The sequence below is a fragment of the Sminthopsis crassicaudata genome, chromosome 1 (assembly GCF_048593235.1).
Source record: "Sminthopsis crassicaudata isolate SCR6 chromosome 1, ASM4859323v1, whole genome shotgun sequence".
NCBI classification, from domain to species: domain Eukaryota; kingdom Metazoa; phylum Chordata; class Mammalia; order Dasyuromorphia; family Dasyuridae; genus Sminthopsis; species Sminthopsis crassicaudata.
The window spans coordinates 52,126,701-52,242,827 of NC_133617.1; the positions used below are offsets into that span (position 1 = coordinate 52,126,701).

The 116,127-nt window shown below is 41.6% G+C and overlaps 3 protein-coding genes across 4 annotated transcripts; 1 reads left to right on the top strand and 2 right to left on the bottom strand.

Annotated features, from left to right (window-relative positions):
• The first annotated feature begins 36,688 nt into the window (after nucleotides 1–36,688).
• UPF1 (UPF1 RNA helicase and ATPase) lies at nucleotides 36,689–94,399 on the top strand. The gene is made up of 24 exons (XM_074302996.1): nucleotides 36,689–37,040; nucleotides 60,021–60,163; nucleotides 62,776–62,865; nucleotides 65,016–65,183; nucleotides 66,248–66,428; nucleotides 72,406–72,567; nucleotides 73,799–73,883; nucleotides 74,086–74,184; nucleotides 76,070–76,178; nucleotides 76,698–76,857; nucleotides 76,974–77,092; nucleotides 77,793–77,957; nucleotides 78,098–78,212; nucleotides 79,745–79,888; nucleotides 80,052–80,265; nucleotides 80,633–80,750; nucleotides 81,365–81,521; nucleotides 83,353–83,495; nucleotides 84,497–84,671; nucleotides 85,993–86,074; nucleotides 89,557–89,718; nucleotides 89,953–90,170; nucleotides 90,528–90,650; nucleotides 92,144–94,399. The coding sequence occupies exons 1-23, from the start codon at nucleotides 36,813–36,815 to the stop codon at nucleotides 90,645–90,647; spliced, it is 3,357 nt and encodes a 1,118-aa protein (XP_074159097.1). The 5' UTR covers nucleotides 36,689–36,812; the 3' UTR covers nucleotides 90,648–90,650; nucleotides 92,144–94,399.
• Nucleotides 94,400–96,491: 2,092 nt separating this feature from the next.
• GDF1 (growth differentiation factor 1) lies at nucleotides 96,492–98,909 on the bottom strand. Its single transcript, XM_074303011.1, has 2 exons — nucleotides 98,045–98,909; nucleotides 96,492–97,464 (listed from the first exon to the last, which is right to left on the bottom strand). The coding sequence occupies exons 1-2, from the start codon at nucleotides 98,361–98,363 to the stop codon at nucleotides 96,644–96,646; spliced, it is 1,140 nt and encodes a 379-aa protein (XP_074159112.1). The 5' UTR covers nucleotides 98,364–98,909; the 3' UTR covers nucleotides 96,492–96,643.
• On the bottom strand, nucleotides 98,804–111,024 carry CERS1 (ceramide synthase 1). Of its 2 annotated transcripts, none has more exons than XM_074303023.1 (7): nucleotides 110,676–111,024; nucleotides 105,946–106,105; nucleotides 105,172–105,352; nucleotides 103,314–103,475; nucleotides 102,985–103,132; nucleotides 99,598–99,716; nucleotides 98,804–98,909 (listed from the first exon to the last, which is right to left on the bottom strand). In XM_074303023.1, the coding sequence occupies exons 1-7, from the start codon at nucleotides 110,904–110,906 to the stop codon at nucleotides 98,867–98,869; spliced, it is 1,044 nt and encodes a 347-aa protein (XP_074159124.1). In that variant the 5' UTR covers nucleotides 110,907–111,024; the 3' UTR covers nucleotides 98,804–98,866. The 2 variants fall into 2 exon arrangements, with proteins under 2 accessions (XP_074159124.1, XP_074159132.1); XM_074303031.1 differs by having other exon boundaries at nucleotides 103,314–103,430; nucleotides 110,676–111,011.
• Nucleotides 111,025–116,127: the final 5,103 nt, after the last annotated feature.

The following is a 116,127-nucleotide window of genomic DNA, read 5'->3' on the forward strand; positions in this document are numbered from 1 at the left end:
AATGAATTCATTGGGTCCAGAATTTAAAAGGAAGAGAAGAGCAAAGTGGATTATCTTTGAGAACTTGAAAAGTTATTTTAATGATCCCAGACTTCTCCCTGAACTTTTTTTTTTTTAAACAGCCAAATTCTTCCAGATTTGTTGTTTAACTGAATTATAGAATATAGCAATCACTGAAGAACTGAATTTTGGAAACAATGGAGAGGCATATGATGGATCTAAACATATTAAACACATTAAAAGCCAAGGAATTGCACAGGAGAAATAACATAAAGGATGTGATCCTCAAAGTGCATATGACTGAAGAAAAAAAAAAAAAAAAGATGGGTTGGTCATGCTGTGAGAACAAAAGATAATTGGTGGACCACCTGCAGACTCCCATTAGTGTTTTTAAGCTATTTAAAAAAACACACACACAAAAAAAAATGTCCTCATTGATGAACTTGTTGCTGACATGGACAAATGGGTGTGAATGTTGCAGAGGACAAATGGGTGTGAATGTGTTGTAATCTCTGTTGTTTAGAGGAAATACCTACATATATTGATGAGATTACAGGTCTACTGTGGAGCATTCTGCTATGGTCAGATAACATCTGTGTTTAGTTTTGGGCATGTTGTTTCAGGAAGGACACTGATTGCTGGAGTACATCCAGAGGTGGATGATCAGGACGGTGAGCAGACTCAAAGCTATGCCAAATGAGGATCTGTTGAAGGAAATGAGCATGTTTCATCTAGAGGATGTGGTAGCTAATTTCACACATTTGGAGAGCTCTCATGAGGAAAATGGTTTAGATTTTCCCATAAGACAGAACTAGTATCCACTGGTAGATATTACAGAGAACCATATTTCAGCTATATATTTACAAAAAAATTAAAACAAGCAGTTAATGGAAACTGAGTAGATGCCCATCAGTTGGGGAATGGCTGAATAAGTTATGGTATATGAATGTAATGGAATATTATTGTTCTTTAAGAAATGATGAGCAGGATGATTTCAGAAAAGTCTGGAGAACACTTACCTGAATTGATGCTAAGTGAAGCGGGTAGAACATTGTACACAGCAGCAACAATATTATGTGATCATCTCTGATAGACATGGCTCTTTTCAACAATGAGGTGATTCAGACCCATTCCAATAGACGTGTGATGGAGAGAGCCATCTGTATCCAGAGAGAGGATTTTTGAGAATAAATGTGGATCACCTATTTTGTGGTTTTTCACTTTTTTTTTCTTTCTCATTTTGCTTACTGTTTGAAGGAGAGGGATGGAAGGCAGAAAGGAAGAGGGATTATGGGGTTTTGCAGGGATATCTTTGCATGTATTTTGAAAATAAAAAGTTATTTTTTTAAAAAGCAGCTACTTGAGCTATGCAAAAGAGGAATGTATTATTTTTAGTCATGGTGGGAACTGTGGAAGTCTTCAAACAGAAACTAAATGAGTTTTTGTTAGAGATAAAGAGGTAAGTCCTGCTCAAGTATTGATCATAGTATCTGACCTCCCAGATATCTTGCCTCTCTGAGTTTATGATTTTATAAAATTATTGTTAGGTTTCTCTCCTTCCTCAAATTATCTTCAACTCATTTATATAATTGTTTCTTCTACACCAGCCTTGTCCCTTTTTATGCTTTTTCTTGAGTCTTGTATTTGGAGATCAAGTTTTCTGTTCAGCTCTTATCTTTTAATCAGAAATGATTGAAAATCTTCTATTTCATTGAATATCTATCTTTTTCCCTGAAAGATGCTTAATTCTGCTAAAGATGCTTGATTCTTGGCTGTAGTCTAATCTTTGCCTTCTGGATTATCATGACAGATTCTTGTTGTCTCATTGAGTCATTCTCTTCCATTTGTTCAATTCTAATTTTTAGTGAATTATTTTCTTGTTAGCTTTTTTAAAATCTTCTTTTGCATTTGACCAATCGTATTTTATAAAGGGAGTTTTGTTCAATGGATTTTTTTTTCCATTTTGCAAATTCAATTTTTATGTTTTATATATTTTATAAAGGGAGTTGTTTTCTTCAGTATAATTTCCCCGTTTCATCAAATTTATTTTTAAGGAATTGTTTTCTTCCTTTTCCAAGATATTGGCTCCCCTCCCATACATATTTTTATAACTCTCCTGCAAAACTCATTTCTTTTCCCCATTTTTCTTCTATTTCTCTTTTAAGATACTTTTAAAACTCTTCTAAGAGAGCCTTTTGCATTGGAGACCAATCCATATTTTCCTTTGAGGCTTCATCTGAAGGCATTTTGCTTTTACTGTTCTCATCTGGATTTGTGTTTTGGTGTTCTCTGTCTCCAGTAGCTCTTTATGCTCATAGCTCTTTTTGCTATTTTGCTCATTTTTAAACATTGAGGTCTGCTCTAAAAGGACAGGGGGGATTGTCTACAGGAACAGTAAGAGCTTCTCACTGACTATGCTGAAGCTGGTGCTGCAGGCTTCTCCACTGTGCTGAGTGGCCTGGCCAAGTCCTGCTTGTCATGTGGGGGTTCAGGGATTCACAATTTGTTTTTGTGGTTCTGTTGGAGGTCTCACACTGGTCTGCTGATGCACTGGCCTTCTGAACCAGGACAGAGTAACTAACACTGCTGTATTTTGGCTAAGAGCCTCCTGCTCAATTTCCCAGGCTAGGTCTCATTCCACCTTGCCCAATTGAGACAGAGTTCTTCTGAGGTCCTCCCAAGATATCTTAAACTAAAAAATTATTACCCTCCAAATGGTTGTGGGTTCTGTCACTCCAAAATCTGTTCAGAGGTTTGAGATAGTGTTGATTGTGAGGGAAGCTAAAGAGAACTCAGACAATATCCCGGCTACTCTCTGCCATTTTGGTCCTATACTTCTTTTTTTCTAAAGAAAGCAGGTAACACTAGGGAATATAGACAAGCTGGACAGTTTTATTGTTATTGTATAAAAAATATAAATTTTTAAGATGTTAACCACAAGTAATAGAGATTCATAGCTCATACAGCCTCTGTTCTCTCTGCTCATTCATTTTCAGTCATATGTGACATTTTATGATGCCTTTTGGGACTTTCTTGGCAAAGATACTAGAATGGTTTGCTCTTCCCTTCTCCAGCTTAATGTGCATTAGATGAAACTGAGGCAGACAGGATTAAATGATTAGTCCAGGGTCACATAGCTAGTAAATATCTGAGGCTGGATTTGAACTCAGGTCCTTCTGACTCTAAGCCTGGTGCTCTATCCTCTCTACTATCTAGCTGTATGATTTTCTTTCCTTTTTTATATACTGAAATGTTCATGTTAAGTTTAGTTTTTTTATAAAACATTTTATTTTTAAAACACATGTATAGATAGTTTTCAGCATTCATTCTTGAAAAACCTTGTGTTCCAAAAATTTTTTCTTCCTTCCTTTCTTCCCTAGACAGCAACTAATTCAATGTTATTTATTGTTATATTATATGTATATTATTATAACATGTTATCATTCTATATATATTATCATGCTGCATAAGAAAAATCAGATCAAAAAGAAAAAAGCTAGAAAGAAAATAAAATGTAAGCAAACAACAATAAAAAGAGTGAAAAAACAATATTGTGATTTACACTCAATCCCCACAGTCCTCCTTCTGGCTGCAGAAGGCTCTCTCCATCACAAAACCACAAAAACTGGCCTGAATTACCTCATTGTTGAAAAGAGCCACTTCCATCTGGAACTGATCATATAATTTTGTTGTTGCTGTGTACAATGTTCTCTTGCTTTTACTCACTTCACTTAGCATCAATTCCTGTAAGTCTCTCCAGGCCTCTCTGAAATTATCTTGTTGATCATTTCTTATAGAAAAATAACATTCATATACCATAACTTATTCAGCCATTTTCCAACTGATGGACAGACACTCAGTTTCCAGTTCTTTGCCATTACCAAAAGGACTACTAGAAACATGGAATTCATTTTTTTGAAAATGTTTTTTAAGGGTAAAAAAAGAGCCGTAGATTTAGATTCAGGGGATTTATATTCAGTCTGCCATGTGTGTGTACTTGGACAAATTTCTTAACTTCTCAAAGCCTCTGTTTCCTTATTTGTAAAATCAGGGGAAGAGGGAAGCAAGTGGATTAGGCTAGATTAGAAGAATCTAGATAGATGTCTCAGTGGGTAGAGTGCTGGGTTTGACTTTAGGAAGAACTAAGTTCAAATGTGGCCTCACCCACTAACTAGCTGTGTGACTCTGGACAAGTCATTTTATCCTGTCTGCCTCAGTTTCCTCAACTGTAAAATGAGCTAGAAAAATTAATGGCAAACCACTTCAGCATTTTTGACAAGAAAACTTTATGGACAGTACCGATATGCTATGGTCTGTGGGATCACAAAGAGTTGAACAGGACTGAACAACCATAATGAAGCTAGGTTAATTAGTTGATTAATTTTAATGCATTCATTCAACTGCTTACCACATATGACAAGGAAGAACTTTTACACCTTGGATGTAAAAAATACAAAAGGGAAGACAATTCCTGCCCTTGATACATATAGAGGGACCAGGGCTTTGGAAAGTTACTGAGATGATCCCTTTAGGAGAGTAGATTGACACACCCGATTTAATTAGGGTCCTGGAATTAGAAAGGGGAGAGAGAGATTGCTGGAGGTTTCTAGGTGAGTAAAATTATAGCCTCTATAGGCTGGCTGACTCTAAATCTATGATCTATGAATGAATTAGGCTGGATGCTTTCCTATACTTCTCTGGTTTGTGGCTGTGGAAATTTGGAAATTTCCATATTCCCAAAACCTGCTTTGCATTCTCCTGAACTAAGAACCTCTGAGTCCTTCATGTTTTTTTTAAAAAGAGAAGTCAACTACAAAGCTATCCACTGAAAATGGATTCGATATGATTTTTCCTTCAATCCATCCCTGCCTTTTGAGTTCCCCAGCATGGCCAGGGTTTGCTGCTGAGCTCCTGGAGCAGAATTCTTAGCCGAGGTGCTCAGAGATGCTTCAGTAGTTCAGTTAACTTGTATTTTACCATTTTGATAACTGTATCTCAACATTGTTTAACCCTCTGTATTTTATTTCATATATCTTATAATATGATTCTGAGAAGAGGCAATGGGTTTCAACAGCCTAACTGTTAAAGTGTCCCGGAACACAAAACTGGTGAAGAATCCATCATGGAGAGTCATATAAAAAGGATGGCACCATAAGGAGAGGGGACATCCACACTCGCCTGTGGGCATCTCTAGTTCCTCCCTTCCTACCAGCTTTAGAGCAAGAAGAAGTCTTGGAACAATGGGTCCCAATCCCTTTCACTTCAGCAAATTTTGAGGACAATTCTGCTTCTACCCACTCTTACCTACCAATAATAGTTGTACTCTTGTTGCATACTTTGCTGGTACTAATTAAAGGTCAAAATGACAGGGCTAGGCTCCTATTTGTTTCTCAGGTCCCTGCTATACTTCCATTAGTCCCAGGAATCTTCATCCTTATAATTCAATATCAAAGCTGGGAGGGCCCTTAGAATCTAGGACGTCAGAGCTGGGAGGGCCATTAGAACCCAGGAGGTCAGAGCTGGGAGGGTCATTAGAACCCAGGAGGTCAGAGCTGGGAGGGTCATTAGAACCCAGGAGGTCAGAGCTGGGAGGGTCATTAGAACCCAGGATGTCAGAGCTGGGAGGGTCATTAGAACCCAGGAGGTCAGAGCTGGGAGGGCCATTAGAACCCAGGAGGTCAGAGCTGGGAGGGTCATTAGAACCCAGGATGTCAGAGCTGGGAGGGTCATTAGAACCCAGGATGTCAGAGCTGGGAGGGCCATTAGAACCCAGGAGGTCAGAGCTGGGAGGGCCATTAGAACCCAGGAGGTCAGAGCTGGGAGGGTCATTAGAACCCAGGATGGGAGAGCTGGGAGGGCCCTTAGAACCCAGGAGGTCAGAGCTGGGAGGGCCCTTAGAACCCAGGAGGTCAGAGCTGGGAGGGCCCTTAGAACCCAGGAGGTCAGAGCTGGGAGGGTCCTTAGACCCAGGAGGTCAGAGCTGGGAGGATCCTTAGAACCCAGGAGGTCAGAGCTGGGAAGGTCCTTAGAACCCAGGAGGTCAGAGCTGGGAGGGCCCTTAGAACCCGGGAGGTCAGAGCTGGGAGGGCCCTTAGAACCCGGGAGGTCAGGGCTGGGAGGGCCCTTGGAACCCAGGAGGTCAGAGCTGGGAGGGCCCTTAGAACCCAGGAGGTCAGAGCTGGGAGGGCCCTTAGAACCCAGGAGGTCAGAGCTGTGAAGGTCATTAGAACACAGGGTCAGGGCCGGGAGGACTCTTAGAATCAGGTGCTAAGAACACAGAGCATAGAACATCAGGGCTATATGGGCCCTTGGAGATAATCAGATCCTACAATTTAGAATTGGAAGGAACCGTGGAATTCTATTCTAATTTTCATATTTCTCCACGATGAATGAATTTGTTGCAGAGGCTGATGCCCCATCTCCATGTCATCACTCTTTCCTCTAAATTATACTGCCTTCTTTTGCTCACTCCACACTCAGATATAGGGTTAGATCATTGAATTAGCAAGCATTTATTAAGTGTTTACAGTATTTCGGGTACTGGACTCTATACAGAGAAAGGCAAAAACATTATTGCTGCCTTCAAGGAGTTCACATTCTAAGGTAAATAGCTGCTTGTGAAACTGAGGGTAACCTAGGAGAGAAGGCACTGGATGGGGTGGGAGGTTGGGGAAGAACTCCTGAATAAGGTGGGATTTAAGCTGAGTCTGAAGGGAAGCCTGAAGATGGAAGTGACTAAGAACATTTCAGGCATGCTGGAGCCTGGAAATAAAGGGTCTAGTGGGAGGAACAGGCTGGAGATCAGTGTCATTGGGTCCCAAGAATACCTGGAGAGGAGAAAGATCTGGGGACATAAGGGGGAGCCAGGAGATGAAGGGCTTTGAATATCTAACAGAGGATTTTATTTTTGAATCATGGAAATCATAGGGAATTATCATGGATGACACCAGGCTTTTAAGTCCAAGTAGTAAGGAGGATACTGGTACCCCCAACAGTAATAAGAGAATTTGGAAGAGGGGATGGTTTGGGGAAAAGGAACTAAGTTCTGTGTAGCCCTTGTTGATGCCTGCAGATGGTGTAGGTAGGACTGGCCCTCAGGAGAAAAGATCACGTTGGATATAGGGCAGCCCTTGGGTGGTGGGTGGAAAGTCCTGGTAGAAATCTACATAAATTTCCATTCAATTTAACAAATATTTGCTAATGGCATAGGCTCTAAGCCAAATCCCTGTCCTCAGTCTGACCACAATACGAGGCAGAGTGTGATGAGAGATCAAAGGCAGATCTGGCAAAATGCTCTGAGGCAGTTTGAGGAGGGAGTGATCATTTTCAATTGGAGGAATCAGGACAGGTCTCAAAGAGGAAGCGCTACCAGCCTGGAAAAAAGCAGAGGTGGGTAGGAAGTGAGTTCCAGGAATGGAGATAAGGCAATCTTATAGGGGCTATAAGGGCAACTAAGTGGCACAGGGGATAGAGGCCTGCCTCTGGAGTTCAAATTTGACCTCAGATGCTTACTGGATGTGTGATCCTGGACAAGACACTTTACCTTATTTGCCTCAGTTTCCCCATCTGTAAAATGAGTTGGAGAAGGAAATGGTAAACCATTCCATTATCTGTACCAAGAAATTACCAGACATGGCCTATCATCCAGTTTTGGTGTTTGACGGAAGCGATAAAATTTAGTAAGGGGGTAGGGGGGCTTAGCAGTAAAAAAAATTATTATAAATTATTCACTTACGCCTATATGCTCACACACCTACACGCCTACACACCTATAGGCTCATAATCCCACATTCAAGCACTAGTCTCGATGATTTGTTTACAAGCTGGGGGGGGGGAGTATAAACGCATAGTCTGTTGAGGTTATAGTAATAATAAATATTTATGTCTATCAATCATTGATAATATATAATAATAGATTTTAATTATTTAGCTTAATTGAAATGACAACAACTTGGGGCCATTTAAGTCATATCCAACTTTTTGTGGCCTTATTTGGGGTTTTCTTGGCAAAGATACTGAAAGCAGTTTGCCATTTCCTTCTCTAGCTTATTTTACAGATGAGGAATCCGAGGCAGAGTGAAGTGACTTGCCCAGTAAGTGTTGGATTTGAACTCAAGAAGAGAAGCCTTTCTGACTCCAGCCCAAGGACTCCATCTACCTAGCAACCTGTTTGTGTTATCGTTTTACTAAAATAGCTCTTTCTTTTTTTCCTTTTAATTTTTTTGTTTCTCTAGCAGATTGAGAAACTCTCTAGAAGAGGGAGGAAGAAAATATTTATTGGAAAAATGTAGGTGATATAGAAACAAAAGATCAATAATAAAAATTTAAAAGGATAGATGGGAAAGGGTAAGGCATTAGAGACAAAGAAACCAGTGGTGTACAGATTCCCTTTTTCTTGGCCTGGATAAAAGAGACTTTAAAAAAAATTCCCTTCTCTGCCCTCTTCTCTAAAAAGGGCCATCAGTGAAATTCCATCCCCAGAACACCAGCATTTGCATAGTAGATTGACAAAGCACTTCATAGGTATTATCTTATCCTCACTATAAGCCTGGGAGATAGATATTATTATTATTAACTTATTTTATAGTTGGGGAAACTGAGGCAGAGGCTAAGTGACTCATCCATGATCACCAGGTAGTGACCAGCTTTCCTAACTCCTGGTCCAGGGGTCTGCTCATTGAGCTACTTATCTGACCTCTATCTCAAGGCTGTGTGGGAAGAGTAAGCCATGATATGGGCTGTTACTGAATCAAGATAAATCCAAATTTCCTTTCAAATAGTTGGGGGTATTTGATGCCCAATGAAAAACAGATGGGAAAGAAAGTAGTGAGCCAACATGGCTACCTCAAGAACAAATCACGCCTGACTCATTTTCATGTTCTGGACAAGATTACTAAACCGGTCAATCAGAATCATTCTGCTAATCAACTCTCCTAAGTTTTAACAAGCATTTGGCAAACCTTCTCAGGTTCTCCTTGCAGACAAATGGAGAAAGGTGGGGCTAGAACATTGTACCAGTAAATGGTTTCAGAACCAATGGGCTGAACCCCAAAAGAAATGATTAATGATTCCATGTCAACTTGGCAACTCCAGGGACATGCCCTTGGCCTTGTGCTGGTTAACCTTTCTATCCATGGCTTGGACAAAGGCACTATTATCAAATCTGCAGGTCACTCAAAACTAAGAGAGACAATTAGCACACTAGATTTGGAGTTCTTAATCTGGGGGTCCGTGAACTTCTTCAAAACCTAATGTGTTTCAGACAATTTTCAGTTGAAGAAATTAAAACCATTTCTAATCATATGAAAAAAAAATTCTCTAAATCACTATTAGAGAAATGCAAAGTAAGATAAGAAGGAGATGTGGAAAAATTGGGACACTAATACATTGTTGGTGGAGTTGTGAACTGATCCAACCATTCTGGAGACAATATAGAACTATGTCCAAAGGGACATAAAACTGTGCATAACCTTTGTTCCATCAGTGTCTCTACTGGGTCTGTATCCCAATGAGATCATAAAAAAGGGAAAAGGACCCACATGTGCAAAAATGTTTATGGCAGCCCTTTGTGTATTGGCGAGAAACTGGAATCCGAGTGGATGCCCATCAGTTGGGGAATAGCTGCATAAGTTATGGTATATGAATGTTATGGAATATTATTATTCTGTAAGAAATGACCAGCAGGATGATTTCAAAGAGGCTTTACCAGACTTGCCGCCAAAGGGGTCCGAGACACAAACAAAAAAACAAGGTTTAAAGACTCTGGACTAAGTGATAATTGTGATGATCCAAAGAGATTTTGAAAGACTAGAAAATTAGATTGAATCTGATCTAGTAAAATTTATAAATATATGTAATATATTTTGTATCTATTTATTTAAAACTAAGAACCAAAAAAATTTAGAAAGACAGAAAAAGAAAAAAAAATTGTCATTTGCCCAGAAGAACATCAGGGATGATTCAAAATATGTAACAATAAATTTCCATTTCTAGAAAGCAAATACAAATAGAAAACATTGTATTCATAACTGTCCATCTTTTCTTTGCTTCTTTGTAGCTTTTCTTTTGTTCTCTGCTGTGTACTTTTTATTTTATTCTTTTATTCCCTCTTTCCTCCCCTGCCTTCTACAAGAAAGGCTACAGTTAAGCACAAATATATTTATGTATACATGTATATTTACTTATTTGCATACACATATATACCTACATGTCTATATACACACATATAATACATACATATGTATATACACATCTCATCCTTCTAAAACAATATTAATATGGCTTACACACTTTCTCTCTTGATTAAATTTTTAAGTATGACTTTGTCTGAGATCAATGATTACTACCTACTTTTTCCTAATAAGTTCTATTCCTGACCATTTAGCAATGTTTGTGTATATCTCTTATTTCCTATGCCTATCAATTCTTCCACTTTATTTCTATCTATTAACTTGCCTTGCTATTACTTAACTTCCCCACCCTCTCTTTCCACAAGAATTCTTCCCTTATCTTCTTCCCACCTCTTCTTCCTCTTTACCCCATTCCCATTAACCTATAGCTCCTTCTATCCCTTATTTGAAGGTGCTATATGCTTCTTGCTATGTATGCGTGAATGTGTATGTGTGTGTGTGTGTGTATTATTCCTTCTTTAACCCATTCCCAATGTGAGTGGGTTGTCAGAATCAGTAAGCTCTACAAATCAAAGTCTGATTATCTTTTTGTTGATTCTCTAGAATTTAGCTAGTGATGGAGACTCAAATCTAAATTGAAAAGTATGTGCATTTTTTTTTTTTTTTGGAAAGCAGTTGTTAAACAGTTACCAGCACACCTTTGTTTGAATGACTGTGTTGGGAATATGTCATAAGGAGGATTCTCATTCTGATATGGGTCAGCCTAGATAGCCTTTCAGATCCTTTCCATCTCTGTGATTCTGTGAAGAGAACGATCATGTTTCTCTCAAATTATTCTCTTAGGCTAAAGAAGCTTTTTTTCCCCTTAAAGATGGAAAGATTTTTTTGATATGAAATCTTCATATAGAATCTCACTGCACAGATGCAGGTCTACAATGGTGCTGAATTTGTAATCTTCAAGAATTATCTGGGGCATTGAGAAATTAAGTTGCTAGCTCAGGTGATGTAACTTGTAGGTATTAATCAGGAAGACCTAATTTCAAAGCTCTCTGGCCTTCCACGCACTACATTGCCTTTCACTTTGAAGAGGCAGTTCTCCTTGGCTTTAGAAGACAAAATTGGTGGGATATGAGGTGGGAGAAGGGATACAAAGAGAGTGATTTTGGGGGAGTATAAAAAAAAAAAGAAATTCCTTAAATTCATACATATTTTAAAATAAAACAGGCTGCTTTGCCTGGTGGTTAAGTTTCCCATCAGTGAAAGTATACAAGTAGAGGCTGGATGACCATTTTTCATAACTGTTGTATAAGAGATTCACATTTCTCAGAAGAGCTGAATGAGGTGACCTGTGATATCTCTGAAATTCCAAATTCTAAGGTCTTATTTGCTTCTTCTCTGCCCCCTTAGGAAGTCCTCTGTTAAGCATTTAAATGTCCTCCTAACCTTTTCCCATCTTTCCAGCCCTCTTATACTTTACTCCCTTTGCAGACTCAGGTTGGTTCAGCTATACGGACCTCCTCTTTGTTTCTTGAACTTGACTTCCAATGCTCCCAGATGCCTTTCCCCTGGCTTTCCCTCATTTCTGGAGTGCTCTACCCCTTCATCTAAGTATCTTCCTTTCTCTGGCTTCCTTTGGGTCTCTCTTAAAGCCCAAGTAGGAAGCCCCAGTTCTGAGATGATCTTTCCGTATGTACATATACATGATCTTATATGTACATAGTTGTTTGGATGCTGTCTCCTATTAGAATTGGGCACCTTGAAAGAAGAGACTGTCTCTTGCATTTCTGGTATCTATCCCTGGCACTTAGCACTGCGTCTGGTTTATAATAAGTGTTTAAATACTTGTTGACTGAGTAACATCCTGTGTTCTAAGGGCCCTCCTAGCATAAACATTCTCTATTCTAAGGGCTCTCCCAACACTAACATCTGGTGTTCTAAGAGCCCTTCCAGCATGAGCATTCCATGTTCTAAGGCCCTCCCAGCTCTGGAAATCTCTATTCTAAGGCCTCTCCCGCTTCTAACATTCTATGTTCAAAAGGCCCCCAGCATAAATACTCTGTGTTCTAAGAGTCCCCCCCAGTCCTGATATCTGGTGTGCTAGAGCCTTCCAGCATGAACAATACATGTTCTAAGGTTTCCCCCCCCCCAGCTAAAGAAATCTCTGTTCTAAGCCCTCTTCCAGCTCTGGAAATCTCTTTTCTAATTCTCCCAGCAATAACATTCTGTGTTCTAAGGGCCCTCAGCATAAACATTCTATGTTCTAAAAGCCTTCCAAGCATTAACATATAAGGTTTTAAAGGCCCTTCCAGCTCTGAGATCCTGTGTTCTAAGGTGCCTCCAAAGCTGGCATCCTGGGTTCTAAGGGCCCTTCTAGTTCTGACATTCCATGTTCTAAGAGCCCATTCAGTTCTGTTCCATAAATCTGTTCCAAAGCTCTATCCAACTTTGTCATTTCATCTTCTGGGAAATTCCAAAATTTGTGATTTTATTTACTGGGGCACCTTTACCGATGATGCAAGCTATCACCCATACATGCCCAGCTATCCTGCAGGACTCCAAGATTCTGAGATTCCAGACAGATGGTACACCCAGATCACCTGAATGGGCTTAACAACAGGCCAGAGCACGTCCCCTGAGCTCCTGCTACTGGCCTGCTTCCTCAAAGCCAGCTTTGATTCTCTGTGGACAAAGAGAGGTAAGAAATAAAACCGAACCAACTTTTAAAAAAATAAAATAAATCAGCAAAAGGCATTGGGAAAGAAAATTGGGATTTGATTTAAAGTCGTGTAAGCTGACCATTTTCACTCACCCACAGGACCCACCAGGCCTGTTTATAGATTTTTCTGGGTTGTCAAAGAAAGTAAGGGCTTTGAAAGAAGCTTCAAAGACTAAAACTCAGTGATTTTTTCCAACCAGCATCTATTAGGGTGTGTCTCTGGGGCTGGCTTGGAAGGTGGGACACAGATCCCTCATGAGAAGCTGCTTTCAATCCCAGAACAGGGACCTAGTGAAGGCAACCTGGGCAAAGAAGCATGGGGCTCACTATTTGGCAGCTATAAATGGAAATATTTAGGGGAGGGAAGGGCACAGGACCAGGGACTCAGGTATACCTGGTTTGCCACAACTGAGCATCAGGCAGTTACTGCAGAGAAACAGCTTTGGGATAAGGAATGGTCCTGAGCAAGCAGTTTAAAAATAAAAAAAAATAAAAAAAAACACCCAATAGCTGCCAGAGGAGGAGTGACCCCAGCTTGCAGCCTTAAGCTTTCTCTTTTCCAATCAAATAGCAGAAATCTAAGCAGGCTTCTTGCCCTAGAGAGACCCCTCTTGGTCTAGGAGAAAAATTCAGTTTTAACAAACTATGCTATTGCTTTGGGAGCGTTGGGAGATGTTGAAGGGACTTAGGGAGGATGGTTGAGGGTTTACTTAGAAATAATTGTGATTATTGATCCATCTCACTTTTTAAGTCAGAGACATAGGGGCTGGAAAGAATGGTATGGTGTACAGTATTAGGAAAATGACTGTGCTCTGTTCAATCCCCTTTTAGGGATAGGAGGTAGGGGATGAACGTGTTCAATTCTAGAATCCTCCATCTTAGAATCAAATCAATCAATCACCAAATGTTAAGTAATTGCTTCCTATGTGCTAGGTATGGAAACATTATCCATGCCATTTTTCATACAGGACTATCTTGTCTCCCATGTCTAGAACATTCTCCTTCCTCTCTTTCTATTCCTGTCTTCCCTGATTTTAATTCATGATTGTTTAAATCCCATACACACTGAAAGACACTTATCCTGGGTTCCCTTCCCTCAGAAATCCCTTCCCACTCACACTGGATGGATCTTTGTGTACATGGGTTGTTCATCTCCCCCATTGAAAAATCAATCAACAGGCATTTATTAATGCTTACTATGTGCCAGCTACTGTTCTATGCTTATGGAAGGTGGGCTCTCCGAGGATAGGAACTAGGTTTTTGCCTCTATTTGTAGCTCTAGCATTTGGCACGGTGTCTTGACACAAACAGTAAGCATTTAATAAATGCTTATTGGTAGGTTGATTGACTAAAACAATCCCCACTTTCAAGGAATGGGGAAGGCCCCAGGTAGACATGTAAGTACTCAAGGAAAAAAAAAAAAAACAAAGCAAAATAATTATATATAAGATAGTTTGAGTGGGAGGACAGTTCAGGCCATTAGTAAAAACTTCCTGATATTGTACACATTAACAACAAGATTAAGTGATGATCAACTGTGGTGGACTTGGATCTTCTCAACAATGCAGTGATTCAAGGCAATTCCAATAGACTGGGATGGAAAAACTCATCTGCATACAGAAAGAGAATGATGAGGACTGAATGTGGATTGAAGCATAATATTTTCACCTTTTTTTGTTTGTTTTTCTTGTGGTTTTTTTTCCTTTTGGTCTGATTTTTCTTGCACAGCATGAGAAATATGGAGATATGTTTAAAATATATCAGATTACTTGCTCTCTTGAGAAGTAAGGGAGCGAAGAAGAAAATTCTGGAACACGAAATCTTACAAAAATGAATGTTGAAAACAATCTTTACATGTATTTGGAAAAAACAAAATACTACTGGGAAAAAATAAAATACATATAGATGATATAAAATTTTTAAAAAGCAAAGAAAAAAAGGCTTCATGCTGAAGGTGGTACCTTAGCTGTACCTTCTATTCAATTAAATCAACTAATACTTATTAAAAACCTACTATGTGCAAGGCCCTATACTTAAACACCAGGAATACAAATAAGAAAAACGAAGCCCCTCCCATCCCCAAAGGAGCTCACAATCTAATAGAATCTTAAAGAGAAGGATTCCATGAGGCAGATAAGCATGAAGTGAATTCAACATGACTCATGTAGAAATATGTTTTACATGATTGCACATATATGACCTATTTTGCCAACTTGGGAAGGGAGTAGAGGAGGATGCAAAAACATTATAACTCAGTATTTTGTAAAAAAAAAAAAAAAAAAAAAAAAGAATGTTGAAAATTGTCTTTACATGTAATTGGAAAAAATAAAATGCTATTTTAAAAATCAAGGGGAAAAAAAGGAAGTGAATTCTAACATGGGAGAAGGGCAGTTGTTATTACTGTTCCTCCTTCATTTTTGAAGAGGACCAGTGCCATTGTCACTGGGTGATGTCTTGACTTGCTCATGAATTGGATTTAAGAGAGGCAGAGTTGTGCAAAGTCATCAGCCTCATTCTCTCTTCCTGAGTCACCAAAGTCCAATGGCAGGACAACAGTCAAAAAGAATGGAAATGACTCAAGATGCAGTGGATAACCTGTGGCTTTCCCCATCTGACTAAGCTCCAGTCACTCCACAGCACTGACTGGCTGCTTTCATGGTTATTGGACAAAGACATAGAGATAAAAGATGGAGTTTTATGGATGAAGAATAGGGAGGAAGGTGGTTTGACAGGGCCACAGAATGTGGAAGGAAGAGTAATGCTCATTGATGTTGGATAGAGCTTTGGGGTAGGTTGTGAAGGTCACTAAAAGCTGAATAGGACTTTAAAAAATATTTTTATATTTTATTCTAGAGACTATCAGAATCTTTGGAGTTGATAGAGTGAAATGGTCAGTTATTCCAGTCATGTTTGATTCTTCATGACCTCATTTGGGAGTGGTTTGCCATTTCCTTCTCTAGCCCATTTGACAGATAAGGAAACAGAGGCAAAGTCAAATGACTTGCCCAGAGTCCCATGGCTAATAAGTATCTGAGGATGGATTTGAACTCAGGTTTTCCTGGCTTCAGGCCCCATTTATCATACCACCTCACTGCTCTATGTTTAAATAAAATTTCTTTGGTTACAGTGTGCAGGATGTCCTGGAACAGGAAAGGACTTGAAATCTGTTACTATAACCCAGAGCTGATAAGGACCTGAACAAAGGTTGTGGCTGAGTGAGTAGAGAGAGGGGGTTAGATGTGAGAGATGCTGTGGAGAGATAGGCAGGTTTGGCAACCAAGAAAATATGGAGGGGATCCTCCGGGTGATTCTAATGGACAGAAAGGGGACTTTTGGAAAAGGAGACTGTTAACAGAGAAAGAGAAAAGGAATTCCATTTTAGACATATTGAGTTTGAAATTTCTCTGGGAAAATCCAGTTTGAAAAGTGCAATAGGTTATTGATGAGGTGGTGATGAGAGAAATAGACAGAGACAGACAGAGAGAAGAGGAGCAGATGGGCAGGGAGCTAATAGAGGAGAAATTCATCCAGGACACTGACAAGCTGCAGACCAGAGTAGCCAGGATGGGGAAAAGACCCCAAAACATATCATTTGAGGATTATCCTTTCAAGACCCTGAGATATAAACTGAAGAAAATCTATTAATTTTTTTTTAATCATAGTGTATATGATAGAGGAAGGGGTGCTATGCTTGCTGCCTTCAAATATTTGAAGAAATGGAAAAGAGAACAAGCATTTATTAAGCTCCTTCTGTGTGCCAGGCACTGTGCTGATAGTATATCACTTGATTCTTGAAATAACTCCCGGAGGTAAATGCTATTTTATGATCCCCATTTTTACAGTTGAGGAAACTGAGATAGATTGCAATGAAGTGACTTGTCCAAAGTCATACACCTAATAACTGTCTGAAACTAAACTTGAATTCAGTTCTATCTGAAGCCAGGTCTGGGGCTCTATCCATTCTACCACCTAGCTACTTCTGAAGGACCTTTGGGGAAAAGAGGCAGATTCATTCTGCAGAATTGTTGAGGGGAAAACTAGAACCAATGGGGGAAATTTGAGAGGTAGCTTTGTGTAAGAAAGGAAACAAGCATTTATTAAGCTCCTATTGTATATATGTGGTTAGATTTGAACTCAGGTACATTAGACAGAGGGCTGGGCCTAGCTTCAGGAAAACCTGAATTTTAAGTTTAGCTTCAGATAGTTAGTTACTAGTTGTGTGGCCCTAAGTAAGTCACCTAACCAGTTTGCTTATTTGCTCAATCATAAAATAATTAATAACACTCACTTCCCAGGATGGTTGTAATGATCAAATAAGATAAAATTTGTAAAGAATTTAGCACATTGCCTAGAATGTAATAAGCACTGGATAAACCCCTCTTCCCTTCCCTTTCCCTTTCCTCCAGGCCCAAGTCTCTATCTACTTTGCCACATCTCCAAGTCCATTACAATTGATCATCACATGATTTTGTAACTGTATATAGTGTTTTCTTGATTCTGCTCACTTCATTCAGGATCAGCTCATGTAAGTCTTTCCAGGCTTTTCCAAGATCAGCCTGCTCATCACTGAAGAACTGGATTTAAATCTTGTTTCCAACATTTACCAGCTGTGTAAACCTGGACAAGTCACTTAAATTCTCTGGCGGCTTTCATTACCGCATTTCTAAAATGGGAATCATAACTCTTGTAGCATCGGCCTCACAAAGTGGTCACAAGGATCAAATGAAATAATGTTTAAGAAAAAAAAAAAAGAAAAAAAGAAACAACACAACTTTGCAAACTTGAACATTATATATGACTGACAGCTATTACTATGTTCCTTTTCTAGCTTTTTTAGTGGTAAGCCCAATTCATTGATCTTCCCTTTACTTATTTTATTCAAGTAAGCATTTAGAGATATAAAATTTCCCCTTAAAACTGCTTTGGCTAAATCCCACAAATTTTGGTATGTTGTCTCATTCTCTTGGATGAAATTATTGATTATGTCTATGATTTGCTGTTTTACCCATTCATTCTTTAGGATTAGATTATTTAATTTCCAATTAACTTTTGGTCTGTTTTCTCCTGGCCTTATATTGCACATGATTTTTATTGCATCACTATCTTAAAAAAATGCATTTACTATTTCTGCTTTTCTGCATTTGATTTTGAGGTTTTTATGCCCTAATACAAAATAAGTTTTTGTATAGGTTCCATGAACCATTGAGAAAAAAATGAACTCCTTTCTGTCTCCATTCAATTTTCTCCAAAAGTATCAAACATCTTCCATTGCCAAGATGTAAAAGTGGAACAGTTATGTATGTATGTGTGTACAGATATGTGTGTGTGTATATATATATATATATATATGTATATATATATGCATTGTATATATGTATACCTAAGTATTATTTATGTATATTTTTATAAATATGCATTTATAGTAAGTACTCCAGCCTCACTATCCTGAAGTGAGGCAACCTTTTTCTACCCCTCAGGGGTGTCAGGATACTCCTGGGGGTTTGTGGTATCTCATCATGGATATGTTTTTCCCCACTGTTAGTCACCAATGACTAATGCTCCATTTCCATTTAACAAATTTACACCATTTGGTTTTTCAAACAGCTAATTATTTTGAAGACATAGTAGAAATTGGAGTACAAACCTTCCCCCCCCCCACATCAGGGGCACATACTCTGCTATACTACATCAATCTGGGGGGGGGGGAGGGGGAATAGGCTCAGATGTAAATGAATTTCTACTTAGCATTGATTCTACCAAATTCATGTCCAAATGAAGCATTTCTGTTGGCTGAATTATCATCTCCTAAATTGAGTCTTGAAAGTTGCTTCCTAGGATGTCAAAGTTGGCTACAAACTACGGCATGGACTCCAATCCTGCACCTCTTGGTGTCTCGGCTTCCTCACCTTTTGAAACTCAAAAGGCCAAAAGCACAAATCTAATCTTCACTTAAAATGAAAGAATAAATATAGAAGCAAAGGAGGCTATATTTGTGAGCTATGGGTCAATCTCAGATGGGGAAGGTCCAAGGCTTCTCCCTTCATAGTATTTTCTCTCATCTTTTATCAGACACAACCAGGTAGGAAGAAGTCAAACAAAGAAAAGATATAAGTACCCTCATTTCTGTCTAATCAGCTATAAACAATCAAGAGACTTATTCACTACATAGTTAGCTGACCTGAACAAGTTAAAGAATGTCTCCACATGTTCCCAATGTCTCCAGGGCATTTCCATTACACATTATCATGAATCTCCCAGATTCTCTTCCCAGTGACTTACACAAATAAAATTGCATTAATGGCATTCTGAGTTGAGCTCATTGGTCAATATTCTGTAACACATTTTTCTTTTTAGGGGATGGCAATTTTAATATTTTTAGTCCACTTAAAATATGAGAAAAATATATATATATATATCAGGTGCATCAAGACATACATATATATACATATATACACATACATATACATACATAAACTATCTATATATCTTATATACATACATGCAAGATATATACATGCACACATACATTTATGGGATATTTAGGATGGTGAACACCTCAAATGTGAGGGCTTTGTGAGCCCCTTTCTGAGGCTCACATTGAGTATATACCTGGCACTCAACTCTCACCTGTAGCTCTAAGAAGCTATAGCATGCAAAAGCTATAACATGCTGGTAAAACCATTTGGGCAGATTGGTTAAACCAAACTGAGAATAACCAATGGACTCCAACCCATTGATCTTCGAAAATGAAGAACTGGGACAGCAAGGTGGCGCAGTGGATAGAGCACCAGCCCTGAATTCAGGAGGACCAGAGTTCAAATCTGGTCTCAGACACTTAACACTTCCTAGATGTGTGACCCTGGGCAAGTCACTTAACCCCAACTCAAGGGAAAAAAAGAAAGAAAGAAAGAAAGAAAGAAAATGAACAACAAAATAACAAATTGTGTATGTAGGTGTGTATAAAGAGAAAGCAATTTCTAGGGGCCAAAGAAACTAATAACTGGCAGGATAAATACTGGTAGGAGGTAGCAACTGCGCTGTAATACTTACCCTAAGGGGGGAAGATATGGCTCATCATCCAGCAAAGGAAACTGAGAAGAAATGATCAGATAGGAGGAGGAGAACTGAAATAGAAGAAACAGCGACATAAAAACTCAGGGAGAAGAGAATATCCAGGATGAGAGAGTGAGAGCTTCAAAATGTGAAGAGCATGCAAATAGGATGAGAAGAAAATATGGAATGAGATGGTAATTTTAGTCAAATGTTAAAACTTGAGGTCACAGGAACTACCACTGCCTCCAACAAACCTATACAAAGGTATCCGGCTAGGGAATACAATATCTGAATTGCCCACCAGGTGGTGCTCTGCTGAAGCCACCAAACTTTTCTTTTCTCTCTGGGGCTTGGCTTGGGCAGCCTAACTGCCAGTTTCTCCAGTAGCCACCAGAGGGTATTTAGTCTGCAAATTCTCTATGGCTCTTCCTAATCTACAAAACCAAGCTTCACTTACATTGCTCTTGCAGATACTTATATTGTTCCTCTTACCCACAAGCCCCAAGAATTAACATTAAGCAGCTCCATTAAACTAGTGTCAATCTGAAATCTGAAAACTTGATTGGGGGGGAAATTACATCTTTATTGCAGCAAAATTGGTTTCCCTTGTAATCCTATATATTTTATTTTCTGCACTTAAAAGAGGTCCGTAGACTTCACCAGACTGATTGCTCAAGGAGTGCAGAACTCAAAAAAAGTGAAGAACTCTTGATATAGGGAATAAATCAAATAATCTTTAACATTTAAAATATGTATTAAATTACAAATTAAAACACATATAAAGGATGCTACTTATACTTAACTCTTGAACTCCTGCCCTAACAGTTCCCTTCTCTTGTTCACTGCCCACTGAATTCCCAACTTCATAGATTTAACAAACCATGATTGCATAATTTACTCTTCAGAAAAAAAGGGAAAAGGGACTGGTTTAACAGCTATCTCCTAAACCTCCTCCTAATTGCTTTTTAGCAAAATCCCAATAATATTCATCTTCAGCTCATGAGAAAAGAATAAGAGATGGAAGGCTGTCCAGTCCAGATCTCAGCATCATAGATTAAGAAACAAGGGAAAGCAGCAAAAAGGAGTGGGGTAGGAAATCTGTTTGCCAGCTCACTAGCCCAACAAGGCTCAAAATACTTGGCAATTTTGATTGGAAGTCCTTTGACAGAGACAACATCTGGCTTTCATGCCATCATGCCCCTGAATAGTTCTGGTCATGGTCTCTGTGGCTTTCGATGGCCACTCATCCCCCACTTACCTCAAGAAGCCCAGAAAAAAAACTGTGAACATGCCAGAGTATATAGATTGCATCACCCCCTCTACTATGTGCCTTCCTGTCCCGAAACACACGGAGAGCAAGGCCCATTGTGAGTGCTAGAAAAAATCAGGAAACTCTCATTTCTGTTAATGCCCTACAAATTCTGCTCCACTGGTCTCTCTGAATGATTTCCTGGGCCCTGGAATTTCTATGAAGATGAAACAGGTACTATGGAAATACCTGCTACAAGCATGTTGAGACTATGATCTCCTGTGAGAAGTCTAGCCTGGATGGCTTCTCACTTCCCTTCCTGCTTCCATTTCTTTTTAAAAATTTAATTTATATTTTATTTGTAATATCTCCTCCCCATTTCTCCTCTCAAGAGAACTATCCTTTGCATAAGTGCATAATACATTTCCTTAAGGGGTACACCAAGGAATATTATTTATTTTTAAAGGCAAACATTTATTGACTATTCAATCATGAGACTCCTTCATATGTAAAAATGTACTAAGGAAACAAAGACAGTCACATTTAACATGCCATTTACTAAATACCATACCATAATACTCTCATTTTTTTCTTAACCCCCTCTGGCTTCTGACTATCATTTAACTGAAACTGTACTCTCAGAGTTACCTCATCATTGTCAATTCCAAAGGCCTTTTAAATATACATTGGATAAAAACACTAAAAATCTAATGAGTATCAGAAAACGTTCCATCAATGCTCCACACTTGGTAAACCCAAGAGAAATCTCCATTGGGGAAAACCCTAAGAATGGGGGAAATTCTTCAGTTTCAGCTCACATCTCCTCAGCATTAGACAATCTGTATCAGAGTCAAACTCTTTAGTTATGATTTCCTCATTAACCATCAAAAAATTCATACTGGGAAGAAAAAAATAGAAGGCCTTCAATTATTTCATAATCCTTAAAAATCTGAGCTCTGAAAGGTTTTTTTTTCAAATTCTTCATAACACATTAATGACAAATTTTATGAATATAATGAGAATAGAAAAAAAACAGCTGCTTAATTGAATATTTAAAAATCCATACTATTGATAGAATCTATTAATGTGGGAAGGCATACCTTCAACATCAGAGAGGCACTTTAAACATGAGGAGTGTAGGAAAACCTAATACCTTATTCAACATCAGAAGGGGAGAAAAATCACTTCCCTAGTGTTCCTCTTGCAAAGTGAAGGACAAACAAGTAGCTCTCTGTTACTTTCACCATCAAATATGTGACTCTATGGCTTTTAAAGTCCTTTGTAACCTGGTCTCTTCCTAACTTTTCAGACTCCAATAAGCTGTCACAGAGGTCATAACTTGCTAAAATCATCTTGGGAGATGGGCCAATCCATGGTGAGAAGGACCCACAGTTCTCAAACCTATTGATGAGTTAGGGTGATGTCTGCCCTGAGCATGTGATGACTTCCCCAGGCAGAAGGGCAAGATGAGAAGAGTTTATTCCTACCATTATGAAGACCATAGAGCTCTTAGAGCTTGGTCAGACACTGAAGACACCTAGATCATCCACTGCATCCCAAGCCATCCTGTCCTGCCATTGAACTTCAATGACTCTTGGAGAGAGAGAGTGAAATAATGACTTTGTGCAACTCTGCCTCACTTATTCCAATTCACATAGGAGTGATATCATTGGTCCTCTTCAAAATCAAGGATGAAAAATCACAATCTTCTGTCTTTATGTATACTTGGAAGATTCATCTTCCTTAACTCCATGTCTGGTCTCCAGGGCAGCCTTCAAGTCTCAACTTAAATACTACATTCTACAAGAAGGCTTTCCCAACCCCCTTTAATTCTAGTGCTTTTCCCTTCAGATTATATCCCATTTATCCTGTAGGTGTATAGTTTGTTTATAAATAGTTGTATGTTTTTCTTTCCAAATAGAATGTAAGCTCCCTGAGGGCAGACACTATATTTCTCTTTTCTTTGTGTTCCTAGGTCTTAGCACAGCATCTGGCACATAGTTGGCCTTTAATAAATTGTGGTTGATTAATTATTAATACAATTATATACTCACTTCTTTTAAATCAACTCAATAAGTATTTATTAAATGACTATTACATGCCAGAGGCTGCCTTCAAGGAGTTTACAATCTAAAGGGGGATAAACATGCAAACAAATACAAACAGAGCAAACAATATACAGGATAAATAGGAAAAATAACAGAAGGAAAGCGCTAAAATTGAAGGGTTAGGAAAGTAAAATCCCAGTAAAAGAAGAGATTTTAGTTAAGACTTAAAGGAAGCCAGGGAGGTCAATAGGCAGAATGGAAGAGGAACAGAAAATGTCCAGAGCCCAAGAGATGGAGTGTCTTGTTCAGGGAACAACCAGGAGACTGGGATCACTACTTAGAAGAGAGTAAGATATAAGACTGGAAAGGTGGGAGGGGGCCTGGGTTTGAAGGGCTTTGAATATCAAAAAGAGTAGTTTACATTTGTTCCTGGAGGCAATAGGGAGCTACTGGAGTTTATTGAGGTAGGGTGGTATGACCTAGGAAAATCACTTTGGCAGCTAGCTGAGTGGAGGATAGGGTGAAGTGGGGAGAGATCTGAGGCAGGCAAACCCCCGGCAGACTCCAGGTGTGAGGTGATGAGGGTCTGCACTAAAGGGATGACAGTGTCAGAGGAGAGAAGGTGCAAAGGTGAATGGACAGGTTGTAGCGTCGGCTTAGATGTGGCAGGTGAGAGTGAAGGAGTGAGACTGAGGGAATAAGAGAATGTGAATGAGACAGACACACAACTTTCTTTGAGACGTTAGGATGCACTTGGGATCAATCAATTCAACGTTTATGATCCCTTGTAATGAATAATACTATGGCTGGCTGGTACAAATCTGGTCTCTTACTAGTGATCTTGGTTAGGTTAAGTCACTTAACTCTGTCTGCCTATTTCCTCTAAAATGAGCTGAAGAAGGAAATGGCAACTCACTTTCTGCCAAGAAAACCCCAAATGTCACAAAGAGTCAGAGATGACAACAAAAAATGAGAAAAAAGAAAAAAATCCGTTCAGTCAAAGTGATTAACCCATTATCAGAGTCTGTCAGTGGATTCAAGGGTTTCTCCTTCACAGCCTTCCACTTGTATAAAGAGAGAGAGGGGTGCATTTCCACTTCAGACCAAACTTGGTCATTATAATTACCCGGCATTAACTTGCTGCTTTTTCTTTCATCTCCCCTCTCTGGCCATTCCATATGCCTGGAATAAACTCCCTGAGGCTTTTTAGTGCCTCATACAGCCCCTCCTCTTCCTTTAAGCTCAGAATTGCCTGGGATTTTTTTCCAAACACAACAAGCATTTAATTCAACATTCATTTTTATAAGATTTTATGCTCCAAATTTTTTTTGACGCTCCCTCCTTTCCCTCCTTACGTCCAAAACAGCAAGAAATCTGAGAGAGGTTATACACATACGATCATTTTTAATGTATTTCCATGAGTCATATTGGGAAGAAAAGTCAGAACAAAAGGGAAAAACTAAGAAACAAAACAAAACAAAACAAGTGAAAATAGGATGTTTTGATCTGCATTTACTCTTCATAGTTGTTTTGTTTTTCTGAATGTAGATGGCATTTTCTATCCCAAGTCTATTGGAATTGCCCTGGTTCATTGTATTGTGAAAAAAGCCAGATCCATCACAGCTGATCATCACATAATCTTGTTGTTACTTATGATGATCTCTTGGTTCTGCTCACTTCACTCAGCATCAGTTCATGTAAGTCTTTCCAGGTTTTTCTGAGATCAGCCTGCTCTTCATTTCTTATAAAACAATAATATTCCATTATATTAATATAACATAACTTATTCAGCCATTTCCCAATTGATGGGCATCCAATTAATTTCCAATTCTTTGCCACTAATACTCCAAAGATTGTTGCACATGTGGGTCCTTTCCCCTCTTTTATGATCTCTTTGGCATACGGACCTAGTAGTGGGCCTGCTCGATCAAAGAGTATGCAGTTTTACGGTCCTTTAGTCGGAGTTCCAAATTGCTTTCCAGAATGATCGGATCAGTTCACAACTCCACTAACAATGCAATAGTGTCCCAATTTTCCCACATCCCCTCCAACATTTATCATCTTTTCCTTTCATCTTAGTCAATTGAATAGGTGTAGGGGGGCAGCTAGGTGGCGCAGTGGATAGAGCACCAGCCTTGAATTTTGGAGGACCCGAGTTCAAATCTAGTCTCAGACACTTAACACTTCCTAGCTGTGTGACTCTGGGCAAGTCACTTAACCCCAGCCTCAGGGGGGGGAAATCTACTACAATTAACAACTTTAACAAAGTTACAGGATACAAAATGATCCCACGTATATTATCAGTGTTTAAATATATTACCAACAAATCCAGCATAAACTATACATAAACTATATTACATATATATATATATATATATATATATATATATATATATATATATATATATATAAAGTATAGATTATATAAAATATTTGGGAACCTATCCACCAAAGCCAGTAACTATATGAACACAATTATTAAGCACTTTTCACACAAATAAAGTTATATCTAAATAGCTGGAAGAATATCAATTACTCAGTAGTAGAGTGAACTTATACAATAGGGGGGGAAATTTAATAGGTGTAGGATGGTATCTCAGAGATGTTTTAATTAACATTTTTCTAATCAATAGTGATTTAGAGCATTTTTTTCATATGAGTAGAAATAGTTTAATTTCTTCATCTGAATATTGTTCATATCTTTTGGCCATTTATCAATTGGAGAATCACTTGTATTTTTATAAATTTAACTCAGATCTTTATATATATTTTAGAAATAAGGCCTTTATTAGACATCTTGGATGTAAAAAAATGTTTCCCAGCTGTCTATTTCCATTCTAATCTTGGTTACACTGGTTTTGTTTCAGAATTACCTTTGACATAAAGTCCCTCCTGATCTCTTCAACAGGTAGTACCTGCTTTCCAAATTTTACCGTGTACTTAACTACTTGACATATTTTATTATTCCCTTTTTTCAGGAGATGTCCCAAAAATCTAATGTGTACTAGCTTGGAACTGTACTAAGACTTTTGGGATAGTCTATATTCAGGGATAGATATAGATTTATTGTTCGTACAATTCCACTCATTAGAATGGAAGGCTCCTTGGGAATTTGGATTGTTTTGTTTTTTGGACTTGTATCCCTAATGTCTTGCACAATGCCTGTAAATGATCAGATATTTAATAAATGCTTGTAAAGTGATTGTGCATGGTTCCTGCTTAGTTTATTTTGAGTTTGGTTGAGATAGAAACCTTCCCGACCAGCTCTAGTTTCTAACAATATGAAGGAAGAGGAGGAGGAGGAAGAGGAGGAGGAGGAGGAGGAGAAGAAAGGGGAATAGGAGGAGGAGAAGAAGAGGATGAAGAAGGTGAGGAGGAGGAGGGGAAGGAGGAAGGGAATCAAAGGGAGGGGAAGGAGGAGGAGAAGGAGGAAGGGGGATCAAGGGGAGAAGGAGGAGGAAGAAGAAGAAGGGAAGGAGGAAGAAGAAGGGGAGGAGGAGGAGAAAGAGGAAGGGGAAGAAGGAGAAGGTGGAGCAAGAGGGAGAGGAGAAGAGGGGGAGGAAGGGGAAGGAGGAGGAGGTAGAGAAGAAGAAAGAGGAGGGGAAGAGGAGAAGAAAGAGAAGGGGGAGGAGGAGGAAGAAGAAAAGGAGGGGGAGGAAGAGAGAGAGGAGGGAGAGGAGAGGAGGGAGAGAAGGAGGGGGAGGGGGAGAGAGAGGAGGGATCTGACACTCTCTGGACTTGCTGTGAGGCTGAATTTTCAGGAATCATTTGAAAGACAACATGTTGGTTGCTACGTCCCAGGTGTGTATTATGAGTGCCGCCTGGGAGACCCTAGAGAAGCTGCTTTGAGTCACAGCCATCTCCTTTGTTGGAAGTCTTTCCTGACTGAGTAGGACTTGTTTCTGACACTTTGCCAAGAGCTCTCTCTAGGCTATGGTTTCTTATTCACTGGGATGTTCTTTCACAATTAAGACTAAACTCTTAAGGCATTTTAGGAGTGGCAGTATTACAGTTAAAGTGACCAAAATGATAGGATTTTGGTTCTAGAGCTGGAAGGAACCTCGGACACTGTCTAGCCCAATCCTTCTCATTTTACAGAACCTGAAGCCCAGAGTAAGTGATTACCCATTGGGTCACCCACATTCAGACTCAGTGCAGATCTCCGATTTTACAGCTCAAAGTTGCCCCAAGTCTTCTGGGACATCCTGAGTTAGCATGAGAGATACAATTGTAGTTTAATCCTATTGACTCTAGTATTCATTTCCCTGTATCAAAATGCCTTCTTATATTTATTATGAATAATAACTCATGCTTATATACCAACTTTTGTGTGTCAGGCATGGGGCTAAGCACTTTACAAATATTCTTATTTGAGTCCCTTGACAACGCTAGAGGTTGGCTCTTTTCAGCCCTATTTTACTGATGAGGAAACTGAGACTATCCAGGGAGTAGGGACTGAAGTCACATTTGAACTCAACTCTTCCTGATTCCAGACCCAGTTTTCTATTTATTGATATACAAGCTCCTCATCAACAGCCTTCCATGAAAAGATTCTTACGGACAGCTCAGGAATAATTTTCTGCCTCCTACAGAAAAAAAAAAAAAAACCAAAGGTTCATAAATACAATTATGAAATAATATAATGTTACAGATAGAAGGGACCTTAGAACAGAGAACCCTAAAACACAGAATGCTAAAAAAGAAAGGGCCTGTATAACAGAGTTGTTCAGGGGTCTTAGAACTTAAAAGCATGTCAGAGCTGGAAGGAGGGACCTTAGGATTTAGAACACAGAATGTCAAAGCTGGAAAGGAGGGATCTTAAAACTTGGAACACAGAATGTTAGAGCTAGGAGGGAGGGAGCCTAGAACTTGGAACACAGAATGTCAGAGCTGGAAAGGAAGGATCTTAGAACTTGGAACTCAGAATGTTAGAGCTGGAAGGGAGCTTAGGACTTGGAACACAGAACGTCAGAGCTGGAAAAGAGGAACCTTAGAGCTTGGAACACAGAATGTCAGAGCTGGAAAGGAAGGATCTTAGAACTTGGAACACAGAATGTCAGAGCTGGAAAGGAAGGATCTTAGAACTTGGAACTCAGAATGTCAGAGCTGGAAAAGAGGAACCTTAGGACTTGGAACACAGAATGTCAGAGCTGGAAAAGAGGAACCTTAGAGCTTGGAACTCAGAATGTCAGAGCTGGAAAGGAAGGATCTTAGAACTTGGAACTCAGAATGTCAGAGCTGGAAAAGAGGAACCTTAGGACTTGGAATTCAGAATGTCAAAGCTGGAAGGGACTTTAGAACTTGGAAAACATAATGTCAATGTACCTTAGAAAATAGAACTTGGAATGTCAGAACTGGAAGGAGGGACCTTAGAATTTGGAACACAGAATGTCAGAGCTGGAAAAGAGGAACCTTAGAGCTTGGAACACAGAATGTCAGAGCTGGAAAAGAGGAACCTTAGAGCTTGGAACACAGAATGTCAGAGCTGGAAAAGAGGAACCTTAGGACTTGGAATTCAGAATGTCAGAGCTGGAAGGGACTTTAGAACTTGGAAAACATAATGTCAATGTACCTTAGAAAATAGAACTTGGAATGTCAGAACTGGAAGGAGGGACCTTAGAATTTGGAACACAGAATGTTCAAGTGGGAAAGGAAGATATCTAAAAATGTCAAATAATGTCAAATATTTAAGGAAGTGTGAAAGGCACACTAGAAATTAGAACATAGATATGTTCTATCAGATAGTATCACAGAGTATTTTCGTTTTGTTTAGTATTAGTTTTTCTTTGTTCTAAGGGAGAGCTCATTTGTTTCTGAGGGGCAAGAGAGAGATGGTATCTGGAAATGACGGAGATTAAAAATAAGGTTCAGATTTTTTTTTTTTTAAACCTCGGAGCACAGATCTCCAGTGCATCTTCTAGGACCAGCACTCACATAAGCAATCCTCTATGCCTTCCTTAGCTGATGCAACTTTCCACGTGGAGAGGCCAAGGGCTTGCTTCCAGAGAGCCAGAAGGCAGAGGAATGCTTTGTGGAGAAATTGGCTGCAGGGAGTGGAGAGAGGAAAAGAGACATTTAGAACAATGGGAATAAACCACAGGGAGAAAAGAACAGAGGAGCATAGAGGAACCAGATCATTTGTGGGTCTGGGCCACTCCTGGACATTGCTAATGGCAGCAGAGAAGTAATTCATTCAAGAAACCATTGCTTCCTTCTTTGATTCCAAGTTCTAGGAAGTGAATATCATGTCTAAAAGGCAGTTGGGAGCCTAGTCTTATTTGTATCACGGCCACTGGTCACAGTCTCTTTTTGAGACCAGTATCAAGTGCACTGTTAGAGCTATGGGCGAATGGCCAAAGCCTCCTCTCAAGGTTTTTATAGGCAAGTCCAGAGCAGCACAGATCAGTGGATGGCTAAATGCTCCCATGACATATTGCCTGGTGGGTTTGGGGAAAGAGTCTGTCTCTCCAGGATTCTAGTTCTGAGTTACATAAAAATGGAGAATATTAGAATATGTTTGAAGGTAGCGTGGAAGGTACTAATAGACAAGGAGAGACTGAAGAAGGATGGACGAGAAAACGATTGACAAGACAATCTACTGGAGAATATGAGAGGCAAAGGGGCCAAGGACACATGTAAATAGGTTAACTTCAGCAAAAAGAAGGGGCCTCCCTTTGTCAGAGAATAGAGGAAAGGAAGAAAGAGCGGGAGATGATGTAAAGGGGTTTTGAGAAGAGAAAGGGAGAAGAAGGCTATTCAGGCTTAAGGCACTAATTGTTTGAGTAAAGAAAGAAGCAAGGTATTCAGCTGAGAGAGCACGGAAGACCGGAAGTGAGAAGAGGTTTAGAATAATGTCCTCCGGAGGAATGAGAAGGGAATTAAGATAACAAAAAGTCTTCCTGTCTGCAGTGCAGAACCACTTTGAAGTTAGATCACCTTTAGGGGAACATTGGACTAAGGGGGCATTTAAGAGGAGTTAAGTTAGAGATAGGGGAGAGGAAAAAGTGAAGATTGAAGAAATGATCTGATTAAATTCTAAGGAATGGAGATTGTGGGGGGAAAAAACAAACTAGATAGGGTTAGGGCACTTGGGAAGGATAGAGTGACCGGAGGCTACAGTCAGAAAAGGGAAAGTCAAGGAAGTAGAAAAGAAATCCCTATCATGAATTTATCTGACAATCCAGACTCTGCAAGAAGGCCTATGGGATCCTGGGAGCCTCCAAGGCACACTCCAAGCCCAGTGTACTTTTTTTAGGGGGGAGAAGCAATCAGGGTTAAAAGACTAATAAGAGTCTGAAGTCAAATTTGAACTCAAATCCTCCTGCCACCTAGCTGGCTCTGTCCAGGTTTATTAGTTAAGTCCAAGTTGTCCTCTGTAATTTCTATTCACTTCTCCCTATTTTCCTCAGTTTCCTCATCTGTAAAATGAGCTGGAAAAGGAAATGGCAAATTGCTCCAATATCTTTGCCAAGAAAGCCCCCAGTGAAGTCACAGAGAGTTAGAGTTAGGACTGAAAGGCTGAACAACAAAAAAAGAAAGTCTCCAGACTTATCAAAGTCCTAAAACTTAGTAGCCAGAATAAAACGTGCTATTCTAGAGAAGATCTGGTAAAAGCAGAATACAATGGGGTTGTTGTTGTTCAGTCTTTATGACCCCATTTGGAGTTTTCTTGGCACAGATACTGGACTGGTTTACCATTTCCTTCTCCAGCTTATTTTACAGAAGAGGAAACTGAGGGAAATACAGGCTTAAGTGACTGGCCCAGGATCATACAGCCAGCACATGTCCGAGGCCAGATTTGAACTCAGGAAGATGACTCCAGGCGTGTCTCACTATCCACTGCACTACCTAGCTGCCTGAAGCTAGAAGCCAGATCTTCTCTTAATACAGTTTAAGATTGCATTAACTTTTTTGGCTGACACATCATATCCTTGATGTGTTGAGTTTGGCATTCGTTCCCACCCCAATATTTTTTTCAGAAAATAAAACCTGCTGTCTCCCTGTGCACATTGATTTTTGAAGTATCAGATTTTTATATCCATCCCTGTTTTAATTTTATTTTATTTGATTCAGTCCAATACTCTTCCCTGCTATGGCTTTTTTGAGTGCTAACTCCATCATCCAGTATATATAGCTATTCCTCCCAGATCTTTGTCTTTGGCAGATTAAATGAGCATATCATTTCGGCCTTTATCCAAAATCATTTGCAGTTGGTTGCAGACCATATTTCTTACTTGTCCTATTTTAGGGTTCACCCACAGAGGATTTTTGCTTTGTTTTTTAAAGAGGCAATTGGGGGTACTTGCCCAGAGTCACACAGCTAGTAGGTATTAAGGGTCTGAGGCTGTATTTGAACTCAATTCAAGGCTTGTACTTTGTCCCCTGCACCAACTAGCTGCCTCACACTTACCTGTTTCAGGGTCTTGGGAATAATCTTAGATGTTATTGGGGCAGCTAGGTGGCGCTGTGGATGGAGCACCAGCCCTGAATTCAGGAGGACCAGAGTTCAAATCTGGTCTCAGACACTTAACACTTCCTAGCTGTGTGACCCTGGGCAAGTCACTTAACCCCAGCCTGGGGGTGGGTGAGTGGGTAGGGGAATCTTAGATGTTATCTACTCTCCTACCACTGTCCACTGCGTTCCCTGAGCTCTTACTAGTGTAGTTCTAGTGTGGAGATGACTCCATTAGCTCTTTTTTTTCCCCTCATTTTTTATTGATTTCTTTTTTCTGGTTACATGTACATTAATTTAAAAAAAAATTCTTTATTAATCTTGTTGGGGGAGAAAAATCAGAACAAAAGGGGAAAAACCACGAGAGAGGAAAATAAGAAAAAAATGAACATAGCATGTGTTCCATTAATTCTTAATCAAAAACATTTATTCAACAGAAGGCAAAACTTGAATAATAATATAAAATTCAGCCCCTGATGCACACAGTATCAATGAATGACATTCCACGGAGGCACACACATATGGAAAAACTTGTGTAACTCGGGGTCTTGAGTCTGAATGTTGTTTTCCTCTGGAAGTATTTGAGCAACAATTCACTTCTATGTTGACTGTGCAGCTCAGACCATCCTTCTTTTGAGTTTGTAAGGTAGTGCTATAGTCTTTCAGTAAAACCAGAAATCCTATGTCTAAGTCTAGAGTTTTGGAGGATCTGCTATCCTGGCTGGGTTCTGAAGGGTTTCTGCCTTTCAGAAAGGAAGTAGTGGAGGCTTTTACTGATCTAATCAGCTCTTCCAAGAACTGACTGGCAGACTCTAGGTCTCTTCCCAGATCCAAATGGAGGTCAGTCTTGAGGTCGGCTCTGCTCTGAACTCAGCTCTTCTGAGTTCTGCCTTTTTGAGCTCTTATTGATCCTGTTGAATATCTTTGTTGAGATGACTTTCTTCTACCTCAGTGAAAAATCCAGGTCTGCATTTCTGCAGCTAAGCTAGAACTATGCAATATACACTTGTCCCAAAGTCATCAAACAAATGCTAGGAATGACTTTTCCAACCATTAACTTTAAAGTCCATATGAGAGTCAATCAATCAACAAGTATTTATTTAGCACATTCGGTGTGTCAGGCTTTGTACTAGGCACTGCAAATTTAAATATAAAAATGCTTACAATAAGTTTACATTCTAGTGGGGGAAATAAATACACATATATATATTTATATTTATATACACATACACACATCTATCTACATATTTAAAGCATAATGTTAATAAGCAGACATACACAAAATAGTTAAATGCAAGATGGATGCAAATTAGATTCTGGGAAACAGGACATTTTTGGCCATTTTTAACTGTCTTTTGTCTGTGGGGCTTTTTTCTTTAGTATTTTTGTCCTTTTTTCTGCCCTTTTAAATAAGTAAAACTGTTATCCATCTGAAAAGGTTCCACCTTTCTACACTAATAAAAGTGTCTTTCACTGGATCACTCCACTGGATATCTCTTGCCAAGCTGACATTGAACAATCATTGAACATCAAATCAATCAATCAATAAACATTTATCAAACTCTAGCTATGTACTAGGTATGTACCAGTGCTAAGTGCTAGGGATGCAGAACGAAGCACAAAAAAAAAAAAAAAAGAAAGAAAGAAAGAAAAGGAAAAATAGCCCCTGCCCTCAAGAAATTTATAATCCAATGGAAGAACTTAACTCTTAAATTTGGTTATTTAACTAGTTCTGAATCAATTTAGTTTTACTGTTTACAAGTCTCCATCTCTCTTTTCCACAAGAAAAATATGGGAGGTTTTATCAAATGGCCTAATAAATATCCCAGCTAAGGGCAGGCAGGTGTACTGTTGTGTCAGTGCCCAGGAGCACAACTCCATTTCCACCTCTAAAGTCTTCCCAGTGTCTACAGCCCCTCCCTTTCTGTCTCTGTTCCAGGTCTAGAAGATGGAATTGGGACTAAGGAGCTCATCATTGTCTCCAGTCCCTTCAGGGGGCAAGCCCCTTCACTGAACATCTTTTCTTTTTTCTGTCTCTGTATCTTTTCAACTTTACTCCCTTCCCTATCTACTGGCTCCACTATCATGGTTCCCTTTGTCTCTTGGTGTAATGATTGAGCACTGGGACTGGAGCCAGGAAAACTTGAGTTTCAGGTCTTGCACTTCCTAGGAGGGTGGCCCTGGGTAAGTCACTTAACCATTTTGTACCTCAGTTTCCCCAATTGTAGAGTGACAATAATAAGAGACTCTACCTCTCAGGGTTGCTGGGAGAATCAAATAAGCTCATGCTTGTAAAATGTTTTTTTGTTCAGTCATTTCAGTGGGTTCACTTAGGGGTTTTCTTGGCAGAAATCTTGGAGGGATTTGCCATTCCCTTATGTAGTTTACTTTACAGACGAGGAAAATGAAGCAAATAAGGTGAAGTGACTGGCTCAGAGTCACACAACCACTGTCTGAGGCTGGATTTGAATTGAGGGAAAGGAGACTTCCTGACTCCAGGCCTTGGGGAAGTGCTTATCCTTTTCTCAAACTATCCTCCCCCCCTTTTAAAAAAATCTCTCCTTTTTTTAACTATTAGATTTCTAGAAAGAATCATTGACCCTATTTTTGGCCTCTATATCCTCCTCTTCCACTTGCAATTTGTCTTCTAATTTATCCTTCTCAAAGGTCATTGGTCATTGGTCACTTTTTAAATGATCCAAAGTTCATATTCTCTTTGATCCTTCTCCCTGTGAACTATATGATTATTTTCTCCTCCCCTGGCTCTGCCCACGTTCACTTCCCTTAGATCTAATGACTCTTCCTGCTTCTTTGCTCCAAGGACCATCACCCCCCACTACCTGAGGACCCCCTTTTCTCTCCTCCATGTTACATCCTCACCCTTGCTCCTCCCAGTACAACATTGTTCTTGAGGGCAAGAAGTCTTGTCCTTTTTTATGGTATTTATCTAACCAATCTATATGTACATATATATATGATATATGTATAAATATAGATAAGATTAATTTATCTAATATAGCAATTATCTAATCTAAATCCAGTTCAGGGTTTTGCCTATGATAGGTATCTCCCCCCAATTTTTGTTGAGTGAATGAAGTTGCTGGAGTTCAGCCCGATGTAAGGAAAACTGGGACCGGACCACTGGAGCCCTCCCAAAGTTGAGTGGACTGGCAGAGGCCGGGTGACTACTTGCTGGCCATGGCGCAGGAAAGAAGTTTATTCACGTCCGGGGGTGGGGGTGGGGTGTAGATGCTAAGAAGGTTCCTTCCAGTTGAGATAGCAAGAGGAGCGCGGGACCTGGACAAACTGAGGTGTGGGACAGTAATAATCACGATTCTGATACATCTGCACACCCCTACACTGCAGGAGCTGAGGGTCGAATCCTTCAGTTTTGGCTCGAAGATCTTCCAGGAATTATGAAATCACTTTTTTTTAGGCAGCTGGAGTTTAGTGACTTGCCCGGGGTCACCCAGCTAGAAAGTGTCTGAAGCAGGACTTGAATTCAGGTTCTCCTGACTCCAGGGCTGGTGACCTATCCACTGGGCCACCTGGCTGCCCCTAGGAAATCACTTTTTTTTTTTCAAATAAATCTTTTAATTTTCAAAATATATACATGGATAATTTTCAACCTTTACAAAACCTTGTGTTCTAATTTTTTTCATTTCCCCCCCAATATAGGTTGGCGCTGTTTGTCCCCAGGGGGCACAGGAAGAGCCGCAGAGGCTTATCTCCAAAGTTCCGAGAAGGCAGCTGACCCAAAGGGGTTTGGGGGCTGTCTCCCGGGCGCCCCTTCCTCCACGGAAGGATTAGGCCGGGATGACCGCTGGACCAGCACGTGGTAGAAGCTATTTCCAGATCAAGGGAAAAACTAGCAAAATCTGAGATCCCTTTCCTGCGCAGAGATTCTGAGGACTTCCTGAATCTTCCATCCCCAGCTCTGCACACAGCAGGTGCCAAATGATTACAGACATTTATGCTACAGTGCTTTAAAGATCACACGCATCTGGGCCCTGGGTGGGATATGACCAGCAACGTGAGCAAGTGAAGGGATTTGCAGCCCTTGCAGACCGTGCTCCCTCCCCTCCGCTGGGAGGTCCAATAAAAGTTTGCAGTCGTTTTCATCGCCGAGTTTGGAGTGCCTGGTTTGCAATCACTGCACCAGGCAAGTGACAGAAAACTTCCGACGCTCCCAGCTTTGGGCTGCAGGGCCAGGTTGTCAATGTCAGGCCCACTCTCAGTTTCCTCATCTGTACAATGGGGATCACAAAGAAACGGAAGTAGAGGGCAGCCCGGCCCCGCCCCCACCGCCTAGGAGCCGGACCGAGCCGAAGTCGCGAGCTCCGGGAGGGCGGGGCCGGCAAGGGGAGGGGGACCTCGGGCGCGCGCTGGGGCTGATGGGCGGGAATCCCCTTTCCCTAGGGGGCCACTAGTCCGACAGCTCCCCTTTGAATCCCGCCGCCCAAGAGGAGACGCACGAGCCCGAGTGACCTTAAGACATTCAACGACCCCGGGACCCGACTGGGACTGAAGGAGGGAGAAGAGGGGAAAAGGTAGAGGGACAGCGACTAGAGTCACGTGCGGGGCGGCCGTTGGACGCCCAACGTCCTTTCTCAGGTTCCCCCCGCTGCGGCCCGTTCGCAGGGGCGGTGCGGCCGGAGGGCGGGTCTCCTCCTCCCACGCGTTGGCTCCACCTCTCCTTCCCTCTTTCTCCCGCCCTCAGCGCCTCGTGCGCCCTGCGTGCCTCGTCAGCACGCTCTCGGCGTCCTCTCCGAGAGGCGGGGACTGAAAGGAGCGAGCGGAGCCTCGGCCTAAGTTGGGGGTTGGTGGGGGTTGTATCGGGGACGCGCGCGGCGGCGGTGGCGGCGGCGGTTCCTGGTTGAGCGTGTAGATTATATAGGAAGAGGAGGCGGCTCGGGAGGGAGGCTTTGAGGCAAGGGCCTGGTCGGGATCGCGGCGGCGGCGGCGGCGCGCGCGCTCTCGCGGCAGGTCGGTTCGGTTCGGACGGCGGGCGCGGCCAGGCCTTGGGCGCGCGGGTTCCGAGGCAAGCGCGAGGCCGCAGGCGGAGCCGGGCCCTCGAGTGCGAGACCAGGCCGGAGCCGGTGAGGCGAGGCGGGGCGAAGCGGCGGCGGCGGCATCGGCAGGCCAGGCCCCGGGCGGCGGCGCCATGAGCGTGGAGGCGTATGGGCCCAGCTCGCAGACGCTCACCTTCTTGGACACGGAGGAGGCCGAGCTGCTGGGCGCTGACACCCAGGGCTCCGAGTTCGAGTTCACCGACTTCACCCTCCCAAGCCAGACCCAGACGCCCCCCGGGGGGCCCGGAGGTGGCGGCGGCGGCGCGGGCGGGCCCGGAGCCGCGGGCGTCGGAGGTGTCGCGGGCCAGCTCGACGCGCAGGTGAGGAGGGCCGGGGCCCTGTCTTCCCGCATCCCCTCCTGCTGGGGCTCCCCCCAACCCTACCCTGGGGCCGGGAGGTTGCTGATGCTCTGATCCGGGAGGAAGTGGCTGGCCCCGGGGCAAGGTGGGAAGGCTGGGGTAGGGATTGCTTTCCCAGCCGGGCTCCTCCTGACTCCCAAGTCCACCCTCCACCTCCCTCATCCCCGAGAGAAGATCGGGCCCTTTGGGGAATTTAGAGAGGAGGGTGAAGAAAGGAAGGAATCCTCTTCTCTCTTTCCCCCCCCTCCCCCCGCGCCTCCCCCGCGGACACTTTGTAGACTCCTCCAAAAGGAAGAGAGCCGTGGGGGAGGGGTTGCTCTTCTAGGATCGGTGGGGGGGGGTGTTGCGGTGGGGGCATGGAGACTACGACTTCCAAGACACCCCCCCCATTGGGGAGAATTACGGCTGACGGGAGATTGCCTTCGAAGCTCCTCTTGTTTCTGAAAAACTCGCCTGGGCTGGGGTGTTCTGAAAGCTTCCTGCCCCCTCAGCCCAGCACCTCACTGACTGGTCCCACTTCCCACCTGTTCTGACTCCACTTTGAAAATGTTAACCCAGCAGTTGAGGTTTTGCTTTGAGCCAAGTCGCCTGTTAACTGTTTTTAAAATTAAATTTTGTCAAACCTGTGATGTGTAGGGACCTAATTTGGGTGTCAAGTGTGAATTTTTTTATTCATATAGAAATTCCATCTTTTAAAAATATACAACCCAAAGTGATTTTTTATACAGTAAAGTTCAGATGTACATATTGATGAAGGGCCATTTTTCTTATTGGCTTTGTCTTGTTGAAAACTAATCCTTAATGAAAGCAACAGGTATTTTAACTTTCACTTTTATGAAATACTTTTTAGAACAAATACACTTCCTGTTACCTGGATTTGGATCCCTTTCTTCCTGAGTACAGTCATCTGTTTTTATCTGATTGGCCCAGTCCTATCCTTGGTTGGTTACCTGATTCCTAATGGCTGTGTGACCACAGTTAATCTCTGTGAGCCTCAGTTTATTTACCTGTATAAGGAAAGTAATATTTGACCTATCATTGTAGCATATTAGTGAAAAAAATTCTTTGTGAGCCTTAAAGTGCTATTAAAAAAAAAAAAAAGAAAAGAAAAACATTTTGAATGCTTAGAGTAAAAGCTTAGGAGCTTTATTTTTGTAAAATTTTATACAGAAATTGAGTTCTCTTAAGATTGACAAGGGGCCTGAACTTCCCAGAGATGACATGATATGCCCATTGTACTTTGGGGATTGAATATAGTGAAATTTTTTGAATCCAGGTCTTTTTTAATCCAAGACCAGTGCTCTTTTCATCACATCACATAATACTTCACATCATTATGTTTTTTAAGGTGGCAAGTTGGTGGGTGGGGCATCTGGGTGAGCAGGTGTGTGAGCAAGTTTTGGCTTTTTGCAGTGAAAGGATTTTCGAAGAGAACTACAGAAGGATAGACATTTCTAACACTAGTATTAGTGCTCTAAAACAATGTAGAACAAAACAATCATATATGTGCTTTCATGTATAACATGTAATAAATGTCAGATTATACCAGTCAAAAATAGTGAATAGTTAATTTATAATTAGCCTTTATGATGTTGTTGTTGTTGTTGTTTTTAAGAGGGCAGGGCATTTTGTCTGTTTGTGAAATTCTTTACAATTGAGGTAATTTTTGGACATTAGGTCCAAAAGTATTTAAGATGCTTTATGTTTAAAAAAAAAAAAACACACTTTACATTATAAATGTCAACTAACATATGTGGGAATTACTTTGATGGCAGTATATTCTCAAGTAATAAGAGTAGTCTACTTATGCTTCACAGCCAGTCTAAAGTAACTTTTCTAGTTGCGTTGTCCAGCTTATAGGTTTTGTTGCTGATATAATTTGACAGCTCAGAAAACTCCTGTTTGATTTGTCATCAGCTGATAACAGTTGTTTGCCCTTAGAAATATTTGATTATTTTTCATGAGCATTAGTTTTTGCGATGACCAGAATTCACCTCATGAAGGTGACCATTGAAGTAAAACTTGATGTTATTGTGCAAAGGTAACTGTTTCAATTTTCCATCCTATTTAAGGAAAAAAAGATGAAGATTTAGGTTTTTGTAGGGGGAAATGAGGACTTTGATTGAGAGGGATATAGTGAAACAGGAACAGTTTTGAAAATATCCCCAAGGTGCATAAATAATCGTTGTGTCTTTTGTAGCAATTGATTTCACCAAGTACTTCAAAACACTTGGGAGCTACTTATTTTATCTGAATTTAGGAGCTAGTGATGTAATCAACTGTAAGAAAGGAGATCCTAAACTAGAAACTATTGAGCTATTTTTTTGTGTGTGAGAAATGAATCCGGGTTTTAAAAAAGGAATGATTTTTTTGATTTTGTACCTTTGAATAATAAAAAGATGGTAAAAATTCTGAGGTGCTAGGGTGTCTTTTTTTTTGTTGTTGTTAACATTAGTCTTGTCTTTGCCAGATGAGAGTCATTGAATATTGGAACTAGAAGAGACCTTTAGAGAACTAGAAAATGCTCTTTAGATTATCCAGACCAGTTCCTTTGTTTTATAGATAGGGAAATGGACCTAGAGAGGGTGAGTGAATGATTGTGAGGAGAATCAAACTTATTTCTCCTGAACTGCAGTCTAGTGTTTTTAATCATGATTTATTTGTTTTTTAAAAGACAAGCTTACCTAATTAAATGATGAAGAGTTGTGCAGACTGTTAGAATATGAGAATGGGAGCTAGAAGCCTGCTCTAGCCATTGTAAACTTGACCTCTATTTTTTTATAAAATAAGGCTAATATTTGTTAAAATATTTTAGAACCTATAATGGCAAAACATGGTGTATGTTAAAATAAAATTGGCTTTTTTTTTTTAAGTATCTTCCTGTTTCCCAAATGAAACATAATTTCTAGATTTGTCATTTTCAGAATAATACAAATGACTTGGTTTGTCCAGTTTTGTTTAGTCTTGTTATTGATGTGATTTCCTTGAACTATTGGAATGATTGCTAAAATAATCTTTTTAAGTATTGAAACTATGTATAAATATGATATAGTGGAACCTAAACTAGAATTTTTTTAGCTTTTACTTTGTTCTTGTTAATTTTGCCTGTCTGAAATTCACTGTTTTCTCATGTATAAAAATGAAAATAGTTTTATATCTGTTACATGGGATTGCTGTGAAGCACATTTCACTTTAAGAAAAAGCCTCATATACAAGGTGTCACAGTTTTTTTCTAGATTTCCAGATGAGAGAAAGATCTTCTGCAAACCTGATTAAGCAAACAAGAACTCTGAAATGAGAGTGTGATGGGATATGAGGTTTTTCTGTCTTTTTTATAGAGGAAATTTTTTTGGATGTACAATTACAGTTTTGTGAGAGACTTTCTTGTCTCTTTGAGGTTAGACAAAAAGCTCTTCTTGATTCCCAATTACCTTATCTTAAACCCAACTTTTAAAATGTGTGTTGGTGGCAATTTGTGCACTTAAGGAAAACTGGTTTGGCAGTGTTCTTTTATAGATTGTTTTAGTTCATTTGGTAATAAATTTTCCTTTTTTGTATTTAGGGAAAATGACTTTAATAAGAATATTTAACATCAAAAATGGGTTTTAACATTTTTAAATGACGTAATCGTTTTGTTTTTTTCGATTTGGTTTTGCATTCACTTCACTATCCAGTCTTTGATTTTGGTCCCATAGCACCTCACATTTGTGTAGTATTTAGAGAATACATTATATTATATACAATATAGAGAATACACATAATCTTTTTTGATTCCCAGAATCATCCTACGAGATAGGAAGTTTACCAAAGAAATTGAAGCCAACTTGTTATTAGCCCAAATATAGGCCATATCCCTCAAATGAAATTCCTTTTCAAGTAAAAAAATATATAGGCTTATACAACCAAAGCCAATAATAATATTGCTTTGTGTCTATATCCAACTAAAAGTCCAATATTTAGAAAAATATGACTTATACTGAGAACAATTCTGTAAGTCCAAGTCTTCTAAAACTCCAGGTCTTGTGATGTTTTTGTTACACTTTGCTGTCTCTTTCAAAAACTAGTCAAAATGTTAGCCTTGCAGTAACATTATCCATCCTAACCCAGTATGTACAGCACTTTTCCTCCCTAATGTTTATTGAACTAGCAGGATTTGTTTCAAGGTTTAGTTACCCAACTGAAAAGGGGGGGGGGGGAATCAAGTAAAGGAGAAGTGATGCCCTCATGAACTTGATCCCTACTGAGGAAAAGAGCAAAATCATTGTTTTTTAGAATGAAATGGATTTTAGTGATCACCTACCCTAATCTCTTCATTTTAGAGTGTTCTCTTTAGGTTACAGTGATGTGGACATAAACCTGCAGTCAGCTTGGAATCCACGCTATGGTTCTAAATTCCAAATGCCTTCCATTATGTCACAATGTCTTTTTTTCTGTAAACCCCAGCACAAACTACACGGCTTAAATGGTAGGCACTTCATCTTTCTTGAACGCATCTGTTGAGTCTGGGCCTCAATTTCTTTCTGTGTAAAATGAGGGGGTTGAATTGGATGTTTTGCAATGTCCCTTTTGGCTCTAATTTATATGATTTATAACTTTCTTTTTTATACACTACTCTGTCTAATAACCTTATTTTCCTGATTAATTGCTTCTCTTCTAATTAATTTTAACTATTTCCCATTTAATTATTCATACAATAGTTACCAGGTGGAACACTGGAAAGAAATTTGATAGAAATTAGATTTAGATTAACATTATATAGCTCTCAATAAGCCCAGGATGGATAAGAAGCATGAATATTAAAAGTTAATATGGTTTAAATTTTTTTTTGAGAGAACTCAGTCTTTTACTTCTGTAGGTAGGAGGAAATTCTGAAATGAACAAAGGGATAAAGGGAATCACAAACGATAAAGTAGATAATTCTGAACAAAATCAACACAACTAAGATAGAAGAAGCTGTTGATAGACTTACAGGGCTGAGTGTCCCTAGCCTTTGTCCATTCCGGCCTTTTTGCATTCTTCCCTGTCAACAGCCACTACCTTGGAATCTTGGAATCAAAGCCATCAGAATCAAATCAATATTACCAATGTAACTCAACAGGACTTGCCAGTCAACTATTCAGCATTTCCAAACTAAAACACCCCTCCCTGGCCATCATTCTCCTATATGTGTTGTCTCACCCATTATGATGTAAGTCTTGAAGGCAGGAGCTGTCCTGCTTTTATAGTTATATCCACAGTGCTTAGCATATATTGAGCATTTAAGTATGTATTTATTGAGAAGAATCTTTGTATCATCTATATTTGATAGAGATTTAATATATCCAAGATTTTTCTAAGGAATAAATTGTCATAAAATAAGAACAATTTTCAAAAGATTTGCAACCCCTTAGCATGTGAAAGATTGGTCTAGAACACTAATATTAGAAATATAAATCAAAAAGGTAGTTGGTATAAGTAGAATAGTATTGAGACTGATTTTCAGTAGCAACTATTTAAGTGTCTTCGTAGTTAAACCTACTAGTTAGGACCTGTTATCTACTTAGTCTTGTACTTAGGCTACTTAGGTAAAAGACAGCTCATTTGAGAGGAGAGGGGGAATTAGATCAATTCAGGGCCACATAAGACAAAGTCTCTGCTAGTTGAATTTTAGCTGTGGAAAGTACATATACACAAAAGTCATATTTTATTTGTTAGTGATTGTAATTACAGTAGAACTCCTGAGTCAGTCTGATTCCCTCTCACTCTCAATTCTTACACTTACTTTCCAAGTCCTGTTAAAATTTCCCTACAATGTCTTAACATCTAATCCATTTCTATTTTCCTACTTGTACAAACACCTTAGTACAAGCTCTTTACCATCTACCTAAATTCATTGCAATAACCCGTTAACCCATTACTGTACTCACAAAGGCCTGATCTATTCTTTTCTATTTCTCACAGAATGTTTTTTGATCATAGATCCTGTTGTCCTTGGCCAAATCCTCAGTGATAGATTTTTGAATTTGCTTTCCAAGTTCATACTCCGTTGTGTAGTGTTCAGGACTCTCCATAACCTGGTATGGCCAATCATTTATCATTTATTTATTTATTTTTTTTTTTAATGATTCTCTTCCATGAGTACTACACAACAGTGTCTTTGCTGCCATCTAAACAAGCATTATCAGCTTTTGCTTGTGCTCGTTCAGTATGTTGTTTGCCTCATGATTATTTCTCCTATAAAATCCAACTCAGATTTTCTTTCTTCCCAACCCCCTCTTTCTCTCCCCCCGCTCTTCTTCCCCTTTTACTCTTGGATCTTAGATGGAACTTCTTGCCATGCTTTTTGGTGCTTGTATAAAAACTTGTTGAACACCTCCCTCGATGTAGAAAACTTATCTAAATTTGTATCTTTGAACCCCAAAATTCTTTTCTTAAATGGTAGTGGCAGAACAGCAGTAATTGGAAGTCCTACTTATATACCACTTTGATGGGCTTTGTAAGGCAGACTGTGCTTTGTTCTACAGTCACTCATTCTCTCAGAAACCATTCTTTCCCTTCTAGATGCTTTTCTAGAAAGGTTTTTTTGGGGCCCCCCTTTTTTTAAAAATTCTTTTTAGATGGTTGTAGTCAATATGCATTTCTTCTATTGACCTTTTTTAATCACAATTTCCATAATTTGTATTCAGTTATTATTTCAGTACAGAAGTATTACTATCACAGTTGTCTTCCATCTGTAGGTGTAAGAGAGCTAGAAACAGCTTTTCTTTCAGATAAAATCTGAACGGTTTGTTGTGAGATTTTGTTTTGTTTTTGTTTTTTTGTTTTGTTTTGTTTTTTGGTGCAAAGATCTTTCCTTTTTGTCATTTTGTTAGAGTATATTTCCAGCAATGAGATCACTGGGTCAAAGGTATCGATTTTTATGGCTGTTAATAATATTGTCATATTCCTGCAAACATTTTGGAAAGTATTCTAGTTGTATATAGAGAATATGAGTAAGAACTTAATAAAACAGAATATACCGAGGTATTGAGGTACAAACGTATGAGGAACAATAAGAAGGTGGGTATGACTAGAATAGAGTGTTGGGCATGAGGAATCATGTGGAGTAGATAGGGTAGCACTAGGATCATGGAGGGCTTGATAGGAGCTTGTATTGGGGTAAGTAATTTGAATACAACAGTGACACAAAGTATAGAAAGAGTAATTCAGCCTGTATAGTAGCAATAAGTTTTTTTTTTTTTTTCTTTTGGGGGTGCATCTTATTGTTCATTGATAATTTTGTAGGAAATAAGTTAATTTTAATCATTGAAGACTTCTAGGACATCTTTATGTACTATATTGGAAAAAATAAGGAAGTAAGAATCCTTCCTCAATACTTGGTGTTAAACATGACACCAGTTTGATAGCTCAAAAACCAGATGCCACTGTATTAATAATGCCTGTGAGTGTGTCAGGCTACCTGAGGTTGCTAAGAGCTGAGTGGTTTGGGCTGCATTGCCTTCTAGAAACTCAGACTATCATATTTCCAATAGACTTAATTCCTGATTAGCAGAAATACTTAATGAGAAAGAAACAACTTGGACCTTTCAGAAAGGTAGTTTGTTAGTTTTGTAAGAAAGAGGAAAAATATGAGTAGCTGATCCATTATTGCCCATCAACTAGTTATACCCCTAGTACATATTTTACAAAACCAAGTCTATCAACAGTTGATCATCACATAATCTTGTTGCTGTGTTGTTCATTGTTCTCTTAGTTCTCATTTAACTCATCATCAATTCATGTAAATCCCTCCAGGCCTCTCTGAAATCATCCTGCTAATCATCTCTTATAGAACAATAATATTCCATTACATTTATATACCATAATTCAGTCATTTCCCCAACTGATGGGCATCCACTCACTTCCAGTTCCTTTCCACTACAAGAAGAGGCGCAGCAAACATTTTTGCACATAAGGGTCCCTTTCCCCTCTTTTTATGATCTCTTTGGGATATAGACTAAGTAGTGAGACTGCTGAATCAAAGGGTATGCATAGCTTTATAGCCCTTTGGGAAGAGTTCCAAATTGCTGGTTGGATCATTTTACAACTCTGCCAACAGTGCATCAGTGTCCCAGTTTTCCCACATCTCCTTCAACATTTGTCATTATCTTTTCTGTCATCTTAGCCAATCTGATAAGTATGAGATGGTACCTCAGAGTTACCTTAATTTGCATTTGTCTGATCAATAATGATTTAGAGCATTTTTTCTTATGACCAGAAATGGCTTTAATTTCTTTGTTTGAAAATTGTCTTGAACTGAAACTTTTAAGGAAAATAACAGGGGGAGTTAAAAACTAACATTTATACCACATTTACTATGCACCAAACATGTTAAGCACTTTTATCTTATTTGGAAAGGCTTGAATCAAAATGGGAGAGGGGAAGCAGATGTTCTCCAGTTGATAAAGAGGTTATTAAGAGGCAAGGTTGGTCTGCCAAGGACTATGATCTTTGTATTGGAAAGATTAAAAAAAAAAAAAAAAAAAAAAAAAAAAGGCTTGATACTACCCATGAAGAATAAAAAACCTAGTAAAAGATCACCTGCCTGTTCTTGATGAATTCCAGCTTGATGAATGACTATTTGATATGGTCAGATGAAATATCTGTCAGTGACAGTTATCATTGTTTAGCCACTATTAGCATTCCTTAAAGTTTGGAGAATTGAAAAGATACTATAGGAATGGTGCTGGGGAAATGTTCTAATGGACAGCTACCGGTTAGTCATTCCTGGTGAAATTATACAATGCTTTATTATTATTCTTTTTAAATAGTATTATATTTTAATAGCATTTTATTTTTCCAAAAATACTCAGGGATAGTTTTCAACATTCATTCACCTTGGAAAAACCTTTTTCTAAATTTTTCTCCTCCACTTCCCTCCCCCTTCCCCAAAATAGCAAACAATCTGATCTGGGTTAAATGTTTACAATTCTTCTCAACATATTTCCATATTCATCATGCTGCACAAGAAAAATCTGATCAAAAGGGGAAAAAAAAAACCAGCAACCTCCTCTCTCCCCAAAAAAAGTGAAAATACTAAGCTTTGGTCCATATTCAATCTCTGTTGTTTTCTCTGTACCATCAGTTGGAAGTCCTTTGATCACCTCATTGTTGAAAAGATCCAAGTCCATCATAGTTTATTAGTACACAATCTTGTTGCAGTGTACAATGATCTCTCCAGGCCTCTCTAAAATCATCCTCCTGGTCATTTCTTAAAGAACAATAATATTTCGTAATCATAATTTATTCAGTCATTCTCCAACTCATGAGCATCCACTCAGTTTTCAGTTTATTACCATTACAAAAAGGGCTGCCACAAACATTTTTGCACATGTGAGTTCTTTTCCCTCCTTTAAGATCTCTTTGGGATACAGGCCCAGTGGAAACATTGTTGGATCAAAGGGTATGCACAGTTTGGTAGCCCTTTGGGCATAGTTCCAAGTTGCCTTTTTTTTTTCCCCCCCCCCTGAGGCTGGGGTTAAATGACTTGCCCAGGGTCAGCTAGGAAGTGTTAAGTGTCTGAGAGCAGACTTGAACTCGGGTCCTCCTGAATTCAGGGCTGGTGTTCTATCCACTGTGCCACCTAGCTGCCCCCTCCCCCCCAAATTGCTTATTAAAGGAATAGTTAGTGAATATCTTGAAAATGATGCTCATGAAAAGACAGTATGGCTTCCTCATATACAGGTTATGCTAAACTAACCTTCCTTTTTTGACATTACTGTAGTAGAGCAAGCAAATATTGTTTTCTGTTTTTTCAGCACAGCATTTAAGTGTATGTGTGTCTGTTTGAATGTCTTAGGCAATTGGGATTAAGCAACTTGCCCAGGGTCACACAGCTAGGAAGTATTAATGTCTGAGGCTGGATTTTAAATCAGGTTTTCCTGATTTAACTGGCACCGGTACTCTATCCACTGCACTATCTAGCTGCCCCTACTGACCAAGTCTTTTATTCTCTTATGGATAGAGATGAAGATTAAGTGACAGTATAACTAGATGGTTTTGAATAGTAGGTGCTATCCTGTAAGTTGTGCTTATTTGTCTTGGTTGTGGCTTGCCTAGTAGGAATCATTTAAATTTATTATCAGTCTTTTTTTTTTCCGCTTGCTTCCTGAATTTAGTTGCATTTAGTAAGGAGTTGCTGATTCTGATCCTTAATAGAAAACCTCACTGAACCTGGGTATTTTTAAGAGAATTGTAAAATGATGTAAATTATTTCTTAACTAGGATTGAATAGGGAATCCAAACTGTATTGTTTGTTTTAGATTTCTGGTTGAATGAGAGAAGCCAAACGACTAGTGATATTCTTTTTCTTAATATACTGACTGAGGTCATGCAACTGTTAAGTGTCAAGAGTACAAATCTGAACCCAGTGCTACACCTGATGTTAGATGTTAGTTAACTGTTGCCTAGCTTTTGTGCTAAATTTTAAACTTTCTCATCTGTAAAAGTGGAGAAGATGAAACCTACTGTACTTGCAAAATTGCTGTATTAAATGAGTGGCATTGAAAAACATTCTAAGAACACTAAATTTCATTGGTTGATATTTACATTATTCAGTATCTGTCACCTTCTCTGTTCATGGAGTGATCCTTGCCTAATGGTGTCTCTCTAGCCCCTCCTTATTCCCCACTTTCAGATTGGGTAATCTGAGGGTGAAGTCAACTTAAATTTACCTCTTGTTTATGTCATAGTCATCACTTTTCAGTTGTATTCAATTCTTTCTGACCCCATTTGGGTTTTGGAGTGGTTTGCCATTTCCTTCTCCAGCTCATTTTATAGATGTGGAAACTGAGACAAATAGGGTTAAGAGACTTGCCCATGGTCACACAGCTGGTGTCTGAGGACAGATTTGAAATCGATTGTCCTAACTCCAGGTCCAGTGTTCTATCCATGGTGCTACCTAGCTGTATGATGGTATCAGTCCACAAATCACTATACCTTGTATATTTTGCTTTAACTAACATAAACTCAGTTGCAGTTGGCAATAAGAGCTATGCAGATTATTTTGAATATAATTGAATAGCTGAAGTTCTGCCTTTAATTTTAAACTTAAAATATAAGGGTGATATGAGTACTTATGTCTTAAAACCATGGTTCCTGTCAAGTCCAATGTGATCATTATATTTCTCTCATTTATACAAAGTGAGTTAATTATTAGAAAAAAAAAACTGGCATAAACCAAGACTAGTAGGGGAACTTTTTGGTACAACTGTAGGTTTTTTTTGAAAGAAAGGAGGAAAGTGTTGAATTCCTATGACTGGTTTAACTGATATCTGCTGTAAAAAGTGGAACCCGGGAGGAGTGTTCTCCTAGTATCTTCCCAGATCCTCCCTAAGGGTGGCAGAAACAGAATTACTGTCAAAGCATGCAGTGACTCAGATAAGACTGGTAGTAGAGGGTAGGTCCTAAATTTTTTTTCTTTCAGAAGTTAGTGTCGCAAGAATTGGTGACCAGAAGATAATTTGTGGAGGGTACTTCTTCGTATTGAGTCATTATTATCTATCCATGTTTCTAGGAAGATTTAGGATTATTATTGATTCTACCTCCATAACTAATAACACTGCATCCATCATCTCTTATCACATTCATCTTTTCTGGAGTTAATTTCATATTCTTCTTAAACCAAACTGGCCTATTTGTTGTTTCCTAAATTCAGTATTCTATTTTTTCTACCTAGCATGCCTTTAGTTCTCTCCCATTCTCATATTCTTTTTCACCTTTGCCACTTTGATTTCCTTACTTCTTTGGAGACTCAATTCATGGACCTCCTCCCATGCAAAACATTTCCTTTTTACTCCCTAGTTAATGCTTTATCTGTCTTCAAGTAATGTTTTGCATAGTCTATTTACATATTGTTTTCTGTCCCTAGAAGATTATTGAGTATAGGGGCTGTTTCTACACCTCAGTGCCTCACATATATTCTAACTCCACAACATCTCTAACATCTATTCCCTTTTCACTACTCACACATTCATTATCTTAGTGTAGCTTTCATTATCTCTAGGTTATTATAATAGCCTCCTATCATAAAAGACAGGTAAGTGGCACAGTGGATAGATGACTTGGAATCAGGAAAACCTAAATTCAAATTTGAACTCTCCCTAGGATATATTCCCTTTTTAGAAAAAACCTTAATTCCTTCAACACTCTTTAACTACCACCAAGCTTGCTTGATTGTTCCTGTCCCCCTTCCTTTCCAATTGTTAGTATGCTTCCTCCTTAACTAACCTGTTATTTATTTTGTGTTTGTTCTGTATTGTATTGTTTCCTGTGGTAGAATACACTTGAGATCAGCTATTGGGGGGAGAGGGGAAGGAATGTGTCTAGCACATAGTAGGATCTTAATAAATGCTTGTGATGATTGGATTGGTCCTGATGGTTATATTGGAAGGTTATATAGAAGAATATTCATGTTTTACTTGGTCCAGAGATCAAAATATGGAGAAATGAGTAAAAATTTCAGAGAAGTAGCTATTTTAACATAAGGAAAAATGCTCTTAATTCAGCTAATACTGAATTAGGCTTGTTTGAAAAGACAGTAGTACATTATTAACTGGAGGCTTCTAGGTCTGGATATATAATTGTTCTTTTTGCTGGTTGCTGTTCAGGCATGGGTTAAGCTTTTAAGTTCCTTTTGAGCTCTGGTAATCTGTAACATTATGTAGTTTTGGTGGATAACAATCAAAGAAGGTGCTGAGTGTGTACTTTGCTGGGAAAAAAACCACAAAACTTTAAGTATGGAAACATAATCAAAAGGAGATGGAACAAATCATTACTGTTTTGTTAAGGTTTGGGGCTTTTTTTTTTTTTTTTTTTTTTTTCTATTTTGGATAGAGATGTTAATTTGTTATATGGAGCTGAACTTTCTAAACAGGCAGCCAAGTGATGTGGTGGCCCGAATGATGAAAACAGAGAGCAAATATAGCCTTGGACACTTTCTAGCAAGTCAATGTTTTAATGCCTCAGTTTCCTCATCTTTAAAATGGGAATGATAATAGCACTTCCCTCCTAGGACTTTTGTGAGGATTAAATAAGATAATATTTGTAAAATGCTTGGCATATATAATACATTTTTTCTCTTTCCCTTCCTTCCTTATTTCTTCCATTCCTCTGAAACTTAACATTTTAGATATTTGCCTGGAGGGCCAAAAGAGGCTCAATATTTTGCCCACAGCCAGTGTGGGCATATTTTTCTGACTGCAAGGCAACCTCTATTCACAAATACTGCCACCTCTTCAGATTCATTTTTAAAATCACATGTGAATAATTTGAAGATTTGAACCATTTTAAAAAAATACTCCATTGTGCTTTACCAAAATTTTAAGCAATGAGATACTGAGAGACCTTGTTGAGATATGCTTGATACTCTGATGTCAAATTTTTCCAGCAGAGAGAAACCAGTAAAGGCTTGGGTCTTCATGGCATGTAAGAGTTTGTTGAAGGAACTTAGGAGTGTTTGGCTCAGAGAAGAAAGTACAGGAAATTCCAAGAGAATGATTTTCAGGATCTTTGACCTCAGAAAGCAGAATTAAGGAGAAAAAATACATGAAGTAAGGGAAAACTTCCTATCAATTAGAACTTTCCAAGAATGATAGGGGAGGCTTGAGCAGGCCTGAGGTGTTTTCCTTTTACTTATAGGGCTTCAAGCAAAAGCTGTGGGATCATTGATAATATGTACTGGAAAGGATTCTTTTTCTTTTAGGCTGGACTAGATGGCATCTAGAGTACCTTCCAGTTCTGAAATTCTGTGATTCTGATTTTGTTTTTCAGCATTTGTATTCATTTCTTGAAAAAATATTTTATGTTGCTGTCTTGTGCTCATTTTGGAATGTAACCCATCTCCTACCTAATAAGTTATTTCTTATAACAAAAAGGGGGGGCAGCAGCTGATCATAATTAATCATAATCACCCATAATTCCCTTTGTAAAGAAGGGAGATTTTGCATTGTTACCAACAGATACTAAATGCATGCTATAATAACATTTTGATATCCAGATTCTGCCTTTAAGAAGCTAGACTTCTGGGGAATGAGGGTATGGAAGGAGCACATAAAGTAAACAAACATTAAAAGTACCCACCCACTCTTGTGCCAGACCCTGTACTAGGTACTAGGTATACAAAACTTAAAATAGTCACTGTCCTTTTGGAGCTTCCTACTTCAGATAGAAGATGTAGACAGTAATTTTTTAAAAGTTTTATTGTTGTATTTTGTTTTTAAATTATACCTACATGCAGATCAGCCTGTTCCATATGTAAACATAAAATACAATCTAAAGAAAGAAATAGGAGGAGGAAGGGATAAAACCTAGAGGGAATTGTTAGAATCCTTACTAGGTGCTAAGTCAGTACTTAAAAATTCTCTAGCTCAAAGTTCACACCTTTAGTTCAAATCTTTAAAGGGGAATGAAGAAAGGCACTGCTGAGGAGGTGACACCTGAAGCATGGTACCTTGAAGGAGCCAGGCTTAATAAGCTGATGGAAGGGATGGGGAGGGGCTGGCAGGAATGAAAAGTAGCAGATGCAAAGGGGTGGTGAAGATGGGAACGGAGTGTCTTATACAGGAAACAGTACCCAGGCCACTTTGGCTGGAATATAGTTCATGGGGGAGAACATTGTTTAATTAGTCTGGAAAGATAAGGACTTAAAGTAAAGGACTTAAAACACTAAAAAATAACACAGTAGTAAGTGTATCTTGGGAGTTCATTTGTGTTAAAGTGTTGATAGTTTTTCTGGGAGGCCCTAAGGAACCACTGAAGCTTTTTGAGTAGAGGTATTAGTAATCAGACTTATGGCCTGTGCTTTAGGAATCACTTTGGCAACTAGTAAGCTCTTGTAAAATTCCCATTCTTTCATTTACCTTCAGTCTCTCCCTATCTACTCCCTGCTTCCCTAGTGCCTACAAACAGACCCATATCTCAGTCAAAAAACTCACTTGATAATCCACTGCTGCTTGTTCTCTTCCATTTTTTCCATTTTTCATGGCTAATTTCCTTGAGAAGCCTGCCTACAATAAATAGCTTTACTTCCTTCCCTCTGATTCTCTTCTTAACTCTCTAAAAAGTCTGCCTTCTTACCTTCTCATTCCATTCCAGGAAACTGTTCTCTCCAAAGTTATCTATGATCTCTTAATTGTCAAATTTAAAAGCCTTTTCTCTGTCCTCAACCTTCTTGACTATTGAAGCCTTAAAACACTGTGGATCACCTGTTTCTCATTGATCACCTCTCTAGGCAGAAAGAGCCTATCTACAGTAGGTATTACTATTATTTAATCTTCACAGCAATCTTGGGGATTATCCTTATTTTACAATTGAGAAAACACTGAGCTGTCAAGTATCTTGAGACTAGATTTGAACTCAGCTCTCAGTGCTCTAACAACTGAGCATGTAGCTGCTTCCAAGACACCTTGTTTTCCTACTCCCAGACATTTTTACTGGTTGTCTCCCATTCTGTGAATCCTCTGCTTTCAAGTCTCACCTAAAATCTCATCTTCTATAAGAAAATTTTTCCTAATTCCTTATAATGTTAGTGTCTTCCTTTTGATTATTTCCAATTTTTCCTGTTTGTACCTTATTTGCTTGTCATTTCTCCTATTAAACTGTGAGGTCTGCTTAGCACAATGCTTGGAATGTAGTACGTAGTTAATATTTATTGATTGATTAGGAGGTTAGTTCAGAGAAGGAAAGTCTTTCTTTAATGAAGGCAGGGAGGCCAATTGTTAGAGTATATATAACATGTGAGATTTAGTTGGGGCTTGTCTGAATTAGGGATAGAGAAAAAAGGGAACAGATATGGGAGGATGGAATCAAACATTTTGGCACCTGAGGGAGAGTCACAAAAGACTCCAAAGTGAACCTAGGGGACTGGAAGAATTATTGTGTCTTTGATAAAAAATGAAGAATTAGCAAGGAGGCTGGGCTTTCAGAGGAAAGGATAAGTTCAGTTTTGAACATGTGGAGTTGAAGGTGTTCATAGGATATCAAATTTGAGCTGCAAAAGTAGATTCCAGGAGGCAAGTAAAAACTATAGGACATGGAGGATGAGCTGGAAAAGGAAATTGAGGAGTAAGGAGACAAGAGAATGGTGTGGTGAAAACCAAGGGAAGAGAGTATCCATGAAGAATATGTGATCTAAAAAGATGAGATCTCAGAGAAAGCCTCTTGATTTAGCAATTAAGATATTGTTGGTGATCTTGGAGACCAGTATGAGTGGAAGGCCCAGGTTACCCAGGGACTGCAAAAATGGTAGAGGATAGGAGTGTAGATAACTTTCCAGAAGTAGAGCTTAGCAGAGTAAAGACTACTACTAGACATTAATAAATTGTTACTTAAAAGTTATTTTCAGGAAGAAAGAGAAATAATAAGTGTTTCTTGACTTTTTAAACTGTAACTACAGATAGTTTCTCTTTGGCATTTGGGGTCCAGACTACCTGAATGGTGGAGGTATTCCAGGAACACCTAATGTGTGATTGAGCTAGGTGAAGGTCATGTTCATGTTCATGATCATAATCACAATCATGGTCTGGAGTAGAAGGTAGGTGTTTATAAGACTAGAGAACAAGGAAATAAGGAAGCATAGAATCGTATTGGATAATGGAGATGAAAAATTCTGGCAGTGTCTAAGAAGCAAAATTTTACTTAGGGGTTGCTTTCTGGTTTGAATTATGTGAGCCTAGATTTTCTTCCATTACTGCAGGTAATTGAAAACTAACTGGATCTTTTCATGCAGGTCATTTAATTTGTTTTTCCCATAATCTTGAGAAATTTAACTAGGAATGTGTAGTTTAATTCGTTAATCCTATTTTAGCTTACATATTCCTTACATCATGCTGGGAACTGGAGGTACAAAGATAAAAAATGTCATAGCCTTAAAGTCTGGGGGAGGGACTGAGCATGTGTACAAAAATATATGGTATGAGGTAGAATGCAAATGGGGCAAAAAAGAGGTCACGTCAGCTGGAATCATCAGGAAGGGCTTTATGAGAAAGTGTAGACGCTGAAGTGGGGCTGTAAGGAAAAACAGTTTCAGTAAATGGAGATGAACTGTGTATCTAAATAGAGGCACAGTAAGCATTTAGTAAGCATTGTGTGCGACAGAGAAAAACAATCAAACAGTCCCTGTCCTCAAGAGTTTATATTTTTACTAGCAGACAGTATGTACATGTATCTATTCACATATGCACACACACACAAAGTCAGATAAGATGTGTATGTGTGTAGATTCTGTTTATGAAGAAAAAGATTGAAAAACTATTCCTCTATTTTAATTGAAATCGGGGAGGGATTAGAAACAGGTAGATAGCCAAGTTAGTTTTAGATTATAAATGTCAGGGTAAAATGTTTGTACTGTATAAACAGCGAGAGCCACTGAAGGCTTTGGGGGGATGTGGGGGGTGAAACAGGATCTGGTCAGACCAGTATTCTAGGAAGATTATCTTGGTATCTGTACAGAGGATTGTTTGGAGAGGGAAGAGAATAGGGTCCAGTATTCCCAGCAAGAAGATGGGAAGAACATAAAGCAGAGTGATGGCAGTGTATGCCAGAGTCATTATAAAAAGAATTCACACAGTTTGGCCACCCTTCCCATTTCTGTTTCCCTCACCCCAAATCTGAAGAACATTAGTAAATTAGGTGAATGAGAGAGTAGTGGTAATAGTATGGAAGTGGGACAAGAAACTGAGATAGTTCATGTAATTTAACCCAAGTAAATCCATCCATCTATCTGCCTTTTTATTTTGATTTATTTTTAATTTTGTTCTCATCCTCCCAAAAGTTTTCTATAGGCCATCTATCTTGTATTCTGGAGGTCTTTCTTTAGGTCTCAACGTGAGATGGCATTCACGCTATTCATCTTTTCACTTGTTTGTTAAGGAACCTCAACTTCCTTTTCCATTGTTACACTTTTTTAATGGTATCTTTTATACCTCTTAGATGCATATCATTATTGTCAGTGTACTACAGCCTGCTTAAACCTAAATCAGTCATACTTTTGATTCCTTAAAGCTTATATTTTTTTCATGATTTGCAGCATGATGACATTATTGGGAAAATAGTGTTTTGAAAATCCTACATAATTTTCCACTATCTTTATTACTTTCTAGGCTGCATTCATTTACCATTTAGTTTATGTGGCACCTGCCAAATGTAAAAGTATTTCGGGATTAACATAGCAGGCTGCTTTTTATTTTTTATGTTGTGTTCTGGACAGTTGGTACTTTTATATTGTTTTTTTCCCATATGGATAGTTAAATCAGTCTCTTGAGTGGTCATACATCTTGGTTCAAATGTATTGTTCTAGGACTTGTTTCAGTCATTAGATTGTCATATATAAACAGGATTATATGAAGGGATAGCATCACCTAAGGGATTTATTCCATTTGAGCTGTGCACAAGACACTCTTCACTATACTTCAGAATTGCAAGGGTTGTTTTTTTTTTTGTTTGTTTGTTTTTTTGTTTTTTTTGGTGGTTCAGTCATATGACATGGGTTTTTTGGTTTTTTTTTTTTTTTTTTTTTTTTTTTTTTTTTTTTTTTTTTTGCAAAGATACTGTAGTGTGTTCCTTCTTCAGTGTTGTCCCCAGTTTACAGATAAGGAATTGAGACAAAAGTTATAAGTGACTTGCTCAGGATCACCCAGCTAGTAAGTTTGAAGCCATATTTGAACTCCAGTCTTTCTAGAATAAGGACAGTTTGCTTTTAAAATCCTTCCTTTTCAATTTACTAGCTTTGTGACTTGGAAAATCACCTAACATATCTGCGTCTCAGGTTTCCTTATTTGTAGAACAAGGATATTGGACTAGATGATTTTCCTATTCCCTATGCACACACATGCTCACACGTGCACACTTTGAGAACTTCAGCCAACCCAGGAAGTCACAAAGCATAGTGAAATTGTTCCTTTATATCATGCAACAAGATGGAATTATCTTGATAAGAAATAACTATATGCTAACTCCCACAGAAAACGTGAAAAACATATTCAGTTCTTCTTGACTCATTATTATATAATTCATAAGGGCACATTTCCCACACACTTACAAGGCTTCTAATCTGAATTCTAAAATTCTAATCCATGAATTTTGTTGGGAAAATTGTGATATGTGGTGACAAAGACAATGTCCTTACATTTGCAGTTTACGGTACCTAGTAGATTAACCAGGCCCAAAGTTGTTAAATGAGTAGGATCAGATAAGCCAGAGAGGGAAGACAAGTACACTGAGGGAGACCACTATGGTCGAGCAGAACCTATTTTCTGGAGATCAGAAAATATAGATTTGAGTCTTATTTCTGCCACTTAATACCTTTGTGACTTTGGATCTTAAGTCCTTCCTTGGGGACTCAAGTTCCCCATCTGTAAAGTGAGACTAATACTTTGTCAGCTTCTAAGTTTTGAGGATCAGATGAGATAATGGATGTAAAGTGTTTTGTAAACTATAAACAGAAATTATATGAATTTTGAGTGCTTTAGTGTTATCATGTTTTCTATTTTTCAAAATGCCTTTATATTGTTTGAGTTGATATTCCCAATAATCATAGTAGATGGGATATTTTTCAATTTCTATTTTATAGATGAGGAAGTAGGACTACAAAGAGCATGACATGTGCAAGTTGTGAAATTAGAACTAAAACTGTTCTCTGCCTTGTCTAGCATTGGATTCACCATTTTTACTGCATTGTGCTTTCTTAGCTTCTTGCTGGTTGACTAAAGAGAATATGAACTTTGTCAAAGGGAGGAGACTTATAATTAGGGATTATTGGTTTCAGTTAAGTTGGGAGGTTTTAATTGTTTAGTTATAAAGAAAGGTTGAAAATCATGTGGAAAGGGTGGAGATGAGCATTTTTAATAAGGTGATTCATAACATGGGGTAAATGTACTAAAGATACTCTTGTTTTTTGTATGATGCAATCTAATTAGTGCTGCTCTTATATGAATTCTTGATCTTACTGTTAATACAATTTGAAATTTTATAGATTGTATGATCAGCTTCATAAGATGTTGGTAACATAATATACCAGTAGTATAATTAGTATGGTTTCAAGAAACAATAAAAATACCTTTTGTGCTATTTTTGAGATGAGTATTCTGATAATATCTAACCTAGCCTTCTGTCATAAGTAATTTGCTTATCTAGTTATGTGCACTTAGAACAACTTGATGTGAATAGATTTTTGAGAGGTAAAAAATGTATGCTATCTGTAGTGCTCTTATATAATGTCTGGGAGAGGGAAAAATGAATAAGAAAATGTCCTTCACTTTAAAATGTATAAGGAACAGCCAGTCACATAAACAAAAATTACATTTAAATATATGAGAGAGGCATAAAAAACAGGAATTGTTTAAATGGGGGGGAAAGTTTAATGGAAGATATGGCATTTTGAACTGGATCTGGAAGATGACTAGTATTTCATCAGAAAAAGATTGAGACATTTTAAGATTAGTTATGTGGGCAGATGTGGAGGTAGGAAGTATACTGAGGCAGATCCAGATGCATTGCTTAAGTAAGTTTGAATGAAGAGGGACAGAACCAAGGAGACTCTTCTATTGTAATCATAAGGAGTTTGGTTTTGAATAGAAGCATATCCACCTCAAAGTTTCTATACCTTTTTTTAGCTGAGGTTCTTTAACAATAAGATTAAGAACAAATTGAAGGAGTATTGGGGAGGAAGATGTCATCTAATATTCAGTTGTAACGCCTGAGATACCTAAATTGTCTTTTCTCCCATATTTGGAATATTTAAATTCGTGTATTCTAATGGTTATAGGCACAACCTGCACTTGTAGAAAATGTTCAGAATTATTTTCTCTGTTCTTTTTCCACATGCTCAAATAACAATTGCAAGAATTATATGGATTGTAGTTTTTTTTTTTCTTTTTTAAGCCAATCTTATATCACATATAATACTATTGGATTTTTTTTCTTTGAAAGTGATATGATGTATAAAATAATTAGGGTGTCCAAATAGAAGTATATGTGGAAAATAAGTAATAAATTTCAGGTCCAGTGGATTTACTAGTGAAAAGTAATATATGATACTTATATAATAGTATTTTTTTTTTCTTTTTTTTTTTTTTATTATAGCTTTTTATTTACAAGATATATGTGTAGGTAATTTTTCAGCATTGACAACTGCAAAACTTTTTGTTCCAACTTTTCCCTTTCTTTCCCCCCACCCCTTCCCCCACATGGCAGGTTGACCAATACATGTTAAATATGTTAAAATATAAGTCAAATGCAATATATGTATACATGTCCAAACAGTTATTTTGCTGTACAAAAAGAATCTGACTTTGAAATCGTGTATAATTAGCCTGTGAAGGAAATCCAAAATGCAGGTGGACAAAGATAGAGGGATTGGGAATTCTATGTAGTGGTTCATAGGCATCTCCCAGAGTTCTCTCGCTGGGTGTACCTGGTTCAGGTCAATTCTGCTCTATTAGAACTGATTTGGTTCATCTCATTGTTGAAGAGGGCCACATCCATCAGAATTGATCATCATATAGTATTGTTGTTGAAGTATATAATGATCTTCTGCTTCTGCTCATTTCACTCAGCATCAGTTCATGTAAGTCTCTTCAGGCCTTTCTGAAATCACATCCTGCTGGTCATTTCTTACAGAACAATAATATTCCATAATATTCATATACCACAATTTATTCAGCCATTCTCCAATTGATGAGCATCCACTCAGTTTCCAGTTTCTGGCCATTACAAAAAGGACTGCCACAAACATTCTTGCACATACAGGTCCCTTGCCCTTCTTTAAAATCTCTTTGTGATATAAGCCCAGTAGTAACACTGTTGGATCAAAGGGTATGCATAAAATAGTATTTCAAGGGAAAATAGTTCTAAAACTTAAAGGTGGATGGGGGCAGCTAAGTGGCGCAATGGTTAGAACACCAGCCCTGAAGTCAGGAGGACCTGAGTTCAAATGTGATCTCAGACATTTAACACTTCCTGGCTGTGTGACCCTGGGCAAGTCACTTAACTTTGCCTCAGCAAATTGGGCTTATATCCCAAAGAAATACTAAAGAGGGGAAAGGGACCTGTTTGTGCCAAAATATTTGTGGCAGCCCTTTTCATAGTGGCTAGAAACTGGAAGATGAATGGATGTCCATCAATCAGAGAATGGTTGGGTAAATTATAGTATATGAAGGTTATGGAATATTATTGTTCTGTAAGAAATGATCAGCAGGATGAATTCAGAAAGATTTGGAGAGACTTACATGAACTGATGCTGAGTAAAATGAGCAGAACCAGAAGATCGCTGTACACTTCAACAACAATGCTGTATGAGGACATATTCTGATGGAAGTGGATATCTTCAACATAAAAAAGATCCAACTCACTTCCAGCTGATCAATGATAGACAGAAACAACTACACCCAGAGAAGGAACACTGGGGAGTGAATGTAAATTGTTAGCACTACTGTCTATCTATCCAGGTTACTTATACCTTCGGAATCAAATACTTAAAGTGCAATAAGAAAATTGGATTTATACACATATATTGTATCTAGGTTATACTGTAACACATGTAAAATGTATGGGATTGCCTGTCATCTAGGGGAGGGAGTAGAGGGAGGGAGGGGAAAATATGGAAAAAATGAATACAAAGGATAATGTTATAAAAAAATTACTCATGTATATATACTGTCAAAAAATTTATAATTATAAAATAAAAAAAATAAAAATTAAAAAAAAGCTTTGCCTCAGCAATAAACAAATAAATAAAATAAATTTTAAGGTAGAAATTGAGTTGTGATCCCGTCTTCCTACTTGTAATAAAACATTGTGTAGTTGTTCAAAATCTTTTAGGATAAAGTGTACTAGCTTTTTTTTTTCCCCCTTGGTAAATTTATTTATTTTTAATATATCTTGCTTTATGAATAGTGTACAACTTTTCAACTGACTTTTTAATCATAGGTTAATGGACCTGATGGTATCCTGCAGAATGGTGCTGTGGATGACAGTGTAGCTAAAACTAGCCAACTGTTGGCTGAATTGAATTTTGAAGAAGATGAAGAAGATACTTACTATACAAAGGATCTTCCTGTGCATGCTTGCAGGTAAAAATCCATTCTGTTCCAAACTCTAGCAATGACAAACAAATACTGGTATTTGTCATAGTGATAAGAGAAAATTGTGGTGAGGTATTTTCCCAGGGACTATACTTCTCTTTAAAAAACTGAATTAAAATCTTGGACTATAATGTTGATTTTCTTACATACAGCCCCATCCTTAGGATATTTACAAGTTTATTGGGTTTGTACTGCAGACATTAAGGGTAGAAAGAGAAAATAGCATCATAGCTGCTTTAAGTTCATACTAGTTCATAAGATAAAGAAATGGAATATCCTGCATACTTTCAGACAGAATTCAGGCTTTCTCCTTTCTATGACTTCTTTTCCCCATCAGGGTTATCCTTATTATTCATTTTAACTTGCTTTCATCAGTGAAAATCTGGATTGATGGATAAAATCAGAGGTGATTGTTTTACAAAGAGCTTGTCATACAATTTTTGAAACTGATTAGTTTTCTCAATGGATTTAAAGAGAGAGTTGGTTTACTTATATTTTCTGAATCTTCGAATTGTTTTAAAATGCATGGCATTTTGTTTTAAAGCCATAGAATGTCAGATTTATGAGAATTTAGAATTGAGACTATCGGCCAGAAGAGGGCTTTAGTTTATATAGTTCTACCCTGTAATTTTACAAGTAAGAAATTAAGATACAGAAACATGAACCTGCCTAAGATCAGGCAACTAGTCACTGTTGGGACCAGAAATAGAATCAATAAGTATTTATTATAAACCAGACCCTGTTCTAGTGAAAAGAGACAAAGAAAAAGCCCAAAACCTCTAACAGCATACAGTCTTAACGGGAGAGACATCATATCAAATCAGAACATAAATGTTAAATATAGAGTAAATGGAAAATAACCCTAGGGGAATGGCATTAGCAACTGGAGGGGATTCTAAGAGTTAAGATTTGGAGGGAGAACATTTCAGGGAAGGGGAATAGTGAGAAATGGGGTTCCTAGAGATTACCATTAGTTGGGCATAGAGAATGTTAAAAAGAAAGTGATTCAGATTTAAAAAATCCAATTCTCTTTGGAATCTTTTTTTCCCTCCTATTATAACATACCTACTGTTTCCTATACCCCATCCTCTATACACATTTAACATTTAGTTTTAAATTTTGATCTTTGGGAGGCTTCTTTTTTCAAAACCCAAATGTGCACTATTTGAATTTTTCACAGGCGCATAGTACAAATCAGAACTTTTCTGATAAAGCAGCACTGAATTATGAGCTCTCCTGGGCATGGAGCAGTGGAAGAGCTTGTCCTTGAGTCTTACTAAATGAAGTAGATTTGCAAGCAGTTAGGAGTATTCTGGTAGAGTCCATAGGTCAAGTGAGAAGGTGGGAGAGAACTTGACAGGTCACTTAACTTGAGTTTCAGTTTCTTTGTAAAATGAAAACAATGCAGATCGCAGTGTATACTTCCCAAGGTTGTTATGGAAGATGCTTTCTAAATCTTAAAGTGCTTTGTAAAATGAATATAAACATTATTTATTGTGTAGCACAGCCTTGGAACTGGGAATACACAATATATTGAGTTTACAAGTGACTCAATATAAAGCTGACATTTTGATACATATACTTTGGAGTTAGATATGGGCTGTCATGGAAGATACTGTGAATTAAAGCTCATAGTCAGAATGGGATATATGGGGTGCCTTCTACATTTTATCTTAGCGGGTAAGAAAGCTGCACAGAGAATTAGCTTTGGTTTGCTGGATGTTTTATGTTTGTGATCCTCACAGCAATCTTGGGAAGTAGATGCTATTGTTATTTCAGTTTTAGAGAGTGAACTGAGAAATAGGCAGAATTCCTTAGAAGCTAAATGTATTTGAACTCAGGCTTTACTCACTCAAAGTAGCTATCTCATTGTTAGTACTAGAAAAATCTCCACCTTCTCAGTTTCACATGGTTCGGGAAGAGCCAGCTTTCAAGCCAAGAATTCAAACACTGTCTCTGCCACGTAGGACAGATCATCAGCTCCTTAGTACCCGAGGCAGGTTTCTGAGACTATAAGTTGTAGAGGTGCCAAACCAACTTCAGCAATAGAATTTTCTCATCATTGCTTATTTTTCTTCATTCCATTGCTTGTAGCAGTGAAGTCATAGATCCAGTCCCTATCTTATGCTACTGTTAACTTGAATGTATTAGCTTTCTTCAAATCAAATATTTGTTTCCTATTTACTAAATTATAAAGGATGAAACTCAAAAGTGGTAGTAACTACAGCCTTGGATATTAGGCTTTCTTTCTTTAGAATTAAGAGGGATATCTGTTTGCCCGAGTGAATTTAGAACAATAATGGCTTCACTGGCATCTATCCACAGTTCTGTCAAACTCAATAAAAATTGGTTGCAGTCAAATTGTTTCCCGTTACAAAATAATTCCCTACAATCCTCCTAATATTTCTGTTTTGATTTTTCAGGACTTAAGCCTCTGAAGTTAATGAATTTAATTTTGTTCCTGGGATTATCTTACTTGAAGTTGCTTGATGCAAAACTTGAAAGGACATAAAAGAAAAAAATTTTACATCATGCTAAACTAAAAGTGCACAGCAAACCTTTCTACTTTTTAAAGTTTTCTGATGTGTTTCCTTTTTTAGTTACTGTGGCATCCATGATCCAGCTTGCGTGGTCTACTGCAATACTAGCAAGAAATGGTTTTGTAATGGACGTGGAAACACTTCTGGCAGGTAGTTCATCAAAACATGCATGGATCTTTAATCAGATTTCTGCTTAGAACTATATGAAAATGATGGAGTGAAATACAATAGAAAATGATGTTAACAAACCTGGCCTTTTTTTTCCCTCCTGTTTGACTGGTTTAACTTCAAACAGATGGTGCTGTGTGAATGCCTTCATGTATTTACTCTTGATTTTGTGTGTGTTTGTGCATGCGTGCATATGCATGCACGCACATGTATTTCCACACTCATTTTTATTATACAAGTGTGATTAAATTTTTTTTCATGTTTTATTTATGCAAGGTGAGCTTTTGGCCATGTCAACTTAATCTTAAGATTTCTGCCTTTACCACTAAAGTACATTATGAGACTATTGTGCTCTCAGAGAATATAATGACTGGAATGTCACTTTGAGCCTTTTGAACAGGTATCGTTCTTTTCTCAGGGCATTTTTGATTTTTATAATGACCAGATTCTGGTCCATCAAAGAAAAGTTCATTCACATTTACCAGAAAGTACTATATTTTAGTTTGTTATTGTACATATATGAAGCCTGTATCAAATCTAATCAAATTAAGTTGCTTATTTTGTTTAGGGTGATATGAGTGTTTTTTAGTACTTAAGTTGTGCAAGCATAGGCTATAACCTTAAAATTTAGGGCTCTATCAAATTCCAAAGTTACTGCCCATTTTGGATTTCTTTTACCAAAAAAGAAGTAATGATCTTAATGCCTCTTAACATTAGTACTTAATTAAGTACTTATTAGTACTTACTTTTTCTTGTATGCTTCATTCTCATCCATCAAATGCAATAAATAGTGCAAGAGTTTATTATCCCAATTTTATAAATGTGGAAGTAGACTGAGAGTTTGACTTATCCTTCAGCTAGTAAGGGGATGGAATGGCACTTAAGTGCAGGTTTTACACTTTGAGGGTCAGTGGTTTGTGTTTTTCCCCACTATAACAATGCTTTTCATGGTGAAGCAGCTAAATAGAGATCACTGGCTTTGCAACTAAGATGATCTGAATTCAATCAGGTCTCAGATTAATTGTGTCACTCTGGCTAAGTTACCACCTCTGCTGCCTCAGTCTCCTCAACTGTAAGATGGGGATAATAGTATCACCAGCCTCCCGGGGTGGTTATGAGGATCAAATCAAACAATTGTACATGGCACACAGTAGGATCTATGTAAATACTTACTCCTTTTCCCCTCTTAAACCTTGTGTAGCTAGTATTTAACCTGTTAAATTTTTCTTCTGCAGTTCACTTTGAGGAAAGAGGCAAATGGGAACCAAAAAACCCTGATATGACAAAAGTCCTACAAGCTTCTGACATATTCCTGAGTATACATTCATTATGTCTAGGCTTTTGTACTTTCTGCATCTACAGTACTGTGTAATCAGATTCTGGCCTAGAAGAACAACTGATAGATTTTTCAAGAAAAAGACTAACTAGAAAAATAGAATAATCCCATTCCTAAGCATTTTGACTGACTAGTATTTTGCTATATTTTATCTTCATCACTTCTCGGTTAGCCTTCTCTCCCAGGAACACTATGAATTGGACAAGCCAGAAATTGACCCCCTCCCCATCCCCTGTGTAGGCAGGCAGGTGTTAATGGGGCAATGTATTTTAAAAATCTGTATCTTTTCACCATGGAAAAGCCACATGAGCTCTCATTCAGAGCCTCTTGACTCTTAGTTGACATCTGATCTTAACAAGTTTGGTCATCTGATTCCTTAGACAATAATTGTCAAGATCAAATGCCACAGCAAGTAATTAGGGATAAGCTATAACTATAAAAAAGCAGGTGCAGTGGGGAGAGGGAGGGGAAGAATCACAGAAATCAGGACAAATAGCCACCTTCATTAGTTTCTAAGGACATTCAATTATAAATATTTTGGCAGGTGCATTTAAGGTAAAATAACGTTTTTAGAAAGATTTTGCATTTTTTAAAAAATTCTTTTTAAATTTTCAGGTGTCTAGGTAGTTGTTATATGGAACATCTCATTCTCTAGCGATGCTAAGATGAGTGAAATGTTCTTAAGTACCTGCTAATTGACCATAAATATTTCACTTCTAAGTGGGAAGATTAGAAACTATCAACTTGTGTGTTTATTCTTGGTTTTCAACCATGCTTTATTCTGTCCTGATTTCAGCCACATTGTAAATCATCTTGTAAGAGCAAAATGCAAAGAAGTAACTCTCCATAAGGATGGACCCTTGGGGGAGACTGTGCTGGAGTGTTACAATTGTGGATGTCGGAATGTGTTTCTCCTTGGCTTCATACCTGCCAAAGCTGATTCAGTAGTGGTACTCCTCTGCAGGTAAGAGAAAGATTTTATTAAAAGATTATCTAGTCCTTCTAAAATCTGCAACTCCTGTCTCAATTCCTATTTCCTTGTTGATTCCTAGCTCTTCTCAATCACAATTTTTGCCTCAGTCAATGCAATTATATTTTGTTTTTGTTTTTTTTAATTGTTTCAAATGTTGAGGTTAACTTATCCCATATCTACCCTTTCACTCCCTATGTGAGTAACATTGTGAGCTTCACTAGGATAGGAAATGTTTTTATTCTCTTTAGCTTCTCTAATACTTAAATTGTCATAAATTTTTTTGGAGGGAAAGGGGAGCGCAAGACTACAACTCTGAAGGAAACTCCTACTAAAATGATTCATCCCATGCTCTATAGTTTAGTCTTAGAGAGCTACCTGGGGCATGAGTGGTTAAGAGCCCTGCTCAAGATGTGTGCTTAATAGATGTCTTAAGGGCAAACAAGTGAAATTCAATCCTGTATATATAATGGGCTTTGCCATGGTTTATGAGAAGGGACAATGGTAAAAGATAAAGTTCAGATATGGCTTCTGTATAGATTTGTAGATTTTATTTCAAAAATATTGTTTAGTTTTCTTTCCATACAACTACAATAAGCTTTTTGAAGATGGTAGGCCTTAGACCTTGGTTAATCTCCTGCAATACTGAGCAACATAGTACATTGGATATAAATGAATTTTAAAAATTTGTTAAACTTTTTTTTTTTTTTCTGTTTAAAAGTTTACCTGAGGTGAAAGTTTCTTCTCTGAGTCTTCTCTATTGTGAGATTCTTTCATTCCACTCCATAGTCTCTTTTTTTGAGTTGTTATTATGAAAAAACAGGGACTATCTTGGCTAATCTCAAAAATGTATCTGTCCAATTTTAAGGCTTCTCATGACTTTTGAAAAATGAAAAATCTACATGTGTTAGGAAATTTATAATTGAAGATTATAGATTTGAAGTAACAGGCCATTTTTGGTCAGAGCACACAGATAGTGGACAAGGTCCTATTTAACTTGTTAGATAAACTAGCATTTGACCCATGAGTGCATTGTCCTTGTAATTTGGATTTTATAGGCAACCCTGTGCCAGTCAGAGCAGCTTAAAGGATATCAATTGGGACAGCTCCCAGTGGCAGCCTCTGATCCAGGATCGCTGCTTTCTTTCCTGGCTGGTAAAGATTCCTTCTGAGCAGGAGCAGCTGAGAGCACGGCAGATAACAGCACAACAAATCAACAAACTAGAGGAACTCTGGAAGGTATGATCTTCTCAAAAGACCTAAAATAAACCAGGGCGTCACATTTTATGCTTTGGCTACACATTGAGAGAGAAATTCCTTCCTAGTTGAAACTTTCCGTAAATTCAGTGTGTTTTCTTGTCTGATCAGTTAGGCAATCTATGGAGTATCAATTATGGGTGCTACAATTTCAGAAAGAGCTTTTACAATTGAGATAGATGACACTCTTTTGAAATGTATAAAGGCAATAAAGATAAATAACCTGGTGAAGATAAGGATATCATTGCTGCCTTCAGATATTTGAAGTATCGTTATGGAGAAAAAATGGTGATGATTGCTATGCTTCTGAACAGAGCCAGAGGAAATGAAACACCTCTGCCAACTGGGTAATCCAGGCACTCATATGGTCTTGCTTCGGTAGACTCACTGTGTCAAGGCAATTGTCCCTAACTGGTTCCCTCTATTCCAAACCTCTCTTCAAACTACGAATATTTGCTAAACCAGTGTTCTTGTTATTTGGATTTTGTAGCAACCTCATGCCAGCTTACAGTATGTCATTTTATACTTTGGGGATTGATTTCTATCCGGCTTTCTGCCCACCCTCTTTACCTTATTTGAGAACCTTGCCCATTTTTGAGAAAATTTAAAGCCAATCAACATGAGCTCTTCTCATCTCAAATCCCAATGACTATCCCCCACACTCTCAGCCTTTCTTCCTATCTCAGGCAGTAAGGTAACTTATTGCAGAGAGCACTCTTTTCTCCACAGGTGCCCTTAACCTTCGTTCATCCAATCCATTCTTTTCTTTTTCTTTTCTTTAATTTTTTTCAACCCATTCTTTCTTTAGCAGATTGTTTCTTGTACTATCTTCTTCTCCATTTCTACATGCACATGGGCACATATAGATATGCTTTCTGTTCCCTTCAAACATACCTAAATCCACCTTTTTTTTTTTTTTTATTAATAATTTTTTATTATATATATATTTTTTTTATAATATTATCCCTTGTATTCATTTTTCCAAATTATCCCCCCCTCCCTCTATTCCCTCCCCCTGATGACAGGCAATCCCATACATTTTACATGTGTTACAATATAGTCTAGATATAATACATGTGTGTGAATATCATTTTCTTGTTGCACAATAAACTTTAGATTCCGAAGGTACATGTAACCTGGGCAGACAGATATTAGTGCTAACAATTTACATTCACTTCCCAGTGTTTCTTCTCTGGGTATAGCTACCTCTGTCCATCATTGATCAACTGGAAGTGAGTTGAGTTGTAAATCCACCTTTCTTTAAAAAAAAAAAAGAAAAAGAAAAAAAAACCAAAGAAACCTTTACTAGACCCTACTATATTATACCCTCTAACTCCTGATGTACTTTTGCCCTGGTTTATCTGTCATGTTGCCTAATTTTGGATGTTCCTCAAGATTCTCTCCTATTCTTTTTTCTCTCTGTAATTATCTATTGAATTGACTCATAGGTCTGTTTATATGGTCTCCATATTATCTCTAGGCTTCATTTTATCACCAGAGGCCTCTCCTATTAAACCTTTGAAATTATACAAATCAAAGACAACTTTATCTTACCAAACGATTTATCTGTCTGTCCATCTGTTTATATTTCCCATTTCCCTTCCCCCCCAACCACCCTCGTCTAGATGCCTCATTTCTGTCAAAGATGCCACTATCCTTTTAGTCTCCTAGGTTTATAATCTCAACTTGAGTCCTTACTCTTCATTTTATTCCATGTATCAATTCAGTTGCTTTCCTAGTATTTTAGTTTCATGACCAGTTCACTGATAGACTCTTTTTTTATGTGTTTAGAGAGATAAATTTTCCTTAGAGTACTGCTTTTCTGAATCCCATAAATTTTGATATGTATATGACCATAGAAAACCCCCTACTCCATTGAGTCCTTTGGCGCCCTATTACCTTGAACCCAAAATGGAAACTTGTATGTTTAGTTCTTAGATTCATTTACATCCTTGCCTCAACCCATATTTTTAGCTTCATTAGAAATCATTCAATCTGTCACTCTTAAAAGGTGCCTGCCTCATAGGTATTAAATTAGTGCTTATGAGTCAAGGAAGTTATCAAAATCTACTTGGGTCGAAAGAGAGAGCTCAGACTAAGGAAAAGTTATAGAGAAGCAAATTTCATCTTGATAGAAAATATGACAAGAGAGAACTTTCCAGAAAAGAGAAGGTACCACATTCTTTCCGTGGAGATTTTCAAGCAGAGAATGAATTATCAAAGTCTAAAATCTCACTCCAGTGTATTGTCCTGACCAAACAAGAGAAGTAAAATGTTAGTAGCAGCTTGGTAATAACCAGAGATTCCTGCCTTTCTACTGCCTATTGTTTATAGAGCATTTAGGTATATTGAACTATAAATATGATGCTTATAGTATCTGTGCCATGTGATTCTATCTGACTTTTCTTACCATCCATTTTACTTTTTCCCTGTTCCTTTACTTGCATGTATCACTTGCCACAGGCTAAGAAATGGTTCCATTTGTACTTGGAAAAACCAGACACAAAGTTGGCTTGTTTAGAGCTTTAAGTAGTTGGGGGTGGACCTTGAAGGATTAATAGTAAATTTCCTATTAATGCCTGACCCAGAGTAGTCCACTAAACATTTCTTCATCATCTCCTTTGTACTAGGCATTGTGCTGTGGTGTTGGGGATATAAAGACAGAAAAAGTCCTTGCTCTCAGGGATCTCCCAATCCAATGAAGACAACATGTATATGCCCAAGCATGTACAAAATGCTACATACACAGGACAAAGGCACTAACACAGGGGTTCTCAAACTATGGCCCTCGAGCCAGATGAGGCCCACTGAGGACGTTTATGCGGCCCACCAGGTTATGGCATATGGGCGGAGGGGCAGAGACAGAGCATGAGTTTTTGTTTTTACTATAGTCTGGTCCTCCAACAGTCTGCTGGCCCTGTATTTAAAAAATTTGAGGACCACATACATGCATGCATACACTTATTTTCCCTTCTACCAGTATTGGGTGGGAAATTGATTTTTCCTCCTTTCTGCCTAATTTCCCTCATTTAGCTATATCAACAAAATTCTTGAGTTACCTGTTCTTTACCTAGTCAGTGAATCTTAGTCTCATTGCATAAATATTGACCTTTCTCTCTTATTCCATTCTTTCCCCTTCCCTCAAGTTTTGGAGTAAAATTCTTAAAAGGGGGAGGGTCATGTTGACTCTACCTCTTTAAAGTCTCTTGAATTCATCTTTTTCTTTCTCTTAGCATAATCCTATTTCAGATTTCTTATCTTTGAAATAAATACTCTCTTAACTGAACTTCTTGTCTTCATATTTATTTTCTCCAGTCCATAAAGTAGAAATTCACTGGAACATCCAAGACCTCTCACAAACTATTTCTCTAGCTTTCTCCCACTATTTCCCTTTATATTCTTTGTTCTCTGACCAAACTGTATCATATAGTCTACATGCTACTGTCCCCAGCTTTGTCCTGCCATCATTCTGCCTTGTGCTTATCCTTAGCACAGTTTCTTTTCAAATAGAATGTGAATCCCTTGGGAATGACAATTGCTTTTCTCCTTAACACCTTGCATGTAGTGAGCACAACATATTTGTTGACTTGTATTTTATGGTATTTAACAGCGTTGAAATGTAATAGTAAGGAAAACAGGAAATTTTTAAAAAGAATGTGCCCAGACATATACATTGTTCCTTCATATAATTTTTTTAGGTGGAGTAAGAGGCTAAATCAAGAGTTCCCAACCTTTTCTGTAATACATTGAATCCTTTTCAGAATGTTGCCTACATTCATAATACTAAAGAAAGAAATGCTATTTTTCTTGCATAGAAAAGTAAAGATATAGTTCTTTTTTTCCCATCCAGATTACTATACTCTGATTAAGAACTCCTGGTCTAGATCATTGCCAGAACCTATTATAGAATTTTTGCTCATTTTTGGATTTTTGTTGTTCAACAAAATAAGTCTTTACCTCAGGGGTAGCAGTGAACTCCTCCTTATTGTTGCAGGCTTTCAGTTAACATCTGGGATGACCTCTTATGGGGTATATATCCTTTATTATTGGGATCATAAGATTCAGGCATGGGAGGCTTGGATTAGACTTCTCTGGTCTTAATACCTTTCAATTGTAAACTTCTTGAACATTGGAACTGTTAGTTTATGGACCTATATTAGCTTAAAATATATTTTTAATAAAAAACCTTCTGAGACTCCCTTGGTTACAGTTTTTAATTAGTATATCAGGATATGAAATCTTAAATTTATAAGTATGATTACAAATCAAGATGTCAGATTTTCAGGATGTTTATTTAAATGAGAGTGAAAATGGCATGTTGTCCAAAATAATAAATTAATTACACTAAGATATGAATGCTGAGAAAATAAACTCAAAGCTTTTTGTCTATAAGGTATAAATTAAAAGATTGTGCATATGATTTTCCTCTGCAACCAGATTTTACTTGGGGTTTTCTTATTTAACAAGTAGAATGCCACTTAATTCATGTTGTAAGAGTTCACACTTCATGAAAGCTACTCGGTCTCTCCATGGAAAAAATCTTTGTAATTCCTAGTTGCAGATATACATGCTATGTAATTCACAACTGTTCAGGTTAGTCCTAGAGCCAAAGATCTCCTGAATTTGAGAGCTGAAAGTATGACTTAGCAATGGCTCACGTCAAGGCTATGTTAGATTGTGACTTCTTGATTGATAGATGAGAAGATTCAGCTTCTTGGAGTACTAATTAGATAGCTTGTCATGGCTTAATTCATTTGCATCCAAATGAAAATATGACAAGATAACTTTGTCCCATTTTATAGATTTCTACACATGACTTTTCTGTCAGCTATAGGAGAAGGTCTAGTTTATTGAGATTCATAAAGAGAAGAAAATGACCATGGGAGAAAATGGGTTCTGCAAGATGGAAGGTGCTGGATATATAGCATTATTTATCCTTATAATCTGGAATAACTTTGCAATTCACAATACTGGTCTTTCATTAACTTCAGAGAAAGTGACTCAAGTAAAAATGGAGGTTGAAGGAAATCATTAAGATACGTGTGCATTTTGGATTAGATCTCTGGGTGGTCATTCACCTCTGTCAGTCCATAGTCTGAGACTTCTTTCCCCTTTAGGCCTGTGAGTCCTAGTGCTGTCTAAAGGTTAGAGAGGATATGTTGTTCTTGAGTAATTTGCCAGCTAGTAACAATAAAGATACATAATTCAGTATTAAGCTTCCTACTCAGGCTCCTAGGAGGCTCCTAGGATTTACAAGTCTGTTTTCTTATTTTAAGTGAAGAAACCAAGGCCCTGGGACAGAAAATTACCTAAGTTCATGTTTCAATGGTAACATTCAAATCCAGAGCAGCATGGCTCTGCAACCAGTGAATACTATCACAATGGCTTAGCGACTCTCATATTCTTTGAATAAAACAAAATAATAAAAGTTTTATGGCTTGCTGTTATTAGGACAATTTAAGAGTAGGATTCACATAGAAAAGGTTAGATTAAATTCTCTATTAAAAAAATCCCATTATCTGATCATCTTTGTTATGATGTTTGTGTAGAGTTCTTATTTTTAAATTTTAAAAATGTTCTGCCAGTTTTCTGTTCTGGGGGGGCCATCTGTAGATATGGTACTGAGGTGTGTATAGGAGAGCATTTCTTTCACTGCCAGTGTGTTGTTAATTCACATAAGTCACTAAATGCCTATGTTTGATTCTGAGGACAACCCAGATGCCATATGACCTGATAGAAAGAGAACAAAAGTTGGTGGAGAGTCATGGGTTTTGAATCCTTATTGCAACCCCAATTAGCTAGCTGTGTGATTCTAGTCAAGTAGGTGCTGGAGCTCTGGGCATCTATTGTTAAATCTTGCATGATGTAGAAAAGTTAACTTTATGGGGCTGTCTGGAGGAAGCCACATTGCAAACCCGAGCAGCTAGGGGAATATGATGATGATTGATTATTCTTACAGGAAAATCCTTCAGCAACTCTTGAAGATCTGGAAAAGCCAGGTGTTGATGAAGAGCCCCAGCATGTCTTGCTTCGCTATGAGGATGCTTACCAGTATCAAAATATCTTCGGCCCACTTGTCAAACTGGAAGCAGATTATGATAAGAAACTTAAAGAATCCCAGGTAATTTGTGTGAAATATTGGCTGGTTTTGGAATAGGCTTAATGGGATTTGGTTATATGCTTAAACAAATAGTAACTTAGAGCTTATGGTCTTTAACTTGGCACATTTCAACTAACTTACTCTTTAGTAGAAATAAGAACTTTTTAGGATCATACTACTCTAGATAAGGTTGAGTCAGAAGTAACCTGAGAGGTGAGAAAAGTATGTGAAGATTGAGAGAACATTTTAGGAGACCAAATTCTTTAGTTTTTTACTGAATCAGTATTTGAAAAAGAATTTCTCTCTTGGGGGAAATAATATTATTGCAAAGAAGCCTAAGGATGGTTTGATCAGAAGTGTCCCATCATTGGTCATCAAGTTATTTAAAGGTTTTGCTTATTGGATAAGAGCACACGTTGTCATTGGCTTTTATAAAGCAGCTAAAAGAACCCTACACTTGAATTCCAAATGCCCAAGATTCTAGTCTTTTGCTCTTCTATTTATTGTCTATGTGACCTTGGGCAAATTACTTAAATTCTGAGCCTCAGTTTTTTCACGGGCAAAATGGAGGTAATAGTACTTGTATTGCCTATCTCATAGGATTATTGAGGATTAAATCACTTAACAGTAAAGTCTTTTTAATGTGTAAGGTAAGGTAGTATTTCTAGGAATTAATTGGGAAACTTCATTCCTCTCAAAATTTGAATTGGCTCTGCTCTGTACTCTCCTTAATCTTATAGCAAATTTTTTTTCCTCCAGTTGTCTGTGGAATTTTCATAAGCTAACAGTCAGCAGCCTTTCATGTTTAGATCTACTGACTGTTTTCTTTTTTTGATTTTTGGCATCCTATCTGATGCCAGTTCCATGACATTTGACATTTGGAATTTGTCTAAAATTATTGCAAGTTAACCTAGAGGCAGGTAAGTGGCACCCTTCATAGAGTGCTGGGCAAACCTGGCCTCTGGTACTGACCCTGAACAAGTCACACCTTAGTGTGCCTCCATGCCTTCATCTGTAAAATGGAGATGATAACAGTACCTGACTCGCAAGGTTGTTGTAAGGATCCAGTGTGATAACCATTGTAAAGAGCTTGTCACAGTACCTGACTAGATATACTTAAGAAATAATTAATTTGGTGAATTACAGCAGTTGTATGATGGAATGGGATAGAGAACTAATACTTTCTAGATTTGTAATAATGATTCACGAGGTTTGAGGATGAACAAGGAATCTTGTCTTTTTTTATAACTAGACCCAAGATAACATCACAGTCAGATGGGACCTGGGCCTCAACAAGAAGAGAATCGCTTACTTCACGTTGCCCAAGACTGACTCTGGTAATGAGGATTTAGTCATAATTTGGTTGAGAGGTGATTTTGAGTTTTTAAAATTTTTTGTGACTAAGTAGCTATAAAATATGTATGCAGAGAAAAGCCTAGTTCAACATCTATAACCTAAAAATTACCTGGGATAACAATCTGCCATGTTGAGACATTAATTGCTTTTAATTTTTTCCCTTCTCTTCATTTTCCCTTGAAGATATGCGTCTTATGCAGGGAGATGAAATCTGCCTTCGCTATAAAGGTGACCTTGCCCCACTGTGGAAGGGAATTGGCCATGTCATTAAAGTTCCAGATAGTATCCTTTTTAAACCATCTAGAAGATAACTCATGACAAGGCCATGGAAAACGATTCATTCATGTAGGTGTAACAGAGCACAAGACCTAGAGACCCTGGGCTTTCCTATCCTCTTATTGTTACCCAGAGATCTGTAGCTTACTGCAGGATATTATATTTGATCAGAATGGAATGTTAATATATCTAGAGATACTGGTTTAATCCTCATGGAAGCATTAACCCTAAATAGCTTCTTTTCTGCAGTCAGAGACATTATTTGTCCTAATTTGCGTCTCATGTGAATTTCATTGGTACAAGAGGGATGGTTTGATTCCCCTTAGCATCAAGAGAGGGAAACCCTTGACATCCAAACCCTGTGAACTACACAGACTACTGACCAGTGGTGCTTTTCATCTGTGGACATCAGTAGCACATTTCTGTATTGTTTGCCTGAGTAGATGAAACTAATAGTTGTTGTTTGGTTGCTGCCCCAAGATGTATAGGATACAACTGTTCTTTGTGGTAGGTAGGTATGGATGGACAAGCCCTAGTGAAAGGTTGTCCTCTCAGAGATGGCTCAGTGAATATAACAGCCCTCTTTTCTTCATTTCCTCTTCCAAGAGCAACTTGATACAAAAGTGAAGTGAACTTTTTTTTTTTTAAATAATTTTATAATTATAACATTTTTTGACAGTACATATGCATAGGTAATTTTTTACAACTTATCCCTTGTACTCCCTTCTGTTCCGAATTTTCCCCTCTTTCCCTCCACCCCCTCCCCTAGATGGCAGGAATTCCCATACATATTAAGTATGTTATAGTATATCCTAGATACAATATATATGTGCAGAACCAAATTTTGTTGTTGTTGTTGCAAAGGAAGAATTGGATTCAGAAGGTAAAAATAACCTGAGAAGAAAAACAAAAAATGCAAACAGTTTACACTCATTTCCCAGTGTTTCTTCTCTGGGTGTAGCTGATTCTGTCCATCATTGATCAATTGGAACTGGATTAGCTCTTCTCTATGTTGAAGATATCCACTTCCATCAGAATACATCCTCATACAGTATTGTTGTTGAAGTATGAACGTTATTTAGATAGTCAAAACTGTGAGTACGTTGAGGAATGTAGGCTTGATCAGCAAAAGGAGAAGAGATTTAATTTATAGGTCCTAGATCTACAAAGTGAAGGAGACCACAGTATGTAGGGCTAATTTGTGTCCCTTAAAGAAGTGAAGGGGAGGGGAGATCAGAGATGAAAAAGATGAGACAGAGCCAAGTTCTAGTGGGCAAGAGAAAAAGTTGTTTTGATATGTGGCTACTTTGGTAGAGAAGCATTTAGTTACAGAAGAAAATGAGATCCTTTTAACGGTTAGCAAGAAATGATTTAGTGGAAGGTAGGAGTAGCAGTCAGGGAGATCAAGGCCTTGAGAACGCAGGTACTTTATTGGGCAGGGGACAGTCTTTAAATAAATTGTCTATTAAAACATACTCTCAAGGCCTGAAATGTTTTGGGGGAGTAGTGATTAATGTATCTTGGATGTTTCTGAACCAGTAGAGAGGGCTGGTAGGAGACAAGATTAGGAGAGAAAGTTTAGCACTGGAACCATTGTCCAAGAAGATCTAGTTTCAGGTCTCATCATGGGCTTTTGAGTGTGTGACCACTTCTCTGAGCTTCAGTTTTCCCACCTTTAAAATGAAGGTGTATTACCTACTTTCAAAGGCTTCTTAGGATCAAAAGAAATCATGTATGTAGAGCACTTTGGAAACTCTCAAACAGAAAATTTTTTGTTATAGATATTGTATTGTAATCTTCTGAATTATTTAAAGTGTTCAAGTGTTTTTGAGAATTTGTACTTCTGGGTAGAGCCCAATAATTTTCAAGTCAACTTAACTCAGATGTCCAGATTATGGAGATGAAATTGCAATTGAATTGAGGAGTAGTGTTGGAGCCCCTGTAGAAGTTACTCATAACTTCCAAGTGGATTTTGTATGGAAGTCTACTTCATTTGACAGGTATGTATTGTATATAGTATTGGAGTTGGTCTGTTGGAATTCCTTGGTCTTAAGCTTAAATCCATATATTCTTAGAAGTTTGAAGGGCTCTCAAAGGCCATTCAGTCTAATCTGCACCTAAAGAATGAATTCCATTTATAAACAACATCCCTGATGTATAAACTACTGACTTGGAGCTTACTGCATTTCAGTGGAACTCATTCCATTTTTGTACTGCTTTTTTATTGGTAGGAAATTCTTCCTAACTGAAACAAATTCTGCCTTGCTATAATTTCATAATTTCTGCGGTGTTCTCCCCTCCCCCCCTTTCACTCTAATGACAGTTATCTTGGGTTTCCTGGTCACCCTTTTTCTATATCCTTTATAAAATCTGAAATTGAAAGTCTAGACAAATTCACTATCTCTAAATGCCTTTACCATGTGATTAATGGTCTCAGAATCCTACTTCGTGATTTTGGAAGCTAGTAAAAATGGTTCTGATATTATAATGTCTTTAAACTCAGGTATCTTTCTTTTCAGGATGCAGAGTGCATTAAAAACATTTGCTGTGGATGAAACCTCGGTCTCTGGCTATATTTACCACAAACTGTTGGGTCATGAAGTAGAGGATGTGATTATTAAATGCCAGCTGCCAAAACGTTTTACAGCACAAGGACTCCCTGACCTCAATCATTCTCAGGTCTTCATTTTCAACAAACCCAATAAATTATTGATATCTTGGCATTTCAGCAGGAACTTAAAAACCTAACAGAATCCTTTGCTTGGTTTATTGAACAGCCTCTTTTTCCCCCTTAGGTATATGCAGTAAAGACTGTTTTGCAACGACCTTTGAGCCTCATCCAGGGACCACCCGGTACAGGAAAGACTGTCACATCAGCTACAATTGTCTACCATTTGGCTAGGCAAGGCAATGGGTATGTTTGTGTACAATGTTCTATACAAACGGGAATAATGAGAGAATAAAGTTGAATGTCAAAGTAATCAACAGACATAAATAAAGCATCTATAAGCCACCATGTGCTGAACTTTGGAGATGATAATACAAAGAATGAAATAGTCCTTTTAGAGTACGCAATTTCATTATATAGTGCTTTTAGATTTGCAAAGCATTTCATAGACTTCATAACAGCCTTGAGAGGGAAAGTCTGACCGGCCCAGGGCCATACAACTGATTAACCTCCTAGTCAGTGTTCTGTCCGCTGTGCCACTGGCTACCTTAGACATTTGGCTTATTTGATCTCACATTGTTGGTACAGAGTGGCAATATTATCCCTTGTATATACTGCTCTATTCATATTAACATTTCTGACTAGCACTACTTGCTTGGGTCCTGTGTCCATCTTGTTCCCCTTTCCACCTCTCCTAGGTGAGAGTGTGTTGTAGAGGTGTAAAGGAATAAGAAATGGTGTGCTGGGCTCCAAGTCAGAAGGTGTGCTTACAAATCTTACCTCTGACACAAACTAATAAACTGGGTGTGTCATTTAACTAAACCATAGGAAATTGTGAATTCTGCATTAATACTGTATTCCACATTCTAATAAAATAAAATCACAAGATATCTAATTGTGTTGGTTTTATCACGGATTTGAATGATGAGACTTTTCTATTTTTCAGGCCTGTGCTAGTTTGTGCTCCAAGCAATATAGCTGTGGATCAGTTGACTGAGAAGATTCATCAGACTGGACTGAAAGTTGTTCGTCTTTGTGCTAAAAGCCGGGAAGCAATTGATTCTCCTGTATCTTTTTTGGCACTGCACAACCAGATCAGGAATATGGATAGGTAAGAAGTTGTGCATAGGCTATGTAGAAGTTGGGTCACTCTTTAGTATACTTCATCTGATTAGAGTGAGCCAGAATTTTCTATTGACTAATGATGTGGAGGAACAGTTACTTACAAGTCCTTATCATTTTGTATTACAGTATGCCTGAACTCCAGAAGCTACAGCAACTGAAAGATGAAACAGGTGAACTTTCATCTGCTGATGAAAAGCGTTACCGAGCATTAAAACGCACAGCTGAGCGAGAACTGCTCATGGTAAGTGCTTTATCAACTCATCATGTTAGCCACTATTCAACGCCCAGGCTGTACCAAGCACTGGTGCTTTGGACTGGGGTATAGAGACTAAAAAGAAAATAGTTTCTGCACTAGAAGTTCTGGTTCTGATGTGGTGAGACCAACTGAGAGGACCTTATCAGCCTCACTATTGCCCAATCACAACACAGGCTTCAGGAGAGGGACAGATTTAGGAAGTGACCGGGTCACTAAAAATTTGATTCTTGATAGGATTTGGTTTTCCAGTCCATGGCTGGAGAGATGAGCTAATAATTATACAAAAATGTACAAAGTATGAGGAGCAGAATTTAGCTTTGTAACAATTATTCAGAACTCTTTTGAGTTTCCCCTCTCTAGAACTCTTCAGGTAAAAGCTACATGGTTACCAAAGTGTATCATAGAAAAAGTCTCTCCAGGTATTGCTTTATGAACTGTTTTTCATCTAAGGTCTCTTCTAACCTTGATATCATAGAATCAATTTATGTCTGCTCATTGTACAGGTGAAGCCTTTTGCCTGGTATTAAGTTTGCATTGTTCACTTGAAGAATTATTTTCAAAACTACTAGAAACTACTTGACCGAGGCATTATGTAATTACATTTTTTTTTTTTTCCATTTAAGGGGAAAGTATCTTACTGAATATGAGGTATACAAGTTTCTTAAAAGTTGTGGAAGTTAAATGAATTTCATAAGAGACTTTAGATACTTGGGTCTTTTTTTTTCCCTCCTGAGGTAATTGGGGTTAAGTGACTTGCCAAAGATCACACAGCTAGGACATGTTAAGTGTCTGAGACCAGATTTGAACTTGAGTCTTCCTGACTTCAGGGCCGGTGCTTTACCCACTGTGCCACCTAGCTGTCCAACACCTAGATCTTTTAAAAATAAAATCTGATTAAGAAAGCCATCTGTACCCAGAGAGAGGACTGTGGAGACTTGAGTGTGGATCTCAACATAGTATTTTCACTCTTTGTTGTTTGCATTTTGTTTCCTTTCTCATTTTTTTTTCCTTTTTGATTTGATTTTTCTTTTACAGCTTGATAATTGTGGACATACATATAGAAGAATTGCATGTTTAACATATATTGGATCACTTGCTGTCTCTTGGAGGGGGTGGAAGGGAGGGAGGGAAAAGAATTTGGAACACAAGGTTTTACAAAGATGAATGTTGAAAATTATGCATGTTTTGAAAATAAAAGGCTTTTAAAAATAGAAATTTAAAAATATCTGAGAATATAGTTTTGCTTTTCATTTTCAAATGAATTTGATATATTTTTGTTCAGTGACATTGAGAACTGATTTCTACCTAAGAGAATAATATTGCTTAAACAAGCTAGTGAGAAATTTGGGTTAGAAAGCACATCAAATGAAAGATAGAGCAGAAAACACTTTTTTTTGCCCCTAAAGTAATACTTTTGTAGAACCTGTGTTAAATTATGTGTATATCTGTTGTCTGTGGGATCTGCTTTCAATCAAATATGGGAAGTTTGACTTGGTTATAATTTTATTCTTACCTAGAATGCAGATGTGATCTGCTGCACATGTGTAGGAGCAGGTGATCCAAGGCTTGCCAAGATGCAGTTCCGATCCATTTTAATTGATGAAAGCACTCAGGCTACTGAACCAGAGTGTATGGTACCAGTTGTTCTTGGAGCCAAACAGGTAAAGTAGAATTCTGTGTGAAACAAAAAGATTTTTATTTTACTGTCAAGAAATTAGGAAATAGTGTGCTGAATTTGAGAGCACTATTGTATTGTGTGCCTCCTTCTTGTGCATGTTCTTTGAGGTGAATAAAAGTTATCCATTTTCTCTCTTCACGGTACAGCTGATCCTAGTAGGAGATCATTGCCAGCTGGGGCCTGTAGTCATGTGCAAGAAAGCTGCAAAAGCAGGATTGTCTCAGTCCCTATTTGAGCGGCTAGTGGTGTTGGGGATCCGTCCAATCCGACTACAAGTCCAGTATCGGATGCATCCTGCCCTTAGTGCTTTCCCATCTAATATCTTCTATGAGGGTTCCCTTCAGAATGGCGTCACTGCAGGTAAAGGACCTTTCCATACCACAGGGGGGCCAATGAATGATATCCACTACAGACAGTTAAAATTTCAGATCTATACTTTTCTTCCTACCCATAGGAATTCACTCCTTGATCTTGTAGCAGTTAGAAAGTTTTATATCTTTATATACAGTCCCTGTGCAGTATAGGTTTTCTTTATAAATTTCTTAAATGACTTCAGGTGTTTGGAAGAGTCTGTTAGCACTGTAGGGAATCAATATGTGTCTGTGTAGGGCTAGTATTTTTTAGTAGCAAACCAATCCTGTTTAGCCCTGCAGGACCTTATTAATGATAGACTTTTAGACTTGGAATGTAGCGTATGACAGGTGGCTTCTTTCTTTTCCAATTATAGCTGATCGTGTGAAAAAGGGATTTGATTTCCAGTGGCCCCAGCCAGATAAACCAATGTTCTTTTATGTGACCCAAGGCCAAGAAGAAATTGCCAGTTCAGGCACTTCTTATTTGAACAGGTAAGTTGGCCTAGAAGTTTTTTCCTTTAAGGCATCTATAAATCTTTGAATGTTTCTCAAATCTCATTAATAACAAATGAAACTCCCACAAGATACCTACTTATGCCCCATTTTTTGTTCTTTTATAAATGCTTAGTGATCTTTTGTGTGAGTTGTAATACTGTATAGATCTGTGTTTTAATGCATAAATGCTCTCTTAGCCAATATCATTTATAACTTTTTTTATTCCTTAGTTATCTATGACTGATTCAGGAGGAGGGTGGGGAAATCTTCTCCTGGTAGCAAAACTGGGCCTTTAGGGAGGATGTTTTTCATTGTTGGCAACAAATGAGACCAATTCCCTTTTGCATTAATCTTGCTAAAGTTAAATAGATTGATGCTCAGATAACTGGGCCTATGCTTACTCTTTCTAGTTTGGGCAGAACCTATCAGAATTTTGTCCTAGGGAGATTATTCTAAAGGATTCAGGATTCCATTCATGCTTCTTAATAGGGGGACAGAGGGGGAGACTTTAGTGGAGATTATAATGTAAACACTCACAAAAATGTCATATATAGTGCCTACCAAGTAAAAATGACCAAAATCTAATAAATTTGTTTTGTTTGTTTTTTCAGAACGGAAGCAGCAAATGTAGAAAAGATAACTACAAAGCTCCTTAAAGCCGGTGCCAAACCAGATCAGATTGGTATTATTACACCTTATGAGGGTCAACGATCTTATCTGGTACAATACATGCAATTTAGCGGCTCTCTGCATACAAAACTCTACCAGGTATAACATTGAAATTTAGCTTTTTTGGGGCAGGTAGGTGGCACAGTGGATAGAGCACCAGCATTCAGGAGGACCCGAGTTCAAATTTGTTCTCAGACACTTAACACTTCCTAGCTGTGTGACCCTGGGCAAGTCACTTAAACCCCAGCCTCAGGGGGGGGAAAAGAAATTTAGCTTTTTCTTTTTTTTTTTTTTTTTTTCCTTTTCTTTTCTTTTCTTTCTTTTTGCTGAGGCAGTTGGGCTTTAGTGACTTGCCCAGAGTCACACAGCAAGGAAGTGTTAAGTGTGTGAGCTCATATTTGAACTCAGGTCCTTCTGACTTCAGGGCTGGTGCTCTATCTACTGTGCCACCTAGCTGCCCCCCAAATTTACCTTTTTCATAGTATCCAGATTCCATCCTGTCCGTCCTTGTTTTTTTTTCACATGCATGTTATATCTGTCAGTAGTTTAAAAGTTCTATAAAAACAGAGGGCTTGTTTTCAGCTTTGATCTTTGTATATGCAGAGCCCAGCCAAACTGAAGTGGTTTATATATAGTAGGCACTTAAGAAAGATTTCAAAGGTGGTATTCTACATCTCTAGAATCTTGCCAGTTGCAGTGACATTGAAAAATAGGCCAGGTAAATTCAGTTGAGGGCAGATTAGAAATCTGGGAGTGGGAGTGGAATCTGTTCCTTAGAGAGGCCAAGATAAGGTAAGACCATTGTCTATCAATCAGGTACAACATTAAAGGAAGTGGAGGCTACTGGGACTAGGAGTGCCCCAGACAGGCTGGAACTTGCCCCCATCCTTGCTGCTGTAAACTCAGTGTGGAGTTCACTGCTCTAAACCTGGGCTCCAATCCTACCTCTAATGCTTATCACCTAACAGTGGGAAAGTTATCTGATTTCCCTGGAAAATAAGGGGTTCCCCAGCTCCAGACCTCTAAAATTGCTGAGGGACTCTTGGGTATGGGCTTCTGTAGTGGTGGAGGTTTGATATGACCAGGCTTCCAGGGACAGGTGGAGCATGAGCCAGACTGGAAGAGACCCCAGGACCTCGGTAGGACCAGGAAGCATTAAAGTAGACTGAGTAATGAGGTTGGAATGGGGCACAGTCTGAAAAGTTGGGCCCAAAGGGAAATAGCAGAAGACACCTAAATGGTGTAGACCAGCTTTGTACCTACATCCACAGTCAGCAGAGATAGCAGCAAGAACAGTTGTCCTCACTTTAGAAGATGTGGATTTGAACTCTGCCTATGGGGAGATGGCGCTTTTAGGGTTTCCTAGTCACTGTTGTAAGCAGGAACTGATAGATGCACCTCAGTGCAGTGACTGGAGAGCATTCACACTCTCTTGTTTGCTAAGGGCATGTACAGTTCTGAGTGTAACAGCACTAGGCAAGCTTGAAAGATTCATGTGACCTGGGTTCAAATCCAATAACATTTGAGGACTGTAGAAATCATCAGGTCCAACTCTGATCCTCTTTGAGGCCTGAGACATTGTCTTCGTTAACTTTTTCTGTGCCTAACACCATGCTTAATAAATCTGGAAATAGAAATCATTGCTTCATTTCCTGCCTCACAGATGTGAAATGAACCCTACGGTGATAATAGAAATGTTATCTATAATTAATAAGATCTGTTCCTTGCTCTCAGCCACCATTTAATAGAAGTATATAAATATAGATAATGTGTATTCTTTTCAGGTGTTATAAACAAGACAATGCTCTTTTCATTTAACACATTATAGTAGCTTTTTAATAAGGTGTAACAAGATACTTATTGAAAGGAAGAGTCATGCTTTTAGTCAAAGCTCAACCTGCTGACCATTATATGGTGGTTCTCTTTTCAGGAAGTGGAAATAGCTAGTGTCGATGCATTCCAGGGACGAGAAAAGGACTTCATCATTCTTTCCTGTGTGAGAGCCAATGAACACCAAGGAATTGGATTTTTAAATGATCCCAGGCGTCTTAATGTGGCTCTTACTCGAGCAAGGTACAGAGAAGACTTCAACTATTATCTGTTTCTTAGTTTTTGACTAGCTCTTTATGCAAAACTAGTTTAAATGGACTTATCTAGCAACAAAACTTATTTACTGCTTTGGTTATTAAAATAAAAAGCTTGTTTCAGAAACCTGGAACTCTTTTTTTGTCGCTAAAGCCCCAAGCTTCTCTGACTCATTGAGAGGCTGATATGTGGTTCCCTGGAGTCTCCTATAAAGTAGTAAATGATACAGTGAGCCCTGACATAGGTTAAATTTTGGTAAAAGGTCCATGGGATCAGTACTAGGCCCTTCCTCAAGAAAATGCTTCTAGGTATCTACCACCAGTGCCCTTTGTTTGTCATTGCCTCTAGGCCTCTGGAGTTATAACTTTATATTGGAGAGATGAGCCTCCAGAATAAGAGGCTTAACTGGAGTATATGGTAAATCAGTTTGTTTGGGAAATTGTTGGGACATACTGGAAATATGGGAAATCTGAACTGAAGCTCATGCTGTGTCAGCTTGAACAAACTGCTCACTTTCTCTGGATCTTGTCTGTGAAATAGAGAAAATGGCACTGGGTCTGCTGAGGTGCTTCTAGCTGTGATCAGCTGAGTCTGATAGGACGTGATGACATACTCTGTGTGAGGAAATGTGAGCTCTGTATGGCATTCTGAGCACTATTAGGGTGATGGTGGGATTCCCGAAGGACTGAGGATCCTGGGGTAGCAGGACTGGGGCAGAGTCTGAAATGGTAGAACCAAAGTCAGGATGATCATTGGGGTGTGTTAGAAAGAAGATAGTTTTGCTTTGGGGTTGAACTAGAGGGTTTCTTCCAACTCTGAAATTTTATAAAATTATTCCTCCTTGGTTTGAATTTTACTCTGTACTCTAATTCAGTCTTGTGGATATTTTTATATTGATGTTTAATGCATGTGGGTTTTTAAAAGCTTTTTTTTAATGTCTTGATTTTCTGTCTTAAATATGGACTTTTTTTTTTAATTATGTTTTTTAGGTATGGAGTAATTATTGTGGGCAACCCTAAAGCTCTTTCCAAGCAACCACTCTGGAACCATCTATTGAACTACTACAAGGAACAGAAAGTACTGGTAGAAGGACCCCTAAACAACCTCCGGGAGAGCCTCATGCAATTTAGCAAGCCCCGCAAACTTGTCAATACCATCAATCCAGTAAGCAATTCCATATTTGATTGAAGTAAAATGAGGGTGGACCAAAGGAAGGGAGTAGAGTCAAAGGATTTAGGGTGAGATTTTGTCTCTGCTCTTTCCTGATGAAGTGTGACTTTGCCAAATGACTTAGTTTCTCCCATCTTTAATTTCCTTTTCTGCAAAAAGAGCACGGTGGTCTTGCTTAGTGTTAAAGCAGTCTGTACTGATCTTGTAGAAAGTATGGTATTAGGAGCTACCCCAACTTAAAGAACATTCAAGGATATTCTTAAACAGGAAAGACTTTTAAGTAACTTATTTTAAAAATGAGGAGAATATTGGTAGTAGTTGTTTTGAATTTCAAAGGCAAATTTATTATGTACTTGAGAAGGAAAACTGCATCTTGCAACCACCCCTGTGCAGCTGTACCTTTCTTCCCCTACCCAGTTAAATGTTACAGCTTTGTTGTTCTTTAAAAGGAAGGAGGAGAGGAGAGGTAGGACTGTAAAGTATTATTTTCTTAGTTATTACACTGCTAAGTGTCCTTTGTGGCACTTGGTAATCTTTAATATAAATCTGCTGCCATCTTTTGAAACTAAGAAAGTTTCTGAAGAAGTTTCTGAACAATGTGATTTATATAGAATTTTTTTTTTTTTAAGACAGTGTCTTATTGGGTTTTTTTAAGCTTTTTATTTACAAAACATGCATGGGTAATTTTTCAACATTGACCCTTGCAAAACCACCTTCCCCCATTCCCTCCCCTACATGGCAGGTAGCCCAATATATGTTAAATCCAATATATGTATACATAGTTATACTGATATCTTATTGCCGAAGAAAAACTGAGAAAGAAAACAAAATGCAAGCAAACAACAACAAAAATATTTACATAGAATTTAATACTAGAAAACTTCACCCACGGCTTAAAGGTCCTTTTTATAGTTGTATTTTTTGAGATAGTCCAGGAAGATCCATTCCATAAGATTAAATTCTAATTGATGATAAAAAATTTTTTCATATTACTGGTATTTTCATTAACTTAATTAATCTAGCTAACATAAGTTCTTATTACCTAGTAGCCTCAACCCAAACATGCATGTAACATTTAGAAGCAAGTTGGATGGCAAAGGAAAGTGCTGTATTAGCGTCAAGAAGTTCTATGATTCTTGAGTTAACCATGTAACTACTCATCTGCCTTCCCAATGTTGTAGGGATCACATGAGATAATATTTTTAAATATTTTTAAAGTGCCTAGCAAACCTTATGATTTATGTATAAATACTAAATATTTCTTTGTAATGTATAATACATCTCTTTCTCCTTTCCCCCACTATTCTATTTCTAGGGAGCCCGGTTCATGACTACTGCCATGTATGATGCACGTGAAGCTATTATCCCAGGATCTGTCTATGATCGGAGCAGTCAAGGTCAGTAGAAAAACCTTAACTCTGCTTTTCCTTCTTGATTCTCTTCTTCCTTTCATAGTCAGCTTCTCTAGGATGTAATCTCCCTGCTGCCTCCATTTTTTTCCCCATCCACTTTCTGTCTCTCTTTAGAAGTCTCAGATTATCTTGTTATTCTCAATCCAGGGTAGTTTTTTTTCTCTTTTCCCGTATCTCTGAGTTTTCTTGGCCACTTCTCCTGTTACTTTCTCTACCCATCAACAGTTACTGTTGATTATGTCTCAGTCTTGGACCCTCTGCTCTCTGCAAAGTTAGACATAGACTAGGCCGCTCCATCTGGTGACTTTCTTCTCTCCATCCCCTCTCTAGTCCTATTTCCTTATGAAGTTCCCAGCATATCTGAGTTCCTGTAGAATACCCACTTTGATCCACTGTTTCCTGAAAGTCAGGATTTCAGAGACAGAATGACAAGATGTGGTTAGTGTCCACCTTGGCAAGGTCAGAAAGACCTCTCTTTTTCCCACTTTTAGCATTTAATAGCTGTATGACAACACTTCACTTCTCTGATCCTTAGTCTCTTCATCTGTGAAATGAAAAACAGAATTGAATGGCCGTCAAGCAATTTTTATTATATGCTTTATTTACTAAGTGCCAAGCACTAAAAATATAAATAGAAAATTGAGACTATTCCTGTTCTCAAGGAGCTCACATAAGGAAGATGAGATAAAGGGAACAGGGCAGGTAGCAATACCCCCAGGACCTTCGGGGGAAGGGGGGGAGATGGTTCCTACCCAAAAAAATTAGTGGGGCTCATGAATGCATTTCCTCGAGGTGAAAATGGACTTAGCATCTATGGCCTGGAGGAAATTGAGCCACAGGGGAAGTAAGGGTGTTTTTCATATTGGTGGCACCTGGTGCAATTCAGGGTGTATCTGACTACATATGCTGATTTGTGAGATAATGTGTAAAAAATTGTCTCTCAATTTTTGTTCCTTACATTTTGGTCCAAAACCAGACTTCTTATATTCCCCTTCCAAAAAGGTTTTTTGCCTTAATTTTCCTGTCTAAGTTTCAACAGAATTACCTGTTCACCAGGCTCAGAAGATCAAGATGATAGTGAAGGGATCAATTCTTCAATCTTAAGAGTTAGAAAACCTGGTTTTCTAGAATGTTCTAGTTCTGCCACTTAATGGTGGTGAGTTACGTTACAGATACAATAAAAATCAAGTAAAATATATATATATATATAAAGTGGTTGATAAACATTAAGGCACAGAAAACGAGTGGTTCTTTATTTCCTGACTCTTAAAAGCTGCCTATACCTGGAGATCCTCTCAAGATCAAATTTGAAATCAGATACCTGAGTAGTTTCTAGTCTACCTATGAATACTCATGACTGACTACAGCCTATTTATCCATTGGTCAAATGAGAGAATTAGATTAAATAGTGTGTTGTGCCCAAGCTTTTGTCACCCTGCCTCTCCAGCCACATTTCCCAGGACAACACAAATTTTATTTCCTCCATAAACCAGCCCCCATTGATAGTCTCCTGAGTTCCTGGAATTCTTGATTTTTTTATGTCCTACAATGTAAATAGGACTCATCCTATGTAGTGAGTAGTTAGAAATTGCAGCATTAAAGAGCACTTTGATATACAGTGGAAAGAGTACTAGTCTCAAAGTCAGGAGTTGTCTGGATTTGAGTCTCCCCTTGGGCTTTAGCTATAGGAGCCAGGCAAGTTATTGAACCTTTAGCCTCATCTTTATCTAGAAAATAGTGATAAGCCTATGCTGTATGTACTATACTTTCATATTGGTTCTGGGATGCAATTTCTATATAAAGATATTGGTATATCTTAAGTGCTACATCATTTTCAACTATTATTGTTTCCATATTTATTAGACATTGTCTTGTACTATTTGCTACTGTTTTGTGTTTATCTTCTCCAACTAAAAGGCAAGGACTATTTCTTTGTACATATGCTTTCTACAAATCTAGTGTGATATTCATTGCACAATATGGCCTAAGGTTATAGGAGTGGTGCTCTATAATGTTACTTAAAGAAAATACTAAAAACCATGGATCCAAGTAGATGTTGTACCCTTTGAGAGAGTTCATGTACTTATTTTCATTTTCCTGCCAGTAATTCACCTTTTAGACTTGAATTAGTCCCTCTGGAGACATTTAGTCCATTCCTTTCCTGAATCCATTCTAAAACATTCCTGCAAATGGTCTTTCCAAGTGATGAGGTTATTGCCTCATTAAGTACACTTTGGTAGGTGGTTGACCTTCATTCTTGAAGAGGACCAAAATTACATCACTATGTTAGAAAAAGGTTAGTGTGTTCAGCTATGTCCGATCAGACCCATACAAGCTCAGAATGCTCTGCCACAGGTTGGATACTAATAGTCCCTATGAACATTTGATGTGGATGTTCTAACTTGGCACATTGCATCTGAGCTACTTCATTGCTTTGTTCATAGAACACAACATCTCTGATGAGGGTACACCATATTTTGGGTGGTCCAGTGTCAGTGTCTCCCATGTCCTACCATCTTTAAGCCTTTATTGGAACATTGAAAGTTAGGAATGAAGTGTTCTTCATTGAAATTGAGTCAAAATCAGCCTTCCCCATCATTTTTTTCCCCTTAGCAGCAGAATCTTATTTTAAATGTATTTAGTGGTGACAAATCTTGATCCTCAGAACAGAGATTTCCTCCCCTCCCCCCAGGCTGGTGTTAAGTGACTTGCCCAGGGTCACACAGCTAGGAAGTGTTAAGTGTCTGAGACCAGATTTGAACTCAGGTCCTCCTGAATTCAAGACTGGTGCTCTATCCACTGTGCCACCTAGCTACCCCCAGAACAGAGATTTGACCTTGGAAAACAGTTTGAAATCATTTGGAGTCAAGCTTGGTAGATATGCAATTTTTTTCTAGTCAAGAATTAAATATGATTATAAAGTAATGAAGCTGATTTTCTTGTGTGACTTGTTGAATTGTTTTTAAAAGTAATTCCCAAGGAGGAGGAGTTCAAAAAATGTTTTTAGCAAAGGCTTATGTGGAGGTAATAGGTAGCTGCAACAACAAAAAAAAAAGAATGAATAAATTTTAAAAACCAACAACCAAACAATTTTGGCAAGTAATTACTCCTGGAGTTCAATTTTCCCATCTATACAATAATACTCCAACTCCACCTACCAGAATACTTTGTTTTTAAATGGGTCCGTAACTCTTGCATTCTTACTCTATACCTATTGAGTTACTTAAAAGAAGTCTTCCATGTGCTTAAGTTTGCAGCTCATGTAGTCTACTTCCATTGTGTTCTATTGGGTTGGATTTTTCACTCCCTAGAAGGCTTTCTTGAAATTTATAAAGCTTCAGGAATGAGATGAGTGTTTGTTGCCATGAATAAAGCCTTGGGCCCTCCTTATCCGGGAGCACTGTCTTTCATGTGTCCATCGGTGTTTTGTGTAGGTAAACCATATAACTCAGGTATTCATTTTCTAGGACGTCCATCGAATATGTATTTTCAAACTCACGATCAGATCGGGATGATCAGCACCGGACCCAGTCATGTGACTGCTATGAACATTCCTATTCCTTTCAACCTTGTGATGCCGCCAATGCCACCGCCAGGCTATTTCGGCCAAGCCAACGGGCCAGCTGCAGGTAGCACTGCTCAGGTCTCCTTGGGGGTGTCCCTGGTGTGGTGGGCCTTGGAGCCAGGACTGGGCTAGCGCAGTGTGGCTCTGGGCTGAACCTTCTCTGGTTTTACTTTTCTCCTTTGTAATGCACACCTTGGCTAAGGCCTCAAAAGTCCCTCAAAATCCCAAAGTATAATGAGTCTTTTGCAAGTGATGACAGTAGTAATGATTGGAATAAAATGGGGTGCTTTCTTTCTAGGCCGTGGGACACCAAAAGGGAAGACTGGTCGTGGGGGACGCCAAAAAAATCGCTTTGGGATTCCTGGGACTAGCCAGGCGAACCTCCCAAATAGTCAGGCCAGCCAAGATGTGGTCTCTCAGCCCTTCTCCCAGGGCCCATTGACTCAGGGCTATATTTCCATGAGTCAGCCATCCCAGATGAGCCAACCGGGGCTCTCTCAACCAGAATTATCCCAGGTGAGTGAAAAGCCTATTTGGCTTCGATTAGATCTGTCTTTGATCAACATGTCCTTATCCAAGGGAGAGGAGGCAGTAGGGGCGAGAGGCACCAAGGTGGGATCCGGGTTGGGTGTGGGTTTTCTTTCTTGCTGCTTTGTATACTTTTCCTGAAGATCCTCTTCTTTGAGATGACAAAAACCTAGTGCATCTCTGACAGTTGTACTTTAGCTCTCCAGAAGTGAGAAACTGAAGGCATTGGGAAAGATTAATCAAGATGAGAAGGAAAGAACCTCTCCTTTGTGGGTGGAAGAAGTCTCCAGGTTGTCAAATGGTCTTATTTTTGGATTTTAAAAACATTCCCAATTTCTCCCACAGGACAGTTACCTTGGTGATGAGTTTAAATCGCAGATTGATGTGGCTCTGTCACAAGACTCTACTTACCAAGGAGAACGGGCATACCAACACGGTGGAGTGACAGGGCTGTCACAGTATTAGAGTGTAAGATGGGGCACCATTGGGGAGGGGAGGGGGTTTTGCGGAGGGGGGAACTGTGCTTTTTTGGCTTTGGACTTGTTCATTTGTTTTACAATAATCTTTTCACACCTGTCAGGCTTAAACCATAGAATATTTCTTTTTCACTATGTTTGACAAATTTTAGACAGCATCAAAACATAAAATTCTTACCCAAATGCTGACTAGTAGAAAATTGAAACACATAGAAGCAGATCAAAACATATTACAACTAGAGGGTAACAGTTTGGTCTCAAGGACTTTTCCAAATTTACCAAACTGGGCGAGCCTGTTCTTGAGACAGTATTCCCTAATGTAGCCATTAGGGTTGGGATCTGTTGCAGGAAATACTTAGGCATTCCTCACAGGCCATATATACATAAGCTGCTTTTTGTACTTTTGTCAGCTAGTGCTTTTTAACAAAACTAAAATCACTTTTAATTTCAGTTACTTGCAAAGTTATCATTCTGGGTATTCTTAGAAGTAAAATACCTTTGGGGAGTGAATACTGCAGAGAAGGACAATTTCTAAAAGATTTTTTTTTTAATTTTGATTTTGAATCTGGTACGATTAGTGTTTTTTTAAAAATGGATCATCCTGCATTATTTTGTACTTGCATAATTAGAAGGTAGACCTTTTCCCTCTTAATGACTATTAAAGCCAGGCTTGAATTTTGAGTAAGAGCTCTCTTAGCTTTTTTAATCTTTCTGTTTTCTAGGAGGCTTTGGTAAGACCTGAAATGGTTCCAAATCTACAGCATGGGATAGGAAAAAATGATTTAAAAAAAACAAAATACTTGTATGAGAAGAGACTTGACTTAATATCCTGATTCTAGCACTTAGCAACTTTGTGATGGCCTAGCAAGCCTTAATTTCTTTAAAATTGGAATAGCCTTATGTGCAAGCCTGTCTTGTTTATTTATTCAAAGTCTACTAAGAACAAGGCCTTGTGCTGGTTCAGGGGGAGATATAGTGATGAAAGAATTTATAGTTGAAGAAAAGGTAGTCTGGAACAGTGGTAATATCTTAGAATACATCTGTCTCAGCTCTGTCATTTGACAGATGAGGAAATGAAAGTCCAAACTGGTGGTACCCTGTGCAGATGGGTTATCAGAGCCCCCCTTCCACGTAGGAGGGTTGCCCAGCATGGATGGCAGTGTCTGAGGTGAAAGCCAACAGTAGGGGTAGCAGGAACCATTCATTGGTGAAGCACTGTCCTTGGGGACCTGGCGGGGATCAAGTCTAATCCATTTACAGCATCCTCTCACAAGCAGGAAGTGATCAGAACAAACCAGATCAAAATCCAGGACCCTTTTGTGTGCACCATGCTGTTCTTTGGAATTGGTGGGTAGAGTGCAGTCCCTTTTGTCCTGATACATGGCACTAAAGCATGGGCTTTTCAGGTTGATGGAAACTGCTGTATAAATCAGACCTAAGAAGGTTGTCCCACCTCTCCATTGTTCTTTCTTTCTGCCTTTCTAGGTCAAGAAAGAAGAGCTAAGCTTATGTGGAGCTTAGTCCATCAGCATCTTATTCTGGGTAATAAAAAAATAAAATAAAATGGATACCTGTTTTCCACTGCTAAAACTGAAGCATCACTGTGTGAGAGCAACAGGGGAGAGAGAAGAGAGAGAGAAACCAACCAATGGGGAGACGAGAGGAAGGAGCAAGAGCGAAAGAGAGAGAGAGAGAGAGACCACTGCTAGCACACTGAGACGAGGAGAATGGCCGAAGAGGAGAGAAGCAGAGCACTGGCTGCACCGCGATGGGAAGGCGGGACTGTCTCAGCATCCCCCGGCCCGCCAGACTGCTCCCCCGAAGCTCGCCCTGACCGAATGAATGGTCAGCTGAGTCCCTGCTCCCCCAGCCCAATCAGCTAAGAGAGAAGGGCCTCCAGCAAGGCTCACTTCATTCCATACTCTGGTTTGTGAACAGGGCAGCGCCGTTCAGAGCAGGAGGGATGGCAAACCCTCATCTCAGAGTTAAATTTTTTTTTAAGGGGACTATGTTTTAGCAGGACAAACTGTTCACATTTTAGCAGCAGAGACAAGATTCCTTCTTACTGTTGGCAGAACCCGCCACATTTGGCAACAGCAGATGGCCAGAGCTCCACTCTGAGATGCAGGGTTTGTTGTTCACACTGGCTCTGAAACCTCAGTGTCATCATGTTGCCTGTGTTCTGAAAGGGTTTTTCATTTAAAAGAAAAAAATTTTTGTTTGTTTTTAAGAGATTCTTTCAAAGGAGCACTGTTATTTTATTTTATTTTATTTTATTTTTTTTTTTTTTTTAAGTTTGTCTCTGAAATCTTAGCGGTGGACCTGGGAGATAAGAGAAGCTTACCAGAAAAAAAATTTTTTTAATTTAAATTAGAATCACCAACCTTGAAGAGAACTTTCAGAGAATTTTAAAGTTTCCTCATTCAGCCTCTTCTTTCACAAGGGATCACAGTCAGTGAGGGAACCTGGGCCCAGGCCCTAATTCCCCATGGGGTCCAGCCTGAGGAGGCTTTCACACTTTTCTCTATGCTTTTCATAGGCTATTGTCTGGACTCTACTCTGTGAAAACCAGCCTTTTCTGTAAGATGAACCGTGCGCTTAACAAGGGGATGGGGCTCCAGGCCACGGTGGCCCTGGAGGAGAAGATGCTAGGCTGCCTGCCCTGTTCACTCCTACTGAGGAAGGGGAAAAGTAGGGGCTCCTGGGGATTATATTGGTTTTGAAGTAAAGATTCAAAGACATTACTGAAGTGGGCTGAAAAAGAAAGGAATCGTTATGGGCAAACAGGCAGTTGTTGGAAGGTGGCCTTTTAAATAGCTGGTGGCTTCTTTGGTGATGTCCTACTTTCCAAAGGTAGCTGGAGGAGTCCTTAAAAACACAAACTGACCATAAACAAGGCCCAAGAAAGAAACCCTGGAGACCGACCCCTCCAGGTGGGGAACACCACCAATACAGCATCTTCGTGATTTGGAAAAGATGCTGGAGGTGACATATCAGAGAGCACACTTAAAATGACCCAGCCAGTCTTTCTAAGCTCTACTCAGCTCAGGGCTACTCCAAACAGGACTACTGACGCTGTCACTTGGCTTTGCAGCCTTTTTAGAAACACTGAGTGCTGGGAACATTCAACTTCTTGTCCTCCTGTTCTGTCAAACTCTCTAAATTTGGAAGAAGTCTACCTCCTAATTGGCAAGGGTCGGCAGAGTGTGACTTAACTAAATGTAGATAATTTTTTTTAAAAACCTTCCAGAATTAAGTTAGCTTTATGATCAAGGGGCATGAAGGGTTTCTGGCCTGAAAGATGGGGGCAAATTATTTCACTTATCATTTAGAGAACTTCTAAATTGGCCCCTCCTGCCAGTATACTAAAATGCTATAAACTGCAGTAGTTTTGTTTTTGTTTTTGTTTTTGTTTTACTTTGAAAGTCAACCCCTCCGGTTTCTGTCCTGAAGATTTTCTAGCCGACCACTTATGCAAATTTGCCGCCTTCTGTAGTTTTCCAAGACTTTTTCCCCCTTCCCTTTCCTTTCAGAAATCAATGATCCAAGTATCATTAGATTTCCACCCCAAAACCCATTCTGGACAATACTGGTGACCTGAGACCTAGGACACCAGGAAGTACCACCATTTTTTGTTTTGTCCCAAAGCTTACATAGATGGCAAAAAAGAAAAAGAAAAAAAAAAAACCTACCACAAAACCCCTATCCCTCCCACCCTGTCCACCCAGTACCACCCTACCCTCTACAACTCTTTAAAAAAAGCAAATCGGCCATTCTATTCTAAAAAGAAAAAAAGCCTCCAGAGTTTAGACTTCTAAAATGTACAGATTAACAGGTACACACGGGCCACCTTCCTTCCTGTGAGATGGACTCTTTTATTTATTAACATTGCCGAAAGACTTTTTAATTTTTTTTTCTTCCTTCTGGATAGGCTACTTAGTGCATAGAGTTTTGAAATAGTTTAAACTGTAACCCTTTCTGCAATGCAATCCATTGGGTAATGTGTCCCCCCTCCTTATTTCACTGGTTGGAATGCTTTTTGCCTCTGCTCTGTGGCTTTTTTTTTTTCTTTCTTTCTTTTTTTTTTTTTTTTCTTCGTAGCAAGTTACTCTGAGTTTTATAAATCCATGAACATCAGTGTCCGCACGGTGTCATTTTGATTTTTGGTCAGTTTGTTTTAAGCTGTTTGCCATCAATAAAATATTAATAAAACACTCTCGCATTCATACTTGGAGCTAGATATTCATTGTAGAGAGTAGTCAGTGAAGCTCCTAAAGGCTACTTGAAAGAAGGGAAGGCAGTTGTCCCACTGAGAGGACTTTTTATACCCATTGACAAATTGCTGGGTTTTGGGAGCATATTAATTGCCTGGCTATTTCCTGCTCCTGCTGTCAACCTTTCTGCAGTGGCCATTTGAGGTTAGTGGAAAGGGCACTGATTGAGAAAGGCCAGGAGCTGGGGTTTTCACTTGGCTATGCTGTTGATGACCTGTGTGGACTAAACAAATTGCCTTTGCTTCTCTAGACCTTGACAAAACCAGCTGCACTCCAAGGCCCAAGCTTGATTACTCCCCCTGTAGGTTTAAAGAGATTGTCTGTCTCCCTGCAGAGAATGGGGTTCCTTTTGAATACTGGATTTAAGCAGACTTCCTGTGAATTCCTCCTGAGGTGAATGGGAGGGGAGACAAATGTAGGCTTTGTTGTGACCCAGGGTCACCACTCCCCACCCTAGCTGTGCCCAAACTTTTATCTCATTCTAAAACCATTTCTGACCAGAAGGGGGAGCACAGTGAAAGAAGAGGTGGCTGGTTTTTTTTTTTCTCCTGAGAGCATAATACACCCAACTCTTGGATGTTCCCCATAGATCTAATGCAGTAGACTGTTTTAAAAGTGCATAACTTGTGATTGATTGTACAAGAAGCAGTTACTTGAATCCCTAAATTATCACCCAACAGGATTTTTCCCCCCTCCTTTTTAAAATGAGTTTTCTAGAGTAGAATGGAGACCCTGAACCCTTCAACTAATAGTTGTTGCCTGTTAAAAGAACTAATTACAGGCTTTAGGAGATACTGGGAAACCTGTTACTTAAAGTAGAATCAAACATCATTGAGCACCTGATTTGTATTATTAGGACCTATACATACAACCACAAAAACCCAAAATTATTCTTGCCTTTAAGAACTAGGATGGGGACTGAATTTGGGATTTCATTGGCAACATTCATTTACCAAAGAATTGAGAGGAAGTGAGTGGTCCAGAGTCCCTTGGTCAGGATTTGGGTTCCTGGCTTTTGAGTTTTAGTTCTGTACTCCGGCCCTCAAGGAATTCTACTTAAATACAGTTCTAATAAGGCCAAGCATTAGAAAGGGCTGTCAGTTTTGAGCTGGGTGTGGAGGTTGCAGTTTCAGTCTGCTGTCCAACCCTGGTGTTGGGAACTAAACAGCAGGCCCTCGAGATACCTGGGTGGCTTGGGGTGTTCCAAGCCACCTCTTCTCATGAGTCCTGAGGCAGGACTGGTTTCCATGACTTCTGAGGGTCATGAAGCTCTTAATCAAACCAAAGCTGAGAAAGCCAGACTGCCTGGCTCTGGGAGGCAGCAGAGCCAAATATTGATTTTGTTCTGCCCTCAGATTTCCCACGGCTCCCACCTGGCCTCGGCAGACTTTTCCCCAGGGGGCTTGAGGCACAAGAGAACAAGAAGCACGTTGTGAGAATCCTTTGCCCTAGGTCTGCCTTGGTCCCCTACCTCCCTCATCACCTAGGAAACCCCCAGGGACCTTGGGTCCTGTGAATTGGAAAGCTGTTCTCCACAAATTCTTTAGGCTAAACCAAACCAAAACAAACCCAGCAGTTTTATTAGTCAGGTTTTAAGGTCAGGATATACACGAGGGAGGGGGGGCAGGCCCACATACACACGGGGATTCCCCTTTGGCAGGAAGGGGTGGAGGCCAGGTACTCTTCCCTGCCCCCGGGGCCCAGGCTCCCCTCATCGGCACCCACACTCGTCCACCACCATGTCCTCATAGTGCCGGAGGACCACATTGTCACTGTTGTCGTAGAAGAGAACAGAGATGGGCGAGAGCTTCACGGGAACGCAGCAAGGGGGGGGCGTCGTGGCCGGAGCTACCGAGTGCATCAGGGACTGCATGACAGCGTGGTTCAGACTGGAGATCTTGGTGGCAGTAGGGAAGAAGCAGTGCCCTTGACAGTAATTGGCCATGAAACCTCGAGGGGCAATGATCCAGTTGTGCCAGCCCACTTCCCGGAAGTTGATGTACAGCTGGCGAGCTGCACAAGGAGGGTCGGGGCTGTCCAGAGAGTGGTGGGTGGCACGGCCGCGGCGCTTCCTGGAGGCGGGCTGGCACAGCTGGGGGTCGAGGGTCACCACCAGCAGGGACGCCTCCAGGGACCGCCCCAGTGTGCTGCACGATCCCCGAGGCAGGGCGCCGTGTCTAGCAGGCAACACCTCCAAGATGAGGCTCAAGTTGTGGGGGAAGGTGGAATTCCCCATCAGGCCCAAGGCCAGCACGTCAAAGTGGAGGGGGTCGAGCAGGCTGGGCACTGTGCGGCTCAGCAGCACTTCTCGCTGGTGCCAGTGCAGGGGCTGGCCCCACAGCCGGGGGCGCTGGGCCTGCGCCAGGCTCAGCTCCCAGCCCTGGCCAGGATCAAGGGCCCCTGGGGCACCGAAGTTCAACTCCAGGCGGACCAGGGTCAACTGCTCCTTAGGGTCTAGGAATGAAAGGTTGAAGAAAAGGGGCTTCTCCAGGCACAGGGAGCCCAAGGCTGGCTCTGGTGGGGCAGAGGCACCTAGGGGCCAAAGCGTCTGTGAGGCCGGACCGCTCTGCAGAGCCCCCTCCCGGCTTTCCCTCCTCCCCCTCCTCAGAGGCCTTCAAAAGTTGTGAGCAAAGGGTTCAAGTTCTCCGTGGGCACTTCACTGGCCCTGTGACCTTGGCCGGAAGGAGCCTGGCTATTATTAGGCAAGGCCCCAAAGGTCAGAAGCCCTATCAGTGGCTCAGGTTACAGGGAAGCCACTTCCGGCCCCGTTCCTGTTTGGGGCAGTTGCCCTGGAGTGAAAATAGGTCTGGAAGGCTGGGATCCAAGCCCGGCTCCGGCTTCCTGGCTCCTCTGCCTGACCCAGGCCCAGAGCCGGCTCTGGGGTCCTGGCCCCCCATGAAAGGCACGGGACGACACAGCTGGCCCGGGAGGGCCCAGGCCCCCGGGGCGGTGACTAGGGAGGGGGAGCGACGCCAGAGCCCCTCCAGGCCCGAAAGAGACCACCCCAGAAAGTAGTTTCACGGCCTCGCAGCTGCGGGAATCGAGGAACCCCACTCCCTCCCCCGCGGCGCCCCCTCCCCAGGGGACGCGTCCCGGACACCCCCTAATTTACCGCCATCGAGGACGTGCCGCACGATGTTCCCGGGGACGCCCAGCTCCTCCACGTGGCAGGGCAGGGGCCGGGACTCCTGGGGCAGTTCTTGGGGCTCGGCGGCCTCGGGGTCCCTTCGGAAGAGCCGCCACATGACGGAGGGGACGGGGCGGGTGGGAGGGGGCCCGGAGGGCGGGCTCAGTCCCAGGGTCTGCAGCAGGGCACTGGCTTGGGGCGAGAGGGCCCCGGGCGGGGGCTGGGGCTGGGGCTGGGCCAGGGCCAGGAGGAGGGGAAGGAGCAGGAGCCAGGGCAGGGGGGAAAGAAGCTGCAGAGCCCGCATCTTCCTCGACGCTGCGCCCCGGGACGGAGGTCTGCGCTGGCCAAGCTCCTGCTCCCGTCTTATAGCCCGGGCACCCCGGGGTCCGGGCACCCCGGGGCGAGGGCGGGAGGGGCGCGGCCCTCCATTGGCAGGGAGGTGTGAGAGCCTCGCCCCTTAACCCTTTCCAGCCCAGAAAGGGGGGGGGGGGGCGGGGAAAGGGTTGCCGTCTCCTCGCTTCCAGTTGCTCACTGCAGGGGACCTTCCTGCACTCAAAGCCGCCTGCGGATGCCGCCTCAGGAATTCCCGGGGATGGGGTTAGGGAGCGGGGGAGAGCCGCCCCTCCCCTTCAATTGGTCCAGCCCCCCAAGTCGAGTCCACATCCCCAAAGTGCCTGGGGACAAGACGGGGAGGACGGCTCCGGCAGTGGGCTCCGGGGGCTTGGAGGGGGGAGGGGCCGGAGAGGGGGAAGGGGGCACTAGATGGGAACTGGAGGGAGAGGGGGGTCCCCAGGGGTCTGCAGCCCCTCAGAAGTGCTTGTCTTTCACCAGCCCGTTCCTCAAAGGCTTCCTGGAGGGGCAAGACAAAAGGAGATCAGCCCCGGTCCTCCCCCAGCCCCTTCTCCCGGCCCCGGTCCTCCCCCGCCCCTTCTCGCGGCCCCGGTCCTCCCCCAGCCCCTTCTCCCGGCCCCGGTCCTCCCCCAGCCCCTTCTCCCGGCCCCGGTCCTCCCCCAGCCCCTTCTCCCGGCCCCGGTCCTCCCCCAGCCCCTTCTCGCGGCCCCGGTCCTCCCCCAGCCCCTTCTCGCGGCCCCGGTCCTCCCCCAGCCCCTTCTCCCGGCCCCGGTCCTCCCCCAGCCCCTTCTCCCGGCCCCGGTCCTCCCCCGCCCCTTCTCGCGGCCCCGGTCCTCCCCCAGCCCCTTCTCCCGGCCCCGGTCCTCCCCCAGCCCCTTCTCCCGGCCCCGGTCCTCCCCCAGCCCCTTCTCGCGGCCCCGGTCCTCCCCCAGCCCCTTCTCCCGGCCCCGGTCCTCCCCCAGCCCCTTCTCCCGGCCCCGGTCCTCCCCCAGCCCCTTCTCGCGGCCCCGGTCCTCCCCCAGCCCTTTCTCCCGGCCCCGGTCCTCCCCCAGCCCCTTCTCCCGGCCCCTGTTCTCCCCCGGCCCGGTCCTCCCCCAGCCCCTTCTCGCGGCCCCGGTCCTCCCCCAGCTCCTTCTCCCGGCCCCGGTCCTCCCCCATCTTGTCCCAGCGGGCCCGGCAGCACTCACTCTTCCTTCCAGGGCTTGGGGGGCGGGGGGGTGCCCTCTACTGCCTCATCGTACTCCCGCACGTCGCTCACCTCCCGGACCTGGCCCGTCAGCACCTTGGCGGCGAACACCACGATGTACTGGGGAGAGGGGAGAGGGGGGAGGGGGAGGGATGAAGCCGCCTCCTCCGCTCCAGGCGGGGCGCTGACTCTGGGAGTTCAGGGCCGGGGAAACCCCTCTTCGGAACCTGTGTCAGTTACAGCTGCCCCAACTACACAAGAGAGGAGGCGTCCGAGCGGACGGGCGCCCAAAGGAAGGAAAGCGCCAGCTCAAATGTGACCCAGACAGCAGCGGTGTGGCCCTGTGCCTCAGTCTCCTCACCTGCAAAATGGGGCTCCCTGCTGAGAACCAATGAGGCGATATCTGTACGGCACCGGGCCAACACGATTCAGTAGTTACCTGGGGATTCTATTAGCCGCACACAGCGGACACTAAAATGCTCCCTCCTTCCTCAGTTCACTTGGCCGTGGATCCCACTTACAGGAAGCTCTTAGGGGCTAAACCTGTCTGTCCGTCCCTCTGTCTCACTTCAGTGCCCCCAGCCTTCTTTCTCCTCTCCTGTAGATGAGGAATTCAGGGAAAGAAAGACCTAAGGCCCCATGGGGGGGATCCTGGGCTGGTGCATCCTGGCCCCAAGCCCACTAATTACTCAGCCGTGTTCCGGGACGGCTGGGGCTCTCTTAGCAAACCTAGCCGTCACCTGCCGCCTTCTCCTGCGGCGCTTGTTACAGGACGAGGAAACTGAGGCAGGATCATGAAGCCAGGGAGCGCCTGAGGTCGGATCAGAATTCTGGGTCTGGACCCACTCTAAAACTTTTAGATAGTACTTTAATGTTTCTACTTTTTATGCCTCATTTGATCCTCCCAATTGCCCTGGGAGGTAGTCGCTATGATTAAAACCCATTTTACAGGTGAGGAAATTGAGACAGAGACTCCAAAACCATCCCACCCAAACCCTCCCCTCTTCCCCGTCATCAATGGTCCGTCACCATGCTTCCCATCATCCTTCACTCCCCATCTTCAGTACATCACCAAGCGCGCTTGCACATGGAGGAGGCCCCTTCACCTCCCACCAGGCCACCAGCCTCTCCCTGCCTCAAGCCTTCCATGCAGCTGCCCAAAGTCCCCTAACTGGCCGCTCCATCCTCACAGCTCTCCCCAGTCTTCTGTCCTCCAAAGACCCCCGCCTCCTGGGGGGTCATCTCCCCCCTCCGGGCATTTACCCCAGCTTCTCCCACGTGGACAAGGCTCTCCCTTCTCACCTCAACCTCCGGCCGCCCCAGTTTCCTTGGAGAATCACCTCCTGCAGGAAGCCTTTCCTACCCCCCTCCCCCACCAGTGCTCACACCTTCCCTTCCAATACCGACTTCTATAACTTGCATGTAAGGAATGGAAACTCTGAGGAAACTGTTCATTTCTGTCTTTGGAAGCCCAGCCCTCAGTCTCCAGTGCTTATTGAATTCATATCGAATTGAAAATAATCCTTGGAATCTTGGGCAAAGAAAATGTACCTCTCTGCTTCCATTTATGGCCACCAAAGGCTGATTTTGCAAAACTCTGTCACAAGGAAAGAGTCACTGAGGGGGAGGAGGGGAGAAGAGGAAGGCAGGAAATAGCAAAAAACTAAAGCCATGTAAAAACAAGAGACACAAATTCACTTATTTTTAAAATTACCCTGGGAAGGGAAATAAAATAAGGATCATTCCCTCCCCCCCCTGCATTTGGCAGATGGAGAAACTGAGGCTCAGCTCAGCTAGTTGTTGAGAGTGGGAGCCAAACCTTGTCCCCAGGTCTCCAGACCCCCAGCCTAGGCCCCTCAGAACGACCTCCACTCAGCCCCAGGACAAAGAAGGCACCCTGAGTGCTGGGACCCCCAGCTTCCCCTGCCCCTTGGTTCTGTCCCATCCTGCCGTTACCCAGCTGTAGACCAACCCTGCGCTTCCTCATCGGGAACACGGTCAGAAATATTCTCGTGATCCCTGTGTCACAGGGCTTTGTTAGCTCCAGAAAATGCGAACCAATATTATTCACAAGAGACAAGGAGCTGCAGCTGGAGCACTGGGTTACTGGATCTGGAGGGGAAAGACCCGAGTTCAAATCCTACCTCTGCCACTTGCTAGAAGGCACCATGCTGCACGGGGTGCTCGGCTTGGAGGCTGGAAAACCTCAGTTCAAATCTGCTTATTGGGGTGGTCTGTACTTTAATCTCTGTGTGCCTCAGTTTCCTCCTCTTTAAAATGGGGATGCTAACAGCACCTTCCCCCAAAGTTGTTGGGAAGATCAAAGGAGAGAATAATTGCAATGTGCTTACCACAGTGCCTGGCACACAGTAAGTGCTACATAAATGTTAGCTATTATTATAGCTCTGTGACTCTTTTCTGGCTTCATTCAGACTGGAGAATAATCCTACTGATTGATGCTTAAAAGGTTTGCAGTTTTTGTTTTCGTTTTCATTTTTTCCTTATTGATCTGATTTTCCTTGTGCAACATGATATTTGTGGAAAACCAGAAGAATTGCACTTATTTAACATATATTGGATTACCTGCAGTCTAGGGAAGAAGGTGGGGGAAATGGAGGGAAAAAAATTTGGAATATAAGATGGAATATTGAAAATTATCCATGTATATATTTTGAAAATTAAAAGCTTTAATTATAAAAAGAAAAAGGTTTGCAGTGCACACTTTTACAGGATTTATGAGGCTGGATCCTTCCCATCCATCTTCTGGGGTGGATGTTATTATTATTTCCATTTCTCAGATAAGAAAACCGAGGTTCAGAAAATTTCTAATCAACGATTAGCTTCCGAGATGAGATATGAACTAGGTCTTCCTGACTCTCCATGAAGTTCAGCACTTTCCTCACTAAACCACCCCAGTGCCTTTTATCTCTCAATCCCATTATTGTAAGAAAACTGGTGGGAAATCCTTCCTTGTCACTTAACATCTGTCTGCTCTGCTTCCCCATTTGTAAAAGGGGTAAAAGAAGAGCATTTTTACCCAGACCAAATGAGATGATAACAGTAACAATAGCTAACATTCACTACGTGCTGAGAGCTAAAGCACTGTAGAGATTATTTATAATCTATAATAGACATATAGCATTTAAATACTATATATGGCTAAAAGTCTATGCTGTAATCACATTTATTTTTTACAAATATATGTATTATTTTACATATGATTATATATAAAATCATATGTAGAATTATTTTCAAGTTTATAAATAAATGTTATTCTTGCATATCTCTGCCTCCCTTCTGTCCCGCGGAGCTGACTGGCCCATTCCCCAGTTCCCCCAGGCCCCAGCTCTAGCAAAGTGGCCCCATCCTCCTCCCCCACCAGGCTCACCAGAAACCAGTAGATATTCATGAGCAGGAGGGTGAGCAGCAGGGCATTGAAGAAGAAGTAGAAGGGGATGTCGGGGACGGAGAGCAGGCTGCAGTGACACGTGGCGTAGAGCACTTTGAGAGGAAACCAGTAGAGTCGGAACCAGAACCTTGGGGAGACAATGGAGAACACAAAGGAGGAGGATTAGGGAGCCCAAGCAGCTGAAGAGACCTGCCCGATGTCCCCCGGCCAAATAGCAAAGTGGGGACTGGAAGGGAGGAAGTCCACGGGGGTAAAGCCTTTCACCACCCAGGAGGGGAGCAGAGGAGGTGACTCGGGGCCTGGCTCACCAAGTGACGCTGAAGCTGACGCAGCCTACATCTGAGATGAGGTCATTGAGCCGGTGATAGACGCCCCCTCGGAACTTGAAGTAGACGTTGAGCTTGGTGAATTCCAGCTGGACATCACTGATGTCATGGAGGAAGAGAACAAGGATTCCCACGTTGTGGTACCTGGTGGGGTGGGGTGTGGTCAGGGATGGCAGAGCTGGGAGGGCTCTTAGAACCCAGGGTGTCAGGGGTGGGAGGGTCCTTAGAACCCAGGAGGTCAGAGCTGGGAGGGCCCTTAGAACCCAGGGTGTCAGGGCTGGGAGGGCCCTTAGAACCCAGGAGGTCAGAGCTGGGAGGGCCCTTAGAACCCAGGAGGTCAGAGCTGGGAGGGCCCTTAGAACCCAGGGTGTCAGGGGTGGGAGGGTCCTTAGAACCCAGGAGGTCAGAGCTGGGAGGGCCCTTAGAACCCAGGGTGTCAGGGGTGGGAGGGTCCTTAGAACCCAGGAGGTCAGAGCTGGGAGGGCCCTTAGAACCCAGGGTGTCAGAGCTGGGAGGGTCCTTAGAACCCAGGAGGTCAGAGCTGGGAGGGCCCTTAGAACCCAGATATCAGAGCTGAGAGGGCCCTTAGAACCCAGGATGTCAGAGCTGGGAGGGTCCTTAGAACCCAGGAGGTCAGAGCTGGGAGGGCCCTTAGAACCCAGGGTGTCAGAGCTGGGAGGGCCCTTAGAACCCAGGATGTCAGAGCTGGGAGGGTCCTTAGAACCCGGGAGGTCAGAGCTGGGAGGGCCCTTAGAACCCAGGAGGTCAGAACTCGGAGGACTCTTAGAACCCAGGGTGTCAGAGCTGGGAGGGCCTTAGAACAGGGAATGTCGGAGCTGGGAGGGCCCTTTGAACCTGGGATGTCAGAGCTGGGAGGACTCTTAGAACCTAGGGTGTCAGGGGTGGGAGGGTCCTTAGAACCCAGGGTGTCAGAGCTGGGAGGGCCCTTAGAACGCAGGATGTCAGAACTCGGAGGACTCTTAGAACCCAGGAGGTCAGAGCTGGGAGGGCCCCTTAGAACCCAGGAGGTCAGGGCTGAGAGAGCCCTTAGAACGCAGGATGTCAGAACTCGGAGGACTCTTAGAACCCAGGAGGTCAGAGCTGGGAGGGCCCCTTAGAACCCGGGAGGTCAGGGCTGAGAGGGCCCTTAGAACGCAGGATGTCAGAACTCGGAGGACTCTTAGAACCCAGGAGGTCAGAGCTGGGAGGGCCCCTTAGAACCCAGGAGGTCAGGGCTGAGAGAGCCCTTAGAACCCAGGAGGTCAGAGCTGGGAGGGCCCTTAGAACCCAGGGTGTCAGAGCTGGGAGGGCCCTTAGAACCCAGGAGGTCAGAGCTGGGAGGGCCCTTAGAACGCAGGATGTCAGAACTCGGAGGACTCTTAGAACCCAGGAGGTCAGAGCTGGGAGGGCCCCTTAGAACCCAGGAGGTCAGGGCTGAGAGGGCCCTTAGAACCCAGGAGGTCAGAGCTGGGAGGGCCCCTTAGAACCCAGGAGGTCAGGGCTGAGAGGGCCCTTAGAACCCAGGAGGTCAGAGCTGGGAGGGCCCTTAGAACCCAGGAGGTCAGGGCTGAGAGGGCCCTTAGAACCCAGGAGGTCAGGGCTGAGAGGGCCCTTAGAATATAGAAAGTCAGAGCGAGAACTTTAGAAGCCATCTGCTCAAATTCCACCATCCCAGTTGTTTTATACAGGGCGAATTCAGGCTTAACAAGACCACGTGCCCAAGGGCACTCCCAGTCAGTGATAGAGCTGGACCAGTGCTCCCAAGCTGGGCCTGAAACACTGGGGCACCAGAGACTCCTGCAGGTGTGAGACTGATGCTACCAGGCCTAGGGAGACTGACCTGAAGGCGTAGGAGAAGACAATCAGAATCAGGGTGACCACGTGGTGCAAGAGCATCACCACTGAGTCCTTCCGCCAAGCGTCCATGTAGAGGGTAGCATAGATGGAGTGCCCGTAGAAGCTGCCCTGCAGCAGGTAGGCCACAGCGATGTCCCTGGGCACCTCCATGCCTGGCTTCCAGTCTGGCAGAGGAACAGTCAGCCCTCAGAAGCCGCCTCCCAAAGCCCCTTCACAGCCATCTCCTTAAAACTGCTCATCAGACGGGGCTTCCGAAGGTCACCATGAGTCAGGGTCGGAGCATAAGCTCGAGCCCGGGCCCAAATGCGTGGCTTCTGGTCCCCCAGAGGTACAAGCGGGGCTCTGTCTGTGCACTGGTGCGAGAGCCCCTCAAGAATTTCCAGGAGCAAAGTTCCCTTAGAAAACCTATCCCCAAATTCTGCCTGGGGCTGTCCTCCTGCCTTCCCGCCCGCCCGGCACCCAGCTCCCAGCTGTCCCACATGCAAAACCTGCTCTAAGCTGCATCCTCTGAACACCTGCTTGCTGTTATGTCTTCTGTCTCCCCCCCAGATAAGGGGTTCCCCAAGGCAGGCATCTCTCCCCCAGGATTAAAGGTCCCCCCAAGGAGAGCGCCATCTTTCCCTCTTTCTCTTGCTGAAGACTTCTCTGTATGGGCGCATGCCAGTGTGGCGATGTGGGGGGGTATGGGGGAGCGGGCTGGGTGAGGGGTGGCGATCTTCCGTCCCTGGAGGGGAGGGGACACCGCTTCTGGCCCTACCGTAGAAGACGGAAGGTGGGTCGTGGAAGAAGGGGTAATTGGTGCCGAAGAGCAGGTAAGCGCTATACCCCCAGGCTGTGGAGTAGAAAAGGAATTTCCAGGCACTCTCGGGCATCTTGGCAGCATCCCTGGGTTGCAGTTGGCACCATCTGGCCAGCGGCTGGGGAGGAAAAAAGGGCGAGACTGAAAGGCATCCCAGACTCCTGCAGCAGCACTGCCCAGGCTCGCAGAAAGAACACCAGGTTAGGTCATGATAAGAATAAGAATCCTGATTCCTTTATCTAATATCGCCCCAGGACGAGCATCTTTCCCTCAACAACGCCTCAGTATTCTCATCTATAAAATGGGGGTTAGACCTTCCCTTGTGTTCTGACTCTAGATAAATCTCACTTTCTATGTCTGAACACGAGGTAAAACAGGGGAGTCTAGGTAATTTCTGAAGTCTCTTTAGCAGTGAATCCTGTGAGCTTAAAAGGCCTGTTTGGCCCATGAGCCACCAGATGCAGACCCTCCATGCCCAGACAGATGGCACACCCCCTTCTGGCTCCCTGGCATAAGGTCTATTGGGAGAGACTGCTGCAGCTCACGAGCCCCTTCCCCAACAGGACTGCCCGGATTGGTCCAGACAGGAGCAGAGCTGAAGTTTGAAAGTGTGGGCAACGTGCCCATGGCCCCAGGAACAGTGGGAGGGCAGGCAGCCTGGCACATTTGCCCACCACACCACCCCATGCCCGCCCCCCAACAGCTGACCCTGGGACAGTAACAGCACAGACCCAACTTGACAATCCCCAGCCTTCTTCCTCTCTCCCCTCCCTCCCTCCCTCCCTCCTCCCCTCCGCTCCAACCCACACTCTCAGCTAAACTTAGACCCCAGCTGTCTAGATGTAGGTAAGGGAAAAGGCAGAAGGGATGGGGAGGAGAAAGGCCGTGGCAGGATGGAGGAGGGGATGGGGATCCGTGGAGGAGAGAGTGATGGATAAGCGCAGAGGCAGGATGGAGAACGCTGGGTTGTGAGGGGCCTGTGGATGGCGGGTGATTTAACATGGCTACTATCCTGAATCCACCAAGGCTGGCCTTCCAGAGGGAGGTGCCCCAGGCAATGGAGTGGCCTGAAATCACTCTGGACTCCAGAAATAACCCTTGCCCCAGCCCTCCATCCCAACAGAGACATTGCCTAGGAAGGGGGAGTAGGGAGATGTTGCCATGGTGACAGGCAAGGGACTCCTGTTTCCATTGGCAACGGGGCTGAGGAAGCCCCTCCCAGGCTGGTTCCTGGAGGGAAGTGCTTTCAGTCCAGCTCCAGCTGTCCTTCATTCAAGTTCCTCCCTCCCCTCCCCACGTTCCCCTTCCCCCACACCACTTTCTCCCCTACCACAGTACTGGTGGGGGAGGGGCTCATCCAGCTCCTGTGCCTTCAGACTCAGTCCCTCAAACTTGCTTCTGGCCTCCAGGCACCATATTAATCCTGCAAGGTCCCATCACACTGTTTTGGACACCAACCACATTTTCGGAAGGAGGCTGAAAATTGGGGCTGCTCCCAGAGGGAAGGGTCGCAGGGTTGCTAAATAAGCAGTTAGACCCTGTTCTGAGGAGGGCCGTCAGTTTGAGAAGAGCAGCAAAGAGGCAGTAAACGAGGGTGGGAAAAAACTGGGCATGACTGGGGAGTGGGGGGAAGAAACAGGGTCCCGGGGTTCAAGTGGAGAACTGGCTGTTACTTGGAGTTTTGGTCCCACATGGCAGAACTGGGGTCAGGGGGGAGGAGGAGTTAGCAGAAGGGCAGATTTAGGCTGAGGAACCTAATGAAGAATTTCAAACTACATCTACCCAGAGGGCAATAGGCTGCCTCAGGACTCCCCCAAAGGTCTTCCGCAAAGCCTGGGTGACTACTGGTTTGGCAAGCTGAAAAGGAGATTCCCATTCAGCTACAGGCTGCAGCAGATGCACTCTATGCTCCCCTTCCCATCCCAGTCTTCTTTACTCTGTTATAATAGTTAACATTTATGTAGCACCTACTGCATGCCAGACACTGTGTTAAATGCTTTACGAATATCTCATTTGATCCTCAACAATCTTGGAGAGCAGGTGCTGTTTTTATCCCCATTTTACAGATGAGGAAACTGAGGCAAAATAGATGTAGTCTCTCAACTAGAGAGTATCTGCATCTAGAGTTGAACTTTGTCTTCTTGACTCCAGGCACTTTCCCCACTGGGTCACCTAAATGTGCCATATAGGCTCCTCCTATTGGAGAATCCAGACACGCAGCAGAGTCCAGACTCGGGCCCAGCCCTCAAATCTCATCCTCCCCATTCCCTCTCAAAGCAATTCGTCTGAAGCCTCAGCTTTTCCCCTCTATATCAGGAGAGAACAAAGCTGGACTGCCATCACAAGTGGGAAGCAGCAGGACCCCAGGTAGGGATGACCCCCTCTAGAAGTCCAGCTCAGAATAAAGTCAGGATGGCACGGGAAGGACAGATCTGGCTTTAGAGATTCTGAGCCTGGTCCCCCCCACATTAAGTCCCTGGGGATAACGGAGAGAAAATAAATTATCGTTCCATCAAATTCTGAAGCTCATGTCAGTAGCTGTGGGTCAGGGCTAACCAAGGAAGGGTCAGCTATGCCGGCCAGAATAAGGATTATGCATTATCTCTGGATCTCAAAGATCTAGGCCATGTCTGCCGGTTCTTCCCCTGCCCCCAGCCTGGGAGGGGGGGGCTGCCAGATGTCACAATGCCTACAAGCTTGAGATGAGTCAACGACATGACCCAGCAGCTAAAAATGCTCATTCAACATTAGGCTTCATTAATAAGCACAGTGTCCATAAGAGGGAGAGGGAGGGAGAAGGGAGCAGGGGCAGCCGCAGGATGATTTGCTCTGGACAGATGACTGGAAGGATATTCATTAAGTGGAAGTCTGTCCAAATAAGGGGTAACCAGAAAGATGAGGGCACTGTAGATGGTGAAAGAAGTCAGACTTAACTTTGATGTATGTCATGGACCCCTTCTCAGAATCATTTTTAAACACAAAAAAGTGAAATTCATAGGATCACAAAGGGGAAATCAATTCTCTTAACACACAATTGGAAACCGTTGCAAGTCTGAGGAGCAGGACGAGATAAGAGGACTTGAAAAGCTTTGCATGAGAAATGGATTAGACCTGTTCTACTCAACCACACAGGTGATGGGTGTCAGTTCCAAAGAGAATCATCCCAACACTCAAAGCTTCCCCTAAAGAGATGGGAGCTGCCTTAGGGGTTCCCATCCCTGAAGGCTTCCAAGGAGAACCTGGACGAGCAGCAGGGTATTTCTGTTCAGGGAGGAGATGCTCTAGGTACCCTGAAATTCTAACGTTCTCAGCCTGGAAGGTCTGAAGGTGAGAAAGGTTGCAGCCAGACTCTAATAGGAAGAGAAGAGTATAGAGTCCGACTCAGTGCTAAGCGAGGCAGAACAAGGACCCCTTCCCAGGGGGTCCTCTTAGCAAGCTAACACTATGTCCCATGTCCTGGGAACACAAGGGACAGTCTCTTCCCTGGTGGAGAATGGCCCCATTGTTAGGGTCACTGGATCCCCTAGCGCCTCCCCCCATGCTTTTTCCCAGGCTGGTTCCTGCCAACCCCTAGACGGGAGGGAAGGGGAGGGGGAAAGGGGTATAAATCTGTCCCTAGACTAAGAGCCAAGCGCCGGGGGGCTGGGGGACGTTCAGGGCCTGGGGCCTGCCCCCAAAAGGGCCGCGCCTGGCTCCCTGCACCTAAGACAGGAGCTCAGTCTCACTTCCTCTAGCTCAGCACCAGAGGGGTGGGCAACAGTCCAGGTCCCAGGGGTTACGGGCCCGTACCCCTCTCGCTCCCCGGGAAGCAAGGGAAGGCTGACTGCCTCCACTTGGGGTCTGAGCCCGGAGAAGCCCCCGAAGGCGGCTACCTGTTAGGGCTCCCGAAGTCACCTTCAAAGAGCGCCGCAGGGCAGGGAAGGCCCCCATTCGCCTGGACGCGGCTCTCCAGCTTGGCCCCATCCCTCCGACTCTCCCTCCTCTCTCGGGCGCTTCCCAGACAAGCCGGCCCAGGCCAGACCCGGGCCCCCATTCCGGGCCGCTGCTCAGCTCGATCCGGCCAGGAGTCCCCCAGCCACCCACCGACCCAGGTCACGTGACCCTCCCCTTCAGCCACCCCACCCCAACCCCCGGGGGCAGACGGGAAGCCATATGCTCAGGGCTTCTCTTTGGTCTGTCCCTGAGTCGCCCTCTCCCTCCTGCGTCCGTCCTCCGTCCACCCCCACCCCGGGGGTGCTTGCACCTGCGCACACAGCAGCCTCCTCCTTGGCAGCCCCCTCCCGGCTCGGTTTGGGCCCCGCCCCTCACGCCACAGCAGCCCCCTCCTCTGCCGGGCCTGGGTCCCGCCCCTCCGCCTCAGCAGCCCCCTCCCCACCCGGCCGGAGCTCCCCGCTTGAGTCCGAGCCCCCTTTCTGGGTCAGGCCCTTCTCGGTCCGCTGTGCTCCAACCCCCGCCCGCCTTACCCCTTTCCGGGCCTGGTCTAAGCCCCCTCCCCACAGTAGTGACCTCCCCATCCATCCCCTCCCCGCGGCACGGCCCGCGGCTCCTCTCTTCCCCGGCCACCCCCCCTCCAGCTCGGCCGGCGCCCCCTTCCCTCCCCTGGGCTTGGCCCGCGCCCCCTCCCCTCTCCCGTCCCCCAGCCCCCCGGCCCTCCCCGCTGTCCGGCCCGGCCGGCGGGCGCCACTGACCCGAAAGAGGCCGGCGGCAGCGGCTTGGCGCAGCGCGGTCCAGGCGAGGCCGGCCAGCAGCAGCAGCAGCAGCTCGGCGGCGGCCAGGTGCGCGTGCTGGGCCCAGCTTCGGCGGCTCCGCTCCCAGCCACAGTCCGCACAGCCCCGCGCCGCGTCCAGCAGGCTCCGGTAGCTCCGCTGCAGCAGTTGCGCGTAGCCCGGCATAGGCTCCGGCCCGGGCCCCGGCGCCATGCCTGCCCGCTGCCCCCGCCGCCGGGAGCGCGGGGGACCCTCGCCCGGCTTCTGCCCGGCTACCCGCCCGCCCGCCTGCCTGAAGCGCACGTCACCGCCGCTGCAGGGAGGGGAGAGGAGGAGGAGGACGACAAGGAGGAGGAGAGGAGGGATCCAGCCGGCTGTCTGGGGGCGGGGGAGGTGGAGGGCCGGCACCTCGAGAGAAGAGCCGCGGGGAGGGGAGGAGGAGGCGACCTGCCGGCCGCAAGGGCGGGGGTGGCAGTGGGGGGGGGTGAGTAGGAAGAGGAGGGTGGGCAGCACAGAAAAAGACAGCTTGGGGAGGAGGGGAGGTTCAGGCTCCGCCCCGGGACCCGCCTCCCTACCCCTCCTGTACGCTCCCCAAAATGGGGGGGAGGGAGACAGCCCTTCTTACAGGGGGCGACCTGTAGATACTCGTCTCTGCCACTACCCTTAGAAAGCCCCGTCCCCTCTTTCCAGAGAGGGAAACTGAGGCCAACGGAGGGAAAGCGTTTGGCCTAAGATCACACAGTGACTAGAACCCAGGATCCCACGGTCCCAAACCAGACCTAGAGTGTTAGAGCGACTACGCTCTCGTTCCCCACTCCCGTCCCACACACAGAAAAAGAGATTGCAGTCTCATCTCTCATGTCCGTCAGAATAGCCCAGCAGCAAAACGGGCAACGTCAGAGGTGATCCCTTCTCTCTGAAGGGGTCCGGCCAGCCCTTCCCCATCCCTTTGGCAAGGGATGCTTCGTGGAGTGGGAGATGAACCCACCAGATGCCTTCGGTGGGGGGGGGGGGGCAGGACGTGGGGCTCCTGTCCTCTCAAGCGCAGCTCCCGGGTTAGAACCGAACATTCCTCTGAAAGACTATTGCATCCAAATGGCCCCCTCTGACTCAGAAGGAGGGAGGCGAGAAAGGGGGAGAGCTGTCATAAACAAATCAGCTTTCTTGCTCTTTCCTGGTGACATTGTGCCTGGAAGGACTGGGACCCCTATGGCCCAGATTTTCTTTGGGAATTTTGAACCAAAGATGGGTCCCAGAGATATAACACCTCTCTACCTCTTCCCAACTCCACTCCAACATACACTAACCAACCACCAGGCTGCACCTGTGCCATTCTCGCCTCCCAAAGTAACCAAGTGACTTGTCCAAAGTCAGCATTTGAACCCCAGACCCTGAATCTCAAGCCCAGAGCTCTTTGAATTTTTCCCATACTGCCTTTTTCATCTCCCTCCTCCTCCCCTTCTCAGGATTTCCCACTTACACCCTCTTTTGCATGAGAATTCTCAGAGCATCCAGATTCAAAAGATTCAAAGATTGGTCTTGCCTAGCCAGACTCTTAACCTGAGCAAATTTGACTTGTTTTCCTTTTGACCTTCCAAATAAGCTACAGGTAAAGGAGTCAGGGCAAGGGACCAGGGCAGGGGAGGACCTATGAGCTGGACACTGAGGAGAACTGAAAGTTTTGTTAGGGTGGAAACAAGGGGAAAGATGAGGTGGGCAGCCATGAAACCACCCCATCTCCTCTAGTGGGCTAAAAGGAAGATGCATACAGTGAATCCATCCTACTTCACTTCTCCAATTGAAATGACCAAGCCATCCTATTTGAATGAATTAAAGAAAAAAAAATTAATGCTAACTAGGAGCCAGATTAGTAAGCACTGGGGATAGAAATACAAACAAGATAGTCCCTGCCCTCCAGGGGCTTACATTCTAGTAGGGGTAGGTGGTCCATGTTTTGGTATTAATGATTTGATTAGCTTTTTGAGTCAAAGTTGGAAAGTGTTGGAGAAAAAAGGATTGGGAAGGAAAGGGAAGGGGAAGTGGGGAGAGTTGAGAGAAGAGGCTCAAGATGAGTTTGGGTTTAAGCTTAGATCCATGGATCACCAATAAGAAGCCCAGAGTCACCCATCAGGAGCTTGGAATGTTGAATTAAAGGCACAGATATAGAATCATCAGCAGACAAGTCCTTTTATTACTCCCATTGGAATAGTTTCCAAATCTTTCTTTATTTCTCTGCTTGATATAATGGCCAACCTACTCCACTTCCTTATTTCTCTGGTTCACAAATTGAAGGTTGCAAAGAGCCTTGGCCACCCAATCCAGACTCTTCAAATTATAAATGAGGAAATGGACACCCAGAAAAATGATGTGACTGGTCCAGGGTGTGATAGAGATGAGATCTGAACTCCAGGCTTTTGATTCCAAATCCCGTGCTCTCTCCAGGGGGCCATGCTACTTCTATTGGGATGGTTTTGGTACCAGAACTTCTTCATTTCTCTATTGAAATGATATCCAAAGGAGGCTCAGTAAGAGGCCCATGGTAGGAATCTAAGGATAGACCAAGACTCACCCCAAGGCCAGGGAAATAAGAGAACACATGTTAGAGCAAATGTTCTCTCCCCACCGCCCCCCAGTTCTCAGAGCATCTCCCATTTGTCCCAGCCATTAATTCAATGTGAATTTTTTAATGTTTGCCATGTACCAGGCACTGGGCTAGAAATTGCCCATACAAAAGTTTTTCGAACTCTCTATCACACCCTCCTTCCTCAGGAAATTTTGGAAAATCTCATCTTTCAACATTGAATTTGCCTGGTTCTCAGATCTCATCAGAACCTTCGGATCACACCCTTTGAGTGGAAGAGCAGGGCCATGGAGCTCAGCACAGTTTTTCTCTCTTCCACTACCCATTTGTGGAATTCTCCACAATGGCGCCTCAGTGGCCTTTTCAGCTTCCTTAGTGTGTAATCGTCCCCCATTAGTTTATAAGCTCTTTGAGGACTAATTTTCATTTTCTTCTTTGTGTCCCCAGTGCTTACTTTTACAGTGCACAGCACACGGTGGGGGCCTCCATTCCACCTCTAGAACACTGAATGATTGTACCTGTGGTGGGCAGCTAGGTGGCTCAGTCCATAAGTCACAGCCTGAAGTGAGGAAGACAAGTTCCATTCTGGCTTTGGAGACTTAGTATCTTTGTGACCCTGGACAAGTCACTTTGCCCTGTCTGCCTCAGTTTCCTCATCTGTCAAATGAGCTGGAGAAGGAAATGGCAAACCACTTCAGTATCTTTACCGAGAAAACCCCCAAAGGGGTCTCAGTCGTACTGAAAACTGAAACTACTACACAACAACAAAGTATCTGCGATGGTATCCCTCGCCAAAGACAAGGTGAGTTTATTGGGGGGAAGGCGTATTGCTAGCTTGTTTCCTAGGGCCTAGCACGGTGTCTAGCACATTGTCACTGTGAAATGAATGGGGCTGCTGTCTTTAATGTCCATCATGGCTGCGGCTCTGGCCAGGGCTCGAAACTGAATCCTGAGGAGCCTCCGTCCCCTCCCCCCACGCCCGTCTCATCTCAGCAGGAGACCTGGCTGGGGCCCAACCTGCTGAATGGCATTCACCAGTGGCCTCTTCCTAGTCTTTCCAGTTCTTTTCTTCTGGAGTGTTTTTCAGAGTTGAAGGGAGTGTTCCCCCTAGCCTGGCCCTCCCTGCCTCCGGCTCACCCCTGGGCTGCTCCAAAGCTCCTCAGGTCCCCTATCTGATTGGCTTGGTACTCAGTAAGAAGAGAGGATCTCCTCAAATTTCTCTTCAGCAAAGACTGGGCAGTCCTAGGGAGGGGCTGTCGGTGGGCCTGTGGGAAGGCACCAGAGAAATGACTGTAACTCATTTCTCGACTTTCTTGCAAAACCCGTGCCTATTGCACACTCACCATCCATCCTGACAATTGGGTTCAGCTCAGGGTGGGGGCTACCAGAGAAACAGGATGGGCTGGGGTGCGAGGCTGGTTTTCACCATCCCTGGATCATTTAGCTGCAGAGCTTGGCAGTGGTGGGGGCCTGGCTGGCCCAGGATGTTTGTAGCTGGTGTCCTTCCCTATCCTGACGGGCAGTCGGAAACGCAATGGGTCCAACACAAACCTCTTTTCACATTTCTCACAAGCGTCTCACAAAGACCAACATTCATCCCAACAGCTGTTTGACCTCAAGCATGTGGGGGCCAGGCCTGCAGGCAGTTGGGTATTGGGGCTGGGGTGTCTGCTCAGGGACAACTGAGGGGAAGGGATTGAACAGGAGGGTGGGTGGCCAGGACAGCCTTGTCAGGGAGTAGGAATGCTAGCATCTGGGATTTGGAAGGGACCTTGTACACATTTACTCCAAACTCCTCCCCCAAGGAATGAATTCTCCTCGCTCCTTACTATCCCGACAATGTTAGAACTTATATCCTTGGCTCCATTTTATGGATGAAGAAACTGAGGCAGATTTCAGTAGACTAGACCATTGAAGCTATTTTGAATTCAGTTCTTCCTGACCCCAGGTCTACTCTATACATTCTCTCATTTGACAAAGTTACTCAGCCTCCATTTTAATTGTTATAGGAATACCTTAAGAAAGCAAACCTTCATGTAGATTTTCTCTTTCTGGAACCAGTTCTAACTGCTCCCCAATATAAATCCACACTATTCCCCACCCATGGGATGGGGATTTGACTCTACATCCCATTGCCGATAACCATGGAGCCCCAATATCCCTGGCCCACTCACCCTCATCCTGTCAGGAGCTTCCATTGGTTTCAGGACAGCCCTCACCCCTACTCCCGTGACCTGTTTTTTCACATTGGACATTTTCCTTAGTGGCCACTGGCTGATCCTGCTAATAACTTCTGAGCTAAGCATCTGGGTGTTTCATTGTTTACCACGAAGGGTAGGACACTGAGCTCGCCATCCAGAAGGGATGGGATGAACATGCCATGTCAAACAGTAGAGAAAGAAAGCTGGACTCAAATCCCAGGTCCGCTTCCTAGCTCTTCGATCACGGCAAATCATGGGATCAGAGCAGCCAAGTAGAGTGTGACCACATCATCACTGCCCTTCTCAATAAACTCCAGTGGCTTCCTGGTGCCTAAGGGATAAAATGTCACCTCTCATGTTGGGCTTTTAAGAGACAGCTAGGTGGTAAGCTCAAACCCTTCCTTGGGAACTAAGGTGTGCCTGTAGCTGGTTGATTCTGGAAGTCACTTCACTTCACCTGTTTACCCAAGTTTCCTCATTTGTAAAATGAGTATAACAGTAACCTTTACCTTCCAGGACTGTAGTGAGAAGTAAATAAGGTAACTAACAGGGGGCAGCTAGGGGGCGCAGTGGAGAGAGCACCAGCCCTGAATTCAGGAGGACTTGAGTTCAAATCTGGTCTCAGACACTTAACACTTCCTAGCTGTGTGAC

Excerpts from the sequence above, each read along its gene's own strand:
- GDF1 (XM_074303011.1), bottom strand. The coding sequence starts at position 98,363 with ATGCGGGCTCTGCAGCTTCTTTCCCCCCTGCCCTGGCTCCTGCTCCTT. Across the intron at positions 97,465-98,044 it reads GCGGCACGTCCTCGATGGCG|GTGCCTCTGCCCCACCAGAG; the intron begins GTAAATTAGGGG and ends TTTGGCCCCTAG.
- UPF1 (XM_074302996.1), top strand. The coding sequence starts at position 36,813 with ATGAGCGTGGAGGCGTATGGGCCCAGCTCGCAGACGCTCACCTTCTTG. Across the intron at positions 66,429-72,405 it reads AACTAGAGGAACTCTGGAAG|GAAAATCCTTCAGCAACTCT; the intron begins GTATGATCTTCT and ends TTATTCTTACAG. Across the intron at positions 80,751-81,364 it reads GGCACTTCTTATTTGAACAG|AACGGAAGCAGCAAATGTAG; the intron begins GTAAGTTGGCCT and ends TTGTTTTTTCAG.
- CERS1 (XM_074303023.1), bottom strand. The coding sequence starts at position 110,906 with ATGGCGCCGGGGCCCGGGCCGGAGCCTATGCCGGGCTACGCGCAACTG. Across the intron at positions 105,353-105,945 it reads CCCACCTTCCGTCTTCTACG|ACTGGAAGCCAGGCATGGAG; the intron begins GTAGGGCCAGAA and ends TTCCTCTGCCAG. Across the intron at positions 103,133-103,313 it reads GTCAGCTTCAGCGTCACTTG|GTTCTGGTTCCGACTCTACT; the intron begins GTGAGCCAGGCC and ends TGTCTCCCCAAG.